Raw genomic sequence first — 144,179 nt, 5'->3', positions numbered from 1 at the left:
AACTCAACTCTGATTGGTTGACTTTAAGTTTCTTGAAAATTTCACGACTTTTGAAGCTCAACTCTGATAGGTTGACATTGAATTTGTTGAAAACTACATGAGTTTTGAAGCTCAATTCTGATTGGTGGACATTGAATTTGTCGAAAATCACATGACTATTGAAGCTCAATTCTGATTGGTTGATATCAGAAAAGATAAAAGTTTCCTTGTAATTAATACTCGATTCTGATTGGTTGATACTTTTAAAAATTCCATGGTTAGATTGGATGATTTTTATTTCAGCTAGGCTAAATAGCATATCCATTCTGATTTTCTTTCTCGTTAAAAACAATTGGTTAATAATTTTGCTGTTTTTATTTAATTTTATTCATTTTTTGAGGCTATTCAACTCACCTTATCTAAGAATTTGGTACATTTTAAATCTCCCATATAATTTTTCCTTACTATTGAGATGCCTTCACTCAATAGAAACGAAAGAGTTGCATGTCTTGAATGTGGCAGGGAATACACTCACAAAGATGCATCAAGACATCGTAGAACATGTGGTGTTTTGAAGTGTTCTAACTGTAATTTTTATACTTATAGCAGCGAGGAACTCGCTAATCATTTCAAGAAGAAGCATTCTCAGCATAATATTAAATTATTTGCTCAGCAGACTCCAAACACACTTCAGGAAAAGGTAAAATTTAAAGTTTTTTTTTTTTTTTTTGAAAAACTTTGAAATTACTATGATTATTAGTTTTTACTGAATCTGAAAAATCTCAGCAATTGTAACAAATCTAGTCAATAATTATACAGGGTTTTCCTTACATAACTGAACTGTCATCAATTTTTTTATTCAAAGGTTTTGATTGATGTTAAAGACAGCAAAAATCGAGTTCAAATCGTCGTGAAGCTTTCCATGGAACTCGATCCGAAAACTTTTAATCAACAGTAAAAACTCCCTTGGTTGCAAGCTTGCGGAGACTTTGTTGTGATAAATTTGTAGTAAAGTGCATAACATATGCTAATGAGTATTTAAGTATTCGCCTAAAATTTGTGAAACTTGGATATTTGAAAAACATCAACTAATTGAAAGCTTTTTGTAGTTGCTATTTTAAAGTTTTCCTTGTTTAGTGCTTGTACAAGTGTTCATAGAGCAGAGCTTTTTAAGCAGATTGACTTATTAAGAATTATGTTTTTTTATTGAATTTTTAATGATTTCAGAAAAGAAATTGATAAATGACCTGGAAAAATGTATATTTTGCTAAACTTTGAAAATTTCAAGACAATGATATACATCAATCCAACTAAAAATTTATTCTAGAATAGATGTTCAGATTTAAAACAGCATTATACATTTATGAGGTTGAGAAAATCCTTTAAAGCTTTTTAGTAAAGGATTTATGGTTTTAATTCAGCTTCGGATTATTGATCGTTTGTTGAAAAGATACATTTTTCCATCTAAAATTCAATTTTCAAGGAAAAATTTGCTCAAATTTTATTCATTTGGTAGATAGTAGATCAAGCAGAAACTGAGAAAACGCTAAAATGAGAAAGAAACTCAATTTATTCCTTAGGAGATTTGAGATACTTTTACTAATATTTAGCTTATAAAGTATATCTTGACTCACAAAGTCTTATAATTATCCGTAATTCATTAGAAAAAATTGCTATCATTTGATATATTAGTTACTTTATAGTAAAGATCAAATGTTTTGAGGATAATTTTTGAAAAGCAAACCCAATTCGACATCTTTTGAAAGAAGATACAAAGCATAAATCGAAAACTTGCTTTCATGATCTACTTTTCCTTGCTACATACACAATACTACTTAGAATATACAACACTATATACAATACATTACTACATTTTTACTACAGAGTTTTTTTTTTCTTAATAAAAATCGGGAAATTACACAATTGTTCCAGTTTGCACCTTGATTTGCTTTGCTAAATCAATTTTTTGAGACTCGCTCATTCAGAAGTTTTTATATTGTAGATGTTAGGATCTTTTTTTCTCTTGCGTATTTCCGGAGATTTTTGAGAAAATTTCCGTCATAAATTAAGAAAAAAGCGAGTAAATAAATATTTTGCAAGAAAAGTGATAGTTATTGATCCCAAAATGTGTATTTTTGTTTAAATAGTTTACAATAGCAACTGAACAGTGGAACCTTGAAGAAGATATTACCATTTTTTATTGTAATAATCATACGGTATCAGTTCTAATTTCATCTCTGCTAGCAAATTGTTCGTTCAATTGATACTACTTTCCTCCTAAATTTACCAGTTTTGACTAAATTTTCTAGTAAAGTGTGTTCAATAGGGAAAACATGTTTTAAACAGAAAGCAAGAATAACTTTAAAACAGGGAAAAACTCTACGGAAACTCTTGAAAGTTATGTTGCAGAAGCAACAGAGATATAATCATCAGTTATGAAGAAGTTTTTGTTGAATTTGAGCTAATATCGAATGAATTTTTTTGAAACATTTATCCCATTTTAAACAATTTTAGCAATAAACTGTTCTTTTTTTATCAATAATCTGAAATTTCTAATTTTTAATATAAAAATTTTCTCACAAATTGTAATTTTTTTTACAAATTTGGGTAATTCAATGAGAAAAAAAATGAGGAGGAGTTGAATCATGGAGTTTGATTTAGAAATTTCATAGGATTTTACCCTTAATGTTCATTTGAATTGAGATTCCTAAAATAAATCCCTGGACTGGACAAACAAAAAACAGTTAAAAACCAAAATAAAAGGTTCGAAGTGGAAAATTTCATGTAAATTTGATTAATTTTTATTTTACCTTCTCAAAAATTACGACTAATTTCACTGTTTTCTGGAAGTTTCAATATTGATTCTGCTAGTATGAACATTCTTTTCTGCGTTTAGAGCATTGTATAACCAATTATTTAGCTCAAATTAAGGTAAACTTCATCGTATTTCAATATTTTGAAAAAAAAAATTGTGGAAAAAGTCATTTTTTTATTCAAAATTTTGTATCATTGTCTCAACATAATGCCAATTAACATACAGTCTTAGCAAATTTTTAAAATCTATACGTAAAAGTATGTTTGAAATTAGATCAAAAGCAACAATACATTAGCCAAAATTATGAGATTTCTGCAATTTTTTCCAAATATTTGAAATTTTTCCAAATACTTGAAATTTTTGCAATTTTTTCCAAATACTTGAAATTTTTGCAATTTTTTCCAAATACTTGAAATTTTTGCAATTTTTTCTCAAGAAATTTGAATTTTTTCGAAGTTTCAGTAGGTTTCAGCATTGTTTCATTTAGATAGAAAGTAAGATTATTTAATAAATTAGGTCAAACAATAGCTAACCTTATCGTGTTTTGAAGTTTTTCGAAAAAAATTTTCATAAAAATTCCAAATTTTTGCACAAAAACTCTTACCATTGACTTACCATGCACCAAAAAACTAAATACATAACCTTTATTCTACAATCTACACGTAATTAACAATTAACTGTTCCCAATTAGTTAACGCGCGCCAAAAACTTTGCGAAAAAAATAAACAAAAACCAAAAAATTTTCGTTTTTCTTACCATTATCTTACCATCACACAAACCATAAAACCTTACCATCCGTATTCCCTATCTTAATACATTGTAGACTCTATACCCAATCTTAATACATAGCCTGCAGACCGGATGCTCTATTCCCTATCTTAATACATGTTGGTCTGCAGGGACCCCCCCTGATCACCTCCAACATCTACTACTTTTGTACATAAACCGTTTTTTCATTTGGATTAATTTACTATGACTGTCCAATATGAATAAGTTTTTTTTCTATCTCTTAAGCCTATCACGTAGAAAAAAGACACTGTTTTGCAAAGTTTTTTTGCATTGTTTTTTAAGAAGATGATCAAAAAACAGTCTGTGCTTCTTGCACAGTAACCGGCTATCCTTGTTTAAGTTTGATATTGTTTTTCTATTTGTCAGTTTATCTGCATGTTTTGATAGTCATTTGTTTTTGTTTCGCAAGTTGTGTGAATCTATGCTTTGTAACATTCGTCTATTGCAGTCACACATGAGGCTTAAGAAAAATAGGCCCTATAACTATTGGCTCAAGAGTCAGGGACACTATCTCTTGTGTTTTTCCACCTCAAATCAGTCGGAGCCAATTCGGTTCGCTTGTGACATGAGACTACGACCCGTTACTGCTTAAGGCTACTACCAAAATATCCCCCCACTCTAGAATTAAGAACGTCCCCATACTTAGGTCTCAAAATACCCAAAATACATGAACGCCGTTAAAAACCGGGTCGGAACAATCCATTGAGTTACTTTTTATTAGACAGTGGAACTTTGATCCATTTCAGATGGATCAACCTAAAACTCGCCTTACCTCAACATATCAATTGTAAAACACACTCTAGAAATTTAAATTAAGTACTCACATCGTAGCACACTCAAGAAAGGGAAGCACTTCAGTCGGTAATTAACTCGAGAATTAAATATGTAACTAAAATGAGTTTAATGTTTGTCAGTTTTAATAACAAGAACAAGTTTGTACTCTAGACTGTGGTTTCTCGTGAACCATTGGGACACTCAAGCTGTCCACCTTTCCACCGAAGGTTCACTCTAGTCCAGTTTAGAATAATACTCCAGTCAAGTCACAATAATCCAGTTCGTGGGAATACGCTTGTCTCTGTTTCAAATGGGACAGCTCTACTCTAGATTATTATTGTGACGGAAATTGCGAATAGCAATTTCCCACTGATTTTTCTTGCAACTTTCCCGCGATTGTTACTCGATTGTTCTGACTTCTCTTTTTTGACTTTCAGTTATCGCGAGAAAATCGTGCATGACAGGCTCCATTCGAATTTTTGAAAAATCAAATTTCACCCCAAAATTAAGTGTTCTTGCTTTTCTCAAGGTCAAACTTCCAAATATGACCGACTGGCACATACTCCCCGGACTCGAGATCGATGTCCTCATCGCGTTCTGTCTTCTGCCAGTGAGTCCCAGAAAACCGAGTGTTGCTCAAGGTACAGTGCCAGTGGTCATTTACAGAAGTTTGCAGCAGACTTAAGCTTATCTACACCCCAAAATTAACGGCTATGTAAAATTTTCACACTATCGCTAAACAGCAATCAAAATCTGCACACACCTGCACCCTTGAATTCTCGCTTTTTAAGCCAATCATTTAAAATTTCTTTTTTCCTATTCAATCAGGAAATTTTTATGCAGCATTTTGATTTATATAGTAAATATAATATATTAATAACAATATTTGATTCGTTAAAATTTCTTTTCCGTGAATCCAAGTTTCACCCGGATCCACGCTCAAGACCCCCTTACCTCTCAAGACTCAAGATCCATTCGATCCACCCATTCATCTCGCACTCTTCGCCTTGGAGGTGCCGCACCCTGAAGTACTAGATACGGCAAACTGTCTCAACAGTTCCTCTTCATCATCGGAGCTAATCACAATCTCCTCCCAAGCCTTCAGCTGTTCATAGGATCGCATCCATTCTCTTTGCTCCTGCAACCTCTTTGCCTGGTTGGGTAGTGCCTTCACCCTAGATTCCCGGTTCAAACAAAAGGAGTTGTGCAGGCTCAAGCTCACGTTCTTCGCCAGGTCCTCCTCTAGTATCGATTCCCTCGCTTTGGTATTGTCTCTAGACATTTTACCCACTCTCTTCCATCCTGTCGTGATCGCATTACGATGGGTTAACAGGGGTCTCTTGAAAGCTTCCGGCCCAATCTCGGCCTGGAACTGTCGATACTCCTTTTGATGCTTTCTCATGTGATCTTTCGTTGTCATGTACAACCAAGACGTCAGTGTCGCCCGAAACCATGGAAAGTACCTCAAACGGCTCCATACGTGTCTGACTTCCGTTCGTATGGCGAATACTTTGCACGCAGCCTCAAACAACTCGAGTCTCCTGCTGTAGTCTATCGCGTATATTGACTCAGCCGTTGGCGTCGTCGCTTCCCGATACTTCGTTATATTCTCTTCTATCCATCTCAGAGCCAACAACATACTCACTACTAAGAGCGTCACCTTCTGTCGGTGATCCGGTAGTCCGATCGACCGAATTTCTTCCATATCCCACACCAGGCAAAGGTTCTTGTGATCTGGATACCACACCGTTTGTGCCAAACAGTGGCATGGGCATTCTCCATGGGTGATCTCAATGCTCCTGAGGTTACGCTCCCCCGAGGCTTCCAAGAGAGGCTCAAGCTCCATCATTTTCTCATGCATCGTGTCGTTATCTTCCAGGTTTGGAGCACTTTCCACAGGTTTTCCGATCACGTTTTGTCTCTCGTGATCGCTTGTGTTCTCTCTCTCCAACTTCAAAAGTTCTTCTCACCAGATTTCACTCAAGTCATCTCTCAATTCTTTTGGTACTGTCCCTCTGATTTTTCTCAACAACTTGTGCGAGTGATGCGATATCCGAGCCAACCTCACGCACTTGGGCACTGAGAGGGCCTTGTCCACCAGTACTCTCTGGCTGGATGCTTCCACCATCGCCATGTGCAATGGGTAGTGGCTTCCGCACAAGTTGGCCATCATTGACCCTATCAGGGATTTTGCGTTCAATGGCAGGCCATAAGCTTCGCTCATGGGAAACCCCATTTCCGCCTCGAGACTAACCTTCCAGCTCCGGATGTGTTTTTGAGTCACCTGCAACACCCCAGGCCATGATTCTACGCTCAACGCCGTCACTAAGTGGTGTTCAGACTCTAGTCTCTCCAATGACTGCAGACTACACATTCTCGAGAAGAATCCGAGAGCTGTCGCTATATTCACCGTGGTTCTCGCGTAACACTCCGCTACTATTTGCACTTCACTTTTCTCCCTTTCTGTGATGTCTTCGAACCAAGTGACCAGGTCTTCTTTTGAAAGGACAGTATCCTGACACATGTCCGTCCATCGCAGGTGTGCTCTCCGTTCCCACATGTCGAATCCAGACAGCTACCCGGCTCCATTTTCTTTGCTGACCCGGGATTTCTCGTCTTTTCGCCTGACTCCTGCATCTGGGGTGAGATTAGCTTATGTAACACACTCAACTTTGCCAGATCTTCATCTTCCGTTGGTGCTAACCTCACTCGCTCGGTGGTTTCCTCGATCAGACTCGCGTGGGGATGTGGACACCAGGAGGGTCTTAGTAGCTTCCATACCACTCCCAAGTTCGTGGTTAACAAGCCATTTCCATCGCCCATGTTCACTTCAACTCTCTTGTTTGAGCGCGGTATGCTTACCACCTCTGGTGTTTTCTCAAGAATCAGACCCAGGCTCGGCCCCTCTTTTTCCACCGCGTCTATTTCCATTATCCTTTCTGTCCAAAACTTCAGTAGCTCCGCTACCTCATGGTTTCTGTGGGCGCCTCCAGTTTCTGAGTCTAAGAAGGGATTGTAGGCTATTCCCATCACTCCCGATGCGTATTGGTATTCCCCCTTCTCGCTGAGTCTCGAGTACTGCTCTGACGAGGCCAGGTTACGGTGAACATCATGTTCTTCTTCGAATTCTTATTATAAAACCTCCGTACCTCGTCTAGCTTTCTGTGGTTCTCTAGGGATAGTCTGGAACCATCTTCCTTTTCTATTCCTGTACTCTGATACACGTTCAAGATGATCGTTGAGACTCTTTTTTCCATGGTTTTACTTCCGCTTGCTCTCTGGTGGCATGCCAGGATGGTGCTATCAGACATCATTGACATTATCCATCTCAAGAAACATGTGGCATCCTTTCTTCTAGCCAGGCTCAAGCCTGAATTGTCCCTGGCTACGTGTTGCATCAGTGCCTGATACACATCTAGCTTCTTGCTTCCCAACTTCAGCCTGTCATACGAGGTCAATGTCTCCAACTCTATTCCCACCAGACTCCAGGTGAACATTAATTGTCCTGCAGTTCTAACGAAGGGATTCGCCATTAATGGCGGTGCTGATGAGGGTGTTCTCATCGTCTCTTCAAAATGATCCTTCAACAAACTCTGCCAGGACCTCTTCAGATGGTTTGCCATTTCTATTTTATTAACCTCGGCCTTTTGCTGGGTGGCCCAATTGCGTCGCTTGCGAGCTACTCCACTGTCCAACTTCTTCAAGCAGTCCTCCATTTCCTTCAATGTTTCGAGGGCCACCCACCACGTCCGGGAAGTGTTCCTCGTCTTGTTCCTCTCCAATGGATCACTCGTCACTTGCTTGCCCATGTCCTGATGTGCCTTCGAGATCCATTCTTTGCCGACATCCACTTCCCATGTCTGTCCATTCGTCGAACCTCTCTTTACGTTTATCTTCTGAGGCTTGAAGTCTTCCTCCGATGTCGAACTGGTGGAAGCCTCTATTTCCCTCTCTTCTTCAAGTGGTCTTCTGAGCTCCGAGCTGTTCTTGTATGCCACCGTCTTGCATCGAGCCAAAACCATGGGCGCCGTCTCTCTCAAGTTTCCTTCCGAAACAGCATCCACTGAAGGACTACCCAATCCTTCTACTTCTCTCTTCCTCTTGCGAGTCTTCACATCTCTGCTTGAGGGTGTTGTGGCTATCATCACTGATTCGACCTCTCTGTCTACCTCCAATCCTTCCAACTCTTGCCTCCCCCTGCTCGAGCCTTAAGGATATTAGTACTTTTAATCTTATTACTAGTCCCAACCTTATCCCTTTTTATATCATCAACTATTTTATCTACAGTTTTTTGTTTCAGAGTAGAGCTGTCCTCACATTTTTCTTCTCTGGTCTTCGATCGTGAATTCCTCAGCTCTACCAGCTTGTTCAGCAGCTCTTTTCTCGCTTTATCACCCAGGCCCGTTCCTATCAGAAGCAGTTCTCCAAACCTTACGACTGTGTCCCACAGTTCCTTCTTGAATTTGTCCAGCGTCGTCTCGCTGCCCACTTCTTGACTGAATTCTTTTAAGAACTCCTGAAAGCATCGTCCTTCAGAGACCCCAGGAACATGTCCCTGTTCCCTTCCAATGTGTTCTTTTCCCTTTCTTCCGAGCTCAAGAGTAACATCCCCATTTTGAAGGTCTCACCTGCCAATGGCAATTCCAGATTCTTCCGGGGGGACGGATTCAGAGGTGGGGTGGCAGTATCTGCCCAATTCTCTTCGCTCAAGTCTTTCAACAGCTCTTGAGTGGTGAGCTCCTCCCCTGATGGCCCTGGTTCAGGCGTATTCTCCACTTCCATGTCTTCACCGGCTTCACTGAGAGTTTCGTCCGGGAAGTGTTCCTCGTCTTGTTCCTCTCCAATGGATCACTCGTCACTTGCTTGCCCATGTCCTGATGTGCCTTCGAGATCCATTCTTTGCCGACATCCACTTCCCATGTCTGTCCATTCGTCGAACCTCTCTTTACGTTTATCTTCTGAGGCTTGAAGTCTTCCTCCGATGTCGAACTGGTGGAAGCCTCTATTTCCCTCTCTTCTTCAAGTGGTCTTCTGAGCTCCGAGCTGTTCTTGTATGCCACCGTCTTGCATCGAGCCAAAACCATGGGCGCCGTCTCTCTCAAGTTTCCTTCCGAAACAGCATCCACTGAAGGACTACCCAATCCTTCTACTTCTCTCTTCCTCTTGCGAGTCTTCACATCTCTGCTTGAGGGTGTTGTGGCTATCATCACTGATTCGACCTCTCTGTCTACCTCCAATCCTTCCAACTCTTGCCTCCCCCTGCTCGAGCCTTAAGGATATTAGTACTTTTAATCTTATTACTAGTCCCAACCTTATCCCTTTTTATATCATCAACTATTTTATCTACAGTTTTTTGTTTCAGAGTAGAGCTGTCCTCACATTTTTCTTCTCTGGTCTTCGATCGTGAATTCCTCAGCTCTACCAGCTTGTTCAGCAGCTCTTTTCTCGCTTTATCACCCAGGCCCGTTCCTATCAGAAGCAGTTCTCCAAACCTTACGACTGTGTCCCACAGTTCCTTCTTGAATTTGTCCAGCGTCGTCTCGCTGCCCACTTCTTGACTGAATTCTTTTAAGAACTCCTGAAAGCATCGTCCTTCAGAGACCCCAGGAACATGTCCCTGTTCCCTTCCAATGTGTTCTTTTCCCTTTCTTCCGAGCTCAAGAGTAACATCCCCATTTTGAAGGTCTCACCTGCCAATGGCAATTCCAGATTCTTCCGGGGGGACGGATTCAGAGGTGGGGTGGCAGTATCTGCCCAATTCTCTTCGCTCAAGTCTTTCAACAGCTCTTGAGTGGTGAGCTCCTCCCCTGATGGCCCTGGTTCAGGCGTATTCTCCACTTCCATGTCTTCACCGGCTTCACTGAGAGTTTCATCCATACTCTCTTCTTCTGACTCGTTTCTCCTTCTCTCGAGAATTCTTTTGAACCGGTCCTCAACGGGTCCACTCCTCTTGTCTCCAGGCGTGTCCACTGACAGTGGTGATGGTGTCGTAGGGTCCAATTTCTTGTATTCCGTCAGGGCTACGTGCAGTTGACCTGCTGCATCTAGTTCTTTTCCCTCCTGTCTCATCTCTACCTGTTCTAAGCCATAGGGTGCCTTGTACTTTCTCGTTGCAAATTTCATGTCGTCCACCAATGCGACGTGCCCCTCCATCATGATCATCCTGCCATCATCCCATATGGGTAGCATGTTCTCAAGTCCCTCCTGCTCAGGAGCTCTCAAGACCTTTCGCACCTCATATCCGGGGGGCTGCGAACCTCTCCTCTTTTTCGCTTGCGTCGTCCACGAATTTACCTTCGCCTCGCTAGTATGGAAGTGGACCGCCGCCGTGAAGCCGATGAACAGGGGGTCCCAGCCATCACTGAAATAGTTCTGCATTTCCTCCGTCGTCATCCTCGCCATTATGGAGGGAACTACCAAGGGACTGTTCATTCCCAAGGTCATCCTCCTGACTATCGGGAACTCAGGCATGGTAGCTGGGAGGATTTCTTTCTCCATTATGGTCTCCAGCTCCCTCTTGACCAGTGCAAAGCACTCCTTCCAAGCAGGAATCCTCAAGATCTCTCGTCCGTCTGCCGTCAATGGGTTCAAGTTCCAAAACTTGGGATACATTTCGATGGGGCCCTCTCGCTTGCCTCCCATTCTACATTGCATTTGCCCCCTGAAGTTGTACACTATCAGCTCGGCATCTTTCACTTTTCCAAAGAGTACCGTGTTGCTCATTCGCGCTCTGAGCATCTCCTGCTGACACCAATTTAGCGCCGTCCCATCCAGTATACTGATAAGACTCAAGTGCGTCACAGAGTGACGATACGTTGTCACCAGGGGGTCTGGGAATGCGTACGTCACTGCTGGACCATAAATGCAGGTCACCACCTCCTCTAGACCCCGGATTATCCCCATAGGGTCCGACCTCATTGCCAGGCATAGGTCCGTCAACAGAGGCATCCCTCTATTCATCTTCTTCCATTCTTCTCTCGAGGTTGGATTCTCATCTTCACCCGTCATGTGCCGATTCTGCATCATGAGGTATTGCACTAACAACGTCTTCAACCCTGCGGCGCACTTGTAGGAGCTGGTTTCAATGCTCGAGTGGACTCTCCCCATAGACAGAGGCTCTCCATATTCCATTAATCGATGAAACGACACCAATTCCCCATGGGTCAAGAGTAATAGTGCCAGATACCCATCAACTCGAAGTGTCTCCACTCCTCGACTAAACATGTATGCTGGGCCCATGTTGAACAAGTATCTGGGGTAGACCAGATACAAAGCCAAGAGCAGGCTGATGGGCATGCCCAGTATCTCCTGCACGAAGGCTCCAAAGATAGTCGCCGTGGTGCCGAACATTCCTGCCATGAATTCCTTCTCCCAGCAAGGACTCAAGAACTTGAGAATCTCATAATCCCCCCTAGTCCTCAATTCACCCTTGGCGTGCTCTCTCCAGAACCCTCCAATCGTCACTTCATTGGCGGCCGAGACAAATCTAGCCACCGTCATGTCTCTTACTTCGGCCAGCTCCAGTTGTTTCTCCAGAAAACTCCAGACTTGTTTCACGAGGGGTGGTGCTTCCTCCCTCGTCTTGTTCGTGGCGTTCTCCAGCCTCGGTGTCAAAAATGGCCACCAGCCATTCTCTTGCGTCAAGCGATATTTCATCGATTCTAATTGCTTTTCCGTCTCGGCCACATTTCTTCTCTCGTTACTGGGACCTCTAGACTTGCTGGTGGAATTTGTGATCTTCACATCCATGCTCCGAAACCACAAGCTGGCCGTCAATTGGCTTATCGCCGGGTGATCGTCCCCGATGACTGGGCTGAACTTAAGTTGCCTGGCAAAGTTCGATATCTCTAGCAAGAGCACCTCATCTAATACGATCAGGATGTCGGCTAGTCCATAAAAGCCCCTCAGTGCATGAGATATGTCCGCCCATGCCGCCGCCAATTCTGACTTGCGAAGCCTCAGGTTCGATGGCTCCAACTCCCGATTGGGGTCTGCCATTAGAATCCGCCATTCAGTCCCTTCTGCTATCAGGATCAAGACCGCGTACACGAATTGTAGGGCGGGTGGCATACTCGCGTATCCAGGGGATGTGGTAAACACCACCTTCGTCTTGGACCCAAATCTCGAGACAACATTCTCTTGCACTTCATTCATCGCTGCAAACAACGCCTGAATGGCTTCCCATATCTTCCTCGATGTCGGAATTTCATTGCCCTTCAGTTGCTCAAGAAGTCCCATCGCGTGCAGGTGATCAGTCATTCCTGCAAACAATAGCAGCTCAGGCTCACAGGGCATTTCCGACTTTATTGCCACCACCAGAGTTAACATCTAGTTTAATTCAGCTCCTGGCAAAGAGTATATCAGAGTCTGCGGCCAGAACAACTTGGGAGACGTTCCTTCGAAGTCCGATCCCGCCACAATGACTACTCTCGCAGCAGCTGGATCTGCTCTATCATAAACTGCCAGGGTTTTGGCCAGCTGGGTGCTGCCACAGGGCTTCCCGTACCTGGGATCTTCCGCCAATTTCGAGCCTTCGTAAGCGGCATCCGGCAATTCCATTCCCCCCGGATTGAGTAGCTTGTCCACCACTTTCAACTGTGCCGGGGTCGCCAACCTGATCCTGGCGATGCTCGTTCGGTGTTTGGGGGGTTCTGCTATAAGTCCAGGACTCCCCAGCAGCTTGAGAGGTCTGTAGTTAATGGGTCTCATGATCGCTTTTGTGGGAATTCCGGTCAGATCTGTGGTCTCCATCAATTTCGTTCTCGAGAAGTGCGCCTCATGAGCTTTCAACCAGTCCACGCAATGATGTCTGTTTAAATCCTCGTGCGACACTCGTTCAATCCCCAGGGTCTCCGCCAATTCTCGCCTGCATTCCAAACTCTCTAGGTCCAGTTCTTTCCCCGTCTCAGGATATCTCAAGCGAGCGGTCTCCATAGACCTCTTTTCCCGCCTGCTCTCTGCCACTACCACTGAGGATATCGCCGAGCCTGGAGTTGTTGATGACGTCACCTCCTCAGACTCCATTGGCGTGGCACTCTACAATCGGGTCTGGTTGCTCCTCGAACTGTCTCTAGTGTCAACTCTCGTTCCCAAGCGACCAGACAAGGCCCTTGAGGCAAGGAATGGTGGGTTCGGAGGTGGTCCTAATGTGAATTGGGCTGTCTCTAGCAGATCCGCCTCTAGCGTGTTTATGTGTTCTTGGAAGACGTCGTTCAGCCACTCCGCTCGCCTTGGCCTATCGAAATGGATTCCATCATTGGAGGTGTCTTCAGGGAATCCCTTTTTCTCCATGCGCTCCGCTACGTCCAACAGTCTGACAGGGAGCACACTCTTCCGGTGGATGTCTCGGATCACCTTGTTTAGGTTCCGCACCTTCTCGTTCATCTCCAAGGCGTGCTGATCAAACATCATGTTGTAGGGGACCGTACATACCGTCAGCAGGATGGGGTCCATCTGGATCCTCAGCTCCTCAAGAAGGCAGCTCATCTTGTCGTGCAGCCTCGTTATTTTCCTCGCTTCTCCCCTTGACACATCGTTAGTCCCGATCATCAGGGTCACCGTGTATACTTTAGTCATCCCTAGCATGTCAAGGGTTGCCAACATCTGTGGCGTGGCAGCTCCAGCGAAACTCAAGATTCCTGTCTGCCAATGCGATTGGATCCGGGTCAACACCCGCACCAGGCTGTCCCCTACGATTAGGTGAACTGCACCCTCTGGCACACGAGGTGGCGAAAAATACTCCACCCAGGCTGCATCATGGAAGCAGTCCCTCCTGGCTCCCTGTTCCGCACTCCAATCCAGCCGATTGTGCCTGTGGTACCTCTTCTCTGTATTTTTCTTATAACTCGAGATCACGACGCTCCTGACCGGCTGTTCCCTCCAAGTTGGGGGAAGCTCCGGTCTTGCCGATCTTTCATGACTTTTCTGCCGTAATTTCTCGCCTAGCTCTTTGAGGCGCGATGAACCGCCGCTCACATAACTGTCACTCGAGGTCGAGGTTGGGGTATATCCCGGCAGCACCACATCCATCAGTGGACGTACGGGTTGCGTCTCTAGGCTACGCAAGGAAGACGTTGCGTCATTCGGTATCCAGACTTCCAACCCTTCACTCATGTGTTCTCGGGCCTCGCGGTCAAGGTTGAACCGTCCTCTTGCCCTGGGAGCTTCATCCACCTCCATGCGCGACTCTGGCCTCGAGCTGGTAACCACTCGCTCCTTTGGCCTGGCTCCCTTCTGTGCGTCTAGCTCGCGTTGTCGCTGTTCTATTCTCTCCAACTCCGACTTCAGTTGATCACGATTCGCGGCGTTCTCCCGCACCCTTAGTTCCTGCTGATGTTCAGCTTTTAGCATCTCAAGCAACCTCAGAGTCTGATCTCGCTCGTTGACTGCCTGGTCTCTCTCCAGCTGAACCTTCTCCCGATCCAGCTTTGCCTGATCCCGATCGAGGTTCGCCTTGTTCCTTTCCTTCTGCGCCTTCTCGAGCTCTTTCTTTAGAACACCCAGATCCGGATATGCCTCGGTCGTCGTTGCGCTCGCGTCATCGACGGCACCCTACTCGAGCCCTGGCCTGTAGGTCTTGCTGTTGGCCTAGCTGGTAGTGGGAATTCCCTGCGCCAAATTCAGTGTTGTTACTCAGGCCAGGATTCCTTGCCAAGTCAAAGCCCCTTACTCCTCTATCCACGTTCCATGACAACCATCTGGTCTGTTCTTGGTTCGATATACCCTCGGTGGTGTAGCCGATCATCAAGACAGCCTCCGTCGCAGACTCCCTGCATTCACCCTGGTCTTCCAACTGGAGGATGGCATTCAGCATTACCGCCATTCTCTCGTCTATCTGGGTATAGTCCAGGTCTCTCAGGCGTCTGTACAGCTCATCAAGAGTAGGCTTCTTCAGGGCCGTGGGCATGGATTTCCAGAATCGGTCTGCCATTCTTTGTGACCTCGGGATGTATACAGGTATGTGTTAACCAGCTCAAGAGTTACCTTACCGACTCAGGTATTACCCAACTCAAGAATTCTCTAGAAATGTTCCCTTGCAAACACTTGCTGTAAGTGCCGATTATCACGAGTTCAATCAAGATTTCTCTCTCTGTTTCTCGCTTGAGTATAGTTGGATTTTCAACTTTGTTTTTTAAACTTCATCTGAAAACAGAAACCATATTAAAACTTAACGTCATGTCTCTAACCTAGAGACCCCCCTTTTCACCAGTATGGTTAAAATCTTATCATTCTCCTTTCACTTAAAACAATTCAATTGGAATTTCCTTAAAAGCATGCAGATTCATTTTATGTTTTAGCACCGTTAATTCTTTTTTTAAAAATCCAATTGTCATGCCAATCACATCTTAAGATCCCTTTACCTGCGCCGCACCCCAAGACTCCTCCCTCACGCCCGATTTGAGACCCCCGTATCCCCAACTCAGGCGATGCTCAAGTAGTATTTCTTGTGCAGATACACCATTATCTCAGTTTCCGCGAAGACTACATGTAGGATAGCGTACAATTCCCTCGAGCTCAGTTTGCCCCTGTTTGGGTCGTACACCGGCATTGAGACCTCCACTATTCCTCTCTCAATCATGAAGTCGCGTAGTCTTGTTAGTGCCAATATCACGTGTTCGGGATCAATTGTGTTCCTGTCATTGACCCTCGTTACTAGGAAGCACAGATATTTGCCCGGGACTTGTGCCACTGACGGTGGAAGCGCTGCCATCCCTCCCAGTCCTGGTCTCTGTCTAAACAGAAACTCTACATTCTGGTACTCTCTTTTGAAGTCAGCTTCCAATCTTGATTCGAAACTCATGTCCGCCGTGATGCAGATCGCGCTGGTCCTGTTTGACAGGATGAAGTCGCTATCCGTTATCATGATGTTCTCCGAGTATTCATTGGGTATTTCGAATTTCGTTTTGAAATTCCGACCTATGGTAGGCTCTGGCTCTTCTTCCTCCAGTTCCAATTGGCTTGTTTCTCTCAATCCTTGAGCTTCTTTATCATCAAATTTTCGGTGTGGGTAAGTCCTACCCCCACTCCCCGGACAAAAATATTTATCGACGTCCCCGTCGATGTTGTCGGGTCTGAATTGTCCTGAGGAATGTCCAGTGGCCTGTCTGTTGCCGTCCATCCGAAAAGAGGGTCTTCTGTCTTCATGTAATTTGCCGCTGATACATCGACTTGTTGAATGCTTTGTCTTCCGCGGCTCTCGTCTTTGACATCGCGCATCCACTCTAGTATCCTCAAGTTCGTGTTCTCCCTCCTCTCTATCTCACTCTGTTCGAGATCCGTCTCCAATTCTGGCGTCGAGTAATCATCCTGCGGATAATGTCCACCATCGTCAATGACCTGCCATTCCTCTCCGGCTTCCAGTTCGCCTGCACTCAGTAGTTCCTCGCCCAATTTGTCTGGCTGTATCTTATCGATCAAGAAGTCATCCCCGTACCTGTTGTACCTCATGCCGGTGCGTTTACGATTGCCAGTCCTGGTTTCCGGTGGTGTTGGTCGATCCGGCTCCATCCACTTCGGCACCTCATCTTGTTCCGGGTCATTCCAGTCTTCTTCTACAAATGATCCTGCATCAGACTCCACTCCTATCTTTTCATTGTCGTCCAAACTCAAGCTCTCATTACCATCATTTTTCTCTTTGGTGCCTTTTTCGTTCACTTCACACGCTGGCTCTACCACCAGATACTCAAGACCCTCCATGTCTTTCGGTAGGCACCAGTCTTCCGGGGACGGGACGTGAGGCTTCAGATTTTCGTAATGCGCTGCTCGCCCAGTACTCAAACGATAGAGCCGTCCTTTTTGATGTACTTCCGTTATCATGAACGGTCCTCTCCACTTCTTGAGTAGTTTCTTTATTCCCTTAGGCGGTATGACATTTTGGAAGACCCACACGTATTGGCCCACTTCGTATGGCTTTGCTTGTAATATTTTTTCGTCATAATTCTTGCGTTGCCTCATTTGCGCTTGCGCCGTATTCCTCCTACATAGCTCGTTTAGCTCTTGTTGTCTTTTGATCGCTTCCTTCACGTATGCTTGAGGCGACGTCCTGTTCCCCTCGTATTCCGGGTAGAAGAATGTTAGAGGCATTGCCCTCTCCCTGCCCGTCAACATCATGAAAGGACTGATGCCCGTCGTTGAGTGTTGAGTACTGTTATAGGCTCCTACTACCTGTGGCAGGTATTTGTCCCAGTCTGTCATGTATCTTGAGCAGTACACCCTTAACATGTTGACCAGTGTCCTGTTCTGTCTCTCTACCAACCCATTGGTCTGTGGATGATAGGTCGTCGAGTGTGCTTGAGCAATGTGCGATCTCTTCATCAATTCTTTTGTCAAGTCCCCCACAAAAGCTTTGAGGTGTCCGACTGGAAAGTCATTGGACAACCATACCGCGATATCCAATGCGTTATCAGATGATCACATGTCTCCTCGGCTGAGGCTGTCTGGCACGGAACCGCTTCCGCCAACTTTGTGAAGTGATCTATTATAACTAGTATTTGGTTATAACCCGACTCCGTCATGCAGATTTTCTGATGGTCTATCTGCACCACTTCATTGAATTCCGAACTCTCGACAGACTTGAGTGGAAACTTCATCTTCCTTGGGTCTTTTACTTGAAGGCATGCTAGGCAGGCATTCACCCATCTCTCGCAAGCTTTTCTCATTCCCGGCCAATCAAACCTATGAAGTATCCTCTGTTGTACTTTATCTATCCCCTGGTGGCCCATCTGGTCGTGTGATCTGAAGAGCACCTCCGTTTGGTACAATTGCGGTAGTATGATGAGGTTGTGTATGTGTAATGCCTTTTCCTCATCTTTCCTCTTGCACGCTACCACCCCATCAGCTGTGTGATAAAGTAAGTCTTTCTTTTCTTTGTAAAACTGGCTCAAGATCTTGTAGCTGTCTTCCTCAAGTTCCCCCTTCTCCTTGACCCCCGCCTGGATCCATTTGGAGAGATTACTTGTCATTTTGTCATTCTTCTGGGCTCTTATTAGGTCTGACAGCCTATATCTCGCCTTGACATGCTCCTTTAGCGCCATGATCTGTCCACTCATCTCACCAGGGTTGTGGATGTCATCACTCAGTTTCACGCATATCATCCTTTTCACGATTTTCATGTCGTCTTCTGGTACCAGATTCGTTCTGACGTTTGAGTTGCACGATAGTTCCCTGAATGGCTTTCTTGAAACCGCAATTTTCTCAAGTTCTTCACCACCTCGTACCTCTTGTATGTCCAGATTGTACGTTCCTGAAGATGGGTCAGTTTGTAACTCCCTGTCGTGGTGCCTTGTCTTCTCTTCCGCTAATATCATGCACAGACTGTCTTGGCCTTCGCTGCTCTCATCCGAGTCTTCATCCCATTCTTCACGCTCCCCGGACAATTTTCCTTTTTCGGGTACCTCTTCTTCTTTGAACCTGGACCACTCCCCGGACTCTTGATCTAGTCCCAGGTGTTCAGTTCCTTCTTTGAATGTCACTTTCTTACTCCTGACTTTTGTCTGCTCCAGAATATTTTCGGGGACTTTTTCAACTAGTGATCGCACAATATCTTTGCTATCAGTGACGCTTCCTTTTGAGGAGTCAGTATTGTTCGCTGTTTCTTCTCTCCGAAGTATAGTTAGTTCCGGTGCCTCCTGACCCTTCCCTTGGATCACGGGCTTATCATCTGATAGTTTCTCGAGCAACCTCATTAAGTCATCATCTATCTGTGCAGCTCCCGCTTCTACCTGGTTAAGATCATAGCCTTTTGCCTTAAGTGTTTCCCTCACGATCTTCGACTTGAGTATTACCTCTATCGGGATCCTTCTGCTCTTCTTCAAGATGGTTTTTTCAAGAGGCTCTTTTGGTAATTCGGGATGATCTTCAATCGGTTTGCCTGATTTGTCCAGCCATCTTGTGAGTGGAAGACTGTCATACGTTTCCTTGTCCATGAAGGAGAAGCCCTCTTTGATTTCAGGTCTGTCTGCCTCTCTTTGTTCTTGTCTCTCGTAGAACTCCGTCTTCTTACTCAAGCTGTCGGCGTTTTGATGTTTATCCCGTGTTCTGTGCTCAATTATCATGTTGTATCCGTCCAAGCGAACTATCCACCTCCCAATATAGCTTTGGTCCAATGAGTACGTTTTCAGCCAGCTTAGTGCTCGGTTGTCGACTCGCAGCTTGAAGGGCTCACTGCCTAGGTATGCTCTGTATTTCTCGACAAAGGTGACCACTGCGAACATCTCTGCTTTCGGTGCTCCGTACTTCATTTCTGTGTCACTTAGGACTTTGCTCCCGTATGCTATTGGTCTCAAGACTGTCTTCCCATTCCATTCTTGTTCTTGATGGAGAATCCCAGAAATCGCGACTACCGACGCATCCGTGTCCAGCACGGACATCCCCTTCTCAGTCGGCATACCCAGTACTGGTGCCTCACATAGCTCTTTCTTTATTCTCTGGAATGACTCTTCTGCCGCGTTGTTCCACGTGAACTTCTTGCCCTTGTGTCGATTAATTGTTGCATCGGGTATACCTTGTCCGCATAGCCTTTGATGAATTCCCTATAATAGTTAGCGAAACCCAGGAAGCTCATCAACTGGTGCTCTGTCTTCGGTGATTTCCAGGTTAGGACTGCTTCCACGGCGTCTGGATCAGGTCTGATGCCGTGCTTGTCTACCATCCTGCCCAAATATTTTATTGAGTCCTTGAGTGTCTCTCACTTTGATGGTTTACACTTTAGCCCCGATCTTTTCATGCACGCGAACACCTCGTCAAGTCTCTCAATGGGGTCTTCTAGTGTTGGCGTTGCTATTACCACGTCATACACGTAGCACATTACCAGGTTGCCATACTTCTTCGTCACACCTATCAGCGCGTGTGCCATCAACCGCTGAAACGTGGCTGTGGCATTGCAGAGTCCAAACGGCATCCGTTTCCATTGAAACAGACCCAACTCGCAGGCGAACCCTGTCTTGTCCCTGTCTTGCTTCTTTAGTAGTACCTGCCAAAAGGCCGAGCCTTAATCAAGAGTAGTAAAAAATTTTGCATCACCTAACTTCGAGAGGCTCTCATCAATTCTAGGTATGGGATAGGCATCCTTCACCGTGACGGAGTTCAGGTATCGAAAGTCACAACAAAACCTCAACTGGTCGCCTTTCTTTTTGGCCATCACTACTCCACACGCCCACGGTGACTTGGATGGTTCTATCATGTCATACTCTAGTAACGTCTCGATTTCTTTTCTACACGCGTCCGATTTGTGTGGGGTCATGCGCCTCGCCCCCTCCCTGTGTGGTACCGCGTTTTCCTCTAGTTCTATTTCATGCTCAACAAAATTACAACACCCGATATCCGCCTTATGCCTCGAGAAAACTTCCTCGTTCCGCTCTAGTACGTCCTTGATGGCTTCGAGCTGTTCATCTTTCAGTTTGCCCCTCAAATGTTCAATCTCCGGCAGAACCGGTTTATCAGTTTGCATTTCATCTAGTATGGGTCGCTCTGGAAAGTTTGAACAGCTCGACAGCCCATCGTCCGTTCCTGACTTAAGTGATTTAATAAGACCTGAAGAATCTTTTATTTTCTGCAATCGTCTCAAGATACAAATTTTGTCCCTGTGATTGGGACAATCAACAACTTCATTTTGTTTTGAGTTCTCAATCATTTCATATCGAGTTTTAACCGGTAAAGCATATCCCAGTTTCCTCCCTCTCTGTATCGTGATCGGTATATCAAGGGTATTCAACAAGACACTGACGCAGAGGCCGCTCTTCGTTATCGAGAATGATCTTCCTAAAACAGCAGCACTTTGACTATTAGGGTTCGGAACTATACACTTTTGCTTGTTGTCACTTAGTTCATTGTAATTTTTCATCCTCAAGCTTACGATTGCCGCTTCATTAGCTTTTAGCCTCACCCTCCTACTGGAGAATACCGGTGCTTTGTTTTCATTTGCCATTATTAAATTTACCGGTTTGATTGCGTACCTCCTATCCGGGTTCCGTATCCTGAACATTGCGTTATTTAGATCAATCGTTACGTCGAAATTCCTGATGAAATCTCTGCCCAAAATGAATTGGTCAGATTCATCTAGGTTTTCTACCACGATAAAGCTCATCCACAGGTTACGTTCCCCCAAATTGAGGGCTATTATCGGCGTCCTGCCCAGCACCCGAAGGGCCCCTTTGTTTGCGGCTGACAGCCGTATTCTGGAGTCTATCAAGTCAACCTTGTCAAAGCCCACCCTTTCCCAAGTTTCGATTGGTATGACGCTCAAGACTGCTCCCGTATCAAGTAACCCACGCAACTGAGTCTTTTTGCCACTTATATCTAGCACGTGCCCTGTCACATCTGCCTCTGTCCCGATGTGCATTGCATCTTCTTCAAGCATGGCGCAGTGTCCAATCGATCTCACTTTCAACTCTTCTTTCCCTACGTAGATTTGCCCAATTAGGTCTTCGTCACATGTTATCATTGTCTTTGTATAGATGTTGATCCCATCTATATTTAGCATCACCTCGTGTGGACCATAAGCTTCAGTATACCTGTTATCAACACGTACTGACTTGCTGCCCCCTCTTGTGAGTAGTGCTCTCAACGCTCTAGAAGTCGTTTGTGGGCTTATACAACTCAAGTAATCTGCGTACACGTCAATGTGCATTATTGTCTGGTCGCTCGGTTCGCTCAAGTTTCTGGTTACCTCGTGGCCGCCCACTGTGATTATCGACATTATTCTAGCCCCGATTCTTGATATGCCGAATGGCTTTCCCGTCACCAGTTTTACAGTGTTACAATTCCCGATTTTTGTTGAGCCCTGTACAGACTCTGGTGTTGGGTTCGATCCTGTTAATGCTTCGTTAAAATTCTGTCTTTCGATTTCCAGCTTTAGTCGTTGCTCTATTTCTTTCGCAGCCAGATCCTGTTTCACTTTGGCAATTGCTTCCGTCGCCGCTTTCTCATAATTTATCTCTAGAGAAATCTCGGCCGCGGATTCTATCGCACCATTAACATGTGTTACAGCTTTCACTGTCTTCGTTGGCAATTCCGTGCTTGGTGCTCCTAAGTTCCTCGATTCAAACTCGTTTGCCTGTTCCGCTGATTCTGCACCGCTGCTAATGCCAGCTTATGTTTGGGGTGACTCTGGTCCTTGACCGCTTCCCAGAACAAGGGACAATCCATTCTAAAGTGCCCCTCCTGGTTACAGAAGAAGCATCTAGCGCCTATCTTGATGATAAAGCCACTATAGTACTCGTGTTCCTCCATCTGGCTCATGTCCTCCTCATCCGGTGCGTATCCTAGGCTCTTCATGCCTTGTTTGTACGTTGTGCAGTCAGCCACGTGGTGATCCGCTGACCCGCAGTTCGCGCATGATCTGCGCTTGTCCATATCATCTCTAGGTTTGTACCATGATGACCTCTGGGGTTGGCCTCCCCCTTGCGTGTTCCTGTTTTCTGAATATGAGTATTTCTTGGGCTTCATCAGCATGTATTCCCTTGATTTCTGTCTCATTTCTTCTGGGTTTGGTGCGCTGTCCTTCGACAATGTGTAGTATGTTGCTAACATTGTCCTTAAGTCGTCACTTTTTACCCCATCAATGAACTTCGAGGCAATGCTAAAGTTTCTTCTGTTTGTCGACTCCTCTGGGTCACTCCTTCTTCTCAAGCTCTCGAGATTATCTAGGAACCGATCTATTGACTCGTCATCCCTTTGCCTTCTCTTTTCAAATCGCATCATCGCTTGGTGATCCTTCATGCCTGACCCAAATCGATTCAGCAATATCTCGAAGATCTTGTCCGCGGTGTCGCGTTCTTCTTCTTTCTTTGCGACCACGCATTTTAATGATGTGCCTTCTAAGTTGCTGAGTATGGCTGTGCATGCTTGTCTTTAATCATTTAAGTTATCTTGCTCTAGGTGTAATCTCATCACTTCCACCCAAGTGTCGATGCATCCATCGGAGTCGTCTTTGAATTCCTTTGGCTTCTTGAAAGTTTTTCTTGATTTTCCGTCCCTCCTAACACTCGAGTCAGTGTTCCTCGTGGCGAAGGCCTCTAGAGTCCTGTTCATCATCTCCCAAGTGCTTGCCCATGTCATAGCATCCGGACCTGCGTTGCTGTTAGCTGTTGAGTCCCCCGGGCCACTCGTTGTGCATGACGTTCCATGCTTCATGATTGTTTTAGCAGCTGTTGGTGCTATGCTCGCCGTATCCCGGGTTAGGGGCAATGGTGTCGATTGCCGTTTGCTCCTTTGTGGTTCCACAAAGTCAACTCTGGTGCCTTGCGTGCGATCCGCTGCCGGTCTTTCTTGTGAGGTAGAATTTCTCAAGATTGCATCCAATTTCGCCTGTATTGCACACGAACTTTCGGCCTGATTTTTGCTCATTGTGTCCATTCTCTTTTCCAGGCTACCTAATTGGCTGTTGACATCATCATATCGGTTTTTCAACTGTTGCATATCTTTTTTGATGTTCTTATCTCGTTCTTCATTGGTGGCTTCTACCTTGTCTGACATCTCCTTGAGTCTCTCATCTGTTGCCTTAGCCAGGTTAAAATAACTATCCTGATACTCGTGTTTGTTGTATCTTAATTTTTTTCTTATCACTTCTCTGTCCTCTTCGCTGTGCTTCAGTTTTTTGTCGATCTGATTCAGTTTCGCCATCAAGTCACCTAGCTCAATAGTAGCCTCTTCATGGTCAGCCGTCGGTCTGTCTTCGGCCGTAGCCTCTGTTTTGTTTTGTTCCTCTCTTGGATTGTCTTCTGTCGTCTTCGTGCTCACTGTCCCAAATGTTCGTGCTCTTTCAGCTTTTGGTTCTTCAGTTATGTTTTCTTTCGTTTTTATTCCGACCATCATCGCCAACCTTTCTGTAAAAGATGTCTTTTTTACTTGAGAGTCTTCTTTTACCGTTTCTTCGGTGTTGCCTCTTGCATCTTCAACATTGTCTATTGGTGAGAACTCTATGGGTTTCGGGTTTGGTTCTTCTGCATTGGGCATTGGAGTTGACTCCGTCGTCTTTTTCTCCAGTTCATCTACGCTCTGGTCTGGTGTCTCTAGGTCGATTTCGATTGTGGGCTCCACCTGTTTTTCTCTCGCATCTTCTCGCGTCTTGCTCTCGGTGCCACTCCTCGTGCTGACCATGCTAACTGAAAAGTTATTTTTTGTTTTGCCTGGGCCCCTTGATGTCGTTCCGCGCAGCGATGAGTTATATTTCGTGTTTGACCCACTTGACCTTTTTTCGAGCACCGGTACCCTACTCCGTCTCATAATTTCTATTTACAATTGTTCTTATGTACAATATTATTATATACACAATTCTATTCTGAGAATAAAAAAAATTTTGTGGAAACAAATTCTATACAACGTGTTAAAAACCTTGTTCCAGTTCTCTTTCTAAAACCTTCGAGAAACTTTCTTTATTTGTGGTCCCAACCGTACCGGGTTCCGATTAGTCTTGTTCTGTCTTAATTCTGTCTTGAAACATTTATTGTAATTTTACTTCAATTTTTATACCGTCCCAAGACTTCCAATTACCGTCTCTACTCTTCTTTGTACCGTCCCAGGCTTCGTTCTGCTGCCCCAAGACTGTTCGGTACTATCACAGTACTTTCCGCCAGTGTCCCAAGACCCTTGTCCTGAGAGTACTGTCCCAAGACTACTGTCCCAAGACTGCTGTCCCAAGGCTAGTGTCCCAAGACCAGTGTCCCAAGACTACTGTCCCAAGGCTAGTGTCCCAAGACTACTGTCCCAAGGCTAGTGTCCCAAGACTACTGTCCCAAGGCTAGTGTCCCAAGACTACTGTCCCAAGGCTAGTGTCCCAAGACTACTGTCCCAAGGCTAGTGTCCCAAGGCTAGTGTCCCAAGACTACTGTCCCAAGACTACTGTCCCAAGACTACTGTCCCAAGACTACTGTCCCAAGGCTAGTGTCCCAAGACTACTGTCCCAAGGCTAGTGTCCCAAGGCTAGTGTCCCAAGACTACTGTCCCAAGGCTAGTGTCCCAAGACTACTGTCCCAAGGCTAGTGTCCCAAGACTACTGTCCCAAGAGACCACTGTCCCAAGACCCTTGTCCCAAGACCCTGTCCCAAGACCCTGTCCCAAGACCCTTGTCCCAAGACCACTGTCCCAAGACCCTGTCCCAAGACCCTTGTCCCAAGACCACTGTCCCAAGACCCTGTCCCAAGACCCTGTCCCAAGACCCTTGTCCCAAGACCACTGTCCCAAGACCCTTGTCCCAAGACCACTGTCCCAAGACCCTTGTCCCAAGACCCTGTCCCAAGACCACTGTCCTCGAGACTGTATCAAGACTGTTCTGGTCCAACATTGTCCCAGTATTGCACTGTCCCAAGACTGTCCCCAGACTGCTCTGTCCCATGACTTCTTCGGTACTGTCCCAAGACTCGTCACGGATTGTCTGGATATCGGATCTCTTTTTTCTTCGTTGTAGGGTCTTCTTGATTCACCGTACCTTGTACCACCACTCAAGCTCTAGTAAAATTTCCCCAAAAACCCTCTCTTAAAAGCCAAATGCTGACCCCCCTTTTCTTATTTCTTTTTAGTTACCTCTATTTCAATGTTCCAAGCAACTTGAGACCAAAACCTGTGCGCAGGTATCTTGTGATCACCTGTTCGTATAAAAACCAAACACAAATCCTCACCAAAATGCAACAAAAAATCTAAGTAAAAAAATAATAATAAAAACAGAGAGATGAACCCACCTAAAATTCAAAGGTGACGAATGTCAACCTTCTATCGAAAAAAAATGTCTGGTACCTAATTGCCACGCGTTTTCCTCCCCCCACTAGCGATCTTATGGGGTATCACAAAAACTGTCTATATCCGTTCCCCCCTACCAATCCAACCAGCGTACCAATCTTAACTCGAGTTAAATTTTGGATATCCACCTATTATTACCAACGCGTGTTGATGGCTAATGTAACTAAATCAACGATGTCGATTAATTAATTACTCTAATTTCCTCCCTTTTACAATTTGCAACCCCCAACCTCTAACCTAACCAGCCCCCCTTCTAACCTCCCCCTTTCTAGCCCCCCTTCTTAAGCCTAAAAATTACCTTAAGCGCCGGGTGCTAAACCTCTCAAGAGAAAACCGTAGACCTGTTTCCAGGCCTGCTTAAGTAAAAACGTTCCTCAAAACCGGGGGATTTCGCTTATCCAATTTTACACTTATCTCCTATAATGTAATGTGGATTTTAACGATACCCGTTCTGCCCAACTTGAGAACTCGAGAACTGCCAAATCCTTCTTGGTCGCTTTCCCACTCGACTGGTCACCTGTTCCAGTCCAGTCTCCTATTGGTTCAGCTCAAGTGTTCCTGAACCAGTTTCCTACTCGGCTGGTCACCTTTTCCAGTCGAGTCTCCTATTGGTTCAGCTCAAGTGCTCCTGAACCACTTTCCCACTCGGCTGGTCACCTCTTCCAGTCGAATCTCCTATTGGTTCAGCTCAAGTGCTCCTGAACCACTTTCCCACTCGGCTGGTCACCTCTTCCAGTCAAGTCTCCTGGTTGTCCAGCTAAGTACCAAGCTATCTGAAAACCCTTGACAACGCCCCACACTCGGGCACTTTATTAAGGTTACTGGGTTAAATTGCTAGGTTGATCGAAACGATCGAACTTTTAAAACAGTATGGGTATACTATTTAATTAATATAAAGCTTTGATCCAACTAATCTGGTGTCAAAGTCACTGTCTTTTTTCGTTTTGTGGTTTTTGTTCCTTTTTCTATTCTTTTTTGGTTTTTGTTTTGCTTTTTGTCTTTTTGCTCGTGTTTTTGTCCCCCTAGTTGCCCCCCTTTACTCGGTTAGCTAGGCCTCGTTCGGAGAGCGTACCAGGAATTTTTCTCGAGTTTTCTTAAAAAGCTATCACGGTACAACCAGAAGGTTCGCACGTTCCTGTCGAACCGTACCACCGGTACTCTAGCTAGAATGGGCATGTAGCCCGAAGCTGTCTCAAGTGGGTTCGACTCCGTAGTCTTGATGTCGTAAACACCCAGGAGCGCCATAAAAACACTATGTAACATTCGTCCATTGCAGTCACACATGAGGCTTAAGAAAAATAGGCCCTATAACTATTGGCTCAAGAGTCAGGGACACTATCTCTTGTGTTTTTCCACCTCAAATCAGTCGGAGTCAATTCGGTTCGCTTGTGACATGAGACTACGACCCATTACTGCTTAAGGCTACTAACAAAAAATCCCCCACTCTAGAATTAAGAACTTCCCCATACTTAGGTCTCAAAATACCCAAAATACATGAACGCCGTTAAAAACCGGGTCGGAACAATCCATTGAGTTACTTTTTATTAGACAGTGGAACTTTGATCCATTTCAGATGGATCAACCTAAAACTCGCCTTACCTCAACATATCAATTGTAAAACACACTCTAGAAATTTAAATTAAGTACTCACATCGTAGCACACTCAAGAAAGGGAAGCACTTCAGTCGGTAATTAACTCGAGAATTAAATATGTAACTAAAATGAGTTTAATGTTTGTCAGTTTTAATAACAAGAACAAGTTTGTACTCTAGACTTCTTCGGTACTGTCCCAAGACTCGTCACGGATTGTCTGGATATCGGATCTCTTTTTTCTTCGTTGTAGCGTCTTCTTGATTCACCGTACCTTGTACCACCACTCAAGCTCTAGTAAAATTTCCCCAAAAACCCTCTCTTAAAAGCCAAATGCTGACCCCCCTTTTCTTATTTCTTTTTAGTTACCTCTATTTCAATGTTCCAAGCAACTTGAGACCAAAACCTGTGCGCAGGTATCTTGTGATCACCTGTTCGTATAAAAACCAAACATAAATCCTCACCAAAATGCAACAAAAAATCTAAGTAAAAAAAATAATCATAAAAACAGAGAGATGAACCCACCTAAAATTCAAAGGTGACGAATGTCAACCTTCTATCGAAAAAAAATGTCTGGTACCTAATTGCCACGCGTTTTCCTCCCCCCACTAGCGATCTTATGGGGTATCACAAAAACTGTCTATATCCGTTCCCCCCTACCAATCCAACCAGCGTACCAATCTTAACTCGAGTTAAATTTTGGATATCAACCTATTATTACCAACGCGTGTTGATGGCTAATGTAACTAAATCAACGATGTCGATTAATTAATTACTCTAATTTCCTCCCTTTTACAATTTGCAACCGCCAACCTCTAACCTAACCAGCCCCCCTTCTAACCTCCCCCTTTCTAGCCCCCCTTCTTAAGCCTAAAAATTACCTTAAGCGCCGGGTGCTAAACCTCTCAAGAGAAAACCGTAGACCTGTTTCCAGGCCTGCTTAAGTAAAAACGTTCCTCAAAACCGGGGGATTTCGCTTATCCAATTTTACACTTATCTCCTATAATGTAATGTGGATTTTAACGATACCCGTTCTGCCCAACTTGAGAACTCGAGAACTGCCAAATCCTTCTTGGTCGCTTTCCCACTCGACTGGTCACCTGTTCCAGTCCAGTCTCCTATTGGCTCAGCTCAAGTGTTCCTGAACCAGTTTCCCACTCGGCTGGTCACCTTTTCCAGTCGAGTCTCCTATTGGTTCAGCTCAAGTGCTCCTGAACCACTTTCCCACTCGGCTGGTCACCTCTTCCAGTCGAATCTCCTATTGGTTCAGCTCAAGTGCTCCTGAACCACTTTCCCACTCGGCTGGTCACCTCTTCCAGTCAAGTCTCCTGGTTGTCCAGCTAAGTACCAAGCTATCTGAAAACCCTTGACAACGCCCCACACTCGGGCACTTTATTAAGGTTACTGGGTTAAATTGCTAGGTTGATCGAAACGATCGAACTTTTAAAACAGTATGGGTATACTATTTAATTAATATAAAGCTTTGATCCAACTAATCTGGTGTCAAAGTCACTGTCTTTTTTCGTTTTGTGGTTTTTGTTCCTTTTTCTATTCTTTTTTGATTTTTGTTTTGCTTTTTGTCTTTTTGCTCGTGTTTTTGTCCCCCTAGTTGCCCCCCTTTACTCGGTTAGCTAGGCCTCGTTCGGAGAGCGTACCAGGAATTTTTCTCGAGTTTTCTTAAAAAGCTATCACGGTACAACCAGAAGGTTCGCACGTTCCTGTCGAACCGTACCACCGGTACTCTAGCTAGAATGGGCATGTAGCCCGAAGCTGTCTCAAGTGGGTTCGACTCCGTAGTCTTGATGTCGTAAACACCCAGGAGCGCCATAAAAACACTATGTAACATTCGTCCATTGCAGTCACACATGAGGCTTAAGAAAAATAGGCCCTATAACTATTGGCTCAAGAGTCAGGGACACTATCTCTTGTGTTTTTCCACCTCAAATCAGTCGGAGTCAATTCGGTTCGCTTGTGACATGAGACTACGACCCATTACTGCTTAAGGCTACTAACAAAAAATCCCCCACTCTAGAATTAAGAACTTCCCCATACTTAGGTCTCAAAATACCCAAAATACATGAACGCCGTTAAAAACCGGGTCGGAACAATCCATTGAGTTACTTTTTATTAGACAGTGGAACTTTGATCCATTTCAGATGGATCAACCTAAAACTCGCCTTACCTCAACATATCAATTGTAAAACACACTCTAGAAATTTAAATTAAGTACTCACATCGTAGCACACTCAAGAAAGGGAAGCACTTCAGTCGGTAATTAACTCGAGAATTAAATATGTAACTAAAATGAGTTTAATGTTTGTCAGTTTTAATAACAAGAACAAGTTTGTACTCTAGACTGTGGTTTCTCGTGAACCATTGGGACACTCAAGCTGTCCACCTTTCCACCGAAGGTTCACTCTAGTCCAGTTTAGAATAATACTCCAGTCAAGTCACAATAATCCAGTTCGTGGGAATACGCTTGTCTCTGTTTCAAATGGGACAGCTCTACTCTAGATTATTATTGTGACGGAAATTGCGAATAGCAATTTCCCACTGATTTTTCTTGCAACTTTCCCGCGATTGTTACTCGATTGTTCTGACTTCTCTTTTTTGACTTTCAGTTATCGCGAGAAAATCGTGCATGACAGGCTCCATTCGAATTTTTGAAAAATCAAATTTCACCCCAAAATTAAGTGTTCTTGCTTTTCTCAAGGTCAAACTTCCAAATATGACCGACTGGCACACTTTGCCTCTGCGTTGAAAAATTGTAAAGTATCATCGAAATGACTTTTTGTCTAAATGAGTCATTATCTCAGCTCAACTACTATTGGAAAGTTAATAATTTCCTAGTCTATAAGTTTCCTAGCTTTTTAACTGGACAACTTGAAGAACGATGCCTCGTGTTATTTTTCTGTTGTTGAATTTTTTTCCTAGAATGAATTTCATGCAGCTCATCGATGAATTTTCAGATCATGGAGTTGTTGGATAGTATCGGTGGTAAACTACCGGTTGGAACGTCCAAATTTTCCTTTGCAAAGCAGGAATCGTTGCTCAAACTACTGATTCTATCAATTGCAGGAGTTCTTGGTGAGTGTGTCAACGTTATTTTCATATATTTGTTATACTGAGTTTTCAACGTTTAATGGTTTTTTTTGTTGTAGCCTTTTCAGTTCGATTGTTTGCCGTTATCAGATTTGAAAGTGTTATTCACGAGTTTGATCCGTAAGTGTTGTAAAAAATCTCTTATCAAAACTGTGTACAATTTATCACGGCTTTCACCTTTTTCAGATACTTCAATTATCGAACAACGAAGTTTTTGTCAAATGAAGGTTTCTATGAATTCTTGGATTGGTTCGACGATACAGCTTGGTATCCTCTTGGCAGAATTATTGGTGGAACGATATATCCAGGTAAGACGGGTTCAACAGATCTTCGGTACTATTAGAATACATTTCACTTTACATAATCAGTGATATAAGCGTGCCTTAATTTGTCAGTTTTAGTGAAATTGAGAGGAGAGTGAAAGTGTCGCTAGAAATTTTTAATTGACATATTAAGTTAAACTAAATACATCATCAAAATATATGCGACCTGGCAGATCGTTTTTTCTTCGATCTTTAATATTAGAGCATATTCTGATGATGATGAATAAATCGAAACGCGTCAAACTTTGATGTTTTTTTTTGCTAAAGCTCATTATGTGTCAACGGCACAGTTAGGATTCCTTGGGATTCAAATTAAGTTAGGAAGTTAAAGCGAACAATTTTTTTGTGAGAAACCGTAAGATATTTTTGGTGGAGATGTCGTTTGGTCCATATCGTACACTCCCTCTCCCCCTGGGGTGCCTCTGGGTAGACGCCACACCCCTCCTTCGATTCCAGTAACTGAAACCTCAAGTGATTCTGGTAGCAGTAAGAGTTACGTTGAAGCACCAATCCGTCAAACGGGGATTTCTTTTGAAAACGGTGCTATGGTCTCTGAATAATTTTTCTTCCATGAGGGGACACCACAGCGAGAGACGGGTATATATTTCATAGTCGAGGTTGCGTCGACACAGGTCCACGGGAGCGAGCTCAACGGATGTGCTTGATTGTTAGTCCAAGCTAAGAAAAGCATAGGTTTTAACTGAATTGGACCGAAGGGAGAGAGTAGTGAAAATAGAAGTGTTTCGGGGACATCTTAAGGAGTGGGTGGTGTCGTGTGGGGTTTTGAAGCATTTAGGACGTTCGTTGGGGAAACTTAGGTCAAGGCTCTTAAGGTACGAATTGAGTAAAGTTGAATAGCTGGAGGGTAATTGAGCGAAGCTTGACCAAATCTCTAGACTGAGTGAAAGTTTAATTGAAGAAATTATATGGCATTTTCAGTGAGTAGTTTAGACACAGGGATAGTTTCAATGTAATCAAAAACCGCTCGTGTGAGAGGCAGTTTCAATTATCTGTCTTCCCGGGTGATCGTTCATGTGACAGCAAAATGATAATTTGGATGAGAGTAAAATCTGGGGTGTGCAAAGAAAGCATGTATCATTTGATATGTAAATGGTATATTTAGGTCATTTTTGTGCATGTAGTTATGGCTGCATTCTGGGCCGTTAGTAGTTTTTGAATCGAGGAAGTGCTAATTGCATGTGACACGCTGTGGTGTCGTATTTAGGAGTCTTTCCTTCTTTCGACCCCAGTTGGTGCCGTTGAGTTTTTTTTACTGAGCTTCGCTGCTTTCCTTTTGTTGCTTTGGTTTTACCGTGTGGGAAATACTTTAGGATTTGATCTTAGTTGGTCCCAAGAATTTTTAAAAAATTTTCCAGGGGTAGGAAGTTTTTCTGGATTTTAACTTGGGCGTGAGTTTTGTAGTCATTGAATTCAGCCGAGAAGACGGCTACTGATTACCTGCAGGGAGAGAATTGTAAGTTGATAAAGAAAGTATATAGACTAGGAATGTCGAGATCTGGTAAAGTGTAATCCTCTGTTGATTAATTAGTCATTACTTGTCGAAAGTTGAAAAAATATTGCGGTGCAAAGTTTTTTTTCGAGTTTTTTTCGTATTTCTGCTTAGTTTTTGTTGCAGCCATGTTTTTACCTCAAGGCAAGGTCACAGAAGTAACTTTTTATTATCAAGTCCATTTTGCTTCATTCTGATTCTAGAAAATAACGGAAAGTTTAGACCAAAAAATGAAGATTAAGGTGTTTTTTCTCTACTCTTGTGAGAAGCAACAGTTTTGCAACTGGGTACTTTGTTCACAGAATCCGCACATGAAAATATAACCTTTGTTTTATCTGCTTTGTTTCAAATTCAAATTGATGGAGAATTTGGCTCAGTGGTAACACCCATAATGATACAAGAAAGCCGGGGAATCCGATTCTAGTCGGGACCTGTTTTTTTTTGCAAACTGGAATTTTTAGGCTGTTTTAGACTATCGTCTGTCTGCTTGTTTTTATCGGATTAGTTCGGCAGAAAGGTCTTTTTCGAAGGATCGGCTTCTTTCTAGCATTCCAAAGGCACCTCTATTTTTTGCAGAACCTGCACCTGCATTAGTTTGGTGCCCCGGTTGCTGTAGTCGTCCACGACACTGTGGTGCCTCTTCGCGCATTGTTTCGTTTACCTGGTTTTATGGCGAAATATCCTTTGTTTCGACCACTGTCGAAGAGTGGGAAGAAACAATGGCGTGTAGTCCTTTTTTCAAGCTAATTTCGTCTGCCGCAAGGAAAGCTCGAAGGGTCAAATTTGGCATCATATTAAAGCTCTTTTGGTCGTGAACAGGTTTGAGAAGTAATTTCAAAACTTCTCGCAGTGTCGAGAAAAAATGGTCTGCTTTCTTTCGAGAAAAAATGGTCTGCTTTCTTTCGATTTTCAGACCACATCGCCCAAATTTTGGCGAGGCCGATTTCCTCATTTTGCTTAAACTATAAGAAGATAATTCTTTCAGCTATTTTTATTTCTCATTCTTACGGTTTTTTTAAACTAATTCAGTCACTTGTTTCTAAAAAAAATTAGACATAGGAAAAAATTTAATTCTTGAACTATTATAGTCGGAACATTTTGCGCGAGTTGCACAGCAACCTGTTATCCATGATTTTTAGTTATCTGTTTATGTTCTTTTAATGATCTTTATGCGAAGCATTTAGCTCTCTGACTGATTCTCATCAAAGGGTTTTAATGAAGTTCGTGTCAGTCGTCCTGTTCGCTTAAAATTACCAATGATTATCCCTGCAATTAGCAAAAATATTTCATTCTGGTACTGCACTCTTTACTGCGAAAACTTTTTTTCTCTGAATCCGTACATAAAATTACTTATTCCATATTGATTCATGATAAATTCAGACATGTCAAATAATGTTTAATGTCTGATTTGCTCATTTGGCTATGAGGTACGGCTCATGTTTGAGTTGTCAAAGGTATAGACTTTGAATTCGGGTGGCTCCTGCGCTTTTTGAGACCTGGAAAATTTCTGCTTATAAACCTCATATTGCGGCCTTTCATGTGTCTGCTATTTTTTTGTCGGCTTTTTTCCACAGCACGCACTTTTACTGTAGGTTCGGCTAATTATCCTGATCAAGAAAGCTTTTTATAACGCTCCTGTTGGTACAGGTAATTACACTGGCGATAAGGTTAACAACTAGTTTAACAAAATCAGTTGAATCATTTCTGCAGCAACCAAACATGATCAATCTCTTGAAAAATCAAATTTAACCAATGGCTGAGTACTAGTTACTACATGGTAGTTTCAACGGGGACTTGAAACTTTTTAAAGTTTTTAACATAGTAAGTTTTTTTTCGGCTCAACTGGTGTCTGCTCAAAGGTTGTCCGCCTTGTTTCCGATTCCTAAGTTTTGTCCAGTTGCTTATTGGAATTTCAAATGTCTTGCTTGGCATGTTTGCCCAGATTTCCTGTTTGATAAAAACAGGTATTATGAAAAGATAAGGGTGTTTATATTTTATTTTTTTTGAAGGCTTTGGAAAATTTTAATCTTTTTTGCAATAGATTGTTTTTCCCCTAAAAAACTTTCTGTTGTATTTCAAAAAAGGGGATACATAGAAAGACCTGCATACTCTTTTGGTCTCTTTTTGCTTTCCCCTTTTGTCTACAGCCTTCGAAAACGTCTGTGGGGGGAATATTTGACCGATATTTTGTTTCGTTTTCTCAAAAACTAGCCTACCAAATCTGGTATTTAGGTTTAATGGTCACAACGGAGTTGAAAAGCTCCCCTCTATAAGCGGTTATGCTCCAATTTTTTTTGCCCATTAAATTATGGGCCTCGGAATAGTCAAGTTTTTGATTTTTTTGACCGTTTTTAAAATCTTTTTCAAATTTTTCTGAGACTAACCTCCCAAACCTGAGTTTGCGGGTTCAACCGAGACAGCGGGTAGAAGGAAGCTCACCTGCTTTAGCGGTACCTTTTACAATTTTTTACACAAAAAGTTATCGTCCTCGGAAAAGTCAATTTTTTGATTTTTTGAGCGTTTTTTTTCCAAAGTTTGTTGAATTTAACCAAAAAATACAGTTCTATACCTGAAATTTTGGGTTCATTCCAAAGAACGTGTTGTGCGAAGATCCTTTGCATATGCGACTACGCCTATATTTTTTTTATACAAAACAAATAATGGCCCTCGGCAAAGTCAAAATTTTGATTTTTTATTGTTTACTGAAACATTTTGACTTCTCTCGAGAACTACTCGACCATAACTACGTTTTTGGGTTCAATCGAAATAGCAGGTTGGTTAAATTTCTTCTACATAAGTGGCTACGCCTAATTTTTTTTTAAATTAAAAGTTATGATTCTAGGAATTGTCAACTCTCTGATTTGTTGAACGTTTTTGGTCTTATCGATAACTTTCCCACCAAAACTGATATCATAGGTTTAATCGACCGAACATGTTGCTGGAAGCTTAATTTTATAATTTGCTAAGCCCAGTTTCCGCTGGAAAAAAATATGGCCTTTAAACAAGTGAATGTTTTTTTTTTAAATTGGACAGTTTTTTTTTAAATTGGACGACTCGAAAATTACTTGTCAATTCTCAGGTTCAGTGTTCAATCGACAAATACGATTTCGGTTATCTTCCCTAATTTACCGGCCAGGACCTGATTTTAGCTGAAAAAAGTCACCGATTTTTGAATTTTGACTATTTCATAGAAACTTGAATTTTTGTTTAATTACCCTTTCAAATCTGAGATGTAAATCGGAAAAAGCGGTTGCGCGATTTTTTCCTGCAGAAGTGGCTACCACTTATTTTTTTGTAAGATAAAGGATAAGTCTTTGGGAAAATTCCAAAATCTCAAAAAATTTCACTCTTATCACTTTGTTGAGAAACAACGACTGTTTTGGGCAGTCTAATTTTTGAAATTACACATTTCGTCCCGCATCTGTATAACAAAATTTAAAAAAATGTTAAATGATTACCTCCAGCTTTCGCTGAGCCCTAGGTGTCCTTTCAGAGACATACTAAAATTTTGGTTCACCTAGTTTTTTTCAACATTTTGATTTTTTTTCGACTCATACTTTTTATGATAGTTGTATCGCAAGTGAGGTGAAGCTCCTTTTCGCCTCTGTGTTGAAGTTCGGAAACGTGTAACATGGAAGCGTTTTCTCTTTAACTTTTTTTCACTCGAAAGTTTACTCGGTTTAAATGTATTCGGTGCTTAGGACGCCTAAAAACTTCGCGTTTCAACTTTGAAATAAAGTTTTTAATGCGTCGGAACAGGCGTCCAACCAAATTGTGTTTCTGCTGTCTCATTTTTAGTTGATCAGCTCTTAGCTTTGGGTTTCTTCAATCTTTCGTCATACTATCAACTTCTTGTGCATGAGATTCCCAGTGATTCTAATTGAATGCTTTTGAGTTCGTTCTGACTAAAAACGTCTCTGTGATTGTGTCATCTTTTTTGTCTTTTGATTGTGTGTGTTCTTCGCATATGCAAGCTAAATTTTAAGGAATAATTTATCAATTGGCACTCATTTTTTATTGGAATATTGGGTGCTTGCTGTTTTTTATTTGGATGTGAATGAAGTAAGAGAAATATCGAAGAAAATATTTTTAAAATTGGAAAACTTGAAAACAAGTGGTTTTGATTTGTTGAGAAATTAATCAAGTATATTATAAGTTGTAACCGTGCGTGTTTTTTTTGATGCGATGCTAACCGTGTTTAGGCCTGATGGTGACATCTTCCTTAATCTACTATCTGTTGAATGGATTGAATCTCACAGTTGATGTGAGGGAAGTGTGCGTGTTCTTAGCCCCTGTCTTTTCATCATTCACTGTCGTAGTAGCATACCACTTCGGAAAAGAGGCTCATGTGAGTACTTGTGGCTTCAAATGAACGAGAAAGAACCAATTGTTCGTTTTAAAAAGTAACTAGCGATGAGAGCAAAAAGATGTGTAATTATGTTTTCGTACGAAACAGGTATGCAAAATAAAAAGCACTCTAGTTACAACTTTTGGGTGAACTTCAATTAAGTTCGAATGATTTGAAAGTGATCAATAGATAACATTAATTAGGTTATTAGAATATGAAAAACAATATTTCTTCACCAATATATTTTTTCGATGAATCGAAAAAAAACAGTTGGAAATAATGAGAATGTTCTAGAATACTGCAGCTGGTCTAGTGGCTTCAGCCTTGATGTCCACAGTGCCTGGTTATATATCCAGATCAGTGGCAGGATCCTACGACAATGAGGGAATCGCAATCTTCTGTATGATGCTAACATACACCCTCTGGCTCAAATCAGTCAAGACTGGATCCATGTTCTGGAGTGTAATGTGTTCTCTGGCTTACTTTTACATGGTTTCGTCTTGGGGTGGTTATGTCTTCCTCATCAACTTGATTCCTCTGCATGTGCTAGTCCTCATGATTACTGGAAGATTCTCTCATAGAGTATACGTTGCATATACTACAGTGTATTGTCTGGGAACCCTATTTTCAATGCAGATTCCATTTGTTGGATTCCAACCTGTTGAAACTAGTGAGCATATGGCGGCTTTTGGAGTTTTCGGACTGTGTCAGATTTATGCGTTTGTGGAGTATCTAAGAGCTAGACTGAAGCCGGATGATTTCTTTACATTAGTCAAGTTTTTCTTGATTATTAGCGTGGGAGGAGCAGTAACTGGAGCATCGATTCTGCAGTTCCTGGGAAAGGTATGCGGTATTGCTTTCAAAGAGATATATTGATATTTTTCATATGTCGATATTCGATTTACTTAATTCTTGAAAAATAACAACCATAAGTAATACGTGAATATGAGAAAGTAATACATGAAGTACATTTCTGAGAACATGACACGTAGATACTTATGGAAAATGCATACTAGCGAGAGAAAATAGAACAAGTATCAAGCTGTTTTAAATCTTAGAAATGAGAATTTGCAGCTGGAAAAAAATATTTAATTTTGGTATAGGCTGGATTTATCCTATTAAAAACGTAGTGATTTCTCTTTGATCTCCACCATAAATTTATTCCATTATTTGTTGTATACGTAATAATAGTTGTTTTTAAATTGACTGTTCAGGAATTGTTTTAATTAACGTTTCAATTTTATACTTGCGTTATTAAAATGTTACAAATAAAAAGAAACGGGATCGCTTTAGCTGTTCATACTCCCCTGATTGCAAAACGGAAATTCCTATTTTCTTACAATATTTTCTTCAGCTGAACTGTTGAATTCACACTTTTCATGAGTGTAATTTATTTATTATGAATTAAACCTTAAAAGTTATAATTAGTTCTTTCCTACATGCTGTATAGGGTAGGGATTTGATGAGTAGATCGGATAAAACTTTTCCTTAAAAATGAGTTTTTTTTGTTCCAGATCGCCCCTTGGACCGGCAGATTCTACTCGCTCCTGGACCCCTCCTATGCCAAGAACAACATCCCAATCATAGCCTCAGTGTCAGAACACCAGCCGACAGCCTGGTCCTCCTTCTATTTTGATCTCCACTTGCTCGTCATCATGTTCCCAGTGGGCATGTACTACTGTTTCAATAAACTCACAGAGCAGAATATATTCGTGATTATGTACGGCATAACCAGCATCTATTTTGCGGTGAGTTCAGAACATTGGCTTATTTGATGAGTATAGCCACTCTGTTTAGGAATAAATTGTATGATTAACAGGATAAGCACAGATCACAGCTACCATTTGAAAAAAAAAATAAAAGGAATTTTTTAGCAAGTTCAATGCAAAAGGATTGACCCATAGATTGTCTTTAAGAGGCATAAGTTAACCAATATTATGCTGCAAAGATAAGAAATACAGATAGAAGCGGATTTAGGGAGGGGGGCGTCCAGGGATTCGACCCCCTTCTGACCCAAAGGCGCCAATATATACTAATTTTGAGGGGGAGCGCGCGCCAAAAAACGTGAGTTTTATATCAAAATTTTTCAAAAAGTGCCAAAAAACGGCTTTTTTGACCTGTTTTTTTTTCAAAAATTTGCCTGCGGCGCAGAAAATTTGGCCAAAATAGCATTTTTTTTACTGCTTTAGGAAAGCTCGGAAAATCAATTTGGTCAACCTAAAAAAAGGTCAAGTTTTACGAAAGTTTTTTGAAAATCCGCCCCCCCCCCCCACGAGAAAATCTTAGATCCGCCCCTGAATACAAAGATAGTCCGTCAAGTAAATGGCGGTTCAATTTCATCCGCTGTTCGCTAAATTTATATCAGAATGAAAAGCGAAAATCTTTTCAGAATGAAAAGGTTTCTCAGCTACTTGAAGTTAGCCGAAGTGAAGTCGCCAGAAAAGTTATTACCAAAATGCTTTCGTGTGAGCTTTTCCCGAAAGGCGACAGATAGCATTGTTAAACAATGTCAGTGTTTTTGATGATTTTTCTCTGCTCCTACCAAGTTATTACACTTGTAATTTTGGTTTCTAGATTTTGGGTTTGACTGTTTTTTTGAATCTTTTTGACGCCCAATTTCTAGATTTTGAGTGCAATCGAAATAACAGATTCAAACAAAAATTGGGCATAAGCGGCCATGCCCAATTTTTTTTGACAGTTTTTTGTCAGAGAAATGTTATGCCCGTGGAAAAATCCAATTTCTCAAAAATTTTCACTCGTACTTTTTTTAAGGAGAGAAACAACTAAGGTATCGAACAAAGTCCCATTTAAAAAGTTTTTAAATTACCCATTTCATTCCACATAAGTTGTACAAACTCAAAATATATCGAACAGGCACCAACTTAGCTGGGCTTCTAGTTTTTTTAATCGAGACATACGAAAAATTTGGTTCATATAGTTTTTCAGCATTATTCGTTTTCATGTTTTTGTTGTTTGTTTTGTATCGCAAGTGGTGCGAAGCTCCGCTTTGCCTCTGTGTAAAATACGAAGTCAGTTTGACCAAATATAGCAAACATAGTTTTGTCAAATAAGCGGCACCTTATTAATTATGTGATCTTTCAACGCTAACCCACCAGATATTAAAACGATTTTTTTTTCGTTTAACATGTAATTTTGGTAGGTAATATTAATCCAATTCTTGAAGTTGGGTCTTGGTTTTGAAAAGAGGCACCAGATAATTTCAATAGACGATGTCATATTTAAGGGTGTGATGGTGCGTCTCATGCTAGTCCTAGCGCCAATCATGTGTGTAGTTGGTGGAATCGGAATAAGTTCAATCTTGACTCTCTACATGCGAAACTACATAGAACAAGCCAACAAACAATCTTCCACTTCCAAGTCTTCAGGTACGATACATTATGATAAAACTCGGTTGTCCGATGACTATGGTTCGAACCTAACTCGCAAATTTAATAAAAATGTTCACTTGTGTGCTTTTTTGCTATATCACGAACTAGCATTGGAAATTTCATAGCATCTGTTCTCGTCTTTATTTGTGGCTAGTGTTTGTGATCGACTAAGTGTCCGTGGCTGAGTGGTTAGCGCGTGAGGCTCATAATTGTCGTGTTCTCGCTACTGTTTGCGAAGCACAGCTTCGCTTCTGTGCATTAGTTTACTTCAAATACTTTTTTCTTGCCTTTTTTCTCTTTATTGGCACTTTTAGAGCTACTTTTTTCCGTTTTCATGCTAGTGTTTGCGAAGTTCAGCTTCGCCTCTGTTTTAACCTAAATAAATTTCAGGAAGCAAGAAGTACTCGTCTTACAACGACAGCAGCTACCCGGCCAAGGGTGAAATAGCAGGAGCCGTGATTGCCTTTCTAACTCTCTTCCTATCCATGTATGCAATGCACTGTGTGTGGGTGACGAGTGAAGCCTATTCTAGTCCCTCGATTGTCCTCGGGGCCAAAGGAGGAGACGGAAACAGGATTATATTTGATGACTTCAGAGAGGCATATAGATGGTTGGCCAAGAACACAGCCGAGGTATGATAAATATGAACAAACTCAGATTGACAAAGTTTATTTTAAGGATCAAATGAACTGTTTCGTAAAACTTTTGCATTAACTATTTATTTTCTCTGACAGAGACCAAGCTTTAATGTCGTCCGAAAAGGCAACCTTGCCTGCAAGTTAAGTTCAAAATTGGCAGATTTTTTAAGTTTTGGTAGGAAAAAAAACATCCCCAAATCGTGCGAAAAATATACCCGAATTATAAGTTTTCTCCTCGCCTTTGGATCGGAGAGATGGTGATCTTGGGCTTGAAAAACTATTGGTTATCTTAAGTTATTTAGTGTTTTTTTTTGTAAGTTGAGCCATGGAGTTTAGCGCAAAATACTCCAGAAATCAAAATTTTCCTTTTAAGTTTAAAAGGCTGGACAAAGTTGTTGGGATATTTCCTTGCATCTCTATTCACATCAGAAAGGGTTTAAATTTGATCTATCCTGGTCTTCATACGAGTTTTTTGCACTGACGTTGGCGTGTAAAAGCAACCCAAATAACGTATCTTCAACTATTTTGTGGTTGGTTGGAATAATCATACACATCATATTCTTTTAAAACCCATTTATCTAATATTTTGCACTGAGGTAGTAGAATTTTCGGATCGAAAATTTGTTAGCAGAAATGACACTGGTCATTTCCCTGAGCTTAATCATTACGAGGCCAAACTGTGCATTTTGTGCATTGTAAGCGGATTCCGCAACAAGGACGCTCCCTTTGTTCTTCTTTTGTTCTTTACTTTTCTTTGATCGTTCCGACAAAATTTTAACATGTTTAAAAACTTGTCTCTGGAATCCAGGAACGTACAGACACAAAATTTTGCGCCTATCCAGTGCACAGTTTGGCCTCGTAATGATTTTTTCAGAAATAAATATTCCTCAAGGATCAATTGAGCAAAAGGTTTCTTACCGTTTTTTTTAAAAGTAGATGCACAAAATTCAGACTCTTATATTAGTTGTCATGATGTTTTTTCGTTTTCTTTAAAAGAAAATTCTAAAAATTTGTTCACGCTCAATTTTTTTTTGCGGTTTGACTCGAGATTTCTTTTTAAGTTCAGTTCATTTCCATTGTTAAAAAGATGGTTAACTCCACTATCGAACAGCTAAAATGTAAAGGTCGCGAATTACGTGGCCGACTGCTAGTTTTGAAAAAGGAATTCAATTTTCAGATTTACCAGCGAAAAAAATAACGTTTTGATCCAGTTTTCTCAAACTAGTCTTAAAATTTAAAGAGCTTAAAGGCCATCTTTTTTAAAGAGTCGATGAACGTAGTTCAGACTCTTATATAGGTAGCTATGATTTTCTTGGCGTTTTGTTTTTCAGGAAAAGCCTTGAAGTTTGTTCAGGCTCAAGTTTAGTTTTTCGCAGTTTGAATCGTGATTTATGTTTAAGTTAATTTCATTTTTTTTGTTTACACTTGCAAAGCGAGTGTTTAAGTACGAACCTTCTTTTTTCCAACTAAAGTCGCAAATATTGGCGCCACTTATGGAGCACCTTTACAGTTTTTTCATAGCATGTGCTTTGACATTCCAATAGTAATAAGTTTACGCAGTTGATGCATTTTTAATTCATCAAATGAACCGAAAAAAGGGATTTGTTTCAAACAACATAGCAGTAATAAAAACTCGATTTCAGAAATTTTCTAAATCAATATATCTCAATTTTTTGAAGTGCATATTTTATACATTTTGTGTCTATATGCATTGCGATTTGTTACAGGCAAAATTAGTGTGGATGCCTTCGGTTCGTTATATTCCAAATTATTACTTGCAAAATTGAGTCTATTCGTTTTTTATGTCCTTTTTGCTGCATCGCATTGGCAATTTATTAGCATATGCAGCTGCTTTTATTGTGACTAGTGTTTAGTATTTAAGATTGCGTGGCCAAATGAGTAGTGCGTGAGACGCAAAATCTCCTGATTGCATTAGGTCGCAGATTCGAATCTTACACGTAGCCCAATTTTTGCTAATTCGAGACTGATTTCTACTTCTTATTTCACTTGATAGAGCTGTTTTTTTTATCGTGTTTTCACTAGTGTTAGCGAAGCGCTGCTTCGCCTCTTTGTAAAAGGAAAGCAAGCTCCACTATCGAACATGAAAAGTGTAAAGGTTACGAAAAACGTGATGGGCTTCTAGTTTTGAAAATGGAATTTAATTTTCAGATTTCCCAGTGAAAAAAAAAGTTTTCATACAGTTTTCTCAAGTTGGGTTAATTTTATCATAATAATGTCAATCATAAGTTGTTTAAGAGATTCATAGGGCTTAAAAGGCATCTATCTTTCACTTTGAAATCCGAAAGATGAGATTTTACTGGAGAACCAGTCAGTGTTTTTTTTCTGTTTAAATGCGTTTATTAACCTTGTGATAGCAAGAGTATTGCAACCGGGTACTATTAGACTTTTTCCACGTAGACAACTTTGTCCAAAGGACTCATTGGTCTCCTGGTGGTTACCTTGGTTCATAATGAATTCAAATTTTTTTAGTCCCTCGCACATTTAGACTGGTAATAACGAATACGCCAAGGACGGCAAAGGTCCTGGGTTCGAATCTGACCAGCGTTAGTTCTTTTTCAAACGGTAAATGTTCTGGTTCAAAAAAATTCGGCTCATTATTTGTCTGCTTATGTTTTGTCGGCGTAGTGCCTCATCTAAGAATCGTTTTTTTTAGCTGCAAACATTATCACTGCTGTAAATTTAGCCTTTTAAAAATATGTCCTAATTTTACCAGCTCGGTTAGTTAAAAGTTCACTTTTTCCCTTGTTTTATCGGCTTAAAAAATTTTGGCTTAATTAATATCGACTTAGTGGATTCTTATTGCGTCGTGTCATCCGAAAAAAGTTTCTGTGCCGCCACCCCCACGGGTAAAGACCTCCACCCTTCATGGGTAAAGGAAGCGGGTAAGACCTATGGGGTAGGATTTTGTTGTTCAACCCAAATTTTTGTACCTCAAAAAACCTCGTAAAGATTCAAGTGTGATGTCATAGTAAAGCCTTTTTGGCCTTATTTACGGTTTTCAGAGGAAATCAACGAGCGTTGATTAGAGGCTGACTTCCCCACTAACTTTTTGCGTTTTCGTATCAATTATTACCTCACGTGCAGTTTCTTATCTAATTTAATTGCCTTACTAACTTAGTTAACAACAGTAAGTGAATATTGAAGAAAAAGTAATTTATAATAATATTTTTGACCCTCAATGTTTGTGATTTTTTTCTGTTTGATTTCTCTTATATCATTGTGGCCTGAAGATTCTGTGCTACATGTTTCATTTTGAAAACATCTGTCGATATTTTTTGCCCTTTTTGATGCCCTTCTTTGTACTTTGTGTTATGGCTTGAGCAATCTAAATACTTTTTTGTATTTGTTCTGCAACCAATTTTTATTGACATCAATCAAATCCCGAAACCATCATATGCCGCATCTGTTCAAATGAAGTGATTGTTTTTTTTGTGCTTGGTCGACTATCCGTTTTATTTGTCTGTTCACCTTCTCAGCTCTTGTAGTGCTCCTTGCATCAGCTAAAAATATTACAAAAGACTGAGGCTTTTTAACGGACTGGGTTCTCTTCGACTTTCTTCCATTGTAACCGAATATCGACTTCGCTTTAAAGGACTAAGTCAACTTTTTACAATATTGAGGAATGCAAATGATTGGAGATAACATCAAAAGATAGATCACTGGTTTTCGTTTCATAAGATCCAATTATCTAAGCGTTTTTACCTTTGCGATAAGCAAGGGTTTTCCAACCGGCCACTAGGTCAAATGGTCAAATGGCAAGTTTTATTACTGCTGAATTGATAGCATGGTTGGAGTGGAGTGTACTAACTGCAAATGGACCTTTGGTGAACGTTAGAGTTGCAAAGTATTTTTTTTATCTAAGCCAAAAGTTTTCGGTAGATTTTCGGCACCGAGATCGGTCGGCTTTGTTTCTGTCGGCTTGTTTCCCTAATGTTTTTCATATTTACTCTTGCGAAGCAATGTGCTATAGTACGAACTTTGTTTTTTTGCAACCTAAGTCGGAAATATTGTTGCGACTTTTGTGGCCACTTAAAGCAACGATATTTGCTGCATGGAATTGGAAATACAAAATGGTTTGCAATATGTTGCACGTTTACAGCCTATTGATAACATGTGTTTTGACATTCGAATAGTTATAAGTTTACACAGTTGATGCATTTTTAATTCATCAAGTGAACCGAAGAAAGCTATTTGTTTCAAACAACATAACAATAATAAAATCTCGATTTCAGAAATTTTCTAGCTCAATATATCTCGCAATTTTTTGAAAGGAATGATTCATACATAATGTGGCTTTATGATTTGATATTTATTACATGCAAAATTGTATCTTTTTGTATTTGGTGCTACTTTTGCTGCATCGAATTGGCAATTTATTAGCATATGTAGCTGCGTTATTGGTGGCTAGTTTCCGGGGATTTTAAGCATCCATGGCTGAATGGTTAGCGCGTGAGACTCAAATTTGCTAGATTGCAGATTTTTGGTGATTAGAGTTTTTGCTAAGCCTCGAGTTTTTGCAAATTCGAGGCTTATTTTCTTATGTCACTTGATAGAGCTGCTTTTTGATCGTGTTCTCGCAAGTGTTTGCCGAGCGCAGCTTCGCATCTGTGTAATTTTTTTGTTGATATGAAATGAGAGCAATTGAACACAAAGTTTTTGAAATTGAAATTTAAGAACAGTTGAAAGCAATCTAAATCACTCTTAAGCCTTACGTAAAAAATTTTACCAAAGATGCATGAAATTGTCTTAGTGCTTTTGATTTTTTATTTGGTTTTTTGAAAATATTTTGGGGCTTAAGCTCGTTCATTATACTAGCGAGCAGCGTAGTGTATTAGTATGAACCTTCTTTTTTTCTAACCTAGCTCGCAAATAAAAATGTTCACTGAAAGTGGAATTTATTTTGCTATGAAAGTGGAATTCACTTATTTGGTGGCACTTTTGGTATAATCATGATCTTCAGCATGATAAATTTCATAGCATCTGCTTGCTGCTGTATTTATGGCTAGTGTTTGTGATTCATCAAGCGTCCCTGGCTGAGTTGTTATTGCGTGAGACTTAATATCTAGGTCCCATGTTCGAACCTCAGATGTAGCCGAGTTTTACTAATACTGGCTCGATACTGGTCAGGAGATATTTTTTCTCATAAACTGTGTTTCATTGTGTTTCTGCTGAAGAATTGTTGGCTTTGTTGCAGTTTAGTAGGCTTAGTTTCGATGCTCATTTAACATTTCTGAAAAATTTGGAAAGTTTTTAATAGATCAGTTTTTTTTATCTTTGGCAAAAAAATTTCTGCAGTTTTCAATTGATTAGTTTGTCATCCTATGTATGTGTTACATCTCAACTAGTGCGAAGTTTCGCTTCGCCTGTGTTTGTAAAATTTGTAATCGTGCAGGTGATTCAGGTCCAAATGCTTTTTTGATTTTTTGTTATTTCGAAAATAAGTATTTGAAGTTTTTATTTATTTTTACTTTGTCGGTTCATCTACAAGCAGTGCTAGTCATTCAATTTGGATCGCTAGTGATGCGAAGCTCTGCTTTGCGACTGTCCAAGTTGCGACTACGGTAGTTCAGTTCGAAACTAAAAAAGATACTCACCTAGAAGCCATATCCCCAGACACCTTGTCCTCCAGAAAATCTAGATGATTCATTGCGTCGGATATCTCGTCTCTATCTATGTTTGGTGTGCTTTATAGCATCTGCGATACTTATTTTTCAGCATTGTTGTGAAGTTTGTGCCATAATCCGAAGTGAACAGCTCTGTCTGAAAAAGATTTTCATTTGACTTTCTCATTACCATCGGAGTGAAGAACTATTAAATGTCAATAAACGCAGTGAAGAGCTTACATATAGCTGAATGTAAGGCAATTTGAGCTCCTGAATAAAAAAATTCATACAAATCACAAAAAAGCGTAATTGAGAGTCGATGAACACAATCACTGGTTTTCCACCCTTTTTTGGATTCGAAGGTGTTCAAATGTGCCGTCATGTTTCTTTTTGCCGCTCGTCGTTCTAGTCAGTTTTGGTTGATACCTCTTTTCGTCTTGTTCAAACCTTCGTTATTTTCCAGAGAATGGCAGATACGCTCGACAATAACAAAAATGAAAGTGAGACAAAGTTTGCGTGATTTAGTTTTATTAAGGCTTCTGAGCAGAATAAAAAAGAAATCAAATTTGAAAGACCTTCATCAAAGAAATGTAATTTAAGTTAAAATGAAATTCGATAAGCTTTAAGATGACTAATTTGCATATTTGAAAATTTTGTTATAAAATTAGAAAAAGGTCTTTCTCTTTCTTGAATCGGGTTGAATTTTTCCAACCTGCGTGTTGATTTTTTTGTAACTTTCGTCTGCGTCGGAATTAAAGGTAAGTCCATGAACATCTCAGTGACTGGTAGATATTAGTAATTTTCAGCTCTCGCATTGTTTTCATTGAGCCACATTTGTTATTTTAAAAACTTATAGAACCATACTGAAATTACTCACCTCTTTTTCCAGACATTCGGTGCCAATGTTACTAGCGAATGCCACGATTAAAACCATCAGAAGGAATCGTGGGTACATTTTTGTATTTTTGCGCGTTCAGTTTTTGTCCGGAAAGAAGTTGTGATGATGATTTTTTGAAACGCAAAATTACAGATGCATTTATACCTTGACCCAGTTGGTTGAGTTGTCTATGGTGAATAAGGGTGTGAATAAAAGTGAATAAGGGTGTGAATAAAAGTGAATAAGGGTGTTAAGCCCTCTTGTTCTTATATAAAAGTACATGCCAATTTATTGTCGAAATCACTTGAACGCACAAACATATGCAAGAGACAGTTTTTATCTTTTTCGGTCGAAAACTTAAAGTGAACTCGAAGCGCTGTAAAAGTTCAAATGCTAAGTGTGTTCCGTTATTTCCAATTGTTGTTTAGTGTCAATTTTTTTATTTGTTCTTGGCTTATATGAAATATTTTAAAAACATAAGATCGAACATTTTATGCTACATGCGCAACAACGGCTCACCTTGTTCATAATATCTTATACTTCATATTTGGTTTATTTAAACTAATTAAAATCAAGGTCTCTGGGCAAATATCAAAAGTAGAAAAGTTGTCAATTTTGGGTCTTTCAACACGGTTGTTTATTCCTGGGGCGGATATATGATTTTCTAAATAAAGGAAGAAGAATTCAAAAAAAAATCATCATGGTGACCACACATTTTCTGAGCTTTTCTGAAACGCCCAAAGACGCAAGTTTGTTGTGCAAAAAAGACGTTTCAAAGGGTGGACATTTTCTGTGCAAGTATGTCCAATTCCCGAAAAGCGGGCGGCCCTCTCGTACTAAATCGACTACTGATATTATCATAATTTCCAGTGACGTAATCTTTTCTATAGTACAGGCTCTTGTAGGTCATAATGTTGGCTTTTTGTGTTTGAAAAATATTAAATTGGTTTAAAAGATATTCCTTAAGATATCATAATTTTTTTTGTTACAATGACTTTAAAATTTATGTTTCAGGACTCGAAAGTGATGTCATGGTGGGATTATGGGTATCAAATTACAGCCATGGGCAACCGGACTATTCTAGTGGATAACAACACCTGGAACAACACTCACATATCCAGAGTGGGCCAGGCTATGAGCTCTACTGAGGAACACGCCTATGGCATTATGAGACAACTGGATGTGGATTATGTGCTGGTAGTGTTCGGAGGACTTGTAGGGTAAGTTTGATGCGTCAAATATCTTAAAAAAATCTCAAAATCCAGGTTTGCATGAGAAGTTACAAGTGATAATTTTTTACTCTCCGGTTTCTGCCTACTTCGGATCTTTTTTGTATGATAGTCCGAGTTACCTGGATGGACTCCTCCTGATCCGTTTCCGTAGTTTTAAGGGAGATTGGAATTAATTTTTGTCGCAGGCGACAATTCGTCGCATTGAAAAAAAGCGACAAGTGGCACCGAGCGACTATTCGTAGCAGGCGACAATTATTAGAGGCAAAACTTTTTGATCAGATCAAATGAAAGAGACAGTAGATGCAAATTTAAGCATAAATGAAATTAGAAATCCCACTTGAAAGAAAGGCTCTCAAGTTGTTTTAGTGTTTTGTTGTTTTTGTAGTGCTTTAAGAGCTCAAATAATCGAGATCGCAAATTTTCCTGCCCCCTGTGTCAACAAAGAATTGTTCCAACCCATGTTGTTTTGAAATAATCCACTTAGCCCAATAGGGGCGATTCGTCTTCCTTGCAAGTTTCACTGCATAAAACAGTGCCACCGATTTTAAAATCAAGCTCTCGAATGGGAGCCAGACAGATAAACGATTTCAAGATACGCGTGCTTGTTCATCTTGTCGGTATAATGATGTCAATCCAAGATCGGTGCGAATTGTCGCTTTTTGTAAATGTTTCGAGTTGTCGCTTTTTGTAAATGTTTCGAGTTGTCGCTTGCGATGAACTGTCGCCTCACAGGAGTAGTTAATTCTGAATTGTTCGACTTTCTTGGCAGTCTTATTCATCATCATCATTGCCGCCCTATCCCGTTCAAACGGGGTCGGCGGGGCGCTCCTGAATCTTCGAGCGCCATAGTTTGCGGTCGTGTGCGTCGGCTTCCGTCAGTCCTCGTCTTCTCATTTCCTCGTTCACGTCCTCTATCCATGTCTTTCTTGGTCTTCGTTTGCGTCTTTTTCCAGGGACCTCAAGGAAATACGTTTCTGGGATTGGATTACTATCTTCTCTACGCACGACATGCCCAAACCATCGCAATTTAGATTTTTCAACACAGTCAATAACGGTCTTCTGAATACCAAGTCGGCTCAAAATCGAGTCCGATGGAATGCGATCTAATAAGGTTACTCCACACATCATTCTGGCCATGCGCCTTTCCGTTGAAAAAAAACCTGCGTTTGTGTTCTAATTTGAGTGTCCAAGTTTCACAGGAGTACGTCATCACTGGTCGAACACAAGCACAATAAATAAAACCTCTTTGTTTCATGGACAGTCCCCGTTTCCCGAGTAAAACGCCACCATGGTTATGAAACGCAAACCATGCCTTCTTGATACGCTCGTTTATAGCAATTTCACAGTCTCCAGTAGCATGCAACGTGTGTCCCAAGTAACAAAACTGACTAACACTCTCTAACTCGTCGAAACTGTTACGGGTGCAGGATCACTTACAGCTGGGGTTTGGCATGTAGAACACTGAAAACTCGACTCGTGTTGGGATAAACTTCCTCTAATACCGGTGCAGCGTCCATGTACCCATTTTCTGCAAAGAGTGCACATAATCGAGTTTCTGCCAACTCTAGTTCCACAAACGCCGCAAGCATCGACAGCAGCAATACGGGTGACACTTATTGGCAGTCTTATTCCTCAAGCGGATATCTAATGTCCCAGTCGATTACCAGAATCTCAATTTTTTTGCTTGTTGGAGAGCACGGCCAAGTTTTGGTTAACTATAAGCATTTTATTGATTTTTTTTACTACTATCGTGGTGGATTTCAAGGAAGTTGCTTAACTGCTAAGCAACGACGAAGCTCTTCTCTAAGTTTTGCTTGAGGATAGCAGCCGAGTTACCAATTAAGACTTAATTTTTTCACTTGCTTTGTGCACCTGAATTTGTTGATTTTAACTTCAAACAATAATGTTAAAAACGTGCTATTTTGCTTACTGTTTCGACCATTCAGACCACACGGATTCTGAAAGAAAGTTCAAACTCAAAAAAAAACTTCAAAGTCGAGAAAAACTAGTCTGAAAATTAGACGAAAAATGAAATGCATCATCTAATTTTAGTTTGAACTGCGCCGTCAATTAGTGAAAGATAGACGGTGTTAATTTTTTTTCGGTGGGAAAAAGCAGAAATACCCGAAAGTGTGTTGATTGTTTCAGCTACTCCTCAGACGACATCAACAAGTTCCTGTGGATGGTGAGGATAGGCGGCAACACTGAACTGGGAGCACACATTAAGGAGTCAGACTACTACACGCCCACTGGGGAGTTCAGAGTGGACAGAGAGGGCAGTGGGACTCTGCTGAACTGTATGATGTACAAGATGAGTTACTACAAGTTCGGACAAGTCTACACTGACGGATGTGAGTCTGTATTTTTGGTGCTCTTGTTTGAAGCAATACTAAACGTAACGGGGGTGTGTGGGAGACCGGGAAGCAGACTAGTTTATACTGATGATCCGAGCATCTTTTTTTCTATTTTGAGTAAAATTTTTGTTGTATGCTTAAAAGTCGATAAACGTAGACTCTTATATAGGTCGGGATGTTTTTTTAAGTTGGATTTTTGAAGTTCAGTTCATTTTTTTGTTAAAAGAAAGGTAAACTCTATTACGAAATAAAAAAGAATACTTATCGATCCTGTTTTCTTCTTCAAATTGAGTTACTTTTAACAAGAAATTGTCAATCATAAATTGCTCTTGAAACTCGAAGGGCTTTAAGGCCATCTATTTTATTTTTGTGAAATTCGAAAGTCATTTTTTGCTGTTTACTTGCTTTCATTGACTCTTTTTTCAACTGTCTTTTAGCTATGTTTCTTTTTGAATATATGTAATGTTTGAGTTCATTACAATACATTTCGATGAGAATGTTTCAACAAAAATATGCGTCTATATTATTGCCATTTTTAATCATGAAGGTCCATCACACAGACCAAAGTATACTGAATTTTTTTTGTAACTATAAATGACTTGATTGAGAGTCGATGAACGTAGTTCAGACAATTATATAGGTCGATGATATTTTTTTTTCGTTCTTTTACTTTTACTCAAATTTACTTTTTTGGTTTCTGATTTGTTTTTAAGTTCAGTTCATTTCCTTTGTTAAGAGGAAGGCAAACTACTCTACCGAAGAGCAGAAGTCTACAGGTCACGAAAAACACTAGTGGAATTTAATTTTCAGATTTCACTGCGAAATAAAAAATTTACTTTTTAATCCAGTTTTTCCAAATTCAGTTACTTTTAACAAACAAGTGTCAGGTATTCAAGCATAAATTGTTCTTGAAATTCAAAGGGCTTTTCAAAATCAATCTATTGTTTTTCAGTGAAATTCCAAAATTGAGGTTTTTTCAAAAAACAAGTCAGTATTTTTCTCTGTTTACTTGTTTTGATCGACTCTTTTCCAACTGTCGGTTGGCTATGTTTCATGCTTCATAATGACAGACGTGAAAATTTTCGTCGATTGTTTCAACTGGTATCCCTATCTATTGCTGTACTGGCACAAGGTGATCATAATTTATAACATTTGTTATTTTTTCTCCTTAGCCAAGCCTCCCGGCTACGACCGAGTGCGAGATGTGGAGATAGGGAACAAGGACTTCGAACTGACAGTATTAGACGAAGCATACACCACAGAACACTGGATAGTCCGGATTTACAAGGTCAAAAAGCCAGACAACAGGGGAAACACTTTCTAGACCCGCATCATTGCATCGCAACTGTCAGCCGACCGGAAAGGGGGATAGGGGAGGAGAAGGTTTAATTGAGAGGCAACTATAATGAACTGAGGACCAATATCTGTATAAACAACTTATAAACGAACAGCTAGTTAAGTTCAACTGGGCAGCCAACAGGGGTAGATAAATAACTATGTTGCAGAAAGAGTGTCTTTCAATATTTTGTAACCTTGCTTTGTCAAGAGAAGCGAGCAATTTGGAAACGATTGAATTGGAAATTTTATAGTCGATTAACTAGTTGGTTATTGCTGTTCGAAATACATTGAAGAAAGATGGAGAGTATCATATCATCATAGAAATCCACAAAAAAACGTCGAACCAAAATTTTGATGCCATTTTTAGTTAGAAAGCTGGATAAAGTTTAAACATGCTGAAATTTGTAAAATCATTCAATAAAAGTTGAAGTAGCGATGGTATTGTTCTCAATCATCCTTGTGCTGTTGCGTGCTGGTACTACTTGCGGAAAAATGTGTGATTTATCTTTGAATGTATGTTAATTAATTTCGAAACTCAGTTTTGGGGCCTTTGATGATAAAATTCTTGGTCAATTTATAAAAATATAATTTAAAGACAGCCTAAGCAATCAACCGTACCAAACCCTTAACTTTAGCAAACCACAAGTTCAAATCAGAATTTCTTTACTGTGTTCTTCGTTTTATATTAGTGTGAATAAGTGTGATTTGCAACGGTTGAGCTAATGTTCATGTACTTAGTGTATGTTGATAATTATCTAACCATTGGATAAACGTAAATTGTAAACTTTGTCGGTGATGATAACAGATATGTGATAAAAATTATTGGACCTTGGTTGATTGTTAACTGATAATAATACTGATATTTTGTTCAGGCTGTATTGTATTTCCTTATGCTGTAAAAACCTTCAATTTTTCATTCATGATCATTCTGCGCTTAATACTGTTGTATATTTATGTTGTACTAAAGGCAAAATATTTTGTAAGGTTAAAACAATAATTGGATTTTTTTGGGGTATAATGATTAGCTTACCATGATTTTTCTAAACCAAGGCGAGTTTTACAAATTATTTCAGTTTCATTGAAACTTAATGTTTAAAAGGTTACCGTTTTTTTGGAATGCCTTCTTTGCGGGGAGTTTTATCACTCTCAATTACCTTTCAATTCATTTGCTAAAATAAACGAAAGTTTTGATATCCAATATCGAAAAGCATTTGCCGCTAGTTAACACGATATGCATTGTTTTCGAAACACATTTACCAAATTAATCCCTGGGAATAAACAAAATGATGTTGTTTTGTTTCAATAAAAAAATTAAAAGGTTTGTGAAATAAGAGGGCTTTATTGTATCATCTATCCATACTGTATTTAAATGCGTGTGACATATCTCGCAATGCTTAAACATATTAATTTTCGCATGTTTAACGAAAGAATTCTGGACGTTTAAGCTATAACGTCTATTGCAATGCTTAATTTTTTTTTCGATTTTCCAGTTTATGAATGGTAGGTCAATTGAGAGAGGCCGGATAAAAAAGTTATAGCAGTGATGACAGCATGGGGGCAGAGGAGAAGGGTAATGCAGTGTAGTGTAGTGTACTGTAGTGTTAACTTTGGATTCATCCATCTATGCATTATGTAACGGGCGTTTTTCGTGTCAGCGTAAATTTCTAGTTAAAATTCAGCAATCGTATAGTGGTTCGCTTTTAGAGTTTGCCCAGGAGTTTCGAAATTGTCAACCAGAATGATTACCTTAAATTTAATAGTTTCCCAGATATGACGTTTTTTTAATGATTTTCTCGGAAATTTTCAAAGAAATTTGACGGTTTCAAAAACTTCACATTATTTGAAATCCCCAACCCTGAAAATGGATACTGTCATGGTACTCTCAAGGGTTTCAATGCTTGCCTATAATTAGGACTGCTCAGCACCTATTACTTAACGAGATATGTCGTATACTTTGATTATTTTGTTTTTTCTTTCAAAAAAATTATAATTAATAAACTCTGAGCCCATTTGGAATTCAACCCCATGGTGGTGTACTGTCAGTGCACAATCTGAGTTTTCAAATTTGTCCTCCAAATTTTACTGCTCAAGTCTTTGGTCTCCGAGTTATGGCGTTTTATAGGATTTTTTCAAGAAACTTAAATTTGAGAATTGCTAACCGCACTTGAAATGCTATCACAGTTCACTCAGGGAATCAAATCTGGATCCAAATCTGTTTGGCCAAGTTTTTTTTTATAGTTTTCGAGATACGCCCTATTTTGCATGATTTCAAGAAATTAAAAAATTTAGTTAAAACAAAATTTCACTTAGTATGAAATGCTTGACTCTGCTTGATGTGTGCGCTGTCAAAGTAATCTCAGGAATTCTTTATCTGTGGAACCTGATCTAAACTACATTTTATGATTGGATAAATTAGATATTTTACCAATGTAAAGTATTTAATATTAACCAATCATGATCCATCTAACTAACAACCCACTTATTTGTAAGTGCTGAAGTTACTTGTAATTTCAGCACCAGAGAGATTTGAATTTAACTTAGAAATTAGTTGGACTCTCCCGAGCACTTCAGCAGCCGCAATAAACCAGTATACCCTAGATCTATTGAGCCTAGCAGAGACTAGTTAAACAACCTGAGACTAGATAGTATAAGAGTAAGATTAGGATCGGTATTAGACTAAGAAGTTGCACGAATCTATCCGGCCGAAAATAAGATAGCGTGACGAGCAGACGGTGTACCCTATCCGAAATTACTCTATGAGTTATACACCCCAGTCCTAACTCATCTGGTGCGACCATAAGTCTCGAACAAGACCTTAATAGCTTAGAATTAACCAAAATAGATTAGAAATTAGACAAAAACATTTACAAAATGTTATACGACAATAATTTAATCGAAATGTCTCTACGACTCAATAGATCAGAGCCAATATTCCGAACCATAACAGAACTACCCGGAATTGGAAGAAGACCTCGAACCAGAGACGACATACGACAAAGTAGAAACTTGCCATATAGCTATATGATAGTTAGGCAAAAACCAGAACAAACTTTTATATTTAGAATACTACTAGCAATGAATTTAGATTTTCATTTGCAAACCTAAAATTTTGAAGTCAATCCTCAAAATCATTACAGGCGCTAAACAAAATTATTAATATACAATAACGATTGATAAAAAGATCTAAGATCGTTTTCCTAAAACTCTGCAGTAATATACAAAACATGTTTGAAAAATATTTATTGAAAAATAAAAAATAAAAATTAGTAGCATGACAATAAATGGTTAGTAATCATAAATCATCCTGTTGTTCCAGCTCCATCACCTAAAACATAACAGCAATCATAAACCCACTAATATCATCAAAACACTAAATCTTTCCTTTACACACATTTAAAATTTTATTAAAACTTAAATTCACTTAATTTTAAAACCAGATCATCAAGGCTTATCCTTGGATCTTAAATCATTTTCTACTTAATTAAATTTCAAATTTGATCATCAAGGCTTATCCTTGGATCAAAAAGAACAACTTTGTTCTCCCCCACCCACTTAACTAGTGTCTAACGACCTCAAACGTCGATTCACTACCCAACCCTTTCTAAAGACCTAAGACTAATAGAAATTTTTAAACAAAACTAATCATTCAAATTAGGATAAACAGTGAAGAACTTCGGTTATTCATCCTTCACTTGACCCCCCCTCTTACCAGACCCAGGATAAATCTTAGACTTAGTAAGTTTAAAATAGTATCTAACGAACTACTCGCGTTCTAATTATACCTGAACCTTGTGGATCGATTTACTATTCTCCAACCCTTGAACACAATCACTACCCCTAAGTAAGATTAAGTAAGTTAACACCTTAACTTATACTAGCCACGAGAAAGTAAAAAATCATTCTTCGGAATCGATATACTTTTCTCTCCAACCCTGAACAAATAGACCCAGGTTAAGCTAACCAAAAAATCGTAAGAACTAACAGTTTAAAAAAAAAATAGAAATCATTTAACAACCTTTTGCATCCGTCATCCTAAACCTTATGTCATTTAAAAACCTAGGAAATAAACAAACAATCGTTTTACACAATTATGAAATAGATAACAAAAAATACGACCCTGTAATCACACCTCATACACAAACAGTTGGATACATTCGAACAAAACGACAAACACTAAAAAGAAAAATAATAACGAAACAAAGACAAATAACACGAAAAAGATTTTCAAAAAACCGAAACGCATTTTCAGAATCAGAAACCAACAGTTTAGACGAACTTTACAAACTAAAAGAATCAATAGATAAAAATTGCCCACTTCACGATCAATTATATTTTTCTGACTCAGAAACAACTTCAAATTCATCAAAAAGAGGAAAAAGAAGAATAAAAAAGCAGTATAAACACAAACCAGTACATTTATACAATTGGAATCAACCAATTCGACACATTAATAATTACATATTAACAGTCATCGAACGAAAAAATGAGCTCAACGCACACCCCAGGTGACGAAACCCCAGATGATGATGAAATCTTTCCTTTTATAGTAGATGCAACCACTGATAGAGGACAGCATATATTTTGCAAAAATTTACTATTAAATTTATTTGAACCCGGAATCAGTCCATGTAAAACAGAGTTCCCAGATGTAAAAATCAAAAGACAAATCATAGACCACTACTTAAAAGATATATGCAACATAACACAACAGTATGGAATCTACTCCATAGAATTCACCTCACCAAACCATAATCATAGAAAATATACAATTCAAACAGACGATCTTGATTTAGAATTTTCAAAAGTTTTTTCAGAATATATAAAAAGCATCCAATATCATAACTCACAAAGAGCAAACTCCATATTCACCAATGAAGTTTTCGCAATAATATATAGTTATATTTCGATATTAGAAAATGAAATCCAAATAACAAATGTCTCACCGACAGAAACATCTAAACATTTAAGAGTACGACATGAAATCACACTACTCTCTAGTTATTTAAACATCATTAAAGAAAATTTCACGAAAGACGACGTTTCACAACATACAAAACACGATCTACAAAAAATTTTGGCATGGTTCATAATAGATTATTTCACACACAATATTGATTTAATTGCACAAGCAAGAAAAAATTTTAGACCCCAAAACTCGAACGATGATACCGCTATCACAGAACAATCAGATTATGTTTGGGACCCCGAATGGTCTCATCCCGCATTTATAAGCTTCCCACAATCAATCTCAAGTCAAGCAATAAATACAATATCTTACATAAGAGATTATGTAAAAGTAATACCATTCACCATTGATGCAACACCATTAAACTATAATACATTTTTGCCCGATACACAAAATAATAGTTTAAACTCTACAGTCATACACAATGAAAACCTCAATGGAACTAGGAATCTTACTCAACAAGATATCCAGACACCATCACACTTCATAAATGAAGAAATTGTACACACAACAACTACACAACAAAGTATTTCACCAATACGCCCAAATTTAACAACACCAAGAAATACAAATCCTTCACAAACACAGGTAACCTAACAATCAACCGTTAAACCTTCGGTTGCCCCTAAATATTCACATATGGATTACCAAACATACAGACCCATGACAATACCATCAAAAACACGCAAAACATTCACTAGAAACAACTTTACAGACCATAATTATAATTATACACATCCATCAAAAACATATAATCAACCACAAAGAAATTTTAACCAATATACAAGATCTCGAAATTGGGATAACCCAATGACCCAACCTAATTCAATAAATTTCCAAACAAATCCTCCACAGGATCACAGTGAAAATTACCCATTTTTTCAACAAAATAAAAATAAAAAACAGACATCTTATCAAATGGATTATTTATCCTCAGATGATGATTTCTTACAACCAGATATATTTGCACCAAATACTCAAGAATATCGTAGACAAGGAATACAGAAAACACGTACAAATCATAGAAATTTTTCTCCACAACCAATAGATGCACAACATCAACAACCAATTCAACAACAAAATCTAATTAATACACAATCTTTTCAACCAATTAAACAACAAAATCCAATGACTGCACACTCGTATCAACCATCACAAATGCAAAATGAAATACCACTCCCATATTATCTCCAACAACATGAAATAACAAGAAACCAACTTTCAAATTTTTCTCAAATGCCAAATGCAGCAGAATCATTACAAATGACAATGAATCCATACCTTATGGGTGGATCATCAATAACATCAAACAAACCTTTAATGGTTTTCACAGGAACAGACCCTGAATACTCTGTAGAAGATTATTTAAATGCAGTAACAGCAAACCTGATTTTAAATATTGGACCTGAACCAATTAATACGCCACTACATCAAAACTGGATACATCGACGCACAGCGTTGATACAAACAACCTTAGATGGCGCAGCCCAAAAATGGTTTTCAGTACTACCTCTAGAAATAAAATCAAACTGGAAAAGGTTTACACAGGAATTTTCAAAAATGTTTGACTCCGAAAGAAACAAACAACAACAAAGAGTTTTATGTAATGAAATTCGCAGATTACCAAACGAAACCATCAAGCAATTAGCAGTACGAATCGAAACACTAGTTCGAAAAGCATATTCACTAAATACACACGACTATAAAAACACAAAGATGACAGAAATCTTAATGATGACCTTAACACCACAATTAAGGAAAATAGCAATAAAAAAGAGAGCATCCCATCCTTCTTCAATTCGAGAACCCGATTTAGATTTTCGAAAACTAGTAGACAAATTAGAACAAGCAGAAATCACGATGAAACTAGAAGAAACGGAAAATCTGAAATTACAATACGTTAACAGAATTGAAACGACTCCCACTAATATTAATAATATACAGGAATCAGAGACAGACCTCGTTGAAAAAATCACTGAAATACTCAATATTTACGAAAAGAACCCAAACTTTAAAGGCAAACCATCTTTCAAAAAATGGTGTAATTATTGCCGACGATACGGACATAGTATTTCCGAATGTAGACAAAAACAGCAAGACAATCAAAATAAACCTCAAAAATATAAAGAACCAAATAAATCATTCTATCAATACATGAAAAAAGATCAAAATCTACCGAACAAAACAGTCTACAGCAACAACAGTTCAGGAAAACCATTCCCGAACAATACAAATTATACAAGAAATCAATCACCATATAACTCAAGTTATAGAGGAAGATCGCCAGAACGAAGAAACACACAAAATTCATCACAAAATCACTACAATAGACCAAATAGTAGAAGTAACTACTCCAGATCAAATTCAAATACACAACGATTTGTTTCTAGATCTAATTCCCAATCAAGAAATAACTACTATCCAAACAACCAATCACGAAATTCATCATACAATAGGAATAGAAACTACTCCTATAATCGAAATAGAAGTTATTCAAACAACCGAAACCAGAATTACCCGAACAATCAATCAAGGAATAACTCATATAATAGATCGAACTATAACAGACCAAACAATAATTACCAAAACAGATCGCGAAATAATTCACAAAATCGACACTCAAGTTATAATAATCGTTATAGAAATTATTCCCAATCACCACACCGGAATAATAATAACTATAATAATTCTAATAATCGCCACAGAAGTAGTACACCTAAACATCAAAGACATATTAATCAAGTACAATCTAATCCAGAAACAACATCAGACCCTCCAGGTATTGATGACACAGTAACTGATACGTTACAACTCAATCAAATAAACTGTACATCATCAGATTCAGAAAGTGATACAGAAAACACTCTTTCTATCAATATGATAAAAGTCGAAAATGACTATGAATCTGTCATATATGAACAACCTTTTTCATCACACATATATGAAAATCAATCAGAATTTCTTCAAAATTATTACACCACACCCATAAATTCCACACCAACGACGCAAGAAACAAATGAGTTTAACACTACAAATCAAACCATTAAAAATATCAAAACAAAATGCTTGAATACAAACCACATTTATCAAAATATACAAAAAGAACAACCCAAAGAAAAAATTTGGACAATACCATTTCTCTTAGAAAGCCCAAGAAATAAAGAATTTCAACCACCAGACCTTGAAATAGATTTTTTAATTGATTCAGGAGCAGAATCAAACATAATAAACATCCCCACATGGAATGAAATAAAAACTTTACACCCAAAACTAACACCTCTTGAAACCTCCAGTAAGTTAGCAACAGCACAAGGATCAACATTGATAAACTACGGAAAAATCCAATTATTTCTCCTCCCCACCAGAACAATGGAGCAAAGCAAAATTTTAAATAAGCCATTTAAACAAATATTCCATATCACTGATATTAAATATAATATCATTGGAATACCATTTATTTCGAAGTATATACCAACAATTAACATACTAAATAGTAAAATATTAATCAAAGATAAATATACAAAAACAAAAGAAACATCCTTAACATTTTTTCAAAGATTAAATAAACAACCACCATTCTTTTCAAAATTCTACCCGATATTTAACCAACAAAGAAAACACTTGAAACCACTATCAGGAAACATCTATAATTTTTCAATCAAACAAGTTCACAAATATGATAAAGAACAAAACAAACAAAAATTTTATATGTCAGATTTTGAATTCAAACCTATTCACAAATTTTTCAAAATCACAATCTCATCCATAAAATATTTGAAAAATTCGAATTCAGATATCATTTCCTTACATGTCTATAACAACACACCTTACCAAGTAACATTACCTTTAGGACTTTTAGGATATTGTGAAACCAACGCTACAATATCACCAATACACGAAAAAGCCTATCGCGTAAATAATATACTCCAATTACTAGATATTTGCCAATCTACAATTCTTAATGAAGAATTATCTATAAATAATATAATAAGTAACGAAAACAGAAATACGGATTATTTCACAAAAACTCCATATTTCAAACCTACATTCAACATAAGTAACTACACAGAGGACCAACAGAAATTTTTAACAATGTTTAATTTCCAACATTCACAAATAACACAAGACGAATTCGAAAAGTTAGCCAAACAGCTAATTAAATATTCATCAGTCTATGCAACATCAAAATTCGATGTTGGAAAAATCAGTTCATCACTACATCTCCCGTTAAAACCAGACGCAGTTTTCAAAAAACAGAGAGCAAGTAAAGTACCAATTCACTTACATGATAAAGTGAACAGATTACTCGATATTTTAGAACAATACAACATTATATCACCAGTTAATAAAGAAGAACAACCAAAAGGGAACACATTTATCAACCCCGTTATCATTCTAGCTAAAGGAGAATCATTAAAAATCGTTCTCGATGCTAGATACCTCAATTCACTTATAGATGAATCAAAATGTAATTGGCCCATTGAACCAATACAAGTTATTTTAACAAAAATAAACGGCAAATACTTTACAACCGCCGATATGAATAGTGCATACAATCAAATGCCACTAGATGAACAATCACGACGTTTAACACAATTTGTTATCGGAAACCAACAATATGAATTCAACCGCTTATTCTATGGAATATCCATAGGACCAGCAGCATTTTCAGCTTTTATGAGCAAAATTTTTAGACCACTAATACTCAAGAAAAACGCAATCACCTATTTAGACGATGTTTTTATGCAATCACAAACAAAAGACGAGATGTTCAATGTTTTAGAAAAATATCACCAAATACTTCAGAACGAAAATCTGAAGGCCGCCCCCGATAAATCACACTTCTTTTTGACAAGAGTTAAATTCTTAGGACATAATATAGAAAGAAAAACAATCACTCCATTGAAATCACGCATTGACGCTATTCAAAAACTTCAACCACCAACAAATAAAAAGAAAATCAAGAATTTCTTGGAATGTTAAACTTTTTAAGTAAATATGTTTATAAAATGCAATTATATCTACGACCATTCTATAACATCCTTAGACAACAAAATAATTTTGAATGGAACACAGAACATCAAACACGATTTGAAGAAATAAAGAAACTTTTAACTGAACAAATTTCAAACACAATTCCAGATTCAAATCAACCATTTTATGCAATGTGCGATGCTTCGAACTTTGGCATCGGTGCAGCACTATTACAATCACATAATGGTACAAATAAAATGAACCTCATATCAGCAAATTCTCGATTATTCACTCAAGCAGAGCTACGACTCTCAACTCTAATGAGAGAATGTACAGCCATAATATATACACTAACAGAATATGAATTTCTGATACTTGGATCAAAACATCCCACAGTTCTATTCACAGACCATAAACCAATCATCTTTCTTTTTACACAAAAGTCTAATCCAAACCACCGAGTTTATAGATTTCAACTCATTTTAATGAAATTCCCAAACTTACATATAGTTTGGACCGCAGGAAAAAATCTTGCATTACCAGACACCTTAAGTCGAAATACACCACCTGAATTACTTACACGAAAAACAACAGTTGAAATACCCAAAAACATAAAATTCTACCTTGCAGAAAACGAAACATCACCCCGATTGGAATGCAAATATGCAGTAAAAACGGATATTGAACAATCACAAATAAATAGTTTACAACATTTCCCACTTTATTTAGATTGTCAAAATAATCACTATGAAGTTGATCTACTTGGAACATCAACTTTCAAACCAATCCCATATTCTCAATGGATAAAAAATAACACCCAACAAAAACGAACAAAACAACACCCACCTAAGAAAGACCATTTTCCACTAATTGAAAAAGAAAATTTAACTGATAAAATAAATTTATCAGGACCACAAACAAATGATTCAAAATACACAATAAATCAAGTTTTTGATCTCCACGACCCACTTGATACAATACCCTTATCTAAATTCGAAATTGAAAACATTTTTCTCCCTCCAACAGAAACAATTACAATTTCAACACTGAAACAATATCAGAATCTTGACCCGATAATTAGACAACTAAAATCATGGCACAAATATAAAACTAAACCTGTCAAGGCAGATTCAACCATTCTAGGAAACAAAACACTCCTCCGATACTTTCGCAAATTTAACAACACAACAATTAACGAAAACACAGACCTTCTAGAATACACACTAAGTGAATCTACAGTTCCCTGTCTCCCTTTAAGTATGATTCTTATAGCTTTTAATATTTCACATACGCAAAATATTAAAGGACATTCTGGATCAGAAAAAACATATTCAAACTTTATACAAAATTTTTACTTCCCAAATGCACCAATTTGGATAAAAGTACTATGCAATGATTGTATAGTATGTCAACTAAATAAACCTTACCCAAACCAAAAACAAATAGCACAAAAACAAGATTTTAAAGGACAAAGCTTGTACTTTAACCATCGTATCTCATTTGATACTAAAGGACCAATTTCACCCTCATCCGAAGGAAACTCCTACATTATGGTAATTGTTGACGCATTTACACATTATGTAGCACTTAACCCAGTACCACATTGTAACGCTTATTACGCTTACACAACACTCTATGAACACTGGATAGCAAAATTTGGACTACCAGAAATTTTAGTCACAGACAACGGTACAGAATTCATAAATAATGAAATTATCACACTATGTCATTTATACAACATAAAACACAAACCACGTACATCTCATGCACCTTGGACAAACGGCTTAGTCGAAGGAATGAACCGTTCATTACAAGAATATCTTAGATGTATCATCAACGGAAATGATACAAAATATACCGAATGGTCAGCAGATGTAAAATTATTTCCCTTAGCATATAATTCACAAATTACGACAACTTTAGGAATGTCACCATACGAAATGGTTTTTAACCAAAAGCCACGCAAACCAATAATGTTTACAGCAAATTCTCATAAAAACGCACAAGGTTATTGTCAACCAAATAAAGACTCACTTTGTTATAACCTACCTTTACATACACACGATGAAGATCATTTTCATCACCCACAAATTCTTAAACTAGCCTCCGGTACACACACCGAATGGATTCTAAATAGAGATAAAAAACACAATGAAATTTATCAAAAAATAACAAAAAAGTTATAACAAAGACAAAACATTAATGAACAAATCAATTCACGTTTCACACCAGCCTCCGAATTAAAAATTGGAACATTTGTTTTAATACCTAATTTTAATACTCAAAAAGGAATTTCTAAAAAATTACAACCCCTTCGAAAAGGACCATACCAAATAATTGCAAAACCCACTGATGTCACATATAAAATTACCGACTCAAACAAAAAAGAAATCGTTCAACATCGAAACAACCTATTACCTTATTACCCAAAAGAATACGCACTCCGCGAATTAACTCAATTATATTCTTTCACAGGATTAAAAATCATTCAAAATGAACCACATCTGAAAAACACAGAACAAAATGATAACCCCACCGAAAATCAAAACACAAAACCAACCGCCACCAAAAACAATACACAAAACCATAAAGAATCCCCAAAACAAAGAAAAAATAGAAAAATGACCGAACAAATAATACCCCAAGAACAAATCGACAAATCAGAAAATAGAAAAACAACAAGACTCCGAAATCAACCACGTAAAAACTATAAAATATTCATCCCCCAATCTAAAATTTTAAAGAAAGTGGAATTTCAAAAGTAATTTTAACATTATACTTCACAATCTTGAAACCTCCGAAACATTTTTCATTTACATTTTTCAAAATAACATGCTGACAAGTACGCAATAATTCTAGTTCAAAATAGACCAATAGGATTCATCCAATCCGTCACTTTCTCTAACTCAAACTAAGACCAATTAGACGAATAATATAGAATTCCAGGCACATCTATAACTATAACTTTACGACCTCCAGGTCAAAAATAAGCAAACCACTCCAACTTGACAACTAAAATAAATATCACCATAATACCGTACCCCTCCCTTATCTAATAACCCAAAGATCAACAATATTTCCCCAACTCAGACCACGAATACCCCCAAAACAAATTTGTTAACTTAGCCTAAAGTAACAAAATGAACATTTTAATTAGCCTAAAGTATAAAAATCTCACCATACCCCAGATCATTTGACAAACAAAAATAAAGAAAAAGACGACCTCCCGATCACCATGAAAATTGCCCCCAACAATTTTTTACAAAACTCAACCCACTTGTCAAAAAACTAATAAATAATCCGACCACACTTGAAAATCGCCTCAAACAGCAAAAAATATTCGACCAAGAGATCATTTCTTAAATGCTCTTCTCTCAATCAGTTACTCAAATACTCATAAATCTTAGACATTTTTTTACAATACTTGAAACCTTTATAATATTTCTTTTTGATATACTTGAATCTTTTCTAATAATCCTAATCATTTTTTGTAACATTTTTTTAATTTTCTACACTATATTCGAAGTATTTCTCCAACTTTCCAAAACTCTTGATTATATCCACAGGTACGATTTATATAACTTGTCTAAATGATACGAACAATTTTCAGTAGAACTGATATTTTTTTATTATTTGTAATTTTCATAGCATTCTTATCATCCCTCATTTTGACCATATGTAAATGTATAAAGAAAGCAATCCTCACATTTGCTCTAGCAACAATCCTTCTAATTCTTTTTTTGGAAGAATATTATAATAAACACAAATTTTCTCACTAAAGTAATAATTCAAAAAACATCAAAAATTGCTACCCAACAGTCACAAAGTCAGTCTTCACCGACATCATCCCAAGATAACCCAACACTACCTTCAATTACTCAAAATCCTCAAACATCTACACGAATTTCTTTTCAAGACAATCCATACACTTTTGAAGAACGACATGCTCGTTTATCAGAACCACTAGAACCAGTTCAACGACAAGCAACTCTAAGCGAACCAACATATAACCTATACCCAACACTACCACAAGAACTAAGTAGAATAAGAAATCCTAGTCAAAACCAAAATACAGTCGAAATAAATAGACAAATTATACATCCTCGACGAAACAGAAATTTTCAAACTCCCCGAGTTCATTTTGATATACCTCAATCCCCATCACAAAACACTCCAGAAAACCCCATTGGTATATTACCAGAAACCCCTACGCTTCTTTCACAACGTAGCACCTCAAGCCTACCATCAGATTACTTAGGTTCAACACCAACATCTGAGCAAATACGTGAAAATCCTTTCAACCCCACAAACCAAACATCACGATTTCCATATTGGACTACACATTCATTTACACAAGGTGAACCAAATTTAGTCAATGACCCAATAGATATTTCTACGGATACAACAACATCCTCATCACTACCAGAAACATTATCACTACCATCAACACCATCAATAAGCCAGATTTCACCACCACCTTTTAACTTAAATTTTCCAAATAATCTCGACGCCAGATATCGAGAACAATCATCAATAAATATTCCTTTAAGATTAGATTGGAATACATTTACAGCACCTCCACCATTATTTGGACAACATCAAGAAAGTAACCGCCTTCATAACTGGGCACTTAATAGATTACAATATCGCCAAGATATTCACAACGATATCCGTGATCACAATATTCAAATACTCCAACAAAACAGTTTACAATTAAAGTTTGAAATCACAGTTAAGTTAAACAATATTACCCAACATCCCTACCCATTAAACCCACCTAACATAACAGCTCAATCACTACCACCACCGTTTATAACTACTGAAGTAATATACAAATACGACAGATATACCAAAAACACAATTGGCTACATTACATTTTATAATCCATACTCAGGATTATCATACACATGTATATTCTAAAATTATTAATTTTTCTCCAACTCCTTTTCCTAGTAATCTCAAATCAAAACATAAACCCTTCCCCTCGTACAGGACCACAAGATTTATTAGTAACACATTACGATTGTGAAGAAAATGAACAAAAAACACTACACAAATATGCAATAAATCAAGTATCACAATGTGAAACAGAACCACAAGCTATAGAAACCACAAATGTAATAGCAACACTCTATTCAAAAGCCCGAGCAACAACAGTTACAGGTTATAAATTCACAGCAACATTTTCCGAAAAGAAAGTACATTGTTCACAAGTCTCGAACGGAAACAAAAACCGACTTGACCATGAATCATTCTATCAGAGTAATATAGAACGTCTTTTACATCTCAATCCCGACGATTGTAAAAATGAATTACTTAGACTAAACATCACACAAAATAAAAACTCCGAAAGAAAGTTAGTTAACTTTCAAGTTTTTTCAGACTCTGTACATCAATCACAACTTGAAAGACACCAAGGACATATAAAACTAGACGACAAATACCCGTATAACGGCGCACACGGACGATTAACCTATGACATACACGATAAACATTGGATACCACACATCGGTATAAATGACCCATCAAACTGCAAAGCAGACACAAAAAATAAAGGATATCAAGAAATCATGTTTTTCGATTGGAAAATACAACTCGAAAAAATACAACTAACACGAGATTTATCAGATAATACAATGATCTATCAAGGAATCCGATTACCTTGTAACAATGATCAAGGTTATTGCGACCCTACAACGAGAACACAAGCAACAATTGTTTGGTTCCCCGAAGATACATGTACAACATTTCAAGTAGCAAGAATACACGCTCGTATGATAAAATTTCACGAAAAATACTTTATACAATCAATTCCATATGAACAAGTACATCAATCACGAAAACAAAGTACTAATTTTAGAAACATACACAATATAGAAAATAAATTGACACGTTTTCAAATATATCAAGAAACAGAACTTGCATGTAAATATAGAAATCCACTCCATAAAACACAATACTCTGAAATATTAGTTGAATACGAAAAAGGATTCGACATGACCACTGGAAAAATAAAACTTGACCCATATGCCACAGGTCATCCTCCAAACGAAGGAACATCCTATATACCAGTTAATTTTGAAAAAAGCAACGGACAACCTGGTGGACATCTAAAACCCCATGACACCAGAAGCACACGCTTACAAGAATTATCACTAATGAATACTACATATTTCGGTAATATCCACTATGATATTCATTTAGATATGAAACTAGATTATACAATTAGCCGAATTTTTCAAGAAATGTCACTCTCCGAATTAGAAACACTACACCAACTATGCGAATTAGAACGAACACAAATATTACAATCACTTGCACTAGCAGTATTAAAAATACCCTATGCAGGATACTTATTATCTGGAAATAGATCAAATTTTTTAGACTATGAAGGAAACATCTTATGGTTTTATACTTGTACTAAAAAAGTATCACCACTATACGTTTTTGAAGATAAACGATGTTATAAAAGAATCCCTATCTTTTATAAGAATAAAGTACATTTCGTGGATACACTTTCACGAAGAACCTATTTCTGGGATACCGCAGTCCCATGTGGATCAGAAAACAGCCACAATGTAGTACAACTAAACCCTGATGAAAATAAATATTATCTTCTCACTCCATATCCCACATTAATGCAATCACTCAAAAAATTTTCACCAGAAAGCATTCGCGCTATTGCTCGAAACCCAAATATAGACTTACAATCAATAGGAATCTATTCAAAATCAGATATTCAACATCACATTAGAACACAACAATTCCAAGAATTATTAACACAAATGGACACTATACAAAGACAATCAATAGACCAAAATTTACGCAAACTTGCAGAAACCGCAGGATTTGCCGATATCTACACGCAAGACTATAGCGGATATTTTAAAGACATTAAAGATTATATATATCTAAACGGTGAAAAATACCGTCCCCAAGATATATCACCAATTAACATTTTTAGCTTTGTTACACTCAAAAATGAGATCCTCGATTTTCTAGGATGGCCCTACTACATCTTAGAAAAATTGACTATTTTATACGCAATGTTTAACTTTATTGGATTTCTTTTCTCACTTTTAAAAGGAATCTACAACACATGTGCTATACACACACAAGTCAATCGACAAGCAAGTGTAGCACGCATACTCTTTGCAGGATTTTTTGGAATATTTTCTACATCTATAAACAAAATTCTTTTAGACGCACAAATAAAAGAATATAACACAAAAATAGCAACACGACAAAATACATACGACGAAGAACATAACAATGTAGACATAACGCCAACGGCACCACAATTACCACCCCTACCAAATAACCATCCACTATCCCTAGTCCCACGAAATTTTCGAAATTTAGCCATCACACATAATCCAAATTTTCGACTCACCACATCACAAAGTCCCATCCAACATATAATGACACACCAGTCACAAGATGATAATACTTATGAACAAATTATTGAACAACCCCATACCACCGCTTTTCAGTCTCAAAATAATCATTTTTTTAGCCCACGATGAGCCGCCAACTTGGATCACTACACCGATCAAATTCCCACCCAACCAATCTTACCTCTACAATCCCAATAATACCACTTTTTGCTTTTCCGCCACCCGATTTTCCATCTAGTAATGTAACATCAGGCATGAATTCCGACACTAATTCACACATCTCAGTTTTGTATTCCATCTCACAACTCAATAACCCGAATATTGAAACCCCCGATGAATTTGCCGACTCAGAACCATCCCCATCCAATAAGTTTCATAACTCTTCTAATTTTTCTCAACCCCCTTTTCAACCCATATTATCCAATAACCCTGACCCAATCACTTCCACACCCTCTTATGCTTCCCAAGTTACCCCAACCTACTCCTCATTTCATTCTGACCAATCATCTCATTCTCCAGACACCCCCCGAATCTCCCCAGAGCTAGATAATTTTATTACCCTTCAACAACAACCCTACCACCTCCATACCCCAACAATAAACCAAATCTCCTCCACAATAAATTCATCCAACCCCCCTACCCCTACACCCTCTTCAAATTATACTGAATCATTAGCACCATCATCCACATCAACTGAATCTTCACTCAACACTAATAGAGCTTACCGCACTTTTAAAAGAAAGTTCCCCAACCATCCTTTCCCAGCAAAACCAGGAACAGCCCGTGAATACATCAACCACCCCAAGCATACTAACACAAAAGAATTTTTAGCCATCACCTTACCCTCATTCCCACAATACACCTTAAACACCCCCCACGACACTAACGAAACACGCAACTTTGTAGATGAATACGTTTTAATGCCCACTCTCTCTTGGACCTCATATTATCATTTTACTAACCCTCTTTGCTTACCTTTATCTAACACTCACATCGATATAGAGCGAAATACGAACATGCTATATCGACTCACTACACCACTAACCGCTAGACAATTTACTTACGTTGGATATAAAAAATCACTAAAAACACACACTGCACCTAGAGCTAACGAATATACACTCGAATACTATGATCACAACATCATCAGAGCTAACCAAGATCAATTCTTAGACGACGATCGCTTCGCTAATCCACAAATTACCGAGAAATTTTTCATCAAGACACCATATATATTTACACTAAACATCTTCGACCGAAAGTTTGATCACATTATTTCAGAAGCACTAACAGACACACAAGCATACGAAAGTTTTAAAGAACGCTTCCAAATATTTTCACTAACCTTTCATTTCCTTGCACCACACGAAAGAGATTTGCACTGCTCACACGATATTATGTTGCGCACTAAACAAACCCACACATATAGTTATTATCGCTTCATCCAAAATCACTTTGACCTACACACACCCTCTAGACAACCACACCATCGTTTTCAATTCATTAATTCCAAATACACTTCACCATTTTTCCTAAATTTCACATATTGCATTAAAGATACTAACCTTCATGGTATTCTTCGAAATTATGATCCCATAACCCAAATGTACATCTTCTGTCCCATCACCAAGACCTTCAACGCCGAAGAATCCCGACCCTTCCTTATCCCGCACGAGTTTGTACAACCTATAGAAATCCCAATTTTAGAATTCATCCACAACACTAAATTCAATCACAAATTATATAATCTAATCCAAAACACACCTTATGAGTTTGCAGTTGGCACTGAAGAACTAACCACTATTAAGGCACTTCAATTGCTTTGGCCACTGCTTCAGACTAAAAATATCATCCGCATCTTAGCTAAACTACTAACAACTTCCGATCTCATCCACGACATCTTCCCCCACGGTTTTTTCCCCGACGACTAACAGGTAAGTATGAATTAAATGAATATTACTAACTAATTAAAATATTAAAAACTCACCATTCTTTATCCATGTTTTCTTTAGATTTTTAGCCTTCATCCGACAATCACCTACAAAAACCACAAAAGACAAATAAAAATCGCAAATTTCATCAAACAGATTTCAAAAATTCTATTAATCTCTTACACTTATAAATTTATAAATTTAATACCAATGCAATAAATTTATTTCTAAAATTTTCCCCACAAGCAGTAAATCTAATTATGATGAAAATTTGTAACTTAAAATTCCCCCATAACTAGCAGTAAATTTCCAAATTCTATGCAGTAAATTAATAAAATGCAAATGCAGTACTAACCTTTTGATATTTTCATTCATTCGCACAGAAATTCTATCCACACTCGCACAGCTCGCCCACGAAGAATTGTTTAAAATAATGAATTTCAGTTTCAAGTTTTCACACTCAACAACTCTAACATATAATAACATGTTTCAAACTTTCCTTTAACCCGGTTGGAAAGGAATCATATACTAAACAAAACTAACCAACGCAGCTTACTAAATACCACAAATCATAGAATAACAGCATGACTAAGAAAAGGAAACCAACGGTACCCAAACCGGATTAACCCAGTTTAAAACTGGATAATTTATTCTTTTGAAGACTATTATAAAGTCTAAGAAAGAAATAATAAAACACAAAAAAGTCGAAAGACAAACCCATACCACGAACAATTTGCTTTTTGGAAAAAGGACATAACCAACAAGACATAAGAAAAACCACAACAAACCCAACATAAAACGTTGTCACATAACAGGACCCCTCACAAAAACCGCATGAAATCATACTCCCACTCCTGGCCTAACCCACCAGGAAGGACGTCCTGAGCATGCTCTATAGCCGGCCTAACCCACCGTGCTACATCCACGCTTTGTGACCACACCTCTATTTTTAATAAGAGCTACTCAAGTGTGAGTAACTCTTCAAAATAACCGAACTAAAACAAAAAGCTTTTGTGAAAACAACTAACTAAAATCATAATTAAAAAATATTAAACTAATAAATGTTTTATAAAATGTAAATTACATTATGCAATACATAGATCAGAATACAACACCAAGGACGAACATCTAAAGACAAAACGACCCCACTACACTCGAGAGAGAATGGCCAACCACAATCGATATGCCACTCACAATCACAACTCAAAGGATTTAGAGTACGACTTGACTTCGCAGAAAAGGACTTCATTGAACTAGACCAATGACCACCTCGATGTTCAAGTATACGTACAGATCCGAGTAACCAGGCATCCCCTCCACGCACAATCTCCACGCCATTCCCAAACTAGATCAGACACAAAAGAAGTTCTCCACGCAGAACAGAAAAACCTGACATAGCCAACCATTCTGAAATCAGATTTGAGTTTGTTGCAAAGACTTAGTCGTTGTCACTAGAAGACACAACGCCTTATGTCTCTAACTCCAGCTTCCTGGAACTTCTTTAACAAAGAGGAAACGGAAGAAAATGATGTTCGCCAAAAACCAACGTCCATCATCCATCCTTCGAATTGCAGAAGAACTATTCTAAAAAACTCTGTAAAACCCGGATGGGTGGAACCTGATCTAAACTACATTTTATGATTGGATAAATTAGATATTTTACCAATGTAAAGTATTTAATATTAACCAATCATGATCCATCTAACTAACAACCCACTTATTTGTAAGTGCTGAAGTTACTTGTAATTTCAGCACCAGAGAGATTTGAATTTAACTTAGAAATTAGTTGGACTCTCCCGAGCACTTCAGCAGCCGCAATAAACCAGTATACCCTAGATCTATTGAGCCTAGCAGAGACTAGTTAAACAACCTGAGACTAGATAGTATAAGAGTAAGATTAGGATCGGTATTAGACTAAGAAGTTGCACGAATCTATCCGGCCGAAAATAAGATAGCGTGACGAGCAGACGGTGTACCCTATCCGAAATTACTCTATGAGTTATACACCCCAGTCCTAACTCATCTGGCTTTAAATGTTGATTCGGTAATACTGAGAAGTTTTCAGTATATTATCTGGAGAAAAGTGGAAACGGGTCAATAGAGTTCAGTCATTTTTCACCTTACACCTTATTTTTCCCATACTTTTTCCCATTACCGTACTATAATTGAGAAAACAATCCATCTAGCTCTGTCAGTGACCTGTGGTGCGGGGGATAAGACGGATTTAGAGGGTGCCTGGTTAGCAAAATTTTTTAAGAAAATTTTTAATTTCAACAAATTTATCTCATTGTTAGAAAGAGATTGTTTGATGACAGAAGTTTTAACATTTAAATTGAAATTTGTTTATCCAGTTTAATTTTTTTTTTAAATTTTGCGTTTATATATTCGTGTATATCCAAACAAGACAAGGTAAGTCAAACGTTTAGAAAATAGCAGCCTTAAAAGTAAGGTGTTTTCTTCGAATCAAACAACACTCACAATGAGATAATTTACTAAATTTGCTTAAAAATGGCAAAACCGATTTCCTTTTTGCTTGTAAATCACATCTTTTTTTTTCATTTGCTCAACGGCATAAATACTTTGTTCATGTCTTCTTTGCTTTCTTTCACGATGTCAGTTCAAATCGTCTGGACTATCGGTTTGATTCGGAATCCATCTCTTGCTGGGCTGTAGAGTTTGATCCTAATAAAACATCTAAGTTATATAAGAAATAATTTTGCACTGCTTGAACGAAGAGTGAAAACAATGTCGTGTAAAGTAAATCAACATTTCTCAGAGTCTTACCAAATGGTACATAAGCTGTATAAACTGCTCTTTCTGGTCATCGGTTAGAGCAGCTATGTGCTTTAAAGAGGTTACATGAATTGTGAAGTTCATTGTGGAAACACGAAGTCATCTCTCGACAAGTTCATTTCTTCGCAGCCGAACGCAAATTCTAGTTCCCAGTGTTTTTTTTGAGTCTGCGGCAACACAAAGACATGAAGTGTTTTCGCTTTGACTCTCGCAGAAATCACCATTACGTACTGAATCATTCAGTGCAGCAGAGACATCTCATTTTGTTGTGAAAGTAAAAAAGTGCAGATTGAGGTTTCTTCATGCTACAAGGAGGCAAAATATCTATGGGCGCAACATCATCAGTAAACTCATTTATTGGGATTTTAAGAGACCTCAGTGTTATCGCCAATGAAAAGCAACACTTGAGGTACACCGCGTGGCTAGGATTCAGATGATCTGAGTTACGCAGAATCGTTTTGCTCTTCTCAGTGTTTTGAGATCAAAACCACATACTGTGGTTCAGTGACTCCTGGTACCATGAATCTATTGCAAGAAGGCATCTTTTTAAATGCGGATCCGTTTCTAAGCTTTAATTTTCTTCACGGATTTTGACTGATGGAGATTTGTTGTTTTATTATAGAAGCGTATCAATTCATCAACCGCAATTAATTGCAAGGAAATGATTTTGTGGCTTGAAATGACTAATTATTTCCTTCTAAAAAGCCTGATTATCATTATTTTTTCCCAGTTTTCCATTACGAATAATTGTTGTAAAATAAAAACTGTATAAGTCAGTTAATATACATATTGGGCTAAGTAGATTTCTCATGTCTTTTTATTTTTTTTTTCGGTTTTTTACGCTGTGTGTAAATGTGTATTTGTCATTAATGTTTTAGCAAAGTTAAACTCAAAAGAATTCACAGAGCTCATTCCATTTAACGAAAGGAGAATAGAAAACATCCAGTTCTCCAGAGAATGAGCTTTTATTATTATTTATATCAATCAATCATATTTCAAATCTAGCTGAATGATTGAATCTAAGCGTTGCATGCTGAGTGCAGTCAAGGCAACACTAATCTGATGCATCTGTTATGGCTCCACAGACTATCATTTATCTAACCCCTTTATGATTTAAGATAATGAAACAAAAATGTTTTCCACAAACAATTTTGTTTAAAAAACAAATAGAGACTAACAAACAAGAATATGTTTCGTAATTTCCGATAATGCTCGGTCATACTTGTCAACGGGCCGGGCCGCCCGTGGGTCTCAACGGGCCGGGCCGGGCCGGGCCGGGCCGAAGTTTTCATTTTTGTCAACGGACCCCAACGGGCCTTACTTTTATTGACTAACCAATGTTATGTTTCAGTGCGCACTGTACAGCTTGCAGTGTGCTAAACGGCATGACTACTACGTTCACTGCAGAAACTTTCGCCTACAACCGTTGAGGCAATTGAAATGGTTTCCATGGCTTTTAAAAAAGTCTTTATAAATAAGTAAAACAATTAATTAAACCAAAAAAGCAGCAACGGGCCCCAACGGGCCGATATTAAATAAATTCCCTGTTTATCGGGCCGCCAACGGGCTCGACTTGAATTATATCGGGCCGGGCCGGGCCTCAATTATGGCGGCCCGTTAACAAGTCTGTGCTCGGTTCAGTTTCGCCAAATTGCTCGCCATAATTTTTCCGGTTTCAAATGGTTGAAAATTTTTTTGGCATTTTAATTTTAGCTATTAGACTTCGAATTGGAAAAAAAATATTTAAATCAAATCTTCCAGCTTTCCAGGTTTTGTTATTTTTCTTGTGAAATTCTTGATTTTCAATGACCTTCGTGATTTTCAATGGCCGGTTTTGCGGTATACTATGTTTTAAGAATGTTTATTTACGCTTGCGATTGGCAATCTTTATCAAATGTGTTTATTTAGAGCAATGAACACAGTGAGTACTCTTTTATAGGTCTTGTTGATTATTTTTTTGTTAATTTTTTTCCTATTAAGTTCTCTTTGTTTTCTCCGCTAAAGGAAGGCAAAATCCACTATCGAACAGCAAAAATGCAAATGTCACGAACAAATGGATCGACTTTTTTTGAAAATGGAATTTAATTGTTAAGTTTACTAGCGAAATAAAAAGTTTACCTATAGAAACAAATGTTTCAAATTGGATTATTTTCATCAAAAAAGCACCAATCATATTTTGTTTTTAAATTAAAAAAGCTGTAAAGGCAGCTATATTTTCTTGAAGTTTCCAAATAGCTTTCTTGCGTTCATTACACCTTTCTTATTGTCAGTTGGCTACGTTTACTTCTCAGGAGAATAATTTGAACAAAAATCAGTCGCTTTAATTAACAGATCAGTTAATCGTTTTCAAAATTTCCGCTCAATATGAAAATATGTACAATTACAATTCTCTTACTTGATGCAATTGGCGCTTGTTCAGCACAATTCTTGCTGTTTGATAGTTACGATTTGAGTATGACATAAAACATGCAGACTGACCTGACCGGCTTAGTTTATGTATGGAGTATTTTTATTGGTGGATTTTAATCAAACCTTTTTTTTCCGATCATTTGAAAAATGGGGAGGGTACTTTGTATTCGAAAGTGTTTCAGTTTTTTTTTTCCACGCTAATTTAGGTTCCACAAATAATCAACGGAATGGGTCGAGTGATATATCATATTAAAGAGCTTTCATTCTTTATTCGAAAGACATTAATAAATCAAAATGTTTTCAGTGTCGAGAAAACGAGGTTTGAAATGTTTGGTTTTTCGTCCCACTTCGAAAGAATCAAGCTGGATAGCAGGCTTGCAATAGTTTGTTTCAAGGGCTTAAAAGCTTACACTAGCTTGTTTTAAATCGTAACAACTTAGATTTACACAAGTAACATAAGTTTTTTAGCGTGTTTTTGGAATTTAGATTTTTTTAAAAAAATTTATAGATACTTGAGTCTGCTTGAAAATAGATTGACTGATGAACTCATGAGCCAGATTCTCCCACGAATATTGAACACCATCAATTACAATATCAAAACTCAGAAAACACTCAGAGTGAAAACAAAGTGAACTAAAAATGCATATTAAACAAGCTTTTTCTGTCTTAAATGGAAAAAGAATTTGCTCTAGCGTACTTTTTTTACGGTTTAGCGGAGAAAGATTTTAGATATCAGATACAAAGAACACCAACTTAGCGAAATTGCTTTCCTCGAAGAAATGATCGCGCAAACAAAATTAAAAATCTAAATTCTCATTTAAAATAAATTTCAATCTGTCAGTGGATTGCGTGCTTTTCACATAATAACCATCTGATTGCATTAGGTAACGCCTTTTATAAAATTCTACCGTTTTTGCCGGAGGGAGGGAGAGGGGAGATTGCCCAATGGAATCAAAAGTTGGATGCTTAAAACTGTTGGTTGTTCTGACCGAAAAAATTACTAGCAGTTATTTTAGGTTTAATGGTTAAACTTCTGTTTTTCTATTAGTTCTCTACTAAAAACTATGTAATCAATTATTCAATAAAGTAAACTTTTTTAGGTATTTTTTGTTTAGCGTTTGCGATACATGCGTTAAAATCTATAGCAAGCTCTTGCATACGCAAAGCTTGTGGTATGAAACGGTGTCACTTTTTTCAATTCATTCGCTCAATGCACAGTTTCTATTTATGGGTTTTTATGCAGCAAGCATTGTAAGATAGTAAGATAAACCGATAGAATAATTAAGGTTGATGATTAAAAAGCGTAGTTGTTTGACTGCTTCAGAACTAATTTGTTAAGCGTCAGTTGCCCTTATTTTCAGATTGAGCTTATTGGTGATTTATCAGACTTGAACTATGTTTCACTAGTTTATTAGGGTGCTATTCTCATGCGCGAAGGACCGAATGGACGAAAAACTCGTCGGCGAAAGGCCAAAAACAAAATTAGTCGAAAGTCAATCTAAAAAAAATCAATTGCCATTCAATTGAAATGAACTAAATGAAGCAATTTTTTGCTTCTTTCATAACAAAAGCTTGAACTGTTCCAATTCGGCGGAAGTCAGTGACAATTTGAAAGTTTTGCATTTTTCTATCGTTTTTATTTTCGGCCAATATCAATATTAGTCATCGGTTTGAATCGGATGATATGTTATGTTACATCACGTTCAGTCTTAACTTAATTTTATTTAAACATTTCCATTTTTTGTTGTATCGAGAAAACTCTTTGTTTTGAGAAAAACTATAACTTTCTTTGATTTTCTCTCATCATCACCAGAAATAAGCTGAGGTAAATCAACTATTAATAGGAATTGTCAGGTTTTGTGCGTTCTTGTCATAATTTATAACAAAGTTAAGTTCAATTTTATCCTATAGAAACATACGAAAGAACAAGTGTATTTGATTTTCCTAAATTTGTTTTTTCTTTTGGTCAAACCAACTTGATCTAACTTCAAAGAAAGGTTGTGTGTGCTTTTGTATATTCCTATTAGTTCATGCCAGTTCAGTGTATTCTCAATAGCTAGTACAAAGAGCATGACGTTTTCACAATCTCCTTAAGCTTTCAACTGAATGTGTATGGTTCGAAAAAAATGTTTCGTTTCTTTCTGAGCAAAGTAATATAATAGAAACTAACTTTTTTGAAAAATTATCAACTAGAATTAGCAGTATGCCTATGCAAATTATGAACTTTTCCAAGCTATCTTCCTCTATATTTTTTTGAAATAATCTCGTACGCTTCAATGGAGTAATTGAACAGTAAAATATAACAAGACTGCTCGTATCAGGGCGAGGCCCTGAATGTTCCGACTGCCTCTTAAGGTCTATGGAGCAGTAACATCATGGAAAAATTAAATGAAATAAAACAAAATGAAAAAAAAAACTTCCTAAAATTTAAAACTTTTTATGAAAATCATCCCCCCACACGCCATATAAAGTACAAAAAGATAGATCTCGCTCCTTGAAATAAATCAATTATGGCAAATAAGTTATTTTCAACCAATTTGAAACGATTTCTAACACGGATTAACTCTCCGCTTACGCGTTAATAGCGCGAAATATATCGCGCGTTAATTGTCCCATATTGGCCAAAATGCCAATCTTTAAACACCCATAACTTTACGAAAAATGACCACAGGTAAAATATCTTTTCAAATTTGAGCTCAGGACAACAATACCTTTCGAATGATACAAAAAAAATTCCGTCAAAAATGGCTAGTTAAGAAGTCGAAATTTGTCTGAAGAAAAAAAAACCCACCCCGAGCACAAATATTCCGTTACTTTCGCATCGAAAGTCGGAACAACAACTTTTTGATCGAATGATTGAGCTTCCTAGGCTATTGAACCTACTCGCTTAAAATTAACACGTTCTCAGTAAATAAGGAGATAATTTTTGCAGTTTGAGTCAAGTTATAAAATTTTTAATTCTGGGCTCGCAAGGCAACCGAATTGCATCAAAGAAAACGGCACCGTAGCCTTTGAAAAACTGAAAAGAAAACAACGATCCGTAACTGGTCACTTGTTTACATTTTTCACTTGCAACATTCTTCAGAAGCAATATTAATTTTTTCTAACTTTAATTTTTGCCTTCAGAACAACCAAGTTTGCTAATTATAACTTTCGGCAGGCTTAAACCAAATTTTATTTTACAAATTATTTGAACTTCGAAAAATATTAGAACCTTTCGTCAATGCGTTCGTTTCCTGAGAATATATTTGAAGGTTCCGATCTCTCGGACTTGTGCTCGCAATTTCCGACACTTTTGACTGAATTATGACTCGAAAGGCTAATTACCCTTGATTGAATTTGTTCATCTGAAATATCCAAAAGACAAAGTAACTCATAAAACCATCGCTCGTTGCTTCCAAAATCTTTTGTATTTTTCGAAATCGCATCCAGAAACTGAAGAGAAGCTGAATTTTCGGCTGTAGTCTCTTTGATGTTTCTGATTATCGTGTAGAGAACTTCTGACCGCGTAGCTTCATGCTCACTTCTTAGCGCATATATTGTCATTATTGACTCAATAATTGATTGCTTTGCTTTTTTGATACCTTCGCGAAGAACGTTCAAATTAATTTTCAATTTGTTAATTTGAGTTGGCTGTAAGTAGGGCCCCATGGCAAATTTTCGGTCTTGTTCGAGTCTAGTCGAGCAGAGATCTAGTTTCTTGATGTGCTCAATTAAATCTGAAAAGCCCAGTTGTTCGGCGGGCTTTGCTTCGTGTTCAGGTTTAGTGACTGGTGTCTCACTATGTGTGCTCGTCGTACAATTATGGTTGTTCCTGAAGCGTCAAATTGATGAATTCATCGAGGGATGCCCGACCGAAATTGAGTGGGAGGGGGAGGAGAGGCGACTGGATTTCCAGAAAACTCGTATTTTCTAGGTTTTTACCCTTTTTTTTGTATTTTTTGTAATCTTATTTGCAACCTTTTTTAAGCTATCCTAAATTGCCATAACGACTCATATTAGGCTGAATCTTCTATTGATAAGCCACAATAGAAAACTCTAGAGCTAGTTCGCTGTTTATATTTAGAGGGGTGGAGATTCTTCAGTAGATACCATGTGGGGAGGGTATTGAGGTTTTAACCACTTAGTGAAGATCAGATGGAAGATTTTTCGTCCGAACTTTTCATCTGATACAAAAACATTTAACCCTATAAAAGTCTGGGCAATTGATATTAGTAATTTTAAATAACTCACAATGAATTTAAACATAAATGGGGCTTACTCTGATCTCGAACATTCGTCCAGCTTGTCTGCTAACTCATCCAGCACTTCTGTTATTTCAGCCAAATCCTCCAAATCACTGGTCGAAAACTGGAAGTTTTTCCCAGCTTTTTTGGAAGCACGCTCCAGAAACTTCATCGCATAGATCAATTCCTGGCATATTTGAAGTGTCTCGCAAATTATTTCTTCCTTTATACTTGAACAGTTTGGTTGATAATTAATGCTAATTGAATTTTGGATTTTTTTAACCGTTTTAATCAGATCGTATATTAAAGAGTCATCATTTGAACCATTTGGCAAATAGAGTCGATTTACAAGGGTCAGAAGAAGCTGTGGAAGTTTTAGATCGACCGTATAACTTTCACTGAAAATAAACAAATAAACAAATAAACAAAACTACTCGGTTACTGTGCCATGATTTTTACAAAAGGTTGGCAATCAATTTAAAATTCTTCGAAAAACCGAAAACAATTAAAAAAAATTAAATGGGATAACTTTAAGTAGGATAAAAACTGTTGCAGTTACTACAGGTGAGCAGATCGAATATCCCACCTCAAGAGCTACTTAAAACCAGCTTTTTGCCTGCGATTGCTGAAGTTAGCCAAAAATGAAAAAGTTTTCAAAAAATGTCTACCATCAATGCGGATGCAGAAATACTTAATTCTGTCAAGTTTTGAAATAGACCAAAATAATTTTAAATCTTGTTCACAGATCCTAAGACTGATGCGTTAATTCTTTTTGCTTGGATGCTTGGCATGAATTCATTGGTTGTTTAAGCTTACTATCGTTGTTCTTTTTCGTTGATCATCTCTTTTTAAATTGTTTAGAGTGCGTAAAAATTCTATTTAGAGATTTTCCTAATTCTGTCATCCCAGTTTTTTTTTGATAAAAATCCTTAAATGTTATAAAATTTTTGCTGTGAGCTTTAAGAAATTTTTATTTAAGTTTCTCGCAAAAAATCCACATAAAACTTCATTTCTTTCTTTTCTTCCAACTCATAAATTTTTTGAGTGCTGATAAGCAATTGTTTGCAATGAGAACAATGGTTTAAAAACAATATGGCGTTTAGTTACCCTAAATTTTATAATACCCCAAATTCATATTGTTTCCATTTTTTTTCACCTTGATTTTTTTTGTTTGGCGAAAGGAAATAGAATTACTCGAAAATTTAAAAATCCGAAAAAAATGCAACAAACAAAAGCTAGAAAAATAATCACAGATGTACTTAACTCAATTTTTCGAACACGGTTTAACTTGCAGTTAATTAAGTTTTTTGGCCCTGATGCACAGAAATGGTCCTGCAAAAAATGGTACTGCGAGATTTCCAATGGCTGAACAACTTTATATAACTGTTGCAAATGCATAAGAAAGAATTCGTTTTCCAAGCGTTTGAAAAATTTTGCATTATTCCGATATAGAAAAAAGAAAACCTAACAAAAGGATTAATTACCGAATAGTTTTAGTCATGGTACTTAATTACGCTTGCCATTAGCAAGCGTCATCAAATCGGAGTGTTGACTTTTTTCGGGTTAACGACTAGTTTTACTAATTCAATTGAATCAGTTGGCTTGGCCGTTCTGATGGCAGCAGATCAGAACGTCTGGCAACAGACATTTTTTAGCATGTTTGCATTTTAAAGTCAGCGGCCCAAAATTATTTCGGCCCATACTTTTTTACTCAATGACCTAATTTTGGATCGTTTCAAGAGAAACACAATTTTAACACTCCTTCCGCACTTATCAAATTGGTTGTATATTTATCAATTAGTTTGTTTAAATTTATTTTTTCGCTATGGAAAATTTTTTTCAAATATTTTGGAAAAATTTCAGTTTTTAGAAACTTCTTTTGATTTTCAGAAAAGGGTCATCACTTCAAATACTTCCCAGAGAGTCTCTATTTAGTTGACCCCTCTGTCTTCACGTTTCGATAAAGTCTGTGGGGGAATATCTGACCTATAGTTTTGATTTTTTTTCGTTATCTCGAAAACCACCCATCTCAAATCTGACTTTTTGGTTTCGATGGAAAGAACGGTTTTACAATTTTTCTATACATGTTTTCTACCATTCTAGGTTATGGCCCTCGGAATAGTCATATTTTTCATTTTTGACCGTTTTGTGAATCTTTTTAACTTTTCTCGAAAACTAGCTTGTCAAATCTGATATTGCGGGTTCAATTCAAAGCACGGATTGTGGAATGGTCATTTGCTTAAGCGACTACGCCCAAATTTTTGGTATTGTGATAGTTTTTCGTCAATGTTTTTGCCTTTTCTCGACAACTACCCTCCCATATGAGATTTTAGGTTCAATATAAATAACAGGTTGCTTGAATTCGATCTGCAAAAGCGGCTACGATCTATTTTTATAGACAACAAGCTATGATTCTTGGAAATGTTAAGTGCCTGATTTGTTGACCATTTTTTGGACTTTCTCGCTAACCATTCTGCAAAATCTGATATCCTAGCTTTGATTGAAATAACAGGCTGTTGAAAGCCTATTTTTTAATTGGCTATGCCCAGTTTGTTTAAGAAAGAAGTTATGGAGTTCAAACAAGTTAAAGTGTTGAAACTTTGACAGTTTTTCGGAAACTTTTTGACTTTACGCGAAAACTACCGTGACAATTATTAAGTTGTTTTTAATTGAGAAGCCAGGTTTTGGGTAATTTCTCTGCTTAAATAGTCATTTCTTGACAGAAAGTTTGTAAGGGTTTTGGAAAGTCTTTTGACCGTTTTTTTAAGAAACTTTTAGAATTTTCTTATAATTTAAACACTCAAATCTGAGATGAAAAGTTCAGTCGACGGAAACGGTTGCAATAATTGTTCTCGTAGAAGCAGCGACTACTTATTTTTTGTCACAGAATTGCTATCTCCTTGGGAAGAAAAATGATAATGTAAAAACTTTTTTACTCTTCCACTTATTTTAGTAAAGAAACAACAAAGGTTTTCGCCAAAGTCCAATTTTTGTAACTAATTTTTTGAGCCGCATCAGTGTAGCAAGTTCATTCAATATCAAACACGTATCTCCAACTTTAGCTGGGGCCTTAGCTGTGTTTTTACTGAGACATGCCAAATTTTGGTTCAACTAGTTTTTTCAACATTAGAATTCTTTTCGACTTAAGTTTTTTGTTTGTCGATTCGCAGGTGGTGCGAAGCTTTTTTTCGCCCCGTTTTGAATTTTAGTTTCAATGCATATTGAAAACTCGCTGTTCATTTTCTCAGCATCTGTTCTCAAACTCAACCGCATTCCAGTTAACCGTAAAAAAATCAATTTTCTCTTTTACATTTTTTTTTCATTTTGTTTACTAATGCTTATTTCCTATTTTTTTTTGCTAGCTGTTGTGCTGTTTTTCTGCCGTATCTCAAGTGGTGTGAAGCTCCGCTTCGCCTCTGTGTCTAAACGATATGAGCGACTTCTACTAAAGTAAATCTTTGCAGTTTTCTTAAATTTTTTTCAGCAAACAGCAATTAGTTGAATTTTTTTTCACTCGTTAAAGACATGCATTGATTTTATTCTATATGTAAGCAGTCCAAAGAAAATAAACTAGAAAACAAGTTGGAACTGTTCAGTTTCAAATTATACATCTATAATAAATACAAAATAAACGTTTTTTTGAAGAAACTGACATTCAAGACGTTTCGAAGTCGTAGTTATGATTTTTGTCCGGGGTCATTTTTTTTTATTTAATGCTGAAAAACTGTCTGAAACTTAGAATCGATTGCTTTGATATTTTTTGAAAATAAATAATTTAGAACTAAAATTTCAGCACAAATGTTGGTCTAATAAGTGCTAAAAAATTGTGCTGTGCAATCAATTCGAAAAATATAAGCAAAATGACCTGCATATAACAAGCAGTTAATGGCGCGTGTTACATACTTATAAGCTTATAATGCTTTAACATGTCTTAACTAAGTTAAGAAATATAAGAGTTACTTTTTTTCGTGATTTTCGTGAAGTGTTTTTGCTAAGTTGAAAGCTCAATAAACATGACTTACAAAACGCAGTTTAATTAGTATCCATATTCCGACAGAAACCTTATTGTTTGTTTAGTTGAAACACTGACAAAAAACTAAACCAGAAATGAATAACCGAAAAACGGAAGTTGGAGGCTTGTACAAAATTACAGTAACTGTTTGTTACTCGCACTTTTGATTTTAATGCATTGGACATTTTCAGTATTTTTGTTTTGGTCTTAATTTTCAGAGTAGTGTTTTTTGTTTGTTTCGGGGAAAAAACAAAAATTACTTACCTGTAAAGTTGAAAGAACGAAAGATCAAAGTGGAATAAAAACAGAGAATAGAAGAGCGGATAGAGCTACCTTGGCGTTTTTGCAGTTTTTTATTCGTTCTGACCCTTATACAATGAACGAAGAAGAATTGAAAGGTGAATTAGGTAAACTAGAAAAAAAAATAGTGGACCCTATTGACTTGTAAGGTCAGAAGAATTGTAAGGTCAAAAAGACAGAAGAATTGTAAGGTCAGGTCAAATAGGTAAATCAGAAGAAAAAGTTGCAGACGCTATGGACTTAGCGGCTCGGTCAAATAGAAAAGCTAGATTTTCAATTGCTGAACCAATTTCTGCAAGCCATTTAAAATGAATTAGGAAAAAAAGTTTCCCAAGCTCTTAAAATTTACGTGAGTTCAATATGCAAACAAAAGAAAAAACTGTGATAAAATCAAATGATTGCAGAAAAAAGTCGAAGCTAGTGAGCAACGTTTAGTAAAACAAACTTTTGGACTAGTAGAAAGGAGTTCAAGATTTTCATTTAAAGCTATTGAAATATAACTGCAATCGTTTGGAGTTTTTTTCGAGCTGCTGAAAGAGATGCACAGTTTTCATTGGACCGAAAACATAATATAACAACTGGAGAACCGAAAGCTTGCTAGGCTATAGTGAACCTTGATTCTCAAAAACTTGATGCTTGGTTCAATTTAAACTAAATTCGTATACAAAAATCGAGAACTCAGTTTGCAAACAAAACATCTTTAAATTGCGCAATAAAAAACTATTCCTTTCTTAAACTGGCCTGCAAGACATTTCATGTGTTCCAGCAGCTCGAGAAAATTCCACTTAATTGCAGTTACATTTCAATAGCTTTAAATGAAAATCTTGAACTCCTTTCTACTAGTCCAAAAGATAAAATTTTGTTTTGGTAAACGTAGCTCACTAGTTTAGACTTCAAAAAATTTGACAGAAATTGTTCTGAAATCATTTGATTTTATCATAAATGTTTTTGTTTGTTGGTATATTGAATTCACGTAAGCTTTTAAGAGTTTGGAAAACTAGGATTAGGTCTTCCTAATTCATTTTTAATGGCTTGCAGAAATTGGTAGTCGGAGTCAAAAGTTTTGTCAAAAATCATTGCTAACAAACTGTACAAAACTGAAAAATAAATTTTGTTCATCTTTAAAAATTTGAATTTAAAACATGTTTTAGCACAAAATCTTGCCCCAAGTGTTGACAAAAACCTGTAAGCTTCAACCCATTCAAATGAATCTAAGCAAAATGACATAGGAGTTTTGATCAAAATTTGTATCTTGCGATATAACCCGCATTTAATGCGCCTGTTATTTAATGATAATTTTTCTCTTTGTCCCAATTCTGTTGTTGTGGCATCATTCAAAGTAGTTTAAAACGGTACCTTAATAAGGGTTTAAATTGCCAATTGAAATCGGCAGAGAGAACTTGTTGCTCGAGAAAAATTTTTTGTAAACAGTTTATTTTTCATTTGTTTCGACTTGCAGTATCAAATTAGTTTTTTAAAGTATTTTACATACTATAATGTAATGCCGGTTCTGAACAAGATCAGCCATGGTGCTTGATCCAAAATGTCACAAATTAATCAGTGTGTTGATTCATTAAATACGATTCCCAAGCCACTTCCACATACTCATAGAAAAACTACTGTTCGTACTTTATGAATTCAGTATTCCGGACACTCTGTTTCTACTCATTGTAAGTGATATCACATGGTGGTGCTAACAGGATATAGAAATTAGGAGAATAGAATGGACATAGATATTCCTTGATTGAATGACACTCTATGGCTAATGAAAATTTGGTTAGACCAGTTCAGAATGGCGGCTACCGTTAAGTAAATTGTGGATCTCGACATTACTCTCGAGCCACGGTAAGCAGTCAAAGCTAAACCATAACCAAAGTCGGAATCACAACAATCGTCGAAATTAGCAGGGTGGGTTATCTCAGACGTAATTCTGTTGATAACAGAGAGGAAAGCAAGATATATCCTAGGATAAGATGTGCAATAAAAGCTAAGAGTTTCCACTTTACAAAACATGGCACAACTCTCGAAACCCCGCTTCGATATATTACAATGTGAGGACGAGGAAGCGCGAGATTATAAATAAGAACTATTCTGAAAGTTTGAAAATCTCCTTGATCTCAAAGGATTATCAAAACATCACATCGTTAAATCGGTACTTGAATTTCCACTCTGCCCAATTCAGGAAAAATCAGACGTATCCCGATACATTTTCAAGCAAAAGTCGAAAAGCACTTAAAAAAATTTGCTTGAAGAGGGATACGAAAAAATTTGACAAATGTACCAGCGACTATTTTATAACACTAATTGTTATTACAGTTAAAAAGGACGATACAATAAAATTGGCAATAGAAGCGAACCCCATCAATAGAAAGTTATACAAAAGTAAGTATCAAATGCCAAACGTCGACCAAAAATGAGATTGGGTGAGTCAGGTTGTTACCGAAGAAAAAGAGAGAACATGTTTTTTCGTTGCTAGATCTAAAGTATGCATACAGCCAACTAGCTGCTGAAACAGCCAATCAATGGAACTTTAATATCTTTTGGGGGAAATGCTACAGGTACATACCGCTTTCTGACAGGTTTCTACAGGCTGGCCGACTTGCTGACAGAGTTCCAGAAACCAATGAAGCGTACCCTAAATCACGCAAGAAACACGTTCTCTTTTCTAGATGACATCTTAGTTGCGTCGGGGGAGCCATTGGAATAAACAGATTATTAATAAAGTGCGTAGTGGTGTCAATTGAAACGTTCCACCAGGCTGCATTAGCAGTCGACCAAGTGACTGCAATGAGCTCATCCGGTACAAGAATGGTTTCGAACACATCATGACGAATTTACTTACTCTGGCAACCGAGCGGTCAAAAACCGAGCAAAGCTCGACCGGAAAAAAACGGATGTACTGGAAATCAAAGAATACAAGAATCAAACACTTTCTCACATTTCTGCAAAAGCATTCAGTTAACGAAAAATCGTAAAAATCGAGAGTTGAATTCACCAGGAGGGTAAAAGTACCGAGTCCCACGTTCTCAAAAAGCTTGAATAATTCAAGTGGAGAGGCAGAAACGGAGACAGACGACCCAGGAATTGAAGAAAGCTCGCCGATGCGAGAAGAAACAAGCAGAAATAAGGGAGCTAAATTGAAATTGCCATCCAAAGTCAGGAGCATAAGCGGACCAAAGGCGACGAGACGAATCGGAAAACAGACATGAAGTCGTTTGCTGAACTTATGCGGGACTAAGTTCGAACAAACAGAGCGTAAAATCTCAGTCGCTGACGATATTGGCCGAAAAGGATTGTGAGGAAACGGATAGTAACAATAACGACCCAAGGAAGCAGAATGTGGCACAACTCAAGTAAATACAAGCGGTCTCGTTTCAACTGGAGGACGATCAACAAGTGTTAGCAGTGCAAGTGGTGTCATCTTAGCGCATGTCACGAAAAGACAAACATCAACGGTCGGAACAGCTAAGAATTTTTGATTGAAATCTGCTCGCAGAATTAATCTCGGAGCGCACTTGGCTTGACAGGTTGAGACGGGCAATTGAGAAGAACGACAAAAAAAATATCTAAATCCAGAAAATGTTTCAAAACCATTGCCGCTGTTAACACAGCCCGGTCAGGAAGGTCAGCTGGACTACGCAGGTCCGATTGAAACAAACACAGAGAAAGAAATATTTCTGTTGCTAGCGATGGGTCGTTTTCCGAAATTCCCTCTGGGAAAATAACTAAATCTACCGGTAGCAAAGCTTCGGTCAAATTCCTCAGAAGTCATTTAGATACGCACGGAATGTCGGAAATGTTTAGATTAGACCATTTCGCGGAGCTCAAGGGAAATCAATCTGAAAAATCTTTTGCCCAGTAGGTAATCATTGAGGATTTGGCCTGGCTGAACGGTCAATACAAACGATAAAACTAAGATTGGGGAATATGCTTTTGGAAGAAAATTTCCCAGCAATTAACTTAAGTTTGATCACGATAATTCGACTTAAGATGGGCTAAACGACTAATGTTTAGCAGAACACCGCTCAAAGCTATGCTTGGTCGACTGCCAAAAACGGATTCAATTCTTTAAGGGATCACTTCTTGACAAATTCTGCTACTTTAGGAAAAACAATATCTGGAGCTGTCAGCACTCTTGGCGTCTCAATTCAAACGACGCCATGATCAGAGCCGAGAGAACATGAAAATTGTGCGCAAGGAACAAGCAAGCCGGGAAGTCAGTCCACTGTTCATACAGCAAATTTCAAATCGCAAGGAGAGAGAAGACCAGTGTTTCAAATTCCTGGGAGCAAACGAATTGCAAAAAAGCATGGAGCATGAGCGAGATAGTGGGAACCAAAACAAAACTAAAACGAGAGTTGGAATTTTCGGAAAATTTTGGTTTCACAGAAATAACAGAAAAGAAAACGGAGGTTGTTCGAAAGGACCCAAAAAGACTGCCGGGAAAAGCGCTTAAAATTTTTGAAAAGTATATCGGGGGAATGTGGTACTGCTAGGGCAGTAGCCGATTAGTCTATTAACTATTAGTCTATAAAGTATATGATGTTATGCTGGTCCCGACCAAGGTCAGCCATAGTGCTTGATCTAAAATGTCACAATATAGTGAGTGTGTTGATTCGTTGAATGCGATTCACAAGCTACTTTTACATACTGATAGAAAAACCATTGTTCGTAGTTTATGAGTTCAGATTTTCTCACACTCTGTTTTCTTCATTCTAAAAGATACCACTGGTAGCAGTCCCTCCTCGTAGAATTTAAAAAAGTTAAAATTGAAAACATTGAAACAAAGAAGAATAATTTTTAAATGTAATTCATTGGAAATACAGTGCGGTCAGAATGGCTATTCTTGTTTCTTATGAAATTTTATTACGAACTGATTTAGGAATTGCAGTTACCACTGAAATTTTTTTTCATAGAATAAATAACCACTTGCTACCTCAAATTTTTTTGGACCTTAATAACTTTTTTCTGCTAATTGAATGGTTTTTGTTACGTGTGTATTGTATCCACCTTTTCCAATCTATTTGATGTTTAAATGCGGGCTTAACTATCTCGCCATGTGTAAGCTTTTTCAACGTAACATTTTTGCATGTTTTACAAAAGAATTTTCGCACGTTTAACCTATATCGTATATTGCAATGGTTAAGATTTTTTCTCAATTCTCCAGTTTAAACTCAGAGGTTAATTTGCTATTCTGGCCTCCATATATGAATAACTAAATCCTTTTATTTAACGAGAAATAGAGAATTTCGATTGTTTTTATAAATTTCTAGATAAGTTGATTTTAAAAAAATTCTAAAAATTTGAAATTCTTAACCCTGTAGAAGAATCTTGCCTCCAAACCTCAGTTCTTAAATCCCTGTAGTTTTTGAGATATGACGTTTTTATTCTTTTCTCAAACATTTTCAAAAAATTTAGATTTTAAAAAATTCAGAAACGTTTGAAGATCTCAAACTTATTGTTGGATACTGTGAGGGTACTCTCAGGGGTTGCGAATCTTGTCTCTGAATATGCGTGCTCAAATCTTTGTAGTTTTCGAGGTATGACGTTTCTTAGGATTTTTTTTCAAAGTTTTTCAAAGAACTTAGATATAAAATAAATTTCACAAAATTTGAAGTTTTCATCTTTGAAGTGAGGCTCTGACAGGGTACTCTCAGGAGTTGCGATCTTTGCCTCCAAATATGACTGCTCAAAACTTTGTAGTTTTTCAGATATGATGTGTTTTGTGATTTTTTCAGAAATTTTCAGAACACAGAATGGGGGCTTATTTCCAATATATTCTGGTTTTTATCAGTTTTAAAAAATCAAAGCGCCGGAGGTGCGTTCACGCTATTAGGAATGAAGTCTTAAGCAGAATCCGAGTTTTTTTTGGATTGTATCAGTTTTTTAATAAAATATTTGATAATTTATTGTTTGGGAAATGAGATTGAGAGTTTTCTTCCTGCGAATTGATGGATTGTTTACAGATGACCTAAGATGTGATTTGAGAATTCACTAATTGTAAAAAAAAATTTAAGAAGGAAAACAAGCCTGTACAAAACACCAAATGTGTTTTTCATCCGATTATAGGTATGAAATTCTTACCTGCTCATCATTTGACGAAAAAGTTTGGTCCAAATGAATTACATAGTGCAGATGAGGTAAATATGCTAATGAGAATAGAATTTAAAAGCCATCTAAGTGGCGTTAGTCATGATGAATTTTGGACTTCTTAAATTACTCTTAGACCATATGGTCTCGTGATTGTATATACCTGTCGCATTTTGCTCTCTGGCTATAGTAACGATTTGATATATCAAATATCAACTAGCATAAAAGATAAACTAGCCTAACCAGTATAACTTTTTAAACTTACTTAATTCATTGAGACTGATATAACAACATCATCGCCGAAAAGTATATTTTCAAGTTTATTTTTAATTGAAACTTTTGATGACTGCACTAAACACGCTTGCAAAATTAGCACGTCCTTGACGAAACGTAAGAGTTTCCCTTCAAAATCTTAAAAACTTGTCACGCAGAATTTTTGAATTTTGCTCTTTCTAAGGTGTTCAAACGTTGTTGCTGATGATTCAGATGTGAAATTCACATTATCTCTTTTTAAAGACGGTTCTTTGCTAGTTGAGCTTCACGCTAGTCAAACGCTCCGAAAGAAAATTGCGAATAACTTAGACGAATAGTTTAACTGTCGATTGAAGCTTTTTCAAATCAGATTGTATTATGACCACATGAACATCACACAACTTTTGCTAGTCAAAGTGCATGCGATTTTTGCTAGCGATTCTACACAAAGTTATACACAAAATGTAGTATAATATCTTGTTATTTGCAAATAGTTTTTTAATAAAAAGGTGAGATTGAGTTAAACTGATTAATATATCAACTTGCAAACTATAGATGATTCATTATTAGCTTCAATCTTTATATATATTTTACTGAGGTGTGTTTTCATATCTTTTTTCAGATCCGTATGAACAGATCTAAAAACAACAGTATAAATTTCTGACTCATTCTTAAGACATATGAACTAGAAATCAAAAACAAAGTTCATTTTGCTTCTAAATCCATCCGATCATCAGAAAAAATAGGAGTATGTCGCATTAACTTACAACTTCTTTCAAATTTCATTTAATATTTTCCAAAAAAAAGCAAACCACCTGGCTATCCTTCATAAATCGTTCACGCCTAGTTTTTCATAAAATGTGATTCTAGTCCTAATTTCCTAAAATTCTTTTGAGTTATTGATTATAAAATTCACTTTGAACTTATCGGATTTAGGTGCTAATTTTCATTAAATGGATTCTGTTTATTATTACAGCAGTGATAGCGTGGTGACGGCTTCTGGTTTGAGTAAGTTAAACCTTATTAGACTTGAATGAAAGTGTTTTTGGATCAAGTTAACATCCTCCCCCCAAATAGACCAAGTTAAGATCCTCCACCCCAGTGATTAAATTAAATTAAATTTTCTAAGCGCTGCATGTAAAATGCTCGATTTGATTGGCTGAAAATTCCCAATTTAGAACCAAGTTAACACCCTCCCCCCTAAACGTGTTTAGGGGGGAGGATGTTAACTTGGTCCGTGTTTTTCTCCCTGCGTTATTGATCTACAGCAATAAATCAGCCAGTTTTCAAGCCATATAACCAGCCATACACACATTCAGCACTCAGAGACAAGCCTCAAATTCAAAAACATTGATATTTAAGACAATTCAACTTTAAACTGCTGATTTGATGTGAAGACTCTCAGCATGCTGTAAACTATGAGTTAGGTCCGATGGGTATAACTCATAGAGTAATTTCGGATAGGGTACACCGTCTGCTCGTCACGCTATCTTATTTTCGGCCGGATAGATTCGTGCAACTTCTTAGTCTAATACCGATCCTAATCTTACTCTTATACTATCTAGTCTCAGGTTGTTTAACTAGTCTCTGCTAGGCTCAATAGATCTAGGGTATCCTGGTTTATTGCGGCTGCTGAAGTACTCGGGAGAGTTCAACTAATTTCTAAGTTAAATTCAAATCTCTCTGGTGCTGAAATTACAAGTAATTTCAGCACTTACAAATAAGTGGATTGTTAGTTAGATGGATCATGATTGGTTAATATTAAATACTTTACATTGGTAAAATATCTAATTTATCCAATCATAAAATGTAGTTTAGATCAGGTTCCACCCATCCGGGTTTTACAGAGTTTTTTAGAATAGTTTTTCTGCAATTCGAAAGATGTATGATGGACGTTGGTATTTGGCGAACATCTTATTTCTTCTGGGTTTTCTTATTAGAGAAGTCCCAGATTCAATCATTGTGTCTTCTCAAGACAATGACTGGGTTTTCGCAACAAACTCAAATCTGATTTCAGAATGGTTGGCTATGTCAGGTTTTTCTGTTTCATTGGTGAGAACTTCTTTGTGTTTGACCTTGTCTGGGAATGGCGTGGAGATTGTGCGTGGAGGGGATGCCTGGTTACTCGGATCTGTACGTATACTTGAACATCGAGGTGGTCATTGGTCTAGTTCAATGAAGTCCTTTTCTGCGAAGTCAAGTCGTACTCTAAATCCTTTGAGTTGTGATTGTGGGCGGCATATTGATTGTAGTTGGCCATTCTTTCTCGAGTGTAGTAGGGTCGTTTTGTCTTTGGATGTTCGTCCTTGGTGTTGTATTCTGATCTATGTATTGCATAATGTAATTTACATTTTATAAAACTTTTATTAGTTTAATATTTTTTAATTATGATTTTAGTTAGTTGTTTTCACAAAAGCTTTTTGTTTTAGTTCAGTTATTTTGAAGAGTTACTCACCCTTGAGTAGCTCTTATTAAAAATAGGAGTGTGGTCACAAAGCGTGGATGTAGCACGGTGGGTTAGGCCGGCTATAGAGCATGCTCAGGACGTCCTTCCTGGTGGGTTAGGCCAGGAGTGGGAGTATGATTGCATGCGGTTTTTGTGAGAGGTCCTGTTATGTGACAACGTTTTATGTTGGGTTTGTTGTGGTTTTTCTTATGTTTTGTTGGTTGTGTCCTTTTTTCAAAAATCAAATTGTTTGTGGTATGGGTTTGTCTTTCGACTTTTTTGTGTTTTATTATTTCTTTCTTAGACTTTATAATAGTCTTCAAAAGAATAAATTATCCAGTTTTAAACTGGGTTAATCCGGTTTGGGTACCGTTGGTTTCCTTTTCTTAGTCATGCTGTTATGCTATGTGTTTTGGTGTTTAGTAAGCTGCATTGGTTAGTTTTGTTTAGTATATAATTCCTTTCCAACCGGGTTAAAGGAAAGTTTGAAACGTGTTATCTTGTGTTAGAGTTATCGAGTGTGAAAGCTTGGAACTGAAATTCATTATTTTAAACAATTCTTCGTGGGCGAGCTGTGCGAGTTTGGATAGAATTTTTATGCGAGTGAATGAAAATATCAAAAGGTTAGTACTGCATTTGCTTCTTATGAATTTACTACATAGAATTTTAATTTTACTGCTAGTTGTTGGGGGAAATTAAGTTACAAATTTTCATCATTATTAGATTTACTGCTGGTGGCGGAAAAATTTATAAATTAATTTACTGCATTGGTATTATATTTATTTAATTGTTGGTGCAAAAATTTAATAGGGTCTTAAACAGTTTTGAAGAAGTTTGCTATTTTTTATTTTTCTTTTGTGAATTTTTCAGATGATCTAGGCTGAAGGCTAAAATTCTAAAGAAAACATGGATAAAGAATGGTGAGTTTCTAATATTTGAATTAAATAGTAATATGTATAATTCATACTTACCTGTTAGTCGTCGGGGAAGAAACCGTGGGGGAAAATGTCGTGGATGAGATCTGAAGTTGTTAGTAGTTTGGCTAAGATGCGGATGATATTTTTAGTTTGAAGCAGTGGCCAAAGCAATTGAAGTGCCTTAATGGTGGTTAGTTCTTCAGTGCCAACTGCAAATTCATAAGGTGTGTTTTGGATTAGATTATATAATTTGTGGTTGAATTTAGTGTTATGGATGAATTCTAAAATGGGGATTTCTATAGGTTGTACAAACTCGTGTGGGATGAGGAAGGGTCGGGATTCTTCTGCGTTGAAGGTCTTGGTGATGGGACAAAAGATATACATTTGGGTTATGGGATCATAATTTCGAAGAATACCATGAAGGTTAGTATCTTTAATGCAATATGTGAAGTTAAGAAAGAATGGTGAGGTGTATTTGGAATTGATGAATTGAAAACGATGGTGTGGTTGTCTGGAGGGAGTGTGTAGGTCAAAGTGATTTTGGATGAAACGATAATAAGTATATGTGTGTGTTTGTTTAGTGCGCAACATAATATCGTGTGAGCAGTGCAAATCTCTTTCATGTGGTGCAAGGAAACGAAAGGTTAGTGAAAGTATTTGGAAGCGTTCTTTAAAACTTTCGTAGGCTTGCGTGTCTGTTAGTGCTTCTGAGATAATGTGGTCAAACTTGCGATCGAAGATATTTAGTGTAAATACATATGGTGTTTTAATGAAAAATTTCTCGGTGATTTGTGGGTTAGCGAAGCGATCGTCGTCTAAGAATTGATCTTGGTTAGTTCTGATGATGTTATGATCGTAATATTCTAGTGTATAATCATTAGCTCGGGGTGCAGTGTGTGTTTTTAGTGATTTTTTGTATCCAATGTAAGTAAATTGTCTAGGTGTTAGTGGTGTAGTGAGTCGATATAGCATGTCCTTATTTCGTTCTATATCGATATGAGTGTTAGATAAAGGTAAGCAAAGGGGATTTGTAAAATGATAATATGAGGTCCAAGGAAGGGTAGGCATTAAAACGTATTCGTCTACAAAGTTACGTGTCTCGTTAGTGTCATGAGGGGTGTTTAAGGTGTATTGTGGAAATGAGGGTAAGGTGATAGCTAAAAATTCTTTTGTGTTAGTGTGTTGTGGATGGTTGATATATTCACGGGCTGTTCCTGGTTTCGCTGGGAAAGGATGGTTGGGGAACTTCCTTTTAAAAGTGCGGTAAGCTCTATTAGTGCTGAGTGAAGATACAGTAGTTGTGGATGATGGTGCTAATGAATCAGTATAAATTGAAGAGGGTGTAGGGGTAGGAGGGTTGGATGAATCTATTGTGGATGAGATTTGGTTTATGGTTGGGGTGTCAAGGTGATAGGATTGTTGTTGTAGGGTAATGAAATTATCTAGTTCTGGGGAGATTCGGGGGGTGTCTGAAGAATGAGATGATTGGTTTGAGTGAAGTGAGGAGTAGGTTGGAGTGACTTGGGAAGCATAAGAGGGTGTAGAATTGGTTGGGTCAGGGTTATTTGGTAGTATGGGTTGAAAAGGGGGTTGGGAAAAATTTAAGGGATTGGTGTGAAAATTATTTGATGGAGATGGTTCAGAGTCGGCAAATTCATCGGGGGTTTCAATATTCGGGTTATTGAGTTGTGAGATGGAGTATAAAACTGAGATGTGTGAATTAGTATCGGAATTCATGCCGGATGTTACATTACTGGATGGGAAATCGGGTGGCGGAAAAGCAAAAAGTGGTATTATTGGGATTGGAGTGGTGAGGTTGGTTGGGTGGGAATTTGATCGGTGTAGGGATCCAAGTTGTCGGCTCATCGTGGGCTAAAAAAATTATTATTTTGAGACTGAAAAGCGGTGGTATGGGGTTGTTCTATAATTTGTTCATAAGTATTTTCATCTTGTGAGTGGTGTGGCATTATATGTTGGATGGGACTTTGTGATATGGTTGGTCTAAAATTATTATGTGTTATGGCTAAATTTCGAAAATTACGTGGGACTAGGGATAATGGATGGTTATGTGGTAGGGGTGGTAACTGTGGTGCTGTTGGTGTTGTGTCTGCATTGTTATGTTCTTCGTCGTATGTGTTCTGTCTTGTTGCTATTTTTGTGTTATATTCTTTTATTTGTGCGTCTAAAAGAATTTTGTTTATAGATGTAGAAAATATTCCAAAAAATCCTGCAAATAGTATGCGTGCTACACTTGCTTGTCTATTGACTTGTGTGTGTATAGCACATGTGTTATAGATTCCTTTTAAGAGTGAAAAAAGAAATCCAATAAAGTTAAACATTGCGTATAAAATAGTTAATTTTTCTAAGATGTAGTAGGGCCATCCTAGAAAATCAAGAATTTCATTCTTGAGTGTAACAAAGCTAAAAATATTGATAGGTGATATATCTTGGGGACGGTATTTTTCACCGTTTAGATATATATAATCTTTAATGTCTTTAAAATATCCGCTATAGTCTTGCGTATAGATGTCTGCAAATCCTGCGGTTTCGGCAAGTTTGCGTAAGTTTTGGTCAATTGATTGTCTTTGTATTGTGTCCATTTGTGTTAATAATTCCTGGAATTGTTGTATTCTAATGTGATGTTGAATATCTGATTTTGAGTATATTCCTATTGATTGTAAGTCTATATTTGGGTTTCGAGCGATAGCGCGAATGCTTTCTGGTGAAAATTTTTTGAGTGATTGCATTAATGTGGGATATGGGGTGAGAAGGTAATATTTATCTTCATCAGGGTTTAGTTGTACTACGTTGTGGCTATTTTCTGATCCACATGGAACTGCGGTATCCCAGAAATAGGTTCTTCGTGAAAGTGTGTCAACGAAATGTACTTTATTCTTATAAAAGATAGGGATTCTTTTATAACATCGTTTATCTTCAAAAACGTATAGTGGTGATACTTTTTTAGTACAAGTATAAAACCATAAGATGTTTCCTTCATAGTCTAAAAAATTTGATCTATTTCCTGATAGTAAATATCCTGCGTAGGGTATTTTTAATACTGCTAGTGCAAGTGATTGTAATATTTGTGTTCTTTCTAATTCGCATAGTTGGTGTAATGTTTCTAATTCGGAGAGTGACATTTCTTGAAAAATTCGGCTAATCGTGTAGTCTAGTTTCATATCTAAGTGAATATCATAGTGGATATTACCAAAATATGTACTATTCATTAGTGATAGTTCTTGTAAACGTGTGCTTTGATCGTTTTGGGGTTTTAAATGTCCACCAGGTTGACCTGTATTCTTTTGAAAATTAACTGGTATATATGATGTTCCTTCGTTTAGGGGATGACTTGTGGCGTATGGGTCGACTTTTATTTTTCCAGTGGTCATGTCGAATCCATTTTCGTATTCAACTAATATTTCAGAGTATTGTGTTTTGTGAAGTGGGTTTCTGTATTTACATGCAAGTTCTGTTTCTTGATATATTTGAAAACGTGTTAATTTATTTTCTATATTATGAATGTTTCAAAAATTAGAACTTATTTTTCGTAATGGATTTACTTGTTCATATGGTATTGATTGTATAAAATATTTTTCGTGAAATTTTATCATACGAGCGTGTATTTTTGCTACTTGAAATGTTGTACATGTGTCTTCGGGGAACCAAACAATTGTTGCTTGTGTTCTGGTTGTAGGGTCGCAATAACCTTGGTCGTTTTTACAAGGTAATCTAATTCCTTGATAAATCATTGTGTTGTCTGATAAATCTCGTGTGAGTTGTATTTTTTCGAGTTGTATTTTCCAATCGAAAAACATTATTTCTTGGTATCCTTTATTTTTTGTGTCTGCTTTGCAGTTTGATGGGTCATTTATACCAATGTGTGGTATGCAGTGTTTATCGTGCATGTCATAGGTTAATCGTCCGTGTGCGCCGTTGTATGGGTATTTTTCATCTAATTTTATATGTCCTTGATATCTTTCAAGTTCTGCTTGATGTACAGAATCTGAAAAAACTTGGAAATATACTAAATTTCTATCTGTGTTTTTATTTTTTGTGATGTTTAGTCGGAGTAACTCGTTTTTACAATCTTCGGGATTGAGATGTAAAAGTCGTTCTATATTACTCTGGTAGAATGATTCATGGTCAAGTCGGTTTTTATTTCCGTTTGAGACTTGTGAACAATGTACTTTCTTTTCAGAAAATATTGCTGTGAATTTATATCCTATAACTGTAGTTGCTCGGGCTTTTGAATAAAGTGTTGCTATGACATTTGTAGTTTCTATGGCTTGGGGTTCTGTTTCGCACTGTGATACTTGATTTATTGCATACTTGTGTAGTGTTTTTTGTTCGTTTTCTTCACAATCGTAATGTGTTACTAATAAATCTTGGGGTCCTGTGCGGGGAGAAGGGTTTATGTTTTGATTTGAGATTACTAGAAAAAGGAGTTGGAGAAAAATTAATAATTTTAGAATATACATGTGTATGATAATCCTGAGTATGGGTTATAAAATGTGATGTAACCAATTGTCTTTTTGGTATATCTGTCGTATTTATATATTACTTCAGTGGTTATAAATGGTGGTGGTAGTGATTGAGCTGTTATGTTTGGTGGGTTTAATGGGTAGGGATGTTGAGTAATGTTGTTTAATTTAACTGTGATTTCAAACTTTAATTGTAAACTGTTTTGTTGGAGTATTTGGATATTGTGATCGCGGATATCGTCGTGAATGTCTTGTCGGTATTGTAATCTATTAAGTGCCCAGTTGTGGAGGCGATTACTTTCTAGATGTTGTCCAAATAATGGTGGAGGGGCTGTAAATGTATTCCAATCTAGTCTTAAAGGGATATTTGTTGATGATTGTTCTCGATATCTGGCGTCGAGATTATTTGGAAAATTTAAGTTAAAAGGTGGTGGTGAAATCTGGCTTATTGATGGTGTTGATGGTAGTGATAATGTTTCTGGTAGTGATGAGGATGTTGTTGTATCCGTAGAAATATCTATTGGATCATTGAATAAATTTAATTCACCTTGTGTAAATGAATGTGTTGTCCATTATGGTAGTCGTGATGCCTGGTTTGGGGGGTAAAAGGGATTTTCACGTATTTGTTCAGATGTTGGTGTTGAACCTAAGTAATCTGATGGTAGGCTTGAGGTGCTACGTTGTGAAAGAAGCGTAGGGGTTTCTGGTAATATACCAATGGGGTTTTCTGGAGTGTTTTGTGATGGGGATTGAGGTATATCAAAATGAACTCGGGGAGTTAGAAAATTCCTGTTCCGTCGAGAATGTATAATTTGTCTATTTATTTCGACTGTATTTTGGTTTTGACTAGGATTTCTTATTCTACTTAATTCTTGTGGTAGTGTTGGGTATAAGTTATATGTTGGTTCGCTTAGAGGTGCTTGTCGTTGAACTGGTTCTAGTGGTTCTGATAAACGAGCGTGTCGTTCTTCAAAAGTGTATGGGTTATCTTGAAAGGAAATTCGTGTAGATGTTTGAGGATTATTGGTAGTTGAAGGTGTTTTTGGGTTATCTTGGGATGATGTCGGTGAAGACTGACTTGGTGACTTTTGGGTAGCAATTTTTGATAGCTTTTTGGTCTATTCTTTTAGTGAAAAAGTTAATGTTTATTAAAGTATTCTTCTAAGAAAAGAATTAGGAGGATTGTTGCTAGAGCGAATGTGATGATTGCTTTCTTTATACATTTGCATATAGTCAAAATGTGGGATGATAGAAATGTTATGAAAATTACAAATAGTAGAAAAATATCAGTTCTACTGAAAATAGTTCGTATCATTTAGACAAGTTTTATAAATCGTACCTGTGTATATAATCAAGGGTTTTTGAAAGTTGGAGAAATAGTTCGAATATAGTGTAGAAAATTAAAAAAATATTACAAAAAATGATTAAGAGTATTAGAAAAGATTCAAGGATATCAAAAAGAAATATTATGAAAGTTTCAAGTATCGTAAAAAATTGTTTGAGGTTTGTGATAATTTTAGTGACTGTTTGATAGAAGAGCATTTAAGAAATGGCTTCGTGATCGAATATTTTTTGTTGTTTGGGGCAATTTTCAAGTGTGGTCGGATTATTTATTAGTTTTTTGACAAGTGGGTTGAGTTTTGTAAAAAATTGTTGGGGGCAATTTTTATGGTGATCGGGAGGTCTTCTTTGTCTTTATTTTCATTTGTCAAATGATCTGGGGTATTTTTGAGATTTTTATACTTTAGGCTAAATAAAATGGTCGTTCTTTTACTTTAGGCTAATTTAACATATTTGTTTGGGGGTATTTGAGGGCTGAGTTGGGGAAATATTGTTGATCTTTGGTTTATTAGATAAGGGAGGGTTATGATATTATGGTGATATTTATTTTAGTTGTCAAGTTGGAGTGGTTTGCTTATTTTTGACCTGGAGGTCGTAGAGTTATAGTTATAGATATGCCTGGAGTTTAAAATTTTTCGTCTAGTTGGTTTGTGTTAAAGTTATAGAAGGTGACGGATTGGATGAATCCTATTGGCTAATTTTGAACTAGAATCGCTGCGTGTTTATCAGCATGTTATCTTGAAAAATGAAAGTGTAAAATGTTTCAGAGGTGCAAAGATTTTTAAATGTAGAATTTAAGGTTGTTTTTGAAATTCAACTTTCTTTAATATTTTAGATTGTGGGATGAATACTTTATAATTTTTATGTGGTTGATTTCTAAGTCGTGAAGACTCTCTATGTTCTGATTTGTCGATTTGTTTTTGGGGTATTATTTGTTCTGTCATTTTTCTATTTTTTCTTTCTTTTTGAGATGTATTTTGATCGAGATTTTTTGTATTGTTTTTTTGTGGTGTTTGATTTTGTATTTTGATTTCCGAGGTGAATATCATTTTGTTCCTTTGTTATGTTGTCCGTATGTGGGTTATTTTGAATAACTTTTAAACCTGTAAAAGAATATAATTGAGTTAGTTCGCGGAGTGCGTATTCTTTTGGATAATAAGGTAATAGGTTATTTCGGTGTTGAACGATTTCTTTTTTATCTGAGTCGGTGATTTTATATGTGACATCAGTGGGTTTTGCAATTATTTGGTATGGTCCTTTACGAAGGGGTTGTAACTTTTTTGAAATTCCTTTTTGAGTATTAAAATTGGGTATTAAAACAAATGTTCCAATTTTTAAATCGGAGGCTGGTGTAAAGCGTGAATTTATTTGTTCATTAATATTTTGCCTTTGTAACAACTTTTTTGTTACCTTTTGGTAAATTTCATTGTGTTTTTTATCTCTGTTTAAAATCCATTCGGTGTGTGTACCGGAGGCTAATTTAAGAATTTGTGGGTGATGAAAATGATCTTCATCGTGTGTATGTAATGGTAGGTTATAACAAATTGAGTCTTTATTTGGTTGACAATAACCTTGTGCGTTTTTATGAGAGTTTGCTGTAAACATTATTGGTTTGCGTGGCTTTTGGTTAAAAACCATTTCATATGGTGACATTCCTAAAGTTGTCGTGATTTGTGAATTATATGCTAAGGGAAATAGTTTTACATCTGCTGACCATTCGGTATATCTTGTATCATTTCCATTGATGATACATCTGAGATATTCTTGTAATGAACGGTTCATACCTTCGACTAAGCCGTTTGTCCAAGATGCGTGAGATGTACGTGGTTTGTGTTTAATGTTATATAAATGACATAGTGTGATGATTTCATTATTTATGAATTCTGTACCGTTGTCTGTAACTAAAATTTCTGGTAGTCCGAATTTTGCTATCCAGTGTTCATAGAGTGTTGTGTAAGCGTAATAAGCGTTACAATGTGGTACTGGGTTAAGTGCTACATAATGTGTAAATGCGTCAACAATTACCATAATGTAGGAGTTTCCTTCGGATGAGGGTGAAATTGGTCCTTTGGTATCAAATGAGATACGATGATTAAAGTACAAACTTTGTCCTTTAAAATCTTGTTTTTGTGCTATTTGTTTTTGATTTGGGTAAGGTTTATTTAGTTGACATACTATACAGTCATTGCATAGTACTTTTATCCAAATTGGTGCATTTGGGAAATAAAAGTTTTGTATAAAATTTGAATATGTTTTTTTCTGATCCAGAGTGTCCTTTAATATTTTGTGTATGTGAAATATTAAAAGCTATAAGAATCATACTTAAAGGGAGACAGGGAGCTGTAGATTCATTTAGTTTGTATTCTAGAAGGTCTGTGTTTTCGTTAATTGTTGTATTGTTGAATTTTCGAAAATATCGGAGGAGTGTTTTGTTTCCTAGAATAGTTGAATCTGCTTTGATAGGTTTAGTTTTATATTTGTGCCATGATTTCAGTTGTCGAATTATTGGGTCAAGGTTTTGATATTGTTTCAGTGTTGAAATTTTAATTGTTTCTGTTGGGGGGAGAAAAATGTTTTCAATTTCTAATTTAGATAAGGGTATTGTGTCAAGTGGGTCATGGAGGTCAAAAACTTGATTTATTGTGTATTTTGAATCGTTTGTTTGTGGTCCTGATAAGTTTATTTTATCAGTCAAATTTTCTTTTTCAATTAGTGGAAAATGGTCTTTTTTAGGCGGGTGTTGTTTTATTCTTTTTTGTTGGGTGTTGTTTTTTATCCATTGTGAATATGGGATTGGTTTAAAAGTTGATGTTCCAAGTAGATCAACTTCATAGTGATTATTTTGACAATCTAAATAAAGTGGGAAATGTTGTAAATTATTTATTTGTGATTGTTCAACGTCAGTTTTTACTGCATATTTGCATTCCAATCGGGGTGATGTTTCATTTTCTGCAAGGTAGAATTTTATGTTTTTGGGTATTTCAACTGTGGTTTTTCGTGTAAGTAATTCAGGTGGCGTATTTCGACTTAAGGTGTCTGGTAATGCAAGATTTTTTCCTGCGGTCCAAACTATATGTAAGTTTGGGAATTTCATTAGAATGAGTTGAAATCTATAAACTCGGTGGTTTGGATTAGACTTTTGTGTAAAAAGAAAGATGATTGGTTTATGGTCTGTGAATAGAACTGTGGGATGTTTTGATCCAAGTATCAGAAATTCATATTCTGTTAGTGTATATATTATGGCTGTACATTCTCTCATTAGAGTTGAGAGTCGTAGTTCTGCTTGAGTGAATAATCGAGAATTTGCTGATATGAGGTTCATTTTATTTGTACTATTATGTGATTGTAATAATGCTGCGCCGATGCCAAAGTTCGAAGCATCGCACATTGCATAAAATGGTTGATTTGAATCTGGAATTGTGTTTGAAATTTGTTCAGTTAGAAGTTTTTTAATTTCTTCAAATCGTGCTTGATGTTCTATATTCCATTCAAAATTATTTTGTTGTCTAAGTATGTTATAGAATGGTCGTAGATATAATTGCATTTTATAAACATATTTGCTTAAAAAGTTTAACATTCCAAGGAATTCTTGGATTTTCTTTTTATTTGTTGGTGGTTGGAGTTTTTGAATAGCGTCTATACGTGATTTCAATGGAGTGATTGTTTTTCTTTCTATATTATGCCCTAAGAATTTAACTTTTGTCAAAAAGAAGTGTGATTTATCGGGGGCGGCCTTCAGATTTTCGTTCTGAAGTATTTGGTGATATTGTTCTAAAACATTGAACATTTCCTCTTTTGTTTGTGATTGCATAAAAACATCGTCTAAATAGGTGATTGCATTTTTCTTGAGTATTAGTGGTCGAAAAATTTTGCTCATAAAAGCTGAAAATGCTGCTGGTCCTATGGATATTCCATAGAATAAGCGGTTGAATTCGTATTGTTGATTTCCAATAACAAATTGTGTTAAGCGTCGTGATTGTTCATCTAATGGCATTTGATTATATGCACTATTCATATCGGCGGTGGTAAAGTATTTTCCGTTTATTTTTGTTAAAATAACTTGTATTGGTTCAATGGGCCAATTACACTTTGATTCATCTATGAGTGAGTTGAGGTATCTAGCATCGAGAACAATTTTTAATGATTCTCCTTTGGCTAGAATGATAACAGGGTTGATAAATGTGTTGCCTTTTGGTTGTTCCTCTTTGTTTACTGGTGATATAATGTTGTATTGTTCTAAAATGTCGAGTAATCTGTTCACTTTATCGTGTAAGTGAATTGGTACTTTACTTGCTCTTTGTTTTTTGAAAACTGCGTCTGGTTTTAATGGGAGATGTAGTGATGAGCTGATTTTGCCAACATCAAATTTGGATGTTGCATAGACTGATGAATATTTAATTAGCTGTTTTGCTAGTTTTTCAAATTCGTCTTGTGTTATTTGTGAATGTTGGAAATTAAACATTGTTAAAAATTTCTGTTGATTCTCTGTGTAGTTACTTATGTTGAATGTAGGTTTGAAATATGGGGTTTTTGTGAAATAATCCGTATTTCTGTTTTCGTTACTTATTATATTATTTATAGATAATTCTTCATTAAGGATTGTGGATTGGCAAATATCTAGTAATTGGAGTATATTTTTTACACGATATGCTTTTTCGTGTATTGGTGATATTGTAGCGTTGGTTTCGCAATAGCCTAAAAGTCCTAAAGGTAATGTTACTTGGTAAGGTGTATTGTTGTATACATGTAAGGAAATAATATCTGAATTCGAGTTTTTCAAATATTTTATTGATGAGATTGTGATTTTGAAAAACTTATGAATAGGTTTGAATTCAAAATCTGACATATAAAATTTTTGTTTGTTTTGTTTTTTATCATATTGGTGAACTTGTTTGATTGAAAAATTATAGATGTTTCCTGATAGTGGTTTCAAGTGTTTTCTTTGTTGGTTATATATTGGGTAAAATTTTGAAAAAAATGGTGGTTGTTTATTTAATCTTTGAAAAAATGTTAGGGATGTGTCTTTTGTTTTTGTATATTTATCTTTGATTAATATTTTACTATTCAAGATGTTGATTGTTGATATATATTTAGAGATAAATGGTATTCCAATGATATTGTGTTTAATATCAGTGATATGGAATATTTGTTTAAATGGTTTGGTTAAAATTTTGTTTTGCTCCATTGTTCTTGTGGGGAGAAGAAATAATTGAATTTTTCCGTAGTTTAATAATGTTGATCCTTGTGCTGTTGCTAGTTTGCTGGAGGTTTCAAGAGGTGTTAGCTTTGGGTGTAAGGTTTTTATTTCATTCCATGTGGGAATGTTTATTATATTTGATTCTGCTCCTGAATCAATTAAAAAATCAATTTCAAGATCTGGTGGTTGAAATTCTTTGCTTTTTGGACTTTCCAAAATAAATGGTATTGTCCAAATTTTTTCTTTGGGTTGTTCTTTTTGTATGTTTTGATAGATGTGATTTGTATTCAAGCATTTTGTTTTTTCTTTCTCATTGGGTTGGTTTGTAGTGTTAATTTCATTAGTTTTTTGTGTCGTCGGTGTGGAATGGACGGGTTCAATATAATAATTGTGAAGGAGTTCTGATTGATTCTCATATATGTGTGATGAAAAAGGTTCTTCATATATAACAGGTTCATAGTCATTTTCGACTTTTATCATGTTGATGGAGAGAGTGTTTTCTGCATCGCTTTCTGAATCTGATGATCCACAGTTTATTTGGTTGAGTTGTAACGTATCAGTTACTGTGTCATCAATACCTGGAGGGTCTGATGTTGTTTCTGGATTAGATTGTACTTGATTAATATGTCTTTGATGTTTAGGTGTACTACTTCTGTGGCGATTATTAGAATTATTATAGTTATTATTATTCCGGTGTGGTGATTGGGAATAATTTCTATAACGATTATTATAACTTGAGTGTCGATTTTGTGAATTATTTCGCGATCTGTTTTGGTAATTATTGTTTGGTCTGTTATAGTTCGATCTATTATATGAGTTATTCCTTGATTGATTGTTCGGGTAATTTTGGTTTCGGTTGTTTGAATAACTTCTATTCCGATTATTGGAGTAGTTTCTATTCCTATTGTATGATGAATTTCGTGATTGATTGTTTGGATAATAATTATTTCTTGATTGGGAATTAGATCTAGAAACAAATCGTTGTGTATTTGAATGTGATCTGGAGTAGTTATTTCGACTATTTGGTCTATTGTAGTGATTTTGTGATGAATTATGCGTGTTTCTTCGTTCTGGTGATCTTCCTCTATAACTTGAGTTATATGGTGATTGATTTCTTGTATAATTTGTATTGTTCGGGAGTGGTTTTCCTGAACTGTTGTTGCTGTAGACTGTTTTGTTCGGTAGATTTTGATCTTTTTTCATGTATTGATAGAATGATTTATTTGGTTCTTTATATTTTTGAGGTTTATTTTGATTGTCTTGCTGTTTTTGTCTACATTCAGAAATACTATGTCCGTATCGTCGGCAATAATTACACCATTTTTTGAAAGATGGTTTGCCTTTAAAGTTTGGGTGTTTTTCGTAAATATTGAGTATTTCAGTGATTTTTTCAACGAGATCTGTATCTGATTCCTGTATATTGTTTATATTTGTGGAAGCTGTTTCAATTCTGTTAACGATTGTAATTTCAGATTTTCCGTTTCTTCGAGTTTCATTGTGATTTCTGCTTGTTCTAGTTTGTCTACTAGTTTTCGAAAATCTAAATCGGGTTCTCGAATTGACGAAGGATGGGATGCTCTCTTTTTTATTGCTTTTTTCCTTAATTGTGGTGTTAAGGTCATCATTAAGATTTCTGTCATCTTTGTGTTTTTATAGTCATGTGTATTTAATGAATATGCTTTTCGAACTAGTGTTTCGATTCGTACTGCTAATTGCTTGATGGTTTCGTTTGGTAATCTGCGAATTTCATTACATAAAACTCTTTGTTGTTGTTTGTTTCTTTCGGAGTCAAACATTTTTGAAAATTCTTGTGTAAATCTTTTCCAATTTGATTTTATTTCTATAGGCAATACTGAAAACCATTTTTGGGCTGCGCCATCTAGAGTTGTTTGTATTAACGCTGTGCGTCGATGTATCCAGTTATGATGTAGTGGCGTATTAATTGGTTCAGGTCCTATATTTAAAATCAAATTTGCTGTGACTGCATTTAAATAGTCTTCTACAGAATATTCAGGGTCTGTTCCTGTGGATACCATTAAAGGTTTATTTGATGTTATTGATGATCCACCCATAAGGTATGGATTCATCGTCATTTGTAATGATTCTGCTGCATTTGGCATTTGAGAAAAATTTGAAAGTTGATTTCTTGTTATTTCGTGTTGTTGAAGATAATATGGGAGTGGTATTTCATTTTGCATTTGTGCTGGTTGGTACGAGTTTGCAATCATTGGGTTTTGTTGCTGAATTGGTTGAAAAGATTGTGTATTAATTGGGTTTTGTTGTTGAATTGGATGTTGATTTTGTGTATCTATTGGTTGTGGAGAAAAAATTCTATGATATGTATGTGGTTTCTGTATTCCTTGTCCACGATATTCTTGATTATAGGGTGTAAATATATCTGGTTGTAAGAAATCATCATCTGAGGATAAGTAATCCATTTGATAAGATGTTTGTTTTTTATTTTTATTTTGTTGAAAAAATGGATAGTTTTCACTACGATCCTGTGGAGGATGTAAATTTGTTTGGAAATTTACTGAATTAGGTGGTGCCATTGGGTTATCCCAGTTTCGAGATCTTGTATAATTACTAAAATTTTTTCGTGGTTGATAATTTGTTTTTGATGGATGTGTGTAATTATAATTATGGTCTGCAAAGTTGTTTCTATTGAACGTTTTGCGTGTTTTTGGCGGTATTGTCATGGGTCTGTATGTTTGGTAATCCATGTGTGAATATTTTGGGGCAACCGAAGGTTTAACGGTTGATTGTAATGTTACCTGTGTTTGTGAAGGATTTGTATTTCTTGGTGTTGTTAAGTTTGGACGTATTGGTGAAATACTTTGTTGTGTAGTTGTTGTGTGTACGATTTCTTCATTTATGAAGTGTGATGGTGTCTGGATATCTTGTTGAGTAAGATTCCTAGTTCCATTGAGGTTTTCATTGTGTATGACTGTAGAGTTTAAACTATTATTTTGCATATCGGGTAAAAATGTATTATAGTTTAATGGTGTTGCATCAATGGTTAATGGTAGTACTCGTACATAAACTCTTACATAAGATATCGTACTTATTGCTTGACTTGAGATTGATTGTGAGAAGTTTATGAATGCGGGATGAGACCATTCGGGGTCCCAAACATAGTCTGATTGTTCTGTGATGGCAGTATCATCGTTTGAGTTTTGGGGTCTAAAATTTTTTCTTGCTTGTGAAATTAAATCAATATTATGTGTGAAATAATCTATTATGAACCATGCCAAGATTTTTTGTAAGTCGTGTTTTGTATGTTGTGAAACTTCATCTTTCGTGAAATTTTCTTTAATTATATTTAGAAAACTAGAGAGTAGTGTGATTTCATGTCGTACTCTTATATGTTTAGATGTTTCTGTCGGTGAGACATTTGGTATCTGGATTTCGTTTTCTAATATCGAGATATAACTATATATTATCGCAAAAACTTCATTGGTGAATATGGAGTTTGCTCTTTGTGAGTTATGATATTGGATGCTTTTTATATATTCTGAGAATACTTTTGAGAATTCTAAATCAAGGTCGTCTGTTTGAATTATATATTTACTGTGATTCTGGTTTGGTGAGCTGAATTCTATGGAGTAGATTCCGTATTGTTGTGTTAGGTTACATATATCTTTTAGATAGTGATCGATAATTTGTCTTTTGATTTTTACATCTGGGAACTCTGTTTTACATGGACTGATTCCGGGTTCAAACAAATTTAAGAGTAAATTTTTGCAGAATATATGCTGTCCTCTATCAGTGGTTGCATCTACGATAAAGGGGAAAATATCATCATCATCTGGACTTTCTTCACCTGGGGTGTGCGTTGAGCTCATTTTTTCGTTCGATGACTGTTAATATGTAATTATCAATGTGTCTAATTGGTTGATTCCAATTGTATAAATGTACTGGTTTGTGTTTATACTGCTTTTTTATTCTTCTTTTTCCTCTTTTTGATGAATTTGAAGTTGTTTCTGAGTCAGAGAAATATAATTGATCGTGAATTGGGCAATTTTTATCTATTGATTCTTTTAGTTTATAAAGTTCGTCTAAACTGTTGGTTTCTGATTCTGAAAATGCGTTTCGATTTTTTGAAAATCTTTTTCGTGTTATTTGTCTTTGTTTAGTTATTATTTTTCTCTTTAATGTTTGTCGTTTTGTTCTAATGTATCCAACTGTTTGTGTATGAGGTGTGATTACAAGGTCGTATTTTTTGTTATTTATTTCACAATTGTGTAAAACGATTGTTTGTTTATTTCCTAGGTTTTTAAATGACATAAGGTTTAGGATGACGGATGCAAAAGGTTGTTAAATGATTTCTATTTGCTTAAACTGTTAGTCCTTACGATTTTTTTTGTTAGCCTAACCTGGGTCTATTTGTTCAGGGTTGGGGAGAAAAGTATATCGATTCCGAAGAATGATTTTATACTTTCTCGTGGCTAGTATAAGCTAAGGTGTTAACTTACTTAATCTTACTTAAGGGTAGTGATTGTGTTCAGGGTTGGAGAATAGTAAATCGATCCACAGGGTTCAGGTATAATTAGAACGCGAGTAGTTCGTTAGATACTATTTTAAACTTACTAAGTCTAAGATTTATCCTGGGTCTGGTAAGAGGGGGGATCAAGTGAAGGATGAATAACCGAAGTTCTTCACTGTTTATCCTAATTTGAATGATTAGTTTTGTTCAAAAATTTCTATTAGTCCTGAGTTTTTAGAAAGGGTTGGATAGTGAATCGACGTTTGAGGTCGTTAGACACTCTTTAAGTGGGTGGGGGAGAACAAAGTTGTTCTTTTTGATCCAAGGATAGGCCTTGATGATCAAGTTTTAAATTTAATTAAATAGAAAATGATTTAAGATCCAAGGATAAGCCTTGATGATCTGATTTTAAAATTAAGTGAATTTAAGTTTAAAATGTTTTAAATTTGTGTAAGGAATAGATTTAGTATTTTTATGATATTAGTGAGCTTATGATTGCTGTTATGTTTAGGCGATGAAGCTGGAACAACAGGATGATTTATAATTACTAACCATTTATTGTCATGCTACTAATTTTTATTTTGATTTTTCAATAAATATTTTTCAAACATGTTTTGTATATTACTGCAGAATTTAGGAAAACGATCTGAGATCTTTTTATCAATCGTTATTGTATATTAATAATTTTGTTTAGCGCCTGAAATGGTTTTGAAGATTGACTTCAAAATTTCATGTTTGCAAATGAAAATCTAAATTCATTGCTAGTAGTATTCTAAATACAAAAGTTTGTTCTGGTTTTTGCCGAACTATCATATAACTATATGGTAAGTTTCTGCTTTGTCGTATGTCGTCTCTGGTTCGAGGTCTTCTTCCAATTCCGGGTAGTTCTGTTATCGTTCGGAATTTTGGCTCTGATCTATTGAGTCGTAGAGACATTTCGATTAAATTATTGTCGTATAACATTTTGTAAATGTTTTGTCTAAATTCTAATCTATTATTGGTTAATGCTAAGCTATTAAGGTCTTTTTCGAGACTTATGGTCGCACCAGATGAGTTAGGTCCGATGGGTATAACTCATAGAGTAATTTCGGATAGGGTACACCGTCTGCTCGTCACGCTATCTTATTTTCGGCCGGATAGATTCGTGCAACTTCTTAGTCTAATACCGATCCTAATCTTACTCTTATACTATCTAGTCTCAGGTTGTTTAACTAGTCTCTGCTAGGCTCAATAGATCTAGGGTATACTGGTTTATTGCGGCTGCTGAAGTACTCGGGAGAGTTCAACTAATTTCTAAGTTAAATTCAAATCTCTCTGGTGCTGAAATTACAAGTAATTTCAGCACTTACAAATAAGTGGATTGTTAGTTAGATGGATCATGATTGGTTAATATTAAATACTTTACATTGGTAAAATATCTAATTTATCCAATCATAAAATGTAGTTTAGATCAGGTTCCAACTATGACTACAGTTCAAAAAATACATCTATTAAAAATTCCCCTTTTTGTCAATGGAGAGATTGTTAAGTAGATTAAATCAACAAGTTATCGACCAATTAGAATGCAGCAATTTAAAATTTTCGCTAGAGAGCGCTAGCCTGCTTTGAAGTTTCATGGCTGAAAATAAAGGGTTATCGTCAGGGGTTCCGCAAAATATGTGGCCATATAATAGGGTTTCCGCTCTACATAATGCCATAATCGTTCTTTTTTCCCTCCATTATTTCCATAATCGCTCAGGAAAAATAAACAATGGCCATTATGGGGTTTTATTCGTTCCATAATTTTGAATGAAAAATCAAAAATCATTCAATTTTAAAACTTTTTTGAAACGAGTTTTGCATCCCAAAGCTCTTTATTGACTTTTTGGAAAAGAGTAGCCTCAAGGTGACGTGGAGTCATGCTTTTTCGAAGCGATCCAAGTGTGATTTTTATTTTGGCGCATTCGGTCCTTCGCGTATGAGGGATTCCACCGCTCACTATTTGTTTTACATAATGGGGTTACGTCATCCCTAAATTATGACCATAATCGAAGGCAGTTCCATACATAATGGTCATACTTTTTGCCCTTTCCCTCCATTATTTATGGCCATAATGGGCCCCTACCATTATTTTTGCGGAAGCCCTGGTTATCGTTAATTAAAATGTCTAGATAATCAATTTTCGTGGCAAGTGTGAAGATCTTTTTATGGATTTAAAGCCTTTATAATCGATTGTTTTCGAAACAATGCAAATCTATTATATCCGATTATAATCAATTATCATATTGTTATCGCAATCGTTCAACCCCCCTCCCTTTCTAGCCTGTCACAGAAAAAATTATTATTGCCCCCTCCAATTTACCTCCTCCCGCGCTCTCCTTCCTTTCCCACAACCCCAGGTTGAACATGGAGATGGCGAGGGTAAATGTGGAAGGAGAGTAATTGTAGTGGAATGGGTTTTAGCGGAAAAAAAACATTACATATTTAAACAAGTATAGCCGGTTACTGTGCAAGTAGCGCAAAAGGTTTCGACCATAGTCTTAAAAAATACAACATATATTTTTTTCAAATTTGTGTCGTTTTTTCTGCGAGGTGTGAACTTAGGCATATTCGACAGTCATAATGCTATATTGGAAATATATTGGAAATCAGTTTTTATAGAAAATTGACTTAAAAAAAAAACAAACAAAAAATGGTACAAACAACTGAAAAAAAAGTTTCAAAAAAATTTTGAATTTTTTGCATGAATAGCCTGAACTTTTAAAACGTTTGATTCCCAAAATGGCAATAAATACTCCAAAAACTAATTTACTGTGTAATTGTTTTTCACGGCCTAAGTTAAGCGTAAATAAGCAATTGTAAGCCTGCATTCTCAACTTATTAGCTCAAAATTAGACCAAAAATCAAAGTGTTCAAAAGTAGTTCGAATCACGACTGATAGGGTTTTCGTATGATATATCGCTCCACTAGTTCCGATGATTATTTGTGATATTTGATTTTTTGTGAAAAACAAAAAAGGTGAAAAAAATACATCGGAATATAAAATTTTTCCCCATTTTCAATGGTCGAAACAAAAACATGATTTGGTTTTTCTAAATGTGGAAATGTTCTTTTTTCAATTTTAGAGATACATAATCTAATAAACAAATACTATCGAGTATTATTCATAAAATTCCAGTTTAAGAGTGCTAATTGTTCCAACCACTTGAAAAAATAAGGAGGAACTTAGATTTCAGGTGTGTTTCAGTTTACAAAAGCTTATCTTATTGGCTTTAAAGCTTACAGTAGCCTACTTTGAATTGTAACAACTTAATTTGATTCGATTTATGTTAATTTTGATGAGTATTTTAGCCCCTTTTTGGAATAAAAGCTGCAAAAAAATGAATTTTTTTTGTCTTTTTTCAGAAAAAACGTTTTTGCTTAATTTACTATATGTTTCTGTCGGTTTTTCAGATCTCTCGTTTTTTGTTCAGTTTCCTATATTTCTCCACGCCGAAAAAAACGACACCAATTTTAAAAAATGTTTTAATTTTCAAAGACCATGGTCGGAACAATTTGTGCTACTTGCACAGTAATCGGCCATCGTTCTTTTTTTTTTGATGTTGAAGATTTTTGTAGATACCGTAGATGCTGAGAGATTGTTATAAAAAACCGAAAAAAATTTTCTAACTAAATTTTCTGTTGCTCAAACTTATTTCCGTTTCTTTCTTTCGCAAAAGAAAAACAGCGCTGTCGAGGCCAGGTGAGTTTCGAACTTTTCAGTCATGACTTGATTCGCAAATTTTATTGTGTTCTTCTAATCACTGGATGATTAGAATGATAAAATAAACCTTTAACACATTTTAAATAATTCAAATAAGTCAAAGGATACTCATCCGTCATCATTGGCAAATTCATGAGTTCGTGTAATAAATTGATTTTTAAGAAGTGTCAGCCAAGGTCTGAGCGCCAACCACGTCATTTTTTCATCGCGTGTTAAACTATTTTCAGAACAATCTAGCCCTGGAACTTCTTTTGCTTCTTTTGCTACATTTGATTCCGGTCAAATTCGTCACTGGTTCAAAAAAAGTTTTTCATGGCTCAAAAAAAAATACAAATACATTAGACCGATCCGCAGTCTCAATTTAGCGCTACAACTTAAATTTTAATAATGAGCTGAACAAAATATAGTAGGAATCTCAGTATGAACGTTCTGGCCCTCACGTCAATTCCACCAGGCAAAAGAATTAGTTAGCCTGATTTCTTTGCTTTTTGTTTTAATTTTTTGACTCGAAAGTTTTTGTTGACAAGACTTTTCATAACTGATTAATGAATTTTGTAAGAACGCTGCGTTTTGCAGATCAAATTAAAAAATTGAAATTAAAGCTGGAATCTATTTTTCTGACGAGTTTGCAAATATCTTTTCTGTCTTTTCCATTTTGAATGTCGGTGTGCGAGTTTGAATGTGTGCGAATAGCAACACAGCATCAGCAAATGAAATTCACATTTTTTTTGTCTTTTTCAATACTTAAAAGCATGCTATCAACAAAATAAAAGAAGGGGAATGCTAAAGAACTTAAGTGTATGTTAGTATGTTACAATCGAAGTCGATGTCTGTGCTAATTTAGCCGTTTTTTTACTCAATTTCTGAACAAGAGATATCAACAAGTTATTTGATTTCAGGCATACAGCATCTAGAAGCAGAAGAAGCGACACTTTCCAACAGTTCGAACCCGCCGACGCCAATCCTTACTGTAGTTACTAGTATGTATTTATCTCAAAAATTGTCACTGCTCGTAAATAAGAAGAATATAGTTGCAATTATAGAAATAAATAGCACTGAAACAAAAAGATATAATAGTTGTTATCAATACGTAGCGGTAGTTTACTTATTTCGTAAAGTTTATTTCATTGTGATTGTGGAAGTTTTGGCCAGATTTGATTGGACAAACAGGTTTTTTTTTCACATATTTTAGACAGTGCCTTACCGGATATGGGGCTCTACATTAAATGTTTCCAGGAACTGTCGTGTGCGGTAACGACCCAAAAGTTTATCGGCTAACTCTTTTCTAATTCTGAGATGATTATTTCGGGTACTGACGGGAGTGTTCATTCGTTTTGGTACAAAGAAGACTGAATTTAGAATTCGAGACTAATGAATACCCAACTGGTGACCTTTTCATTCACAACCCAGAAAAAAAAATCAAAAACATGTCTCAGTATCTGAAAAGAATTCTAAGGGTAAATAAATGAAGTGAAGACCCATTTTGCAGACTGATTTTGGTTTCAGGAAAAAGTATTCAACTTTGATTATGCTCAAATTTTCTTCTAGCCATGTAAATTTTGGTTTCGTTTTAAGTTTTGGAACAAATAAAATATAGCAATTTTGGAAAAAATTAAATATAGGAAAGAACATGAGCTTTCTATTAAAATTACTGCACTCAAATGAAAAGGAAAAAGGCAACCAAAAATCACCATCAGAAAGTTTAAGCAATCAACAAAAGTATCACCCTTTACTAGGCCACCGGGTCGTATCTACTAGCGGTTGGAAAACTTATCAACTCAGTCCCCTTAAATCCTCGCCTTATCCTTTTAATGATGATAATTATTTTTCGTGCAGAAACTAGGAAAAGTTTTAGACAGTTTTTTTTCTCACAATCAAATATATTTTGATTTTATTTGATTGTGATTTAATTGATTCATTTTTTGAAGAACGCTAGTTCGAGTAAGCGTTGGAGTAACACAGATTATACCTATAAATTGGCTAGTTATATAAAAAGTTTTTAATTGATTTAAAATAAAACTCGTTTTAGAAGTTTCAATTAGCACTTTCCTGTCGAAAAATTCTTCAAAAATATTTTTATGTTCAGTGCAAAAATAAGGAAAAGTTTCCGAGTTTTTCTTGAAACCATATTCCAATTTTTTGTGATTTTTTTAAATTTATTTTTTAAAGAACACTAATTCAAAAACATTCTACGCGTTTGTACAGTTCTATCATCAAACCAGGCGCAAGAAACAAGAAACGGCATAACTTGAGGGAAAAAATTGTTTGTAGTTTTTTACTAATGTTGAAACCACCACAACCCAGAGAAAAACAGACTTTAAGAGAAAAACAGAAATATAATCAAAGAATAACATAATTATATGCTTAAGCTTACAATTTTTATGAGCAAAAATTAGCACACAAAAGATTAGAAAATGGACGTCACCCGCACCGGAGTTCCATGGATAATAATCGATGATATTGAATTTTCGTGGTCTGTCTCAATAAACTTTAATAATAATCGATTATAATCAATTAAAAATGGATTATGATGAAACGATTTTTTTAATCAATAAAATCCGAAAATAATCGATCATAATCGATTATTTTTGAAAGAAAATGAAACATAATTTCGAGGCAAAATAACCCATTAGAATCAATTATAATCGATTGTAATAGATTTTTTTGAAAAGTTAGTCATGAAATATACAACTTTTTTTTCGAAGTTATCGCATTTCCTGTTTAGTGCAGTTGCTACGTATTAGGTTTTTAAGCCTCATAAAATGTTGAATTTCACTTTTCAATTTTTATAATTTGGTCTTATATACCCCGTTTACCCCTTCCCTGATTACCCCTTCCCCCGTTTTCCTCCCTGCTACCTGTTTACACCCCCAGTTTTCCTCCCTGTTTACACCCCCCCCCCCGTTTTCCTCCCTGTTTACACTCCCCCCCCCCCCGTTTAACCCCACCCCCACCCACCTCCCTGCCAGTTTACCAGAACCGCCATTCGCATTCGACACCTTTATGGGGGGTTATTTATTGGTAGACTTTGGGGGAGGGGGTTTATGATTTACAACCCCACCCCCCTCTCAGTTTAGCCCCCACCGTTTGGCCCCCACCCCCACGGATTTTAAATGGGTTCAGCACCCCGCCCTCACCCCCATGGATTTTAAATGGATTATTGATTTTAAATGGATTATGATTCATTATAATGGATTTTAATGGATTGTGTTTTTACGAAAATAATTGATTAAAATGACAATATAATCGATTACGTGGTCTAAATTTGCCACAATAATGGATTATAATGACAACATTTTAGACAACATTTTTCCATTATAATCGATTATTATCCATGGAACTCCGGGGCGCGCATTCATTATAATCAATTAAATTGGATTATGCTTCTTTCGATAAACGTTTTTGAAAGTAATATGAAAATTTTCGATAAAAGTTAATTAAGAATGGTTTTTATTGTTTTGAAAAAAATTAAAATTTACAAACCTTTTTAAACAATTATATATATATTTGATTGTCTTCGAAGCTAAGAGAAAAAAACTATAAAATCCCATATGATCGATTATTATCCTCGAAACTTCAAAGTGATTCACCTATGACCAAAAGTAAAACTCTTACGTCAAGTGCGCGCGAGGAGTACTTATCACTAAACAAACTTCGGGTCTATCCCATTATAACCCATTCCAGTAAGTTATAGCCTCCAGTAACTTATAATTTAAGTCTAGTTTACCTAGGAGAGACTATTTTCAATGATTTTTACTCTTCCAGTTTAATTTTCTTGAGCTTACTAGCCAATTTTATTGATTTAACCTAACTAAGGAAACCAAATTTCAGGAAAAAGTTGAATAAAACAAGATTTCTAAAGGTCCATATAATAAATGGTCTGCTTAGAACATTATTTGCTAGTTATACAGCAAAGTGATTTCTCTTTATCATTTCCATTGTTTATATAACAGTCAAAAATTAATATATTATATATTATTATGATATATTAGCCTGCTCCTGAATTTATCAGTCCTACTTTCGTTTTGACCACGCCAAGCCCCTAAGGGCGAGAAATAATTACGGTATAGGATGGATTTTTGCAGACCAAGACATGTACTTTAACATGTTTGTTCGATTACAATTCATGGTCTTTTAAAATTAATGATCTTATGAGCATTGGATGTTGCGTAGGTTTTGAAGCCTTCTTGACTGAACACTGATTTCAAAAAATCATCAGCGTCAGAATTTCAATATCAAAAGTTTTTGATTGATGGGCATTTTATTTGGTGTTCATTATTTGGTAGTTGTTGAATTGTTGAATCTGTTTTCTTTTTTTCAGGAATGAACAACCAGCCCTCCAATTCGAATAGACATGCGTTCATCGACTACATACCTTCTTCCTTACCAGGCAAGTCCAAGTTTGGTTTTAATAATCACTCATATAAGAAAAAAAGTGAAATTATTTTGAAATTGTCCTAAAACATCTTAGAAAATAGTGTAAACTTGTATTACTTTAATTACTCTGTAGCGGAGACTGGTAAACTGGTTCTGTAATTATGTTAGATTCATCATTACGTATGTGATTTATGTAACATGATCAAGGCCAACGTCGTAGAGAAGGTTGGTATTGCGTATCGCCAGTGGTGAACGTGTCTCATAGAAATCAAAAACGTTATCTTTTTCAATCGTTAACTTAAACACAGCTTATTTCTATACGGAGGATAAAAAAATTCCATATGGCGCAGCCAGCAACCAAATCTAGCTACCGTGGGCTGGATATATTCTGGAATGGCCCTTCTGAGGAACCGCCGGTCCCTTGGGAAGACTGGGCCCAAAAATTCCAGTAAGTGGTCGTTGCCAAAGAGGAGATCGACATTGAGGATTTACTAGACGTCACTGCGGCAACGTATCCGACGTATCCGACATTAGAAGAGCCGGCGGGTACCGAAGAAGACCAGGTGGGGTCGAAAAAAGAGGCTCGCAATGCAGTGGCGATAAGAGTCTGGAGAGAAGAAGAAACTTGGTGATTGAATGAAGAGAAACGGCTGTTCCGCAAAAGCAAGAGAGGAGAGACCGATAAATGACTGAAGTCGAAAATGTTCTCATGGTTGGGGAAGCAGGGGCAACAATAATTCTTTCAAAAAAATCCGAACAGTAAAATTGTCGATATTACTTTCGCCGAGCTATGGAAATTGACAAAGGATGCTTTCTACGTAAGGTATTTTAATCAGTTCGATACAAAAGTGATCCATAAGTTGGAAAGGCAGATAGAAGAGGACAAATTTGGGGTATTTGCCATAAGGACTGTGTAGAATGAGGAAGGAAAAAAGAATTGAAAGCTGTTAAGCGTGCGATTAGGCAAAAACAAATGTGAAACGGAATTTCGGATAGATTGTGCTAGCCCTGTCTTGTTTATTTCTCAGAAGAAGCTTTACGAACTTGAAATTCAGGATCGCTACCTAGCAGTAAAGGGAGTCCAAATTGATTTTCGCAATGTGTTTTATAGCGCAATGGACGACATCATCAAAATCATCAGACAAGTAGTAGTCAGAATTGAATCCGAGGGTTGGTTTTTCGAGGGTGTGGAATTGTTCATTACCTATGGCGGCCAGAGGGACATCCTTGGAAACAATTTACTGCCGTCATTGGGGATTGAAATACGCCAAGAGCGAGTTTCACGGGGTATGAATGATGTTGGCAGAGGCCACAAGACCAGAGTCAAATCGAGACTCGCTCCTTCAACTTAAATACATCAAACGTATTTTGGAAGACTTTGAAAAATTGTTTGATCGGAAGGGTTTGCTTAAAAATTGTGAAACACGAACGCATTTCCTTCAACCGCTGCGGCCTATACAAATGAAGGGCGAGGCGAGTTCCAATACATATCTTACCCAAGGTTTATGAGACAATCGAAAATTTGTTGAAGGATGGACATTTTGTCAGGATGGGAAAATGCACAGAGGACAGATTCATCTTGCCTACGGTCGTTACGGCAAAACAGGATGCCTATCCGAAGTCTATGGACTAGAAGATCACATGTGTGGAGGTCTTGACTGCGTAAAAAGACTGGTGAGACAGCATAAACAACTGATGATATTAGCTACCTAGCATTAAACGCAGTCCAAAATGATTTTCGCAATGTGTTCTATAGCAAAACGGACGACATCAGTTAAGTTAGCCTGAAACTCGAAATTGATAAAAAAACAGATTTAACGAAATCGGTATCAAATGCCAAACTTGAATGAGTTGGTTGATAATGGTGCTTTGGCTATCAGCGATTGCACCAAACTGCTTTTCGATTCTTTTTTGAAATATGCATATTCTTAGATGCAAATAAAAGAAGAAACGAGTCGCCAATGCAACTTTATTACAGTTGGTAGAAGTCTAGCGGGTGCATACCGCTTCAAAACGGAGCTCTAATTTTTTGATGTTATGCCAAACGAGTTTCAGCGTGTGATGGACTCCATGTTGGGGCATTAATCGGGGTGCATGTTTACCTAGATGATAATTTAGCTGCAACAAGAGGGTCTGAACAATACCATTGGCGTGAATTAAACCCGTTCTGAACGTACTGAATAATTTTAACGCTGCAATCAAATGGAGCAAATAGACAATCTTGTAAGGCTAATAGAGTGGCTGGGGTTTCGACTGTCCAATGAATGTACAGTTCCCGTAGAAAGAAAATTCGATTCTACCGTTAATTTGAAAAAATTCAGAAATTTTTGCCATTATCTTGTCATTGATTGGGTCAATCAACCAATTTATTAGATACATTCAAAATCTCGCGGCAACAACGGAGCCGTTTCGCAACTTGATGACAAAATATTCTAGGTTTGAAAGAGTTCTAATCATGAAAAGGCCTTTACCGAAATGAAAAATGAACGGTCGGAAATTTCGTCCAGAAACACATAAGAATGAAATGCGACGCTTCAAAACAACGTTTGGTGGCCGCTTATGAGCAATTTTATACCAACGGCTGTAAACATATCACTTATGATTCTACATTCTTAAACGAAGCCGAGCTAAATCACAGTATTATTGAGTTAGAGTTATTGATTTGTAGCGGTTGTTTGGGCCAGAACTACTTATTTGGGTCTCCGTTCAAGATTTTTACGGCTCATAAGTTGCTTTTATCTTGCTTTTCAGAAGAGAAGAAATCTAAAACAACTCACATGTGGTTAGCTCGTTGGGTCGATCGTTTGTTAACTTTCGAATATGAACTCGAGCTTATCCCTGGAAAAAGATGTGATTCATTGAAAATTTATCCAGGCACCCCTATTGAGACGCTCCACCAGTGTCGGAAGTGGGCAAAACTTTTGTTGTAGCGCAAATTAGGAGTATTAATAGCCTATTTCAACCATCGGTAGCCAGTAACACTGGAACGCGCAACCGAAATAATGACGTAATGTATGAAACTTAACGGAGCGATGATTACGTCATCGAAAGGGATATGCAGCGAAGAAACTCATCGACGCGTTTAAGAAATATCATTCAATCAAAGTTTGAGCTCCAAGCCACTCAAGCACAGAGCAGTGCTCAAATTGTAAGCTATTGAATCCACTACCGATAAAAAGTTTAAATATAGAAAACTCTACCATGGGCTTGTACATTCGAGTAGAAAATCCGCTGGCGGAGTCAACGCCATTCCAGAGTGGAGAACCGAGCAGTTCCACCAATAAGGCGCCTGCCTCAACCACTCAACAGAAAAGTTATAATATTTTTCAGAAAAATCAGGATCGCTTGAAGTTGCAGCCATTCTTTGAAATTTTAAACGAGAGGTTTATACGGGAATCAGGTCATACGGTTACGTTAAAATCTGGAAAAGTGGTACATAGTTCTAAATTTTCTACTAGTTTAGCTGGCTTTGACTCAGAGGTACTAACGACGCTGGGCAAATCTTCGCCGACACGGCCAACAGATCCCCGCAAGAAAGCGGCGTTACAGGCCACATCCGAAATACTCACAGAATCAACACCACGAAGACCGTTGGGCGATGTCACGGGCACCGTGAACAACCCCATATAGATTGATAGTTCATCGTCAGTTTGATGACGACGGATACCCGACGGCTGACAGCAATGCCATCAGAAACAGTCGTGGGCAGCAGAAAACACGAGAGTTACTATCCCGTCGACCCCTCTTATTGTGCCGTTTTCGAGTTTGGAGGAACATAGTATTGTAAGAATGGAGACCGTAACCAGAGGAAAACAGTCAACACCGATCGTGTTATCTTCGACGGACAAGTAGGAGGATGCGCAAAACACGACAACACATGGCTCAAGTGACTTGGGCACACAGCAGGGAGTCGTCCAGGCAAAGAGGAAGGCGATTTGACAACGACCCTGGAGACGATTGAAACAGAGACCGGTGTGGTAGAGCCATACACCGGACAACTCTTTGCCAGAGGGGCCGTGCACGAATAGCCCATTGGTATAGGCTCCTAAACCCTTTACTGCGCCATAATACGAGGCCACCCAGGGATATGCGATCACCGAAATTCTTGGAAGAGCGTTTTTTCATCAGTGCAGTCACAATAAAAACGCAAGAAATAAATGTGGTAACAGCCAAAGATACGTCGGATGAAGACCTTGACGTGCTACCACAGGCAGCTTCAGGCAAGTCGGGGTGGGGGGAGCCCAAATGGGGAGCGGACACCACATAAAAAAGTGCCAATCAGCCCGAAAAAAAAAATCCCAAACCCAAAAAAACGTAGTGCGGAGGATACCTTTTTCAAAAGGTAAATGTGTCGTTTCTATTCGTGCGACGCTTATGTTCAGCACGATTTTACCGGACTAAACGAAAACTTGTCATAGCACTTCGTGGATGTGCTCGACAAAATGCATCGAAGTGTCAAGCACTCAAACGGTTTACCGTCGTTGGTCGACGCCTATGGCATTAATGTGGATGGATTTCGCATGCAAGCATTTCATCAGGGTTTGGAGGCCCGAACTCGAAAAAGCCGGAAGATCCGGCGTTGGTAAAACTGGTCGACGCTGCTCAAGAGGAGATGCAGCGACTGAGGGAGGCTCTGGATAAAGCGGGTCACGCACTATTAGATAAATAGCAGCCGAATCAGGAAATGCAGTGGTTGCATCGCGCCGAATTAGCAGTAACGACACTATTAGTCCTTTGACTGCTAGTATTGTAGTAGATAAGCAGGGACATCAATCGTCACTTCTTTCGCCGTTAGAGGACCCCAAAACAACCTCGGGCCCAGTAGTTGAACACGGGAAATTGACGGTAATGGGTCAACTAGCAGTACAGCCGGCGATCAGTATGAACAATTCAACATCATGCAATTTGGTCGTCGATCAAATCGAAAATTGGGACACTGAACAGATGGTTTCGGAACAAGCCGATATAGTGCAGACTCTAGCGGCGCAATGGTCACCGATGACTTGGACAAAGCGGAGGAATGTCGGCCATCATCATGCTTGAGGAGGACCAGCGGCAATTTTTGGAAGAGTTGGAGAAACTTTGAGCTACATGTTTAATGCCTTTATAATAATAATAATGAATTCAGAGTTTAAACAAAGTATAAACTCAAGGGGGGTAAGCCCCGAAAGATAATTACAAATGTATCTGTTTACAGATGCATCGCTCGCAGTCGCACATGAGGCGCCAAGAGCATGCATCAAGTTCGTTGTAGTTGTTCAGGAAGTGCGACCAGTAAAGATTTGTAAGTCTTTGTTTCAGGCCAGATGAAAAGAAATCGACTACGTGATTGAGTTTATTCACAAGTTTTGTAGCGATGTACCAAAAGTTTTTTCTTCACTTCGCTTTATTTGTACTTCTTGTTTGGATGATATCATGAGTTGACACCCTAGTTCCGGTAAAGTTGGTGAAGAATACATATTGTGACCAATCATAGTCGTATTTATTGGTGATGATGTCAGAAAACAAAAGTAGACTGTGCATTTCCATATAAAGAGATAATGGTAGCAGCTCTAGGAGATGAAGTTTTTCTTTGTAGCTCACGTGTGTTGGGTAGTTGAGGATCCAGGAGGTTGATTTCCTTTGCACTGATTCAATAACTCTGAGGTCTCCTTTATTGAAGTACAAACACTGTGAGCCATAGGTCAATATTGGTACAATGTATCCACAATGTAAAGCAGCTTTGAGTTTTTGGGTGATGTACGGCGAAGAGTTTCTTTTAATCATGTAGAAAGCTTTGATCGCTTTTTCACAGCGAGTTTTAGCGTGCGCTTTCCAATCAAGCGTACTCGATATAATAATTCCCAAGTCTTTATGTTCATCCGTGACATCTACTGTATCATGGTTCATAAGAATATTGTATCTACTCTTCAGGCACAGCATTTTGCATTTCCCACTGTTGATTCGCATTTTTTTCTCTTCGCACCACTGCATAAGTGTATTGGCATCTAGTTGTAAGCTTGCGGGATCGCGGGATACAAATTTGTAAACATCAGCAAAACTGAACGGAGCAGAGTGGATGCCGTTGGGTAGGTCGTTAATATAAATCAAAAACAAAAGCGGACCCAGGATAGATCCTTGCGGTACCCCACTTGTGATCAGCAATGGTATAGAGATATTGTCGCCAATCTTGACTCTTGGTGTTCGATGGCTCAGGTAGCTTTCAATCAATTGGAGAAGTTTTTCTCGAATCCCGACGTTGTATAGTTTGGCTAGAAGCTTTCTGTGACAAACTTTGTCGAACGCCTTTTCAAAGTCTTTATATAGCACGTGCAAACCAGTTGAATTTTCGTCTAAGCAACTGTAGATGTTATCGAGGAAACTCAACATCTGTAAAACTGCAGATATTTTAGGCGGAAACCCGTACTGAGAACAATTTAATGTAGGACGGAAGTGTTGATAGAGGGCGTCGAATATGATTCTTTCGAAGACTTTTGAAAGTGCTGGAAGAAGTGTTATAGGCCTGTAGTTTGAGACATTTTGTTTGTCGCCCCTTTGTGGACGGGGATGGTTAGTCCGTTTTTCCACTGCTCAGGAAAGACTCCTTTGTTCCTACAGGTTCGCTTTAGGAGGGTCGGTAGGATGTTTGTAGGATGTTTGGTATACCATCGCATCCTCGGGCTTTGGCCAAAGACAGTTTCGAGACTACATTGCTGACTATTTGGTCGTTGATTGTGATTGACCCTAATTTGCTCGCAGGTTCAGATTCAAGATCGTATATAGCAGTAGTAGTTTCTGGAGGAGAGAACACGCTATGAAAATAGCGATTGAGGAGGTTGGTTTTGTCCGCATCGCTGGAAGCTGAAATGCTTCCCCACTTTAGAATAGGAGGAGTTTGGTGGCTGCGTCGTATGCTTCTGAAATACTTGTGCATTTTGGAGAAATTCCGATCCATGAATGTTTTGCTTTCGAATTCAGTCTGATCGAGCCTCAGTTGTTCACGGACTTTTTCTTCAATGATGTTTGTTTTCGTTTCATTTGGCTTCTTGGTTTTACGTAGTGTGCTGAGTTTTTTCATCAGATGCGACGCCTCGCCCGATGCCCAGGGGGGCAGGTTATGGCGGTGTTTAGTGATGGGCGGAATAGTAGTAGTAGTAGTAGTAGTAGTAGTAGTAGTAGTAGTAGTAGTAGTAGTAGTAGTAGTAGAGGCTTTAGGGCTCATTGGCCCAGGGGTGTCAACCCTTCAGTTTACAGCTGGCATGAGTTTTTGGTAGGGGTTACACGATCCACAGGAACACAGTACACGCCAGGTGCATGTGTCTAGCTGATTGTAACTGTTTTCAAAGTAGTTGAAGTAACTTTCTGTCAGTTGTTTTTTCGTCTGGTTGTCGCGAAACTGTTTGTGGAGTATATTGAAAAGTTTCGGGGCTCTCGTCCAGAAATTTTCGTCTGTTTTGCTGATGCGGTTTTTGTTGAGCTCGAATTCGCTGCATTGTCTCGTGGTGCTTTCTCTCAGTGATATTGGAATTGAATCTTCACTGACGCTGTATTTACCGTCCATGACCGATTGAAGAAACAGTATATCATGGAGTTCGATGTACATTGAGAGTGGTAAGATCTTCAGGGTACGTAGTCTCTCTTTGTATCCGATGGAGTAGTTAAGTATCCATGTAGTAGCTTTTTGTTGAACTCTTTCGATATCCCGCATTTCGGTTTTTGATGGGTACCATACCTGCGATGCATAGAAAATGACAGGGACGACGTAGCCTATATAGGCGTTCAATTTTGTTTCGAGATTTGCATAGCATGAGATGTTACGTTTGAGGTTGAAGAAGGCTCGCCATGCTTTACCGGTCCTACGTTTAATGTTTTCGTTCCACGAGATGTTTTTTGTCATTATCACTCCTAGGTCTTTCTGGGAGTTGACAGTGCCTAGTTTCACGCCTTTTGAACTCACAGGCTCTGTATTTCCTTTAATGCGTAGTGCCTTACTTTTTCCCATATTTAGTACCATTTGGTTTTTGAGACTCCACTTTTCAATTTCCGTTCCGAGGACAATTGCTACTTCGTTGTTCTTTGCAATTACTTTAAAGTCGTCGGCGTAGCCAAAAGAAGTGCTCGGTTTGACTGATTCTGGAAGATTGTTAACGTATATCAGGAACATGAACGGAGCTAGTATTGAACCATGTGGTACTCCACTTGTTACTGACGTGACTGGAGATTTGCTTCCATCAATTCTAAGACATTGTTTTCGTGCTGTTAGGTAGCTGGCTAGTAGTTCAAGGATTTTCCCGCCAATTCCCATTTCTGCAATTTTGGATATCAGTGGTTGATGTGGGACCTTGTCAAAGGCTTTACTGAAGTCTACGTATAGGACCCATAGTTCAGCGTTTTCTTTGATGTCGTTTTCCAGATAAATTTCGTTCAGAAACAACAGAAGTTGTATGATCGCTGATGTGTTTTTTCTGAAACCGAACTGTGCTGGGTGTAGTTTAGTTTCGATTGTTGGATGTAATCGGTCGAAGAGTATTTTTTCAACTACCTTTGATGCATTTGCCAAAAGACTGATGGGTCTGTATTGCGATATGTCTGCCTTGTTGTTTTCTTTAAAGACTGGTGTTATTTCACTGGTTTAACATCGGCGTGGAAATGATCCTTTATTAATGCAGGTTTGAAAAATGAGCTTTAGAGATTTTGCGAGTGATGTCGCGTGTTTCAGGATAAACTTTCCAATGTTGTCCGGACCGCATGCTTTTTTTGTTTTCAGTGATTGGAGGCATCTGGTTATTTCTTCCTCGGATAGTTTCAGGTGGTTTGTTTCTGATTTTATGTAAGTTTGTTTGCCGGTTAGTTCACCTTGTCTGCTGAAAACTTTGGTGAAAAATTTGTTAAACAGAGAAAATTTTTGTTCATTGTTTACTGCTGTTTCAGTTGTGTCCGGTGATTGATTAAGGAACATTTCTTCTGGTAGGGGATGCTTTTTGTGTATCAATTTCAAGTATTTCTGAAGATCAGACATGCGGCGGCTCTTGAATACTTTAGCTTCGAATATGGCTTGATTCATTTTGATTTCTTCGTTCAGGCTTTTTTCAGCTTTTTTGATTTTCAGGAGTAGCGAGAGTGAGTTTGCTTTTGCGTATTTACGCTTCATTGTCGCGACTATCTTCATTTGATGTGAGGTGGATGATATATTCCAGGGTGGAGTTTCTGCCCTGTGTTTGGTGACTCGGGGTATTTTTTCGTCGATGATGTTCTCGAGCCATTTGTACCACTGTAACAGTAGGACGTCAATGTTGCTGTAGCAGTATAGTGTAAATGGCTGGCTGACGATTTGTTTGTTGAAATCATCCCAGTCGGTTTTCTGGTATGCGCGTTTAATAGCTGGGGTTGTTATTTTGCTCGAAGTTGGTAGGGACAAATAAATTTTGTATGCGTGATGATCGGAACACTTTTTTCCGTTTGATGAGTATTGTGCTTCTAGTGCTGAGTCGATAGCCGAACTTAGCACAAGAGTCGGGTCAGTGGCAAGGAATACATCGAGGCTGCTGCCTTCGTGGCACGTGATTAGCTGATGTAGATCGTACTTTCCTAGAGTGTCCAGTATGTTGGCTTCGTATTCGTCGTTTGAGTTTAGGCTGTCCCAGTTTGCTTCTGCAAGATTTATATCTCCGGTTAGGATGAGTTGCGATGAGTTGTCACTAAGCGAGTCATGAAGCTGTTTTAAGACGTCTTTTATGTTGTCGGGAGATGCTCTATACAGGCTGTTTTTGGGGGGATTGTAGAAGCAGCAGATTACTATCTGCTTCTGACGAGATTTGATTTCGATGGCAGCACATTCTAGTTCGGTTTTGAGTTCTATTCTGCTATGAGTTAAACCTTTCACTGCAATGAGGACTCCGCCGTGCTTAGTGTTCTGACCCGTATTGGGTCGATCTGTTCTGTGTATTGTGTAGTTTGATAGAAAGAGGGCCTCGTCTGGTACTGCAGTTGTGAGCCATGTTTCAGTTAGACAGATGATGTCGTAGTCGTTTGTAGGAACTGCATTTGCCAATGTCATGCGTCTACTAATGTCTAGCAGGCTCCTGACATTAAAATTTAGAATACTGAGCGAACTTTTAGTATGTAGTCATTGTTCTGGTTCTGGCGGAACATTTTCCCAGTTGTCTAGATTCTTGTCGTCAGTTTCGTTTGTGTTTTGTTGAAGCTTGAGGTTTCTGATTCGTAGACGTTTTTTGTTGTATTCGTTTTCGATCATCTTTCGGCGTAGTTTCAAAGCATCGTTTTCAATTTTTTGGTCTTCAGGGGATAGTTCCTTTCTCATATATACCTGTTTAGAGTAAGTTTTTAATTTGTATAGCGATAGCAGTATCAGCCGTCGATGGTGTTCGCTGGTTGTTTTGATTATGAGTGTTCTGTCTTTTTTGCCATCGTAGTTTCCCAATCGCCTTACATCATCGATCGGACAGTCGATTTTTAGGAATTCCAGAATACTTTTAACTTCCTTCACGTCGTGTTCGTACCGTTCTCTTGGCGATTTGGCCTTCGATTCTGCAATGCCTCGCACCCGTAATCCGTTGTAGTTTTCTTTTTTCTTCTGGGTTTTTGGTTCTGATGTTTTTGTTGTTCTGCTGGTGGTGAGTTCACTGTCAGGTCGTGGAGCCATCTCGGCTCTCAGGGAAGTTATCTGGTCCTTTATACCTTCGACGTTACCGATGTTACTTGTCAGGGATTTGAGCTGATTTTTGACTTCTTCAACGCTCTCCACTATTGGCTTTATGTCGTTGTTTTCTCTAGTGGATGCAAGTTTGTCCAGCATGCGGTCCCTATGGTTTAGGCGGACACACGCGTTGCAGATAAGTAGGAGGTTTTGGCTGACCTCACTTATCCCGAAGATTGCTCGTTCACTCATTTCGGTGCACTTAAGGGTCAAGTGCATTGAGTCTCCGCATGAGACACATAGAAACACGGCATCCCGTGCTGTTATGGGATTTGTGCATGTTTTGCAGCAGTTTTTCGGTTTGATGGCGCCATTGTGGAATGTATTGGGGAAGTGGAATGTGTTTCGATCCGGATCGAATGTGTTTCGATCCGGAGGCTGCCACAGGAGGACCGACCCGAGAGGGAAAAAGGGTCGATCGGAGATTTAAAGCCTTAAACTTCAGTTGCTTAAACTATAAATTGATTATGGACTGATTAAACTTAGTGCAGTAACTTATTAGATATTATGATGTTCTTGATTTAGCTTAAGAGGTGTAGTGAAGACTGTAAAACTGGTTATGTTATTATGTTAAATTTATTATTAAGTAGGGTATTTAAGTAACCTGAACAAGGACAACGTCCTAGAGAATGTTGGCATTGCGTATCGCCAGTGGCGAACGTGTGTCATAGAATTCAAAAGCAATATCTTTCTCAATCGCTTTGTTATAGAGCTTAACTCTATACGGAGGTTAGAAATACTTCTACATAATCTTAAGATTACCTTTAGCTATCCTAAAAAAAATTTTCTGCCATATTTAAAACTTATAGTATATCAAATTTATGAAGTGCGCCACAGTTTTCTTTTTTGTAAACATAATTTAAAAAATTACATGCAAAACTAATGTAAGGATTTTGCATTAATTTTTTTAGGATTAATGCAAAATCCTTAAAAATTATGTTTTAAGGATTTTGCATTAAAACATAATCCTTACATGTTTTGTTTCGATCCGGAGGCTGCCACAGGAGGACCGACCCGAGAGGGAAAAAAGGTCGATCGGAGATTTAAAGCCCCTAATTGTTGTGATAAACTTATTGAATAGATTTGTTATGTTTGATGTTTGTGCCTGTATGTGGAGCGCCCTCTGAGGGATTTTGGAGACAGGTCTGTCAAGTGGCTTTCTGTGGGGAGGTGGGGAACTGGAACTGGCTTGAGAAGTCTGGTGGTGCGCCGCTGAACCTACTGAGCTCGGGTGAGATTGTTCCTTGTTTTTGATTTTTAACCTTTATGCTGCCTTTTAACCTTTTAAATTAATTTAGTTGTCTTTTTTTTATTTGCTGATTTGTAAAATTCCCACTAACCGCTTATCATGGGTTAGTTCAGTCCCCTAAAGTCCAGTCAAAATCCTTTTTTTTTACCTTTATGCTGCGTCAAGATGAGGAAAAACAACAAAGAGTGTACAAGCAAAGATTGCTTAAAACCTTCAGGACTGATAAATTGGATTAAATGTGATTGTTGTTCTAGTTGGTATCATATCAGTTGTGTAAAAATTTCTCTTAGCGACTCTAAGAAAACCCAATGGTTTCAGTGTCCTTTATGCGTTGATGTAAAATCTGTTAATAAAGCAACAATAGGTAATGATTTAGTGCTAGACAATTATGTTAATACAGCCATCTCAAATGTCCGAGTACTCAAGAGAGTACCAAAAGACTCGCGTGTTCCCTTGGCGGAAAATCTGTCGGACAAAATAAATGACATCGTCTACAATGTAGAAGATGTTACAAAATGGCAAATTTTTTTTAACGTCGTTCTTGTTTTTTTTGGAGCAACCGAAAAGAAGTGGACGCAAACAGACCACAAGCATGAGCTCTTTGATAAATAAAAAAATTCGAGCAAATGACGTGTCACTTCCAAAACCCCATCCCCAAGTTTCAAGCCCGCCTCTGAGTGACCTCGAGCAGAGAATAAAGTTAATAAGTAGTAAGCTCGATGAAGGAAATGTAAAGGGAGGAATAAGGCTTGCTGCTTCGGATGACAAAATAGCTCCTTTTTCAACTGATAACTATCAAAAATTGTTATCTAAGCACCCGCAGCGAGCCAAATTTGCAGCTCCAAATCCAGAAAAGTTGGATAGTTTTTTCGTCACCGATTTCGACCTATACAAAGCGATAATGTCCTTTCCAAACGGATCAGCAGCAGGTCCTGATAAAATATTTCCTCAAATTTTTAGAGATCTTGTTAGTAAGTCGAATGGCAGTGCAGGACTTAATTTTCTGAAATCGCTTACTAAGCTGATAAACCTCATTGGAGATGGCAAAATACCGGAACCACTAAGACCTTTCTTTTTTGGCGCAAAGCTTATCGCCCTCATAAAAATAGACGGAGGGTTGAGACCGATTGCCATAGGCAACACGCTGAGACGTATCGCGTCTAAATGCGCTGGAAGCAAGGCCCTCTCCGAGCGACAAAATTTTTTCGGAAACGTACAGGTAGGATGCGCTACCAAACGAGGAGCAGAAATAGCTGCGCACTCGTTTCGAAACCTAATTGAACGCGACGACAATCCAAAATGTACTGTTCTTTTAAAACTAGATTTTAAGAATGCCTTTAACTCTTTAAACAGAGAAACAATGCTGAATCATGTTTTTTCAAATCGCCCCGAATTATATAATTACACCCATTGCGCGTATGCTAAACCTAGTTACCTTTTTTACGGAAGCTCTGTCATAATGTCAGAAGACGGAACTCAGCAAGGTGATCCTGAAGCCCCACCCCTTTTTGCGGAAACAATTCATACACTAGTCAAACAGTTGGAGTCGAAAATTAACATCTGGTATTTAGATGATGGGAATTTAGCCGACGACTATAAGGTAGTACTCCGGGACCTTAAAAACATTCTGAAATCGGAACAAATTTACGGCCTGAGCTTAAACACTGAGAAGTGTGAACTTTGTTTTTTGGGACCGACTACTAGTACACAGTATAATTCAATTTTAACACAATTTCGAAAAATATGCCCCAAAATAAAAATAAAAACAAAAGAAGAACTCCTCATTTTAGGATCTCCAATCGGCGAACTTTGCCGAAAAGAATTACTCGACGAAAAAATTAGGGAGCTTGAAAAAATCTCGGATGTCATTGACAAACTAGACGCCCATTATGGTTTTTACCTCCTGAAAAATTGCTTTAGCATGCCAAAACTCCTATATTTTTTGTGTACGAGCCCTTGTTTTTTGCAAAATGATTTTTTGGAACGCTACGATAAATTACTAAGAAATTCGTTATGCAAGGTCACTAACGTGAAAATGGATGATAACCAGTTTTTACAAGCAGTTCTCCCGGCAGCCAAAGGTGGCTTGGGCGTTTCTTCCGCTCGTCTACCCGCTTTACCCGCTTTCTTAGCCTCAGCAGTAGGAGCGAAAGATGCCTTGAGCGAAATCTTTGGTTTGGAGCATGTGGATGGAACCTATGATGATGCGCTTAAACGGTGGTTTGATCTTGGAAAAATTGAAATGGCTCCGGAAAATGAAATCCAAAAAATTGGACGGAGCCAATTTTTGACAGCGAAATTGCAGACTTGATTTTACGACTCGAACCAACGGACGTGAAAAGGTTCAACGCGTTCCAAGATAGATTTGGATCCCAATGGTTGAACGTCATCCCCTGCAAAAATTTAAGGTTAAAACTGTCGAACCAACAACTCAGAATTGCGATAGGACTTCGATTAGGATCAAAAATATGCGAACGGCATAAATGCGTGTGCGGAAAAGACGTTACCGAGGATGGTTGGCATGGTCTTTCTTGCCTCAAAAGTGCAGGGAGATTCTCTAGGCATTCAAACCTGAATGCCCTTATAAAGCAGAGTCTATCATCTACTCACATTCCGTCTGTTTTAGAACCACGACACCTCTACAGGACCGATCAGAAGCGACCAGACGGTTTGACGCTCGTTCCATGGGCTGATGGTAAGCAGCTCTTGTGGGATGTAACGGTAGTAGACTCCTTAGCTCCTTGTAGGATTAATGCCGGGTCTGTTTGTAACCCTGGTACGGCTGCCGCTGAAGCGGAAGAGCGAAAAATTGACAAATATAAAGATCTTGTAAATGATGGATATCTTTTTCAACCGCTAGCTTTTGAAATTCAGGGCGCGGCCGGCCCCAGCACAGAAGTTTTTTTGAGCAAGCTTTGTAAGAACCTAAGCATATGCACTGAGGAACCCAGAGCAGGCAGCTTTTTAAAACAGAGAATCTCCCTGGCAATACAGATTGCGAACGCCGCTTGCGTACTCGGAACAATAAATGACAAAATAACTTTCGACGAAATTTTTTACTTGTAACAGTTGTATATTATATTATCTCGTGTCGAGTTGCGTGTTCTTATTGAAGAAGCGTAACCCGTATCGATTTTAAATGAAAAGGACTTAAACACTTAACATCTTCTTTTATCATTATCACTTCCATATCTAGAAAATTCCAAAGATTTTGACTGGAATACATGATGAAGGGACTCATGACTGTAACCTCGGTTACTATGATACTTTTGACCTTCTGATTACCTGATAAAAAAAAAAAATGTAAGGATTTACAAAAACGAATTTTGATTTTCGTTCTGAATCTCGGATTTTTTTTTCCAAATTTGATCTGCCTTCATGTAGAAGAGATTTTTGCAAATTCTATTTCGGTTCAAGTAATGGGGAATATTTTGAAATCAAACACTATTAAAGCTTTGTTCGAGACCGCAAACTTTTTCTTGAGGTCAAATGTTCCGTAAATATTTTTTCCATTTTTTGAATAAGTCAACTCGTTCATTATTCTGTTGATGTTATAATAGATAGAACCTACAATCGTAAAGCGGAAATTGTTACCAGGCGACAAGAATACCTCGCCATGATTCAGAGCTCTTCTAATATTTAGAAATGATAGCAAAAATATTGTCTAGTCAAGCGCTATTCCATCATTTGGATTGGGGGATTCTTGGGCGCTCTTTTGAAGAAATTATTAGACCACACCAATCCCCTAAAGGGTCGAACCAGTGAATCCTAAATAATATTTTGCAACTTTTTTCCTTTGCAACTGGTCGCACCAGATGAGTTTAAGCCAGAAGTAGCTTTCTCCTAGAGTAATTTCAGATAAGGTACACCGTCTGTTCGTCACGCTTTTTTTTTCGGTCGGATAAATTTATGCAACTTCTTAGTCTAATGCCAATCTTAATCTTACTCTTACATCTCCTAGTCTCAATAGATCTAGTGTATACTGGTACTTGCGAGTTAGTCTTGGAGGTTGTCTAAAAGGAGAACAACTGTAGTCTAAGATTTATTAAAATTGTTCTGGTGCTGAAATTACAAAAAGTTCAGCACTAACAAATAATTGTCAGTGTTTCTGATGGAATATGATTGGTTAGTTAGTAATATTTTATAGGGAAAGTTTTATAAATTAATTAGTTTATAAATACTAGTCCAGAACTGGTTCCACTTTTAACCTGTGGCGTTAAAAGACACAGGATTTTTTCAGTCATTTTTTTGCTTATTTACGTGATATTGTATGTTTTGATTTGAAAATGTTGGATGTATAAAGTGTTGGATGAGTTTTTTTCTTATTTATTTTTATTTTTGACGATTGTTATGATTACTTTGATATATTCTGATTTCAGCTGATATTATATCAACATACGATCTGCCAATCCCAATTCCGCGATACGAACTCAAAAACCAATTAGAACCGCGACTCAAGCCCATTCAGATGCTCAAACGTATACAACGAGACATTACCCAAATTTTAATTTTAGTTCCCCTCATCAAAACAGAAGATATCTTTCAAAGTGTGCAGGCATTAAACATCACAATTTTACCTAATTTGATCGAAAATATAGAAAAACAGAAGAACAATTTCTACTACAAAATGGAAAACAGTCAAATATCGCAGATACGAGAAGTGTATTACTTCATGGATACGTTAGAAGTAGGGAAACAATTAGTCAAACTATTGCAAGAAGTGATTGGCTTTCTTCAGTTCAAATTGCGTGCCAAAGCCAGAAGTAGTTTAAACCGTCGCTCAGTTTGTAAAAGTTTAAAAATCGAGAAAAAAGACAGAGAACTTATCAAGGAAATGTCAGAGAATGTGACAAAACTCAATGAAAAAATTGTTAATCGAGTAGCTATTATAGCCAACGATGTAAATAGTGATGAAGAATAACTTATTGTAGTAAAAACAATTTCAAGATAACTTTATGACGTAATTTTTGAAAACATAAACAATTCTGGGCAAGAAGAGACAGACTATCCGATGACAAAAATAAGGAGATCTAAAAGTAGCGGCTGGCGACTCTGGTTAGATTTTGGAAGATAAATTTGAGCTTTTTTTGGTTGAAAATTTTCAAGCAGTACAGGAAGGTTCTTTTCTAAGTTTTAAAACTGTCCCTTTCAAATGAGGCTTGGCCTCCGTATAGTACTTGATCATACCTTGTACTAGTAAGTCTGAAACTCTTTAGGCGACGCTATTAGTTGACTTTGCAAGAATAAGTTTTACTTAATTTACAATTTTAAAGTAATTTTTATATATATTTTTTCTAATCACCTTTTTTCATCAAATTAGTGTTTTGGATTAAAAAAATTAATTACCTGCTGTTGATTCTATGCTCAGCTCCACAATTTCGTCGCCATTTTTCCTGAATTCTATATGGACAAATGCCTTGATAACAGCATGCACCGTGATTTTCACGATCGTTTTTCCAGCCTCGCTGTAAATGCAAACAAACGCGAAAAGGGGTCTGAACAAAATCAATTGTGTTTTGTGGGCAAAGGTCGCCACAGGTCGCTCTTTTATCGCCACAGTCATTAATTTTCTCGAGACGTAACATTGCTTCTCTGAGAGTCTCGCTAATTTTTGAATATTCGACTCGGGAACTTTAGCAGGTTGCTGAAGAGTTAAATTTGTTTGCAAAAATGTTCAAAAGTACTCGCGTACATACACTTTTAAGCTTGAATAGTTGCTCTCTAACATTAAGATTCAACATGATTTTTGAAAAATTTTGAATTTAATGTTTCGCCTGACTCTACATTGTTTTTGCGTGCGGCTGCCCGTCTGTTCGTGGGGCAATGATCTCTCGACTCGTGATTCCGTGCTCTCTTCGGGGGGCATGATTTTCCTCACTGCTTTCTCCAGGGTTCTCCCTTCGTAATCGGAAAGGGGAAGTTCTCGCTCATTTTTCCGATAATGAGGAAACGGCACTGGCATTGGAGAAGTTTATTATGGTGATGCCAAAACATACGAATTCAGGTAGCTAGAAAATTGCTGGTAATGCTGAAATGATGACTGCATGTGAACCAAGGAGGCTCCTGAATGGACCTATGGCAGAAAATTATTCGAAAGCCCATATGTCACTTGCATCCCTGGAGATGCGATTGGTTGCAGGGGTGCTCGCTAAGGGGTAACCGGTGTCTTCGATGCGTATGATGTCTCTAATGATGCGACTGGTGACGGAAGTACAAGGGTTTTGGAACCCACTATAAATGTTAATGGAGAACTAGAAGGCACAGAATATAAGATTTCAGCAATCAGGTTTTTCTTGAGAATAGAGTTTTTACTATATATGATGAGATGAAACATTTCAAGTCAGGTTGAACAGGAATTTATGAGAAAATTGATCAGCTAAAAGGCCTCAACGAAATAGGATTGTACACAAATACTTACCAAAACCAATTTTTTCGATAACACCATCTCAGATTAAGAGTCCATCAAGGGTTGGTAAAATTTTTGTTTTGTAGTACACCAATCGTTGTAGTTATTATCAGTGAAACAGTATTTGTCAGTGAAGCACAAAATCTTGCATCAGGGAATTTAAAATCAACAATTTATATCAAGACTTAAGTGTGTCAGTTCCTAAGCTAGGCCATTTTTCATCTAAATCAATGAAATATCATCTTTTTTCAACCTTTTCCTACCCTTGCTGCTAGGTAGAATTTTTGTATGAATGAAAAATTGCAAGTTGTTGATGCATCCATTTCTATCTTGGAAAAAAGCAAACTCTACGGACAAAATGACCCTTCTGTCATCATACAATTTTCATATATGGAAAAATGCTTATCATAGAGTTTTCATACAATTTTCTGTACGTATGGAATTGTATGAAATTGTATGACAAGAAGTTTCTCATATATGGAAATTGTATGATAAGAAGTTTTGGTCAACCCGGGAGGATTCACAAAAAGATTCGAACTTTCCTGACTTGTTACAATCCTTTATCTCTTCTCATTTGCGATGATGGCTAAATTGTACCGTATTTTTTTAAATTGAATTGAGTTGGAATGGAAACGAACTGATGAATGCGAATTAATTGACAGCATTTTATCAAACCTTGGAGTTGGCAGGAATTGAGATCGAACGTTTGAGCTAGTAGGAACTGCGAGATGGCAGGAACTGACTTGGCAAGAATCAAACAGGAATTGAGATCGAAACCCGGTGACACTTGATAAACAAAAGCTTCTATTTATAACGCTACCATATATGCTACCGCAAACAAAATGCAGACTCCATTTACATTTTACGGATTCCGCCTACAATTTGAGGAAGCCTACAATTAGAGGATTCCGCATCAGAGCAATTTTAAACCTTAAACAGGGCAACATTAAACCTACTTTAATTCTTATTTGTGTATTTTTCAAACTGTTTTAGAGTCCGCAAATATTGTTGCGTATTTCGCAAATTCGCCTGCTTTTGGAGCAATTTTAATTGGTACAGTGTGTTAACTTTTGGTGTTTGAAATCCAAAACGACAAAGAAATTTAAAGAGAAGTTGCGGACTCTGTGACAAATCTTATCTTGACTTGTTGAAGGCTATCTTAAAAATTAGAAAACGCCTAATTTGGCTTCGTAATGGTTTGCGATGGGTCTGCTGCACCGTTGCTGTGTTCTCACAGAAACTTTAATGGAACGGCACTGATATCAATTGCCAGATCTATGCAGATTTTTTTGTTTAAACCCGTTCCTCTGCAAATATGTGCTAAAATTATACCGAAGACGAACCATGCGAGGAAATACGACTCAAAAACGCTTCGTTGAGCAAAATTTAGGAAAACGAAATTGCCGTCTTTAAAGTTTTTTTTCTTGGAAACTCAATTTTATAAAAAAAAACTAATAAAGTTAAAAAAAAAATTAATAAAATTGGCAATTTCAATTCCGATAGTTCTTCAAATGACCACACATGACATAAAGATTGGTTTTCAGACGGTATAAAAAGCTTCCATCAAAAACTGCTCGGTAAAAAATTGAAATTAATCCGGAGAAAACAACCATTTCGAGCACAACTATTTCGTCATTTTCTTCAAACAAAATTGAATCGAAAAGTGCGATGCTTTTTGATATATGCGGTAGAGGTTTAGAACATGCCTTAAAGGAACTTACAGGTATCCGCATCGGAGTTTAAGTTTAATTTGCATTTTAAGTTTGCATATAAGACCATAAAAGAAACGGATAGCCGGTAGCTGTGCAAGTAGGACAGAATGTTCCCAACATATAACAGTTATCAAATTAGTGTCTTTTTTGTAGGTGGGCTGATGATGAAACTATACACACAATTAAAAAGTCATTAAAAATCCATAATTGACAACAGTGGTCTTAAAAAAGAACAAAAAAAATATAGCTTACAAAAATAATTTCCTTTCGAAAAGTCAAGTTTTTTATCCTAAATTGCCAGTTTAGCAATATACTTGCAAATTTAGTTACATAAAACCCTTTGATTATGTTTTTTTCTTTCAGAGTCGAACATTTTTGAAAATACTTGTGTGAATCGTTTCCAATCAGATTTAATTTTTTTAGGTAGAACTGAATATTATTTTGAGCAGCGCCATCAAGAGTTGTTTGAATTAATGCTGTGCGCCTATGTATGCAATTCTGATGAAGTGGTGTTTTTACTGGTTTTGGTCCTATATTAAAAATAAAAATTGCTGTAACTGCATTTAGGTTGTCTTCTGCTGAGCATTCAGGGTCTGTTCCTGTGAATGCCACGGGTGGCTTATTAGATGTAATGGAAAATCCACCTATAAGCTATGGATTCCTTGTCATTTGAAGTGATTCTGCTGCATTTAGTATTTGTGTTATACTTGTAAGTTGGGTTTTGTAATTTCGTGTTGCTGTAATTTGTGTGGTAAAAGAATTTCATTTTTTTAAATTAGGTTGGGATTTTTGAGTATTCATAGGGTCTTGTGATTGTAAATTTTTATTTGATGGTGCCGAATTTTGTCGTTGAGGAAAAGGTTGTTGTTTGTGTCGTGTTTGTCTGAGTTCATGTAGGGTTCAAAAGTATCTGGTTGATAAGTATTATCTGGGGGATCAATTTGACTCGATTTATATTTTTCGTGCGATATCGTTGTGTTGTTGTTGATTTTGATTTTAAAAATCTTCATCTTCAGAATAATGTGATTTATTGTGAATTGTGTGATGGTCGTAGTTGTTTGTTCAGCTACTTCTTCGTTCACAAAGCGTGATGGGGTTTGGATATCTTTTTATGCCAGATTTCTAGTTCCATTAAAAGTTTCTTGTGTATTTATAAGTATTGAAATTAAACTATTATTATCTGCCCCATCGTTATTTTTTGTATTCTAATTTCAAGGTGTTGAATCAATGGTGAGCGGAATAACTCTCAAAAGTCTATGTGCACAGAGACAGTAGCGATTGCCGCACTTGAAATGTCGTTAGTGATATTGACAAATAATAGTTGAGACTATTTAGTGTCCCATACATAATTTGTTTCGTCTGCTACTATAGTTTCATCGTCTGAAGTTTCTTGCCATTGATATAAAATCTCTAAATTGTCTACAAATTAGTCTATTCTGAACCATGCTAGGTTTCTTTGTAGATCAGTTTTTACTATTAGTGAGATTTCATTATCGGTGAGTGTTTCATGAATTATATCTAGGAACTGCGAGAAAAGATTGATTTCTTGCCTTACTGTTGCATATCGAGATGTTTGTGGTGATGATAAATTTAGCGGTTCGTTTGGTTCCAGTATTGAAAAATAACTATAAATGATAGAGAAATTATCGTTTGTAAAAACCGAGTTTGCTCTATGTGAAATTTGATGATGAATACTTCTGATATATTCTGTAAACACAATTGAGAAGTCTATGTCTATGTCATCTGTTTGCTTTCCTTGTGGTGGCAAATTTTCAATAGTATATATTCCGTACTATGAAGTGATATTACTGATGCTTGGTACAAACTTATCGAGTATTTGTCTTGTTCTTGAAATATTTGTTGAAATTCTTGCCTACATGGGCTATTTCCTTGATCAAATAAATAAGCAATCAATATAGGACAAAAATGTACTTGTCCTCTAGTGGGATCACTATGTGGATGAATGATATAAAATATTTTGCAACCATCATCCTAAACCTTATGTGAAGAGATATTTCAGGCAAAAAACAAACAATATTACTCCACAATTGTTTAATTCAAATCGAAACATACGATCTTGTAATAACACTACATAAACAAAAAATTGGGATATACCAGGTTGAAAAAAAAACAAGAAAAAAGACAATTATAACAAAACAAAGGAAAATTTTTAAACGAAGAATTCCCAAAACTCGAAGAATTTCACGAAACAACTACAACACAAGAACTCTAAGAACTAAAACATTCATTCGCCAAAATAACTCGATTACCGAGCAAAAATATTTTTCTGAATCGGAATCCACAACAATTTTGGAATTAAACAATTGTGGAGTTATATTGTTTGATTATTGCCTAAATTATCTCTTGACAAAAGGTTTATGATGATGGTTGCAAAATCCAGGGTTAGAATTTTTTATTTTTTAAACTGTTAGTCCTTACAATTCAAAGAATGAAGAATAGAATTATCATCTTAACTTTTGTCGTATTGAATAATTTTTTGTTTTATTACTGTTAATGTGTAACTTTCAATGTGTCTTAGCGGTTGGTTCCAACTATAGAGTCGTACTGGTTTTTGAAGGTATAAAGTTTTTTATTCTGCATTTACTTTTTATTGATGATGGTGATGTGGATTCCGATTCAGAAAAACATTTTTGGTCGTTTATCGGGTTAATTTTGTCGAATGAGTGTTTTAGGTCTTAGAGTTCTTGTATTATAGTTGTTTCGGGAAATTCTTCGAGTTTTGGGAATTCTTCGTTTAATAGTTCGCCTTTGTTTTGTTATACTTGTCTCTTTTCTTGTTTTTTTTTCGATCTGATATATCCCATTGTTTTTGTTTATGTGCTGTTTTTAAAAGATCGTATCTTTCGTTTTAAACTAAACAATTGTGGAGTAATGTTGTTTGTTTATTGCCTAAAAAATCTCTTGACACAAGGTTTAGGATGATGGTTGCAAAATCCAGGGGTTAGAACTTTTTACTTTTTAAATTGTTAGTCCTTACAATTGTTGTGAGGTTATTCCATCTTGAAGTATAGTTTGTCGAGGTTGACGAGTTGGAGAGGAAATTTATCAATTCGTTAGAATGATATTTGACTTTCTCGGTAGTTAAGATTGATTTTAAGAAAACCTTGCTTAATCTTATTTAGGGTTAAGATTTTGTGATCGAGGGTTGGGGAATTGTGAATCTACAAGGTTCAGGTATAATTAGAACACAAGTAGATCGTTAGGTACTGTTTTAAGTCGTTCTAAGTTTTTTTTGTGTATTGATATATCTTTGCGTTGTGTTTCATTATGAAAATTTTCTCAATAATGACTCAATTAACAGGTTGAAAAACAAAATTTAATCCCTGGAAAAGCGTCTTCTACCAATAGCACTATCTCTATATGGCGTCTAGAATTAATCAAAGCAGTTGAATTGAGTCTATTTTCAATTGCGATATAGAGATATGCATCAATCTTTGGCAATCTATATCATGAACTAATTTTTAATACTGTATGGGATATTTTAATTGACGTGGGCTATATTGGCATGGGCTATGGTGATAATTGGGATATATTGGTATGGGTTATTTTGTAGTGAGATTTTTTCGCATGGGATACTTTGTCCTGTCACCGAATTTTGATATGGGGTGAGATTGTAAATGGAAAACATAAGTCGTTAAACACAACCTATGGAATGATTCTTAAAATTATAAAATTGTTTAAAAAAATTAGAAAAGTAATAGTTCAAAGGAAAATTTTGTGATGCGTTGAAACTATGTAAGACAAGGGATTTATCTAAAAAAAATTGACGCAACTAAAACGAAACACGATTTTAATTGTCGCATTAGTTGATTGATATGAGTGACAAAGTTTTACAAGGTAGATTTTTCGAAGGAAAAATTTTGAACATTGGGGGTAGTACAAACAAAGAGTCGGCTCAAAATATTTGATTTTGGTAAAAAAAAAATTGAAAAAATTTTGCCTAAATATCCATACTGGTTGTTTTGGATAGCAGAAAACTAGAGAGTTTTCTTCATGATGTGAAAAAGTCCTGGGATTATGTTGTTAACGCCAAAACTCTTATTTTAAGCTTTTTGATTTTCGTTTTTTCATTTGTCCTGTCTCAAAAATTGAGATAAAAAATAGCAAAAAATGGATCTAAAGGTCGGAGATATACAGAAGGAATAAAAAAATTCTCATATCAAAAAGTATTTAAGAGAGCCCAAACCTGAAAAAATTTCGCTCGTTTTCTTCTGAACTGAAAGAAAACACTTAACAAGTAGGTAATTTCATTTCTGCATTGTTTTGCGCTGGTAATTGATAAGCTAATTGATTGAATTTCTTCTCGTCAGGTAAACAGAGAGGTAGAAATCTACATTAATTTTTCCCATTTTTAGTTTAGTAATTACTATTATTAGTTGTTAATTTCTTTTTGGAATCATCAGTGTTTGCAATAAATTGTTAGGGGTCAGTTATGCGGTATGATTAGTTGATATTAAGATTTTTACAGTCAGATAAAGACAAGAAGTTCTATACTAAATAAGTAGTTTTGCACTGCTTCGTTAATTTATAAAATGAAATAGAAGGAAAGATGATCAAGAAGTTACGAGCGTAAAAGTATATATTGTATAATTAGTCTGTATAAAATCTGTATATAATCGGTTTTAGCATTATTGTTACAACAACAATGCTAACACCGATTATATACAGATTTTATACAGACTTCTTATTTGAAATATACAGACTATGTGGCTTAGGAACTTAGACAACCGGAATTTAGACGATCATAAAATAGCGGAATTTAGACAATGACATGCGTGCAAATGGCGCGAAACTTGTTTACAGACTTAATTTATCTTATGGCTGAGTAAATACTGGTTGTCCGATATGCCCGCAAATAGCATGAATTTTGTTTACAAACTATATTAACTTTTGGTTGAGTAACTACTGGTTTTCCGTAATTTCCGTTTCTTTACGGTCATCTAGTTTGCTTGTCGTTCAATTTCAATTTCCTAGGCCCCACAGGTTATCTACTGATTTTCTCTAGAGTACTTGCTAATCAGATAATATGGGTAGTTTGAAAAAAGTATATTGTAGGTTTTTCATTGATTTTTTTTGTACTAAGTTATCTGAAAAAAAAATCAGTTTTGTGGAAATAAATTGCAACAAAAACTAATAGCTCTATGTCATTTTCTCTAACTTTCTGATGATGTTTTTCTCACAAAAATGCGCTGAAAATTCAATCTTCTAAATGTCATTTGAAGAAGTCTTGCACAATTACTTTTTTCTTACCTCGGAATTCTTAGGTTGCAAAATCTTACAGGGATTTCTTGAAACTTGTGGTTTGTGGTAAAAAGTTTTCCTTGAAAGAGTTCAGCTCATCATA

At 37.2% G+C, this 144,179-nt stretch overlaps 3 protein-coding genes across 3 annotated transcripts; 2 read left to right on the top strand and 1 right to left on the bottom strand.

Annotated features, from left to right (window-relative positions):
* The first annotated feature begins 30,652 nt into the window (after positions 1 to 30,652).
* On the top strand, positions 30,653 to 53,348 carry LOC134852872 (dolichyl-diphosphooligosaccharide--protein glycosyltransferase subunit STT3A-like). The gene is made up of 11 exons (XM_063868711.1): positions 30,653 to 30,766; positions 30,841 to 30,901; positions 30,968 to 31,089; positions 36,817 to 36,962; positions 37,257 to 37,805; positions 38,477 to 38,710; positions 40,207 to 40,348; positions 40,742 to 40,983; positions 48,505 to 48,710; positions 50,871 to 51,073; positions 52,249 to 53,348. Exons 4-11 carry the CDS (start codon positions 36,822 to 36,824, stop codon positions 52,398 to 52,400), a joined length of 1,869 nt encoding a protein of 622 aa, XP_063724781.1. The 5' UTR covers positions 30,653 to 30,766; positions 30,841 to 30,901; positions 30,968 to 31,089; positions 36,817 to 36,821; the 3' UTR covers positions 52,401 to 53,348.
* A 26,604-nt stretch (positions 53,349 to 79,952) lies between these two features.
* LOC134853033 (uncharacterized) lies at positions 79,953 to 91,688 on the bottom strand. The gene is made up of 3 exons (XM_063868958.1): positions 91,507 to 91,688; positions 81,146 to 81,508; positions 79,953 to 80,698 (listed from the first exon to the last, which is right to left on the bottom strand). The coding sequence occupies exons 1-3, from the start codon at positions 91,515 to 91,517 to the stop codon at positions 80,092 to 80,094; spliced, it is 981 nt and encodes a 326-aa protein (XP_063725028.1). The 5' UTR covers positions 91,518 to 91,688; the 3' UTR covers positions 79,953 to 80,091.
* A 591-nt stretch (positions 91,689 to 92,279) lies between these two features.
* On the top strand, positions 92,280 to 135,651 carry LOC134853032 (uncharacterized). The gene is made up of 4 exons (XM_063868956.1): positions 92,280 to 92,772; positions 115,274 to 115,354; positions 118,696 to 118,764; positions 135,076 to 135,651. Exons 1-4 carry the CDS (start codon positions 92,718 to 92,720, stop codon positions 135,615 to 135,617), a joined length of 747 nt encoding a protein of 248 aa, XP_063725026.1. The 5' UTR covers positions 92,280 to 92,717; the 3' UTR covers positions 135,618 to 135,651.
* The last annotated feature ends 8,528 nt before the right edge of the window (positions 135,652 to 144,179 follow it).

Source organism: Symsagittifera roscoffensis, chromosome 8 (assembly GCF_963678635.1).
Source record: "Symsagittifera roscoffensis chromosome 8, txSymRosc1.1, whole genome shotgun sequence".
In the NCBI taxonomy this organism is placed as follows: Eukaryota; Metazoa; Xenacoelomorpha; order Acoela; family Convolutidae; genus Symsagittifera; species Symsagittifera roscoffensis.
Note: the sequence above shows the minus strand (reverse complement) of the source record. Positions and strands in the feature narration are given on the sequence as shown.

Coding starts and splice junctions, on each gene's coding strand:
- LOC134852872 (XM_063868711.1), top strand. CDS start 36,822: ATGGTGACATCTTCCTTAATCTACTATCTGTTGAATGGATTGAATCTC. Junction 40,984..48,504: donor TGGCCAAGAACACAGCCGAG/GTATGATAAATA, acceptor TTTATGTTTCAG/GACTCGAAAGTGATGTCATG. Junction 48,711..50,870: donor GTGTTCGGAGGACTTGTAGG/GTAAGTTTGATG, acceptor TGATTGTTTCAG/CTACTCCTCAGACGACATCA.
- LOC134853033 (XM_063868958.1), bottom strand. Junction 80,699..81,145: donor GACGAATGTTCGAGATCAGA/GTAAGCCCCATT, acceptor TTGACGCTTCAG/GAACAACCATAATTGTACGA.
- LOC134853032 (XM_063868956.1), top strand. CDS start 92,718: ATGGATTCTGTTTATTATTACAGCAGTGATAGCGTGGTGACGGCTTCT. Junction 92,773..115,273: donor GGTGACGGCTTCTGGTTTGA/GTAAGTTAAACC, acceptor ATTTGATTTCAG/GCATACAGCATCTAGAAGCA. Junction 115,355..118,695: donor AATCCTTACTGTAGTTACTA/GTATGTATTTAT, acceptor TCTTTTTTTCAG/GAATGAACAACCAGCCCTCC.